The sequence below is a fragment of the Pseudoliparis swirei genome, chromosome 20 (genome assembly GCF_029220125.1).
Source record: "Pseudoliparis swirei isolate HS2019 ecotype Mariana Trench chromosome 20, NWPU_hadal_v1, whole genome shotgun sequence".
Lineage (NCBI taxonomy): Eukaryota > Metazoa > Chordata > Actinopteri > Perciformes > Liparidae > Pseudoliparis > Pseudoliparis swirei.
In genome coordinates, this window is record NC_079407.1 from 9,075,998 (window position 1) to 9,220,176 (window position 144,179).

At 42.2% G+C, this 144,179-nt stretch overlaps 1 protein-coding gene across 5 annotated transcripts; it reads right to left on the bottom strand.

Moving 5' to 3' along the window:
* Window positions 1-11,553: 11,553 nt before the first annotated feature.
* fat3a (FAT atypical cadherin 3a) lies at window positions 11,554-107,453 on the bottom strand. 5 transcript variants are annotated; one of them, XM_056442021.1, is made up of 30 exons: window positions 104,144-107,453; window positions 92,031-92,354; window positions 88,056-88,117; window positions 85,434-85,748; window positions 83,887-84,094; window positions 74,705-74,773; window positions 71,719-71,858; window positions 63,464-63,739; window positions 62,545-62,755; window positions 59,722-62,450; window positions 58,251-59,622; window positions 55,687-55,883; window positions 55,374-55,527; window positions 54,638-54,871; window positions 52,931-53,323; window positions 52,529-52,743; window positions 50,611-50,748; window positions 39,239-39,382; window positions 38,418-38,615; window positions 36,689-37,490; window positions 34,001-34,135; window positions 33,679-33,833; window positions 31,497-31,739; window positions 29,143-29,389; window positions 26,400-26,553; window positions 25,108-25,817; window positions 23,346-23,459; window positions 22,418-22,477; window positions 17,492-17,527; window positions 11,554-14,454 (listed from the first exon to the last, which is right to left on the bottom strand). In XM_056442021.1, the coding sequence occupies exons 1-30, from the start codon at window positions 107,451-107,453 to the stop codon at window positions 13,826-13,828; spliced, it is 13,974 nt and encodes a 4,657-aa protein (XP_056297996.1). In that variant the 3' UTR covers window positions 11,554-13,825. The 5 variants fall into 5 exon arrangements, with proteins under 5 accessions (XP_056297996.1, XP_056297998.1, XP_056297999.1 ...); XM_056442023.1 differs by having other exon boundaries at window positions 52,931-53,320; window positions 104,144-107,441; XM_056442024.1 differs by lacking the exon at window positions 74,705-74,773 and having other exon boundaries at window positions 25,102-25,817; window positions 52,931-53,320; window positions 104,144-107,441.
* Window positions 107,454-144,179: the final 36,726 nt, after the last annotated feature.

Here is a 144,179-nt window from a genome sequence, read left to right on the forward strand (position 1 = left end):
AACACAAAGAGCATAAATCACAAAAGACTGCTGTGGGCCTGAAGAGAGCTACCACTGGGTTGAGACAATGGTTGGCTTCTGGATTTGTTGAAATTCTCTAGGTTTGATGAACTGATAAGAGGAAGGGGAGCAGACTCGAAAGCTTGATGAGCCATTTGATGGCAGGTGTGTTTAGAAGCAAGAGCCAACAGTAGATCGATGCCCTCGCACAGATCTTTAAGGCCACAGCCACGACCGTTCCAAGATGCAAATTAGAATGTCAAGCTGTATTTCTAAATTATCCTTTCACAGTCATAGTCACCATCCATGGCATGTAAATATATAATGTCATGTTTGTGGTTATGATATACTCATTTTAATATATATTTTTTAATTATTCTTTGTTATAACGCAAAGCAGATTTGAACAGATGGGAAGGTATTGTCACCAGTTACCAGTTTTCCATCAGTAGGAAAGTCAAGTTGAGAAATAAAAAAGTTTGTATTGATATTTTAACTCTTTACAGTGGCAAACTTGTACATCATGTTGCCATTAATAAACATTACATAATTTACATTACATCTGTTTTCTTTTCAACCTTTCTACACAAAGATAAAGATAAGATAAATACATAAAGAAGTTTTTACTGTTATACAACGATGGCCCACAGCCAGCCAGTAGCAGCAAACTACTACCACAATGATCTCTGGTTTTGTAGTGTTAAGGACCAGGTTATTGTCAGTACACCACTCAACCAGATGTTGTACTTCCTCTATGTAGTGTGCCTCCTCGTTGTTTGATATCAGACCTACTATAGTGGTGTCGTCAGTGAAATTCACTATCGTGTTGGAGGAGTGGATGTGTGCGCAGTCATGGTTGTAGAGTGTGAAAATGGCCCGACTGAGGACACAGCCCTGCGGAGCGCCCGTGTTCAGGATGAGGGTGGAGGATGTGCGGTTTCCCAGTCTGACAGTTTGAGGTCTGTTTGTAAGAAAGTCCATAATCCATTAGCAGAGTGTAGTGATAATCCAAGTTTATTAAATTAGTTTACCAGTTTATGGGGGACTATTTGTGTTGAAAGCAGAGCGGAAATCAACAAATAGAATACTGGCGTAGGTGTTTGGATGCACCAGGTGGGACAGGGATGGAGCGCTATTGAGACAGCATCTTCTGTTGATCGGTTTCCCAGGTAGGCAAAGGTAACTCTGTAACCCAACCATTATGTCTGCCCTAAATCTTTCACTAACAAGTAGCGATATGAGTTTTTGAACGGTTTATTGCAAAAGTTATGAAACGGAAAAGGGGTCGATGGGAAGGGATATGGGGATGTAGGGATGGGGTTGAGGGGGATGGGATGGAGGTCGAGGGGTGAGAGGTAAGGGAAAAAGAGGGGGTAGAGGGATGAGAGAGAGAAGGTCAGAGGGGTGCGATGGTGGGTTGCCGATGTCCCGGTGGCTGGTGGAAACAGGGGAGTGGAGCCTCGTGGGTGGGGGTTGTCTCTTCTTGAAGCTTCGGAGAGCGGAGCCCCCCGTTCCTGTGAGGGAGAGAGAGAGAATGATATGTTTAAACAAAGGGGTTGGGGGAGGGATGTAGAGACAGAGTCAAGGTGAGAGGACCAGGTGTGCTAGGCTTAAGTACTTAGTGCGCAGGAAATGAGCTACGTTTGGGGCGTGGTCATTGTTCCCGAACTAAGTTCTGTAAAACTCCATAAAGTTGAACATTTTAAATGCCACCACATAAATCACTGTTACACACTATGTAGCCATCAGGCTGCATCTCCAGCTCCCTCACTCCTCCGTTGCATGTTATATGCAAGGGAGGGAGGGTTCAAAGAAACCTTGTTAATGAATTGTTGATGAGTAATGTAGTCGACTGGAGCATAAAGAACTGACAGTGACAGTATGGGACAGTGAACAAGGGAGACAAGGGAAGAACTACAAACCAAGGTTTCTGCTTACATTTCTAGATGGAAGCTAGATGTCACTAAAAATAGAACTTCCTTGTTGTCTCCACTTGTACTAACAAGCTATACTGTATCTCCAACAGTGAAAACGACATCCAAAAATATGAGATACAGCTTAAAGGTTTTTGGCTGAAAGCCAAATTGCAAATGTCCTTACATTTAATCCTTAGCACAGGGGTGTCAAACTCATTTTGCTCAGAAAATCTATTCTTAAGTGGACCGGTAAAATCATGGCATAGTAACTTAAAAATAACGACAACTACAGATCGTTTGATTGTTTACTTTGTTTTACTTTGGTCCAAAATAGCACAAGCACATTCTGAAAATGTACACATCGCAAATAATCCTCTTGACAAATCACTTCAAGTTAGTTGAAAGAAAGAACTAGTGCAATTTCAAGAACACAATGCCTCAGTGATTTGAACAAGGCCTATCTACAAAGCCATTTATTTAAGTCACAGCCTATCTGGGATTGAACAAAATACAAAATAAATACAAAATTAAAACAACTCTTCTAGGCAGGGCTCCAGACTAACTTTTTTTACTAGGAGCACAGTGGCCCCTAACTTAAAATTTTAGGGGCGCAAGCAGAAAATTTAGGGGCGCACACAGGGTTTTTCCTGGGTCAAAATGGGTCTTCGGTGCTCCCCCAAAAAAATGTTTGCGCGCTGCGCGCGCACCGTCTATTCGTGCAGGTCGAGCTATTGAGTGAGTGATCAGCAGCTGGCCGCTCTGTCCATTCACGCACCCCACTGTTGTGTATTGATCAGACAAGAAGACACGCTTATCAACTCCAGTGTTTCCCCTACCATTATAACAGGGTGAAATCTCCACCCGCCACTCTGTAATTTTCGTCTACCCCCCCCCCCCGTCAACAATTCTCGGCTCGCGTGACAGAGCGATGCGCGCACCGACATCGAAGTTCTGCCGTGATGCACGCACACGGGTGAGCACACTCTCACCACCCCCCCCCCACCCATTGATTGAATGCATTCATAGAAAGCAGTTTCTTTTAGGAAACGGAATCAAAAATAAATATTACTATGCAGCACGTTCTCTTTCAATACCATCTAGGGTTTGATGATGTTATGATTAGAGATGCACCGATCAGGTTTTTGGTGCCGATCACCGATCACTGAAATCAGTATCTGCCGATCACCGATAATACCGATCACCGAGTCGATTGAAGCATTCTATTTATTGTGTAGCATTATTGCCTAGGACTATGAGGAAATACATATATAAAGCAACTCAAACATTAAAGAAATTACAGATTTCTTTAAACATTTAGGACTTTCTTTGAAAATGTCCTAATTGATACATTAAAATTGTTTGATTGCTATTGTAGGATTTCAGATATGTATGGAACACATCTGCATTATTCATTTCCTGGAACTCTTGGGAAATCTATATACAGGACTTTTCTTAACATACAAAAGTCTGACTAATTTTTATAAACTCTTCCTTGGTCCAGTAAAGTTTTAATGTTAGCATAATTTAAGCTAAATCTCAGAAATGATCTATAAAGATACATCAGTTCATTGTTTACTTTTATATGTTCGTGTATGATTTGTCGACATCTTATTTTGATAAACGGATGTTGTTTCACGTGGTTCTTTCCGCTAACTTTGCAAAACCGGATGTTGTCACTTAGATCCTTCCGCTAACTTTATCAAAATCCTCGCGCGCTCCCGATCGAATGCGTTTACCGTGAGCGACAGTGTATAGGGGCTCAGACATGTGAGAGTCGGCTGAGTTGACCCAAAGATTCAACTCGGGGGACGGGGACGCCGCTCGGTGGTGAGGATCCCCTCGTGGACCTCTCACTCTGCGGCCCTCGCCCTCGTTGTGTCTCCGCTGCGGTGCGCCTCTTTTCACACATTAGCCCCCCGCTCTCACACACAGGCCAGCCTTCTGCTTCGGTTTTCGTCTCCTTTCTTCTTCTTCTGGAGTTAATGTCGGTTAGCAAACCAGTCATTCAGGCATTACCGCTAACTATAGTGGGCTGAAGTGTAGAACAAGTTTGTCAGCAACAAAAATATTTCATAACAAAAAAAAGAAATCTGCTAATTTACTGGTCGCGCATGCGCGAGTTGATGAAAAATTTACTCGCACTGTGTCTAATTTTAGGCGCAAAATGCGACCATTTGGTCGCAGTCTGGAGCCCTGCTTGTAGGTATCAAATACCTCATTTGTCATTTCCACATATTAATACTGTACAAACCATAAAAACAGAGGTAGAAACTATTCAAGAGGGTTGAGTTACTCCCTGCCTTTAAGGCTACACTATTTATTGATAGAAAACCAAAAGCTGTGCAATGCATGAACAATTTCAACAAACCAAACTTATTAACTGAAGTGACTGACATTATTACAGTAAATCACACACTGTAAAACACATACTTTCTTTAAATTTCCCCAGAAGACAATCATTTTCACAGAACTATATCAGGGTGCAGTGTCTTATGCAGCATTTTAAGTGGGGTTACCCATTGTTTAGTTCACTCCTGAAACCTGGCATTTTGCTTTAATATCAGGAGTCACATCCTGAGTCGCAGCTTGTGCGTGAGCCTTGAGCGCAGCTTTGTTTTATTGATGCTCATTACAGAAAAAACTTGCTCACGTGGGGTAACGTGGCAAGTGATACTGATAAAAAGTGTCCAAGGCAAATTTACCCTTTAAATCTGAGTCACACTGCAAGTCTATCATTTCAAATTGGATGTTGACGGGCAGATTGGAGGCAATCGCGGTGAATGGCGAGCAAAACTGTTTGAATTCTTTCTCCAGTTCACCAAAAATCTGAAAGCGTTGCTCAAACTCCCGCAACAGACCCGTTATTTTATATTTGAACCGCTTCATGTCCGCGGCACTTTTGGTAGCGCACACATCTTTCAGACAAGGAAAGTGAACTACAGCACCAGCTGCGAGCTGCGTCTCCCACAATGAGAGCTTCAATTTGAACGCACATAGGCTATACTGTCATAAATTATAATACTGCGTGACAACTTTGGTGCGCCCTTGCAGCATTTTGTTCAAGTTATTTAGGTGCTCTACATCCATTCTTTGGACTGAAACACTGATTTGCCATTTTTGTCCAAGAACTGTTCAATTTCCTCCCGTAATTCAAAGGAACGCCTCATCACAGCACTTTGGCTTAACCATTTTACCTCGGAGTGGTATGGCAGCCCATAGTTGTGGTCTTTCTCTCTGAGAAGACTGTCAAACTGGCGGTGAGTCAGGCCTCTGGATCGGATGAAATTAACAGTTTGGACGACCACATGTATTGCCATATGCAGGCGTTATAGGGTTAATTCAGTTACTGTTTGACGGACAAATAGAACAGCCAATGAGAGTTGACAAGTTGACATGTGACACTTTTACTTTTGGATGACAAGAGTTCCACTGAAACTAAAGTATGTGGGGTAGGACATATTCCTTTGTTATTATATTTAGGTTGACACCTAAGAGACATAATTTCATGGTCATAGTGATATTTCATACTCATTTGAACACTAGCACTGAGATAAAGCTGTGTCAAATATGGAAAATATATTGTAATAATCGAAATCGATAGTTATTTCTTGTATTTAGAATTTGCTTATTCACACTCTCGCTCAATGGAGACAGTTTCTAAGTTTCCCTTTCATTTGCCTCAAGTGTCTAAATATCTAAATGTAAGCAGGTAACACCCATTAACAACTACCGATTTAATATATATATATAGCCACATTCTGTAACATACCTGGACTTATAGGTCAGTCCGTGCATCATTTACTGTACTTTGAGCTAAACTCCTGTCTGTAATCCTGGCTGTCTTTGATGAGACACTTTAATTGGCAGAGTGAGAAAGCCAGCACAGCAGCCTCCCCAAAGTCCTAGTGCCCATGGATTATATTGTTAAGTATAATGATAGGCTATTGGATTGTTATTTGAAGGGGGATAAAACATACAAACCAGAATGCACATACATATGTTAACGTTAGTCACGGAGTTCCACAAGGTTCTGTGCTTGGACCAATTTTATTTACCTTATACATGCTTCCATTGGGCAATATTATCAGGAAACATTCCATAAACGTTCATTGTTATGCAGATGATACTCAATTATATCTATCGATCAAACCAGAGGAGTCCAACCAGCTCAGTAAAAATTCAAGCATGTCTTAAAGACATAAAAACATGTATGATCTGCAACTTCTTGATGTTAAACTCAGACAAAACCAAAGTAATTTTACTCGGCCCTGAGCACCTCAGAGATCAATTATCTGGTGATGTGGTTTCTATAGATGGCATTGCCCTGGCATCCAACACCACTGTAAAGAATCTCGGCGTTATCTTTGATCGGGACCTGTCCTTTAACTCCCACGTAAAGCAAATATCAAGGACTGCATTCTTTCATCTACATAATATTTCAAAAATCAGGCACATCTTGTCTCAAAAAGATGCAGAAAAATTGGTTCATGCGTTCGTTACTTTTAGACTGGATTACTGCAACTCCTTAATATCAGGCTGCTCTAATAAGTCTCTGAGGTCCCTCCAGTTGATCCAGAATGCTGCAGCTCGTGTTCTCACAAAAACTTTGCTCCGCCCCCCAAACACGCCGGCATCTGCGGCGCGCGAGACGGAGAGCCGAGAAGTGTTAACGCGACACGTAGAGACAGAAATGACATGCTGTTGGTTAGATACGATCAATAACAGACGTTTAGTTTAATAAAAGAACAAAGACGTGCTCTTTAAGAAAAGGGACCTTGAATTACTTCTGCTGTAATCTGGCGCGATAGAGAATTATTTTTATTTTTCAACTCAAAATTGTCTGGGAGCCATATGCCGTCACCGGAAGAGCCATATATGGCTCGCGAGCCATAGGTTCCCGACCCCTGCTATGAGACGTCATAGATCCTGTCTGCCTAATGGAGCATCGAGGTCTGGATCGTGGGATGCCGACTACCAACTACGCCACTGCCCTGTTGAGACTCCGCCCACTGTTGAGACTCTGCCAACTCCTCCTCTCTACCTCCATCTGCCTGATGGATCGTGGAGATCTCCATCGTGGAATATGCCTACTACGAACTATTCATACATTCTGTCATATTCATTGAATGTATTTTAACTCTAAATCTGTCCTTCTGTACACATTACATCTATTGCACCTGTCCATTCTGGAGAGAGATCCTCCTCTGTTGCTCTCCTGAAGGTTTCTTCCCTTTTTTCCCTGTGAAGGGTTATTTGGGAGTTTTTCCTGATCCGATGCGAGGTTTTGGGACAGGGATGTCTATGCGTACAGATTGTAAAGCACTCTGAGACAAATTTGTAATTTTTTATTTGGGCTATACAAATAAACTGAATTGAATTGAATATGTAGAATGTTAGTTATAAATAATGTGTCCAGTTTAATGTTATGAAAAAACAATAACAAAAGTTAAAAATATATATATTAGGGGGGGGGGGGGGGGCTAACGACGCCCCTGACACTATACACGCCATGATTGCTATACAATCCACATCTACTAAGAGTATTCAAGCTTCTTTTTTTTGCAATGGAACCAGCAAGAAAAAGTTTTTCTCCTGTCTGGGAACATTTTGAGCTGATCTCTCCTAATAAGGGTCATGGAAGTTTGGGTCACGGACAGTCGGTACTGATCCCTCCTGTGCCTCAGTTTTGTAGTAAATCCTGCCTTGTAGGTTATTGTGAGAATAAACTGCTGGAGAATACCAAGAAGATCCAGAGTGTAAAATTCTGAGAGTCAAATTATAGTACAGTGTGTACGTAAAGTATTCAGACCCCATTTTTCACTCTTTGTTTAATTACACCCATTTGCTAAAATCAAAAAAGTTCATTTTATTTCTCATTTTATTTCTCATTACTCAGCATCCCATCTTAAAGCCCCATTATGTAGTTTTTCCCTTTTAGCGCCCCCTTAATTTTTTGAGGTATTTAATGTTTACTTCAGTGTCGTAAATACCCAGTTACGATAGATGCAGCCCGGTAGAAGCAATCCGGCGACTGTTTCTATTTTGGATTTATACCAACGGGCAGGAACACTGTGAACTGGGCCCAGCACCTACCGGACTAGGGTGAAGTAGCGCGGGGATTGAACGCGGCGCCTCGCCAAGTTTCCGCCTGGTCGGTCAGCTGTTTGCCGGCTTTTGGGGGGAGGGGGTGTGTGTGCCCGTGCAGTCATTACCTTCGCATTGAAAATGCCGGAAGGTTATGTTTTGAGGCACGTGCACAGACATTTTGCATCCCCAGCACTGACTGATTTTCCCAGCTGCTCCTGAACGCACCATCTCACTCTTCCGGTAAGCTCTTGTTGCCAGCTCAGCAGCGAGCATGATTTCTTCTTCTCTCCCTCCCGCTCCCTCTTGCTCAGTGTGTCTCATGTATAGTTATCCCCCTGCCTCCCTTAATGATAACGATACATGCAACAAGTGTAGTTTATTTGCTAGGTTGGAGGCAGGTCTAAGTGGGTTAGATGCACGGCTCCGCGCTATCGAAGCTCAGACAGCTATGCTAGTTAGCCCGCCCTCTCCCGTAGCCGGCGCGGAGCTACAGTCAGCTGATAGCTGTTCCCGCGGTAACCGTGCAGCCGGGTGGTTGGGTAACTGTTCGCAGGAGTAGTAAGTCTATACAGAAGCCCGCTGTGCACCAACCACTTCACGTTTCCAACCAGTTTTCCCTGCTCAGCGACACACCCGCTGAGGAACACACCCTGGTTATCGGGAGCTCTATAGTCAGGAACGTGAAAATAGCGAAGCCGCGGACCACAGTCGTGTGCCTCCCGGGGGCCAGAGCGGGCGACGTGGAGTCTTGTTTGAAGCTGCTGGCTAAGGACAAGCGGAGATACAGTCAGATTGTAATACACGCCGGTGGTAATGACGCCCGAGCCCATCGGTCGGAAGTCACTAAAATTAATGTGGAATCGGTGTGTGCTTATGCCAAGACGTTGTCGGACACCGTAATTTTCTCTGGCCCTCTCCCAAATTTGCAGACAGACGAATTTTATAGCCGAATGTCGTCTTTCAACCGCTGGCTGTCGAGGTGGTGCCCAGCGAATAATGTGGGCTACGTAGACAACTGGAAGACTTTCTGGGGAAAGCCTGATCTGATGAGGAGAGATGGCATTCATCCCACGTTGGACGGAGCGCGTCTCATTTCTGCGAATATGACCAAGTTGATCACCGGACTTAATCCATGACAACCCAGGGTTCAGATCAGGAACCGGGAGCAGAGTTGTAGTTTAACACCCTTCTCTGCTCTTCCATTCGAGCAGTTACCCATGAGCACCTCAGAGATCAATTATCTGGTGATGTGGTTTCTGTAGACGGCATTGCCCTAGCATCCAACACCACTGTAAAGAATCTTGGCGTTATCTTTGATCGGGACTTGTCCTTTAACTCCCACGTAAAGCAAATCTCAAGGACTGCATTCTTTCATCTACGTAATATTTAAAAAATCAGGCACATCTTGTCCCAAAAAGATGCAGAAAAATTGGTTCACGCGTTCGTTACTTCGAGACTGGATTACTGCAACTCCTTATTATCAGGCTGCTCTAATAAATCTCTTAGGTCCCTCCAGTTGATCCAGAATGCTGCAGCTCGTGTTCTCACTAAAACTAAGAAAAGAGATTACATCACTCCTGCACTAGCTGCTCTGCACTGGCTCCCAGTAAAATCAAGAATCACTTTTAAAATTCTTCTCTTAACGTATAAAGCCTTGATTGGTGATGCACCATCATATCTTAAGGAGCTTGTAGTACCATATTGCCCCTCTAGAGAGCTACGCTCACTAAATGCGGGACTACTTGTAGTTCCTAGAGTCTTAAAAAGTAGAATGGGAGCCAGAGCCTTTAGTTATCAAGCTCCTCTTTTATGGAACCAGCTTCCAATTTCAGTCCGGGAGGCAGACACAGTCACCTCGTTTAAGAGTAGACTGAAGACTTTCCTCTTTGACAGAGCTTATAGTTAGGGCTGAATCAGGTTTGCCCTGGTCCAGCCCCTTGATATGCTGCTATAGGCTTATAGCTGCCGGGGGACGTTTTAGGATGCACTGAGTACCTATCTCCTCTTTTTTCTCTCCTTAAGGATGAATTTTCATCTCTCAATCACATGTTACTAACTCTGATTTCTCCCCGGAGTCCTTTTGACTTCACGTCTCATGGGGTCATCGGACCCTATGAGACGGCATAGATCCTATCTGCCTGATGGATCATCGAGGTCTGGGTCGTGATTCCTGCTCCTGACTACGCCACTGTCCTGTTGAGATTCCGCCCACTGTTGAGACTCCGCCCACTCCTCCTCCCCACCGCCATCTGCCTGATGGATCGTGGAGGTCTCCATCGTGGAATATGCCTACTATGAACTATTCATACACTCTGTCATATTCATTGAATGTATTTTAACTCTAAATCTGTCCTTCTGTACACATGACATCTATTGCATCTGTCCATCCTGGAGAGGGATCCTCCTCTGTTGCTCTCCTGAAGGTTTCTTCCCTTTTTTTCCCCCTGAAGGGTTATTTGGGAGTTTTTCCTGGTCCGATGTGTGGTTTTGGGGCAGGGATGTCTATGTGTACAGATTGTAAAGCACTCCGAGACAAATTTGTAATTTGTGAAATTGGGCTATACAAATAAACTGAATTGAATTGAATTGATCGCCGTGTATTTATATATTTATTTATTTGTATGCGTGTTATTCGCAAAACTCAAAAAGTATTGAACCGAATCGCATGAAATTTGGTGGGATGATTGTTTATTATCCGGGGACCAGTTGATGAGATTTTGGGATCGATCGGGTCAAAGGTCAAAGGTCATGAACAGGTCAAAATCTTTCGTAGAACTCAAAAAGTATTGAACCGAATCGCATGAAATTTGGTGGGATGATTGTTTATTATCCGGGGACCAGTTGATTAGATTTTGGGATCGATCGGGTCAAAGGTCATGAACAGGTCAAAATCTTTCGCAGAACTCAAAAAGTATTCAACCGAATCGCATGAAATTTGGTGGGATGATTGTTTATTATCCGGGGACCATTTGATTAGATTTTGGGATCAATCGGGTCAAAGGTCAAGGTCATGGAAAGGTCAAACTCTTTTTTTACCATAGCACGATACATTTTTGTCCAATTGGCATGCAACTAATGCCAAAATGTTCATAATTCAATGCCCAATCTTGTGATATGCGAAGGTATGCGCTCTACCGAGTGCCCATTCTAGTTTACTTTTGTTTTGGGGGACTGCAAAGACTTTGGGACTGTCGGGATCCAGGGATTATTCTTCGTTTTGAGTGGCCAAGTACAGAGATATCCTGGAAGGAAACCTCTTCCAGAGTGCTCTGGACCTCAGACTGGGCCGAAGGTTCACCTTCCAACAAGACAACTAAGCACACTGCTAAAATAACAAACGAGTGGCTTCGGAACAATTCTGTGACCATTCTTGACTGGCCCAGCCAGAGCCCTGACCTAAACCCAATTGAGCATCTTTGGAGAGACCTGAAAATGGCTGTCCACCAACGTTCACCATCCAACCTGATGGAACTGGAGAGGATCTGCAAGGAAGAATGGCAGAGGATGTGATCTGTCAAAAATGGATTCTTCTCAGAATTGATGACAAGTGACACGGTGCATAATAACCTTTTTATTTCCTGCATTGAATTTAAAAGAAATAATTGAAAACAAAACACACTCACTTTGCAATTTCTGCAGATAGGGGACATCATGTTGACACTGCTTAATGTCTTCGAACATTGAAATTCATCAAAACATAACAGATGAAAGAAATGTACAACAAGATTTCCTCTTTACCATCAAATGTAAAAAAAACAAACATTCTGGGATGTTAATTCTGGATTGTACAAAATGTGTCTTTATTAAAAGAAATGGTATTTAGTCAGTCAGTGGTAGAGGAGGAATGATGTGATAATTATTGATATTCCACAGTCTGTGTCCACATTTACATCAAACAGTCCAACAGAAAAATTCAAAGGAAGTTCAGGATTGTAATTACATATCTACAAAATCTAGCTATGTACACAGTATAGTGATTTAAACACATATTTCTGCTACAAAGAAAAAAAGGGGTTTCATGCTCTAGTGATCAGGCAAATGATACTACAATACAGTAACTATCTGAAGCAGTCACTTGTGCAGTCTGTCCTGTAGGCCAGATCTTAACTAAGTCATTGGTGTGGATAAGGGTTTGACTTCGGTCTGCAGACATTGTGAAGATGCTACATAGTAACAGAACACATCGGGATGCAGTGGAGATAAAAATAATAATGGTGTCAAATTTAACGTACGAAAGAAATGTCTATGACTTACACTGTACTATATTAACATTATTAACTATTGTGTTATCAAAAGATACAGTTTCTGCTGATCACTTCTGATTTATGGAATTGTATCCAGTTGAGGATGAGATATTCAGATTTACTGTCGTGAAAATATGACAATTAAAATGCTCCATTGAAATTTTAAGTCCAGCAAAATTAAGTGAACCATTAATTGACAAGACATTAATAAATTAGCCTCAGCCTCTTCATTCATGCTTCAAAATAACGGTTACATTCATCGGCAAACAGTCACATTCATACACGTGTACAGTGTGGATATTATAACCTCATTATTGTGAACAGATTGTATAGCCTGCTGAGGCAAATTCGTAATTTGTCATATTGGGCTGCATAAAATAAACTGAATTGAATTATTACTCTGCTGCTCATGCCAACACTGTTGTTGTGCTGAGGTGTTTGTATTGTTGATTAAAAGATCTTGTTTATGAAGAGGGATTTGTTCTCCAGCAGATTCCTTATTGTTACTCAGATTGTTTGAGAGCATACAAAATCTAACTGTTTATTCATTTTATATTTATAGTCACTATATACATGTACTGTATGTGTCAACCACTGTTGTAAACAGTAGCTGATAATATTTGGTAACTAGATACAACAACAATCTTCTTTAAATCAAACTTCCACTTCAATTATAAATAGAGTTGGCTAGACATGAGTATTGACCACTACAACATTTTTGGGGGGGAATAAATGTAGTACAAGTAGATAGATATCTGTAGATACGATAATCATTTTGCAATCTTGATTGATAAGATTGAATACATTTAGAACTATAGCAGCTCTTAACAATAAAAACACTTTTGGCTCAAGAGATATGATGGTTAAAATGTCATGGCTTGATGGGCAGTGTGATTTTTTGGGGAAAAGGAGCAAGCACATTCCACATAAAAACAAATAAATGGCTTTTTGAAATTTGGCCAGAAAAATGTTTCATACTTATTCACCATTATGGTACATACTAATTTACAAAGTCTGTACAGGCTTGGAGCATTACAAAGTTTACAAATCCAATAGGAAAATGGGTATTTATGTCCTTTTTTATTATAAGAAAGAAGTGCTCCAATGAGTTTCTGAGAAGGAGCAGGGAATCAAACAACCTTTTCACTTAAATAATTATTCCTTTTCTTTTTTTCCAAGTTTTCTATACCGCATCTGTACATTTTAATCTTTTTTGGATTAGTCTTTCTCATTCACGTTCTCTATTACATTCTTTTCACATTACAAATGACTCTCTTTTGGAACCGGAAGGACACTTTAAACTGGTCTGCACAGCGGGGACAACACACTGAATTCATTGATCATGGTAAAACTCAACACTCACATCTTTGGAGTTAGGAGGGAACTCTGGTGTGAAATGTGGTTTAAAATGTCTGGTTTTAAGATAATTGTTATGGTCTATAGTTGTAGCAGTACCTAGCATTGCTGACAAAGCATTTATTCCTTACATACAATTGTGCATCTCCTTTTATCTGCTCTAATGTCATGTTCCTTCTCATCCATTATACATCCTATAGGATCACTGTACTGGTCAATCTGGTCACACCTCAGTCTGTTGCTGCGAGTCAGTGATGATGGTCACCCCTCGACGAAGCTCGTCCATACTGTCACAGTCACTGCCATGTGCAGAGTCATCCAGCCCACAGGGGGTGGACATGTCCGAGGCTGATGATGCACCCACAGACAGTCGCATGTTTAGCGATACAGAGTCATCAGTGTCCACAGTTCCAGGGCTAACGCCACTCATTGAAGAGCTAAAGTCCCTGTGGGCCTCTCCAATGGGCAGATGGTGGGGAGGCAGGTATTGGCTGGGGTGGAAGTGTAGTGCATGCTGAAGCTCGGTGCTGCCAGAGCTCATGCTGCTTTCTTTGGAGACTGCTGGGTTGGTGGGCAGTGGGGTGTAGGGCTCAGCATATTCCTCACCTGTGGGCAGTGGAGGTGGCAGCTGGTCTTGGCTCAAGAGCTCTTCTTCGTGGGGATGGGGGAAGTCACTGTCAATGTCATAGCCTCCCAGGTAGTAGTCTGACTCCAGTTCACGAGTGCATCCTCCAAGGCGGGGGGCTGAGCCTGCTACCTCACCGACAGGACCTGTCTTATAGCTTGGTACTACCTCTTCAATGTTTGACAGCCTGGTGCTCGGCATCCAGTCTGATGTGTCCCAGTGATATGCTGGACAGTAGAAGGGGAGATGGTTAATAACAATCTAGACAGTGAAACAAGACAACAACAAAGTAGTCACCGAAATGTAAAGCGTTGCAGCAGACATGCCTTATTATGCACCAGGCATATTAGACTCAAGAACATCAACAATACAGAGGTGTACATGGCACAACCTGTTCAGAAAAAATGTTAGGTCTTCAAAAGGTATGTGTCATGCACAACAGGAGCCTTTGAGGGTCGATGTCACAGGTGTCACAGGTGTCATGACATGCTGAGGTTCATAAAGACTTAAAGCACTCAAACCATGTTTACAGGCTCGAAAAGCACAGGAGATTAGATTGTGGATGTTAATGGGACAGCATCAAAAATCTGGTACATTTTCCAGTGGCGAATTGCTAAAAAAGAAGCAATATTAGTGGGTTGTTGGATCTGATGCACCCTGTTATCACGGAAGAACTCCATTTAAAAATGTAGTATGAATACAAAGATAATGTTTATATTTAGTGAGCTTAGTAGCTTTCTCATATTGCAGCAACCACAGTATTCTACCATTACCAGAATACTGACAAAGTGGGTTGTTCTTTCTAATTGAACCTTTGTTTTCCTGAGAAATTACCTATTGTGGTCTTGCAAATAACGAGCTAGAAGGAGGTTGTGTTGGAAAATGTTTTGTGACACAAATGACTGCAGAGCACAATCTTAACCTAACTGTATTTGTGTTAAATTAACTGAAATTAAAGCTGGAGGAAAATAAAATAAAATATTATTTTCTAAAATGTATTTGTTTCTTTATTAAAAACATCCACATTTTTCAAAATCTTTATTCCTTTATTTTTTACGAGAGAAGACATTTTTTTTCATTTTAGATTCTGAATTCTGAATTCATCCAGTTCAATTAGTTCTTTATTTGATTTGAAAGTCAGTTGCTGACTACATACAGATGTTAATACTAAGTGCTCAGCGATTTTAAAATATATGGGAATAAATGATAGACAGTCACCTATAGCCTACTAGACAATGATGTTCTGGACTTTTGCAAGGGGAAATGTTCTTCACATGGTCCTCGTTGAATTTGAATTAAAACCCGTGAACTAGTGGCTTATACTAATGATTGGTGTCAAATGTACCGTTAAAAAAGTTGCATTCAAATAGACCATATAACTAATTAGTCTTCACTCTTTTTACTGTTGAAAATGCAAACAAATATGTAAATACAGAGTGTCACATGATTCTCAGACTTGAGTGAAAAGCAAGAAAGTCATTTGGGGATCTTACAGTGAAAAGGCAGAAAGTCATTTGGGGATCTTACAGTGTAACTGTATATAGTATTATAATACATTGGAAATAATATATGGACAAGATATTGGTCCAAGCAAAACCACGCTGCATTTCCTATTTCTCTGCAATGGCACTCGGTTGGGGTATGCGAAGGCATTGAGCACTGGAGCCAACAATGCAAAATGGTACCTGTACACATTCATTCTGTAATGACATATTTGTACTTCTGTCCATCCTGATAGAGGAATCCTCCTCTGTTGCTCTCTCGAAGGTTTCTTCCTTTTTTTCCCCTCCTCGTTAATGTTTTGGTGGAGAGGATGTTGTGTGTGTCCAGATTATAAAGCCCTCTGAGGCAAATTTGGAATTTGGGGCTAAAATAAAGCTAAAATAGATTAAAATGAACAATCTACTGACATAGCTTCAATGCTGTATCTCATCACAAAGGTTTCTCTGACCAAAAGGACAATGTACCAACAACTGCAGATTAATTTAACTGAAGGCACAGTTAGAGCAAATGGTGAGTGAAGCAATAACAAATCAAACAAAAATACATCCATGCATGAAAGCAGAACACAAACCATGGTAAGATTGAGGCTGTGAAAACTTCATCAAGTAACAACTGGTACAGTACCATCACTGAGCTGTAAATAAAAATCCAAACAAAGTGAAATGATGGGATGCAGTAAGGTGAGACTCGCAGGCAAAAACAGTTGTTGGGGAGGGGGTGGAGGGACATCTCTGGGCTGCTAATTCAGCACAGCACAACAAGTGGCAAACAAGCTGTGGGAGGGGTGGGAAACCACATCAAATCACACATACGGACACAAACCTCCGACCCTGAGAGGGGATGAGCAGTGGAATTACTCAATGATGAAAGTACGGAAATATGTACAGGTGGGTATAGACAGAATTAGAAAGATACAGGGGGTAGACAAAAGGATTTCAGTTCAGATAGTCTGGTATAGAATTAAAATGTGCTGATTTCAGATTTGATTTGAACAAAAATCAAACAAAATTTGGGGACAATGCCTCGCATAGCCATCTGGTTGAAAACAAACATACTACTGGTGCAAGGTGGAGCTTAGGTGTTAGCTTGATAAAAACTAATTTGATAATAAAGGGAAATTGGCTTTCCAGCAGAAGGATGGGAGGAGTGGTAGATTTAGGACTAAAGATGCCCAGCAGAGTTTTCTGTGAACAATCTCAAAGCCTTGTCTGTATCCTTGTTGAATGATTTTCCCTCCTCAAGAAAGACAAAAACTTGAATGAATGTTTAACAGCTTAAGGTATTTTTTCTCCCCTGCCTTTTTCTGGTGAAATATTACTTTTTTCAACATATTACGGTCACCTGTAGACAGTGGAATATGATGAAACCAGACGGTAAGTGGACATTTTGACATGATACTAGCACTATAGGACTGATGTAATGGGAATTTGACATCTTGTTCTGGACCAAATAGTTGACTGATCTACCAGCATCTTCATCATTAAGCCCTGGTGACAGCAGTACAGCAATGTGCACCAACAAAGACACTAATTATGACAATAATTAAATGCTGCTAATTAACATATGACCCGTCTTTTTAAACGGTATATAAAGCGTAGATTCTGTTAATCCACTAACAAAGTTCTTTTCATTGGGCGATTGTAATTTTGTCTACTCGCTGTAGATAGATAGAGAAAGAGAAAAGAGAAGGATAGGAGGTAGGTGGTCCAGCAGGTCTCTGCTAAAGTAGGTAGGTGGTTGTGGGATAAAGGGAATAATCACCTCGGTTGTAGGTTAGACCATGGTCCATAACTGACACTGTCAGATGGAACAACATAACACAGTATTGAATCATGAGTGTTTGCTTTTCTAATGTAATCTTACAGGATATAATATTCTTTAGGTTAGAAGTGGTGTTGGAATTTGAGTGAGTTTCTAAACTGCTTTGATTCTCAGAAACAGATGAAAACTGAATCAGAAACTGATCGGGAACTCAATAGGAAAAGTGTTAAAAAGCACCGTATCATTTTACCCATGATAAAACGATTTGACTGGTTTCTCACTTTTTAACAACAACAACTCTTCTGAGCTCATGGGAGCTGTAGTTGTCATATAGACTGTGTATCTATGTGTGTGTGGGGAGAGACAGTGTGTCAAAGCCATTACTAGGGCGACTGTGGGTCCGTCTTTCAATCAGTGGATCAGCAGTTCGATCCCCGGCTGTGCTAGCCCTGGTCGATGTGTCCTTGAGCAAGACACACCCTGAATTGCTCCCCGGTCTACGATTGTAAGTCGCTTTGGATAAACTATTATCTAGTATCTTTTATGTTTTTTCTACCTGTGAAGCGAGACTACTGACTACTTGGATCCTGTATCTTCTTTAAACTAGTGTTATCTGTTACTGTTGTATTTGTTGTTTAAAGCTGCTAGATTGTTAGTCTGTCCTGTTTTAGGATTTATTTTGGTAGATAGTTGAGTCCTGTGTTCCGACACCTGAATCTTCACTGATTGGACGAGCGCTCATCACCTGGTTTCAGCTGAGTCGCATTTGAATACCAAAGGTCAAGGGGCGGTGTCAACGCGGCTGGAGGTAATTGGCACCAACTTGGGCTCATAACCGGATCGGGTCTTTAGCGTCAGTGTGACTCATCGGACGAAGACTCGGAAGGACAAAGACATAGGAGTCTTCCGTTGGAGTCTTCGTGGGTGGCTGAGTGTTTCCCCATTTTGTGAATATGTGTGTATTTTCCATACCTGTGCGTATCTCTACTCGTAGTTACTATAGGACTCGTTCATTCTTGTACCGGAAACCCTCCTTACTACCCGTTCTACTCACACCCAGCACCTTGTCACAGGAGGCCTCTGGAACTGTCAGTCAGCCAACCGCAAGGCCGATTTCATCTCTGGCTTTGCTGTGGAGCAGTCGCTTGACTTCCTGGCTCTCACCGAGACCTGGATCACAGCAGACAACACGTCTACCCCGGCTGCTCTCTCCTCTGCCTTCTCATTCAGCCACACACCCAGACCCTCTGGTCGGGATGGAGGTACAGGTTTAATCATCTCACCCAAATGGTGTTTCTCTCCCTACCAGCTTCCACTCTTTATCCCACTGACTTTTGAGTTTCATGCTGTGACGGTTACTCATCCGGTTCAACTACACATTGTTGTTCTCTACCGTCCCCCTGGTTCTTTGGGAGATTTCTTGGAAGAGCTAGACGTCCTCCTATCGAACTTCTCGGAACACGGCCCCCCGCTCATCCTTCTGGGTGACTTCAACATCCAGACAGAGAAGTCATGTGATCTATTACTCTTACTGTCTTCCTTTAACCTCTCACTCAGTCCCTCCCCTCCTACTCACAAAGCCGGCAACCACCTTGACTATATTTTCACTAGAAGCTGCTCTACCTCTAACCTCACTGTAACTCCTCTCCATGTCTCTGACCACTTCTTCATCTCTTACTCTCTCTCGCTCTCTGGTACTGACAACCCACCCATATCTACAGACTCTGCACCTGTACGCCGCAACATTCGCACCCTCTGCCCCTCCTCTCTGGCCTCCTCTGTCCTATCTGCTCTCGCCTCAACTGACTGCTTCTCACTCATGCAGCCTAACTCTGCCACAGGCACTCTCCTCTCTTCCCTGTCTTCATCTCTTGATTCTCTTTGTCCTTTTAAGACACGACCGGTTCGGAAATCCTCTCCGGCTCCGTGGTTGTCGGACTCGGTGCGCGCCGAGAGAGCCACCCTGCGAGCGACGGAAAGGAAATGGCGCAAATCGAATCAACCGGAAGACCTGCTCTTCTATCAATCTCTCCTCTCCTCATTCTCTACCTCTATCTCTGCAGCCAAAAGCTCTTTCTACCTGACCAAAATTCAGTCTTCCTTCTCTAACCCCAAAAAACTCTTCTCTATCTTTTCCAACCTCCTTGATCCCCCCTGTCCCCCTCCTCCTTCCACCCTTTTGCCGAGCCACTTTGTCGACTACTTTACAAACAAGATAGACGACATACGCTCCTCCTTTACTAATCCATCTTCTATCACCTCACCAACACTAACTTCTTCATCCCCCTCTCTTTCCTTATTCACCCCCTTGTCTCCCAATCAAGTTCTTAGCTTGGTGACCTCCGCTCGACCGACCACCTGCGCCCTTTGACTCCGTCCCGTCTCCCATTCTCCAGGCTATTGCTCCTGACCTTCTGACCTTTCTCACCCATCTTATTAACAGCTCCCTCTCAACTGGCTGTTTCCCCAACTCTCTGAAGGAGGTGAGAGTCAACCCTCTCCTGAAGAAACCCACGCTCGACCCGTCTGAAGCCAGCAACTACAGACCGGTCTCTCTTCTTCCTTTTCTCTCCAAAACTCTGGAGCGAGCTATCTTTAACCAAGTGTCCTCCTATCTCCACAGTAACAGCCTTCTTGACCCTCACCAGTCTGGATTCAAGGCCGGGCACTTGACAGAGACTGCCCTCCTGGCTGTCTCTGAGCAGCTTCACACTGCTAGAGCAGCCTCTCTCTCCTCTGTCCTTATCCTTCTAGACCTTTCTGCAGCATTTGACACCGTGAACCACTAGATCCTTATCTCTTCTCTTCAGGACCTGGGGATCTCAGGCACTGCACTCGCTCTTTTCTCTTCCTACCTTAAAGACCGCACCTACCGGGTAACTTGGAGAGGATCTGTGTCTGATCCTTGTTCTCTCACTACTGGGGTTCCTCAAGGCTCCGTCCTGGGTCCCCTCCTCTTCTCTCTGTACACGAATTCTCTCGGCTCTGTCATTCGTTCGCATGGCTTCTCCTACCATAGCTATGCTGATGACACCCAACTGATCTTCTCGTTTCCACCGTCCGAAACACAGGTGGCGGCGCGAATCTCTGCCTGTCTGACCGACATCTCTCAGTGGATGTCTGCTCACCACCTGAAGATCAACCCTGACAAGACCGAGCTACTATTCCTTCCAGGGAAAGGCTCCCCCACCCATGACCTGACTACCACCTTCAAAAGCTCTGTGTTGGCCCCTACCCTGACTGCCAGGAACCTCAGGGTGACACTAGACAGTCAACTCTCCCTGACGGCCAGCATCACTGCGACAACGCGTTCCTGTAGGTACATGCTGCACAACATCAGGAGAATACGTCCTCTTCTTACTCAGAAGGCGGCACAGGTTCTGGTCCAGGCTCTGGTCATTTCACGCCTTGACTACTTCAACTCCTTCCTGGCTGGTCTACCTGCTAAGGCCATCCGACCTCTGCAGCTCAGCCAGAACGCAGCAGCTCGACTGGTCTTCAGCCTCCCGAAATTCACCCACACCACTCCGCTCCTCCGCTCTCTCCACTGGTTACCGGTGGCTGCTCGCATCCGCTTCAAAACACTGGTTCTGGCGTACCGTGCTCTGAACGGATCGGGCCCCGTCTACATCCGGGATATGGTCACACCGTACACCCCGGCACGTTCGCTCCGCTCGCCAACAGCCAATCGACTTGTGACTCCTCCACCTCGAGCTAACCACTCGAAATCCAGACTGTTTTCTGTCCTGGCTCCTCAGTGGTGGAATGAGCTCCCCACTGACATCAGGACAGCAGAAAGTCTCTAAATCTTCCGCCGGAGACTGAAAACACACCTTTTCCGACTATATCTGGATTAAAACACAGATTTGCACTTCAGTGGCACTTAAATAGCACTTACTTATGGTACTTTTGTAGTTCGACTATGTTGAGGAAATGTTACTTCCTGTATTCTTGTTGTTCTTAGTTTGTACTCTAGGTTGAAATGCACTTATTGTAAGTCGCTTTGGATAAAAGCGTCTGCTAAATGACATGTAATGTAATGTTCCTCTGGATTTTTTCCTTTTCTCTCTCGTTTGTTTTTGACGTTCATTCATATAGCGGATGGTAAGCATGACTATTTACCTCAAGCTTGTGTGGATATAGCAAGAATGCACTAATCACAAATCTGCATAGCTTTTTCTTCTGCCTCTTTCCATTGACTTTGTTTGAATCTGTGTCTGTCTACCATGATATTAGTGGGACGCACACGAAATGTATGGTCACATTGTTGTTTATTTATTCAATATTTGGTTGGTCGATCAATACAGACTACATATTAATGTGACTGAAATTTATATATAAGTGTTGTAAATGTTTGTTTGTATTTGTTAACAGTTCACGCAGCGACGCCACGCCGACATCATCAGTAAAGTCTTCGTCACGTACGCCACAGTGACTGGGCACATTGCCACAGTGCAATAAAGAAGGGTTACAAATCTTAGGTGGCAACATATGTGTTGACTTTACATATTAATGTAATTGATTGTTTTTTTGGTCAGAATTAATAAAGAATATTGACAGAGGCCAAATGTAATCTTAAAGCATTTTTCAAAGAGCAATACATGAAACCACCTGTGTCCATGAGATCATCCAGAGATCATCATTGAAAGCTGGTTAGCAAACACTGCTCTATGGAAAAATATACTCAAAGCTAATGGAAGAAGAGCTAACCTGGAGTGACTGACCACTGATTGTAAGAAAGGATAAAAAAAAAAAGATCTGTAAAAGTATAGGGAGCTATCTATGTACCCTACATACTGAAAGATACACTATGTAACACACAATTAGTATGTTTTGCTTTGGTATATAACTGCAGACACCTCTGATGACCAGACTGAGACAAGAGAAGAGTGAGAGGAGAGAGACAAAGAAGATAAGACATGGTACCTTCACTTTCGATTGTGTCGACTGCATCATTGACCAGTCGAATGACCGTCACTATGGAGGCTTGTTGAGGGAAAAAAGGAGATACGTTTTGAAATACAGTCATCCAAAGTGAAAAATGCCCTTTTTGGTGTTAGCCCCCTCACTCCTGTGGTATGCACACGTAGCTGTCCTGTCTGCAGAGTGTATACCGAGTCTGCCACTGGCAAAATCAAGACTTCTTGCTGATTTTTGTTGTTTGTTGTGATGTTTGGGCGCAATTTGCATTCAACATTGTTGATTTATATGGAGATACTTTAGGTTTAAATTAAATGAGCAAATAAAACTGCCAACCAAAAGAAGTTATCATCACAAATGCAAAGAAACCACATGAGAAGAAAACAATAAAGTTGCTGGTCATGACACCAGTCAGACATTAACAAGCATAGGAAAGAAAATGTCAACAGTATCAATATGTCTGAGGAATTCATATATGCCTCAGCTGTATTGATACTTTTGCGAATTTCTTCATTGTTTATTAAATGCAAAACAGATGACATTTTTGAAATAATGGTCATTCTGAAAAGTAAAACAATGAAGCACATGGTTTGCAAATAGAAGCTAGTGAGAACAGGACGATGCAATGAAAATGAAACTCAAAATCAAATGTATAGTTCCAGCTCAAAGGCCCAAACCACCAACAATACACATTATGATTTACAGTTGTGAAAATATTTGAGAATACATTACTGCATTATTTTGCAGCAATAACTGCAAAGAGATAATACATGTATACATACATGTTTGAAACTGTGAGGTAGTAACACTCATTTCAACTCACTGCAAAATATTTTAAAAATAACCACTTTCAAAAGAGATGAAACACCCAGGAGCTGGGGTATTCTAAAAATGCTGAACCACTCTTGCTGCAGGTGCAAAGGGTGTATCTTACCATTATCATCACAGGAGTCAGACTGAAAGGAGCTCAGTGATTGGACCTCAGAGTTACTGCCTTTGTTGCTCCCAGAGAAACACGTTACTTCTTCTGCCATGTCAACCATCTTACCTAATGGGAGAGGAAGACGGAGAGGTCAGGGAATACGAGGTCAGACTGCGTCTAATAACGTAGTAATATCCTTATTATTCATGTTTCTATTACTGATATTAATATGATTATATCCACTGCTGCTATTATTATTATTATTATTATTATCAGTCATCTTTCATACATTCTTTAATGCAATCATTACCTTCGCATTGAAAATGCCGGAAGGTTATGTTTTGATCGCCGTGTATTTATTTATTTATTTATTTATTTATTAATTAATTTATTTATTTATTTGTATGCGTGTTATTCGCAAAACTCAAAAAGTATTGAACCGAATCGCATGAAATTTGGTGGGATGATTGTTTATTATCCGGGGACCAGTTGATTAGATTTTGGGATCGATCGGGTCAAAGGTCAAAGGTCATGAACAGGTCAAAATCTTTCGCAGAGCTCAAAAAGTATTGAACCGAATCGCATGAAATTTGGTGGGATGATTGTTTATTATCCGGGGACCAGTTGATTAGATTTTGGGATCGATCGGGTCAAAGGTCAAAGGTCATGAACAGGTCAAAATCTTTCGCAGAACTGAAAAGTATTGAACCGAATCGCATGAAATTTGGTGGGATGATTGTTTATTATCCGGGGACCAATTGACTAGATTTTGGGATCGATCGGGTCAAAGGTCAAGGTCAAAGGTCATGAACAGGTCAAAATGTTCTTGAATCGCATGAAATTTGGTGGGATGATTGGTTATTATCCGGGGACCATTTGATTAGATTTTGGGATCAATCGGGTCACAGGTCAAGGTCATGGAAAGGTCAAACTCTTTTTTTACCATAGCACGATACATTTTTGTCCAATTGGCATGCAACTAATGCCAAAATGTTCATAATTCAATGCCAAATCTTGTGATATGCGAAGGTATGCGCTCTACCGAGTGCCCATTCTAGTTACTACTTGTATCACTCATTATTTGAATTATTTCTGTCATGTATTTTCATTGGTATGTATAAATTAACAGAATGTAATATTGAACTATATAGTTTATTAGTAACAAAATAGTCTAAAATGTCTCATTTCTGAAGAATTAACCCAAATTGAGCATTTTACAGCTGTCATTTCAATTCGCTAGAGAAGTATTTAATCAGCATTGCATATCGTCTTCTGCAATGTATTTCATTCATTTTTAGTATAATGAGCATCTTCAGCTCAATGACTCATACAATTATTTCATTTCCATAGTGTAGTTTAGTGAGACACTTGCATTGAAGGACTTGGATTGGGGCCAGACAACTTGATCAAGACACCTCTAACATGCTGTATTAACATTTTTACTTTTGTTAACAAAAGTGGTACTTAAGAGGAAAATAATCAGAATGGTATCTGGTACAAAAGTGCATTACATTCTCCTTCAGATGAACCTGTCCATGCTTTAACACGTTTTGTTTTGCACTAGATATAGTCACACAGTGGCACCTAATGAACAAAGCAAGCCAGCTTTGCTAATAATGTCAGCCCCTACTGATACTTGACACACTTTTTTTATTTTCCTCTACGGTAATCACACAACACATATAATTTTACTTTATTTATTCTAACTTATTCAAATAGTATATTCTCACTTCAGCAGGTAGTAGAAAACACACACACACACACACACACTCACCCTCATCATCCCATGGGCTCTTACATATGGAGTCACAGTCTGATCGACAAGGCGACACTGGAGGCAGGATGGGGGCTACGCTGCACACTACCAACCCCCTCCTGGTGGTTCCTGACAGGATCCTTGGCGACTCCGGGTGAAAGGTGCTCATCTCGGTATGCTCCACACCACGGCCGTCCACTATCTTCTCAAGCGTGGACTGCGAGTCTCCTTGGAAACAGGGTGTGTATGCCATGGGCCTCACAGGAACCTGTGGAGGTCCCATCATCCCACCTCCTCCCACTACGGTGGCCCCCAGCCCCGGCTCGGAGTACAAGTTAAGAGGGTCTCCTGGTGTGCAGTGTAGGGTCTTGAATTGAATACCGTTGGCCTTGTTGAGGAGGGCCGCAGTGGCTGGGTCCTGGACCAAAGACAGATTGTTTCGAGAGTAGTTCTTCTGGAAAACCTTCTTGCGGAAAGCGATGAAGAGGATGATCAGGGTGATGATGACCAAAAGCACCACAGCGATTCCAATCAGCTCTTCATTACCAACCACAGTGTGACCAGCCTGCATGTCTGGGACAACAACAGGCCGCAGGCCGCAGCGCTGGCCCACGTAGCCCGCTGTACAGTTACAGTAGAAGGAACCATAAGTGTTGACGCAGACGCCACCGTTGTCACACTCCCCTGCTGGATTGCTGCGGTCACATTCATTCACATCTTCCTCACAGCTGCAGGATGGAGGGTTGGAGAAAAGAGGAGAAAAGACTGGAGTGAGATACCTCGTGTGTGGTGACTCACAATTGTTTCTGGTGTACTAAGCTGATGTGTGCAGATTCCAGTGCCATCTAGCTTTTAACAATGTAAAAATAATGTTGATGAAAATTTAGTTCTTGACTTTGGAAAGGACACTTAGTATTTTTAACACATTGATGGGTCAGTCATTACAAACTCCACAAAGTTACATACCTTGATTTTAAATTATATTAGAGATCCTAAAAGTTAACAAATCTGTTTACAGTGAATATCAATTATCTGATGGTTTGCCATCATCCAAAAACAGCGGAGGTCCCTGAAGTCTCAATGTTAAAGTGTTCTGAACCCGAATTGCTGTGCATGTGAATGTTTATGGGTGCTAAAGTAGTTCCAGGCCCCTTGTATGACAGCCTCTGCCAGCAGATATATTATAAACCTGGACGAATACAACCAAAACTCTTAAGACATGTTACAAAATAGATTTTACTCAGAATGTTGGGACATTGATACTTTTGTGGTCTTTAAGCTCATGTTTGTGTATTTGGACTTAAACTCACATCAGACCCTTGAATCCCCTCCTGCAGCTGCAGAGGAAGGCGTTGCCGATGGGCTTACATGCGCCACTGTTCTGACACGGGTTGGGAACACAAGCCGTTATCTCCATCTCACAGCGCCCTCCGGTGTATTGGGGGTTACAGCTGCATGAGAACCCTGACATACAGACATAATATACACTTCATTAGGAATGTACAGCAGTCAGTGCACTGTTTACAAGTCAAACACAAAAGGTCCTTTGAGAAATCACAAGAGTACACAGGCACAGCACAATGAAGACGTGCGCGCACACACACACACACACACAGAACACGCTGGGGAATTAGCATTTTTCATTGTGTGAATACAATACATGAGTCAAACACTGACCTTTCCCCAGCTCTGTGCAAATGACAACAGTAGCTTGTAGCAATTCCCAGATGGCGTTGCTCATTACAGTGTAAATGAGGAACATGTGGCATGTTGGAGGTCTTCCAGCAGTGTTTATTGGGGCCTGCTGGTACTGTAACTTGTGCTGATACTCTAGCTGCGGTTTTTTTCTTCCCTAATATCCTATTGATTGTTATCTTCTCTTCCCACTATTTGATTATAGATGAGATGAGTTTAGATGATTCATATGTTCTGTATAAAAAGTGCCTGGGTTAAAATACATCGGGGGTTGTTGTTAGAACAGCTGAACCTTGCAAATACTAAATGGCCTTGTAGTTCTCGTCCATCCATCCATCCATCCATTTTCATCCGCTTAATCCGGGGTCGGGTCGCGGAGGTAGTAGACCCAACAGGCTGACCCAGACTTCTATCTCACTTGCAACACTTTCCAGCTCATTCTTGGGGATCCCGAGGAGTTCCCAGGCCAGCTGGGAGATATAATTCCTCCAGCGTATCCTGGGTCTTCCCCTGGGTCTACTCCCTGGAGACTTCTAATGGGAGGCGTCCAGGAGGCATCCGAATTAGATGCCCGAACCACCTCAGCTCAACTCCAGGCTCCCTCTTGATGTCCGAGCTCCTTACCCTATCTCTAAGGCTGAGCCTAGCCACCTTATGGAGGAAACTCAGTTTAGCCACTTGACCTCATTCTTTTGGTCACGATCCAGATTTCGTAACCATATATGAGGGCTGGAACATAGACTGACCAGTAAATTGAGAGCTTCGCCTTCCGGCTCAGCTCCCTCTTCACCAAGACGATCCGGTGCAGCGCCTGTTTTACTGCTGCAGCCGCACCGATCTACCTGTCGATCTCCCGCTCCATTTTACCCTCACTCGTGAACAAGACCCCAAGATACTTAAACTCCTTCACTTGGGGTAGGGCACTTTGTCCCGACCAGAGCACCATGGCCTCAGATTTGTCTTCCAACTACTCAAAGCCTGTCATCAGGACTACCTTCCACTATTAATCATAGTGTGTGTATCAAAGCCTGATGTTTGGATAATAACTACTTTATTCTATGAGCCATGAAGCTCAATTCAAACACATCAATGAGTTACACATGTTCCTCCATCACCATGAAGACATACACACACACACTAGTATATTTCACACACCCGTCCTGCTTCCACAAATACTCACAACACATTCACACCTACGAGCAGTTTAGAGTCCAACTAACCTGAACTGCATGTATCTTTGTTAAGGCATCAAGGTTTAACAAAGATACATGATATTAAGATTTAATGTCATAGTTCAGAGATGTTTTAGATAAGAGGGGCATTGTTAGCCAATAGGAGGAAGCTAAAGGGAACCAACGTTGCCACAGGGAGAACATGCAAACTCCACACCGAAGGACTGCCCAGGATCAGGGATCGAACAATTTTGCTGTGTGATGTGACAGTGCTAGCCATTGAACCACCGTGCAGTCTTAGTTTTAGTCCCAAAATGATTATTTAACTTATTAAATAGAACATACAAAACTATTGTGTGTTGATTATTGTCTTTGTTAAGCTATCACGGTTTAATGTCATAGTTGAGAGATGTTTTAGATAAGAGGGCCATGTCAGCCAATCATATGAAAACTGATCATGGTTTAAACTCTTATTCCCTACAGAAGTGTCAATTAGTCTGCTGTGCTTTTGACTGACATAAACAATTTGTTTGGATAATAACTACTTTCTTCACATATCAAAGAAAACGTTTACAACATATTGCCAATACTCTAAAACACATTTGTGGACCGGGAGCTCTCTGTGTAGACAACATTTTATCAATCAGACATAACCACTATTGCTGCTTTGTACATGTTATGGAAGTACTAGATAATCTGGGAAACTAAACACCGTCTTGTGTATTCAGTGTATCCAGCCAGCCTCATGCTGGTTTACTACAGCTGTATCAACAACAAATAAACAATTTAGCTTTGATTTAAATTGCAAGACGACAGGCAAACAAAGTTTAAAATGCTTGTTTTCCAAATGGAGCTTGGATCAAGATTTATCTCCTACATCAATACTCATATGAATAGTTGTTATTTTTTGTACCATATGGTTCATATACAAACATTTAAATACATAGTTTTGTCCGGTCTCTCTAATTCTGACTTATTGTAAAGCTCTGGGTGAACACCTACGGCTACACTAATTATTTCCTGCATTTTTGATTAAACATCAGCGATGAAAGGAGAAAAATCTGATGAGGCAAATAGACAGATCACCCTGCATGATTTCTACGTCTACTCACGTTTGTTCGCATCTTTGCATCGAGACTTTGTCACGCAAAAGATTTGTTTGTTTGTTGTATTTGCTGTTACTCACCACCAGAAGACATGCTCGTGCAAGTGGCTCCATTGCGACAGGGCTGCTGCAGGCAGGCGTCTGGGTAGAGGATGCAGCCCAGCTTCAGCTCTGTCAGTCCCACCACCTCTGCATAGCGCGAGCGTTTGTTTTGTAGTGGCAGCTCATTGTTGTTCAGCATGACTGAGGCCAAGCAGCCCTGGAAACCCTCAAGCACCCACGGGTCCTTTTGAGAGTCCATGAGGCTGCGAGAGTGTGGGTGCTGCACCTGAGGAAAGCAGGGTCAGAAATTAATTCCTGAACTTCCAAAGACACCCTCAAGATGTAATGACTGGCTACCTGTCATTACAGGTAGCCAGTTACCTAAAACCTAAAATACAGACAGACACACACGGTTGGGAAAAATCCCAGGTAAGTCATGCATTTTCTTTCAGCAAACATTGAACTTAAAACAACAGCTACCATTTATATAAATATAACTATATATACAGGACTGTCTCAGAAAATTAGAATATTGTGATGAAGTTCTTTATTTTCTGTAATGCAATTTAAAAAACAAAAATGTCATGCATTCTGGATTCATTACAAATCAACTGAAATATTGAAAGCCTTTTATTCTGATTTATTGCTGATTATGGCTTACACCTTAAGAAAACTCAAATATCCTATCTCTAAATATTAGAATATCATGAAAAAGTATACTAGTAGGGTATTAAACAAATCACTTGAATTGTCTAATTAACTCGAAACACCTGCAAGGGTTTCCTGAGCCTTGACAAACACTCAGCTGTTATAAATCTTTTTTTTAACTTGGTCTGAGGAAATATTAAAATTTTATGAGATAGGATTTTAGAGTTTTCTTAAGCTGTAAGCCATAATCAGCAATATTAAAAGAATAAAAGGCTTGCAATATTTCAGTTGATTTGTAATGAATCCAGAATGCATGACATTTTTGTTTTTTAAATTGCATTACAGAAAATAAAGAACTTCATCACAATATTCTAATTTTCTGAGACAGTCCTGTATATATATATATATATATATATATATATATCACCTTTTGGTGAGGCTAATTATGAGGGAATAATAGGGCATAATCCACTTTGGATAATTATTAAGCACAATGTGCACATGCTCAATCTCAAATGCGCAAATCATAATAATATGCCGGTAAATAGAAACAGCTGTAACTGATCCTGATCTTTGTAGATAGAAATGTGCGTGTTGTAAAGAGTGTTTAATACATTTTACAACCTGGCTCAAATTTCCATAGTTTTGGTCACCGTTCTTGTCGACATTACAACCACAGACCAGTTCCATATTTTATCCTCAGGTTTATATCCAAACCACATATTTATAAGTGAAAAAAGATTTTTGTTTTCACTTTCAAATAACACATTTCTTTTAAAGTTTTTCTCGATTGCTTTAACACATTTTTTGAAAGCATGCCTCGTTTTCTCAAAACTCTAAACACAAATCCCAAAACCACTCACACAAAATACAAAACCCTTTATATCTCCTGCAAAATGCAACTTTGCTTTCAAAACAGTGTTATGTCCCCTCAAAAGGGTATTTTGTTTTCAAATGACAAACACAGCCCATTATATGAGTAGATATTCTAAGCATCGATTGAACACTGATGTGCTCAATGGAAAACACTACTATGAAATGGGAAAACACCAGGATGAAGGCCTTATCAGAAGCATGCCTTTTCATGTCCAGTGGTACTGTACGCTTTCTCCTGTTGTAAAATATTGTAAATGTATAATGTTTTAACTCAAAATATAAAACAATACAACAAAAATGTTTCTTTCTTTTTTCTAATTTTTTCACAGAACAAACAATAGAAAATAGACCAGTACAGTCAACAAAAAAAGAAAGAAAAGTGTAAATAAAAAAGGACAACAAAAATACTCCTCTGCCTCTCTGGTCTCCTCTACCTTCCATGTTTTCATCCATTCTTCTTCAAATCAGGAGGTCACCTGTGGCCCTTATATTGCTAAAGCCTTGATTCCAAATTGCACAACAGCCATGGAAATGGAAGTTTTGCCAATTGAATAGCAGTGTGTTCTGTCTGAACACAAGGAGGTTTTGGCATTGATGAAGTGTGCAAAGTAGAGAGGATGGTGTTTAGTGTTTTGAAGAAAGTGTGGCTAACAATTGAAATCTGTGTCTAAAGCAGATACTTGTGCTTATAGTTTAGCAGAATTGGTTTAGGGAGTTGGCACATGAGTTACAGGTTGTGGTCATTGTGTGATAAGTTCCAGTTTTTGTGTGTAATCAATCGAGAAAAACTGTAGTAGGTGTGCCCGCTGCTGCTCTCCGTTATAGTGTACTGAAACCCCAGTAGCAGCTGCAGCTCCTCATGAACTGACCATTGCTCCAAAGTAGATGGTTCTGTCAGGAGCAGGTTGTTGTATGAATGGTGGTCCACGGTGTCGCTCGACGAAGCTGTCATCCATTGTCATCCTGCTAAAGTTGCGATTTAGCTCCAGTGCCACCGTGTGCCAGCTGCCATCATTGATACGATGGCCGGAGATGCCCAACATGTCGGGACTGTTGCCACCACCACTGCCAAGGCCACAGGCCAGCTGGAACCACAGCTTCCCCTCCTCCAGCTTCACACACACACACACACACACACACACACACACACACACACACACACACACACACACACACATACATACACACACAATTTGTATAGCTATTGTGTGTCCAGACTTCCATGAACAGCTGTCTATAACAAGCACATGCACTAGATGCTTCCGCAGCTTTTCAAAATGTTAACTGCAGAATTTTGGGTACAGTGTGTGTGTGTGTGTTGATTTATATACCTTGAGCACAGTGTGTGTGTGTGTTGGTGTATGTACCTTGAGCATGGTATCCGTGTGTGTTGGTATATGTAACTTGAGCATGATGTGTGTGTATGTACCTTGAGCATGGTGTGTGTGTGTTGGTGTATGTAACATGGTGTGTGTTGGTGTACACTCAAAAAACGATTCAAGCCCTTCTTAGAGGTGACACATTTAAATATTGTTTGATACATTTAAATAAATCAATTACAAAATGAAGATATTTATTTTGAATGGGTGTAACACAAAATTTATGAATACTTTCATTTATTAGATTTATTTAGGTTACACTCACAAAAACGATTCAAGCCCTTCTTCGAGGTGACACATTTAAATATTGTTTGATACATTTAAATAAATCAATTACAAAAATAGATATTTATATTTAATGGGTGGAACACAAAATGTATGAATTCTTTCATTTATTAGATTTATTTAGGTTAGATGGTGTGCATATCAACTCAAAATAAATGTGTTTCATTGGGGACTACCCTTTGCGCATGCGCCAGCTGAAAATCAGTTGTTTACAAGGTGAAGACACTTTCAGGGCTGTACGGTGGTGTAGTGGCTAGCACTGTCGCCTCAAAGCCAAAGGTCTGTGGGTTCAATTCCCAGTTGGGGCTTTCCTTCTGTGTGGAGTTTGCATATTTTCTTAGTTAGTTAGTTTATATTTTGAGTTGGACAAACACAAATTAATTTAATTTCATGAATATCGTTATTTTATTTGAGATGTATTTGATACAAATGAGTTGGACTAACTTAATTACATTGTATTGCACTGATGTGCTAAATTTGAGTTGGAGTTGCATATAATTATTGGATGGAAAACCTGCCAACAATTTAATTGAGTTCATCCAATGAGTCATTTCTTTGAGTGTATGTAACTTAAGCATGGTGTGTGCGTGTTAGTGTGTGTACCTTGAGCATGGTGTGTGCATGCGTGTGTGTTGGAATATGTAACTTGAGCATGATGTGTGTGTGTTGGTGTATTTGACCTTCAGCATGGTGTGTGTGTGTTAGTGCATGTACCTTGAGCATGGTGTGTGTGTGTGTGTGTTGGTGTATGTACCGTAAGCATGGTGTGTGTTTTGTTAGTGCATGTACCTTGAGCATAGTCTGTGTGTTGGTGTATCTACCTTTAGCACGGTGTGTATGTGTGTGTTGGTATATGTACCTTGAACATGGTGTGTGCGTTGGTGTATGTACCTTGAGCACAGTGTGTGTGTCTTGGTGTATGTACATTTAGCACAGCATGTGTGTGTTGGTGTATGTACCTTGAGCATGTATGTGTGTGTTGGTGTATGCACCTTGAGCATCCTCTGTGTTCTTTGAGCATGGGTGTGTTGGTGTATATACATTGAGTATTGTGTGTCTATTTTTGATTATGCGGTATGCCACGCTAACTAAAATGGCACCACACCATCACGCCCGTCAAGAGTATTATTGGCTCAGTAAACATTTAATGCGTGGTATTGTTATATTTAGGAAGATTGTTAAAATGTGGTTTAAAATATGTTTTGCACTTATGTATTTGAATATGGAAAATAAATGGGTATATGTGTGTCCTGTTTGCAGAATCACATCATCTGGCTACTTGTTACCAATCCTGGTGTGTGTTAGTGTATGTACCCTGAGCACAGTGCAGGGCTCAGTGTGTGTTGGGGTAAGTTCCTTGAGCATTGTAGGTTGTGTGTGTATGTACCTTAAGCACGGTGCAGGGCTCAGTGTGTGTGTACATGATGATTCCTCTGCTTTGCAGTGTTCGGATCCTGAGGCTGACTTTCAGCTCCGTCTGCATCTGCTCAGACAGTCTGTACTTGATGTAGCTGTTTCCTGAAAAACTCAAAGACGAATGGTCTGCATCCCCCCCCCCCCGCCCCCCCAACCACACACACACACACACACACACACACACACACACACACACACACACACACACACACACACACACACACACACACACACACACACACACACACACACACGTTAATGAATCTCTCTCTCTCTCTCTCTCTCACACTCACCTGCACATTCTCCCAGTTTGCCTGTTGGACACTGGCATGCGTAGCGCCCTCTGGTGGCCTCTACTGAAATACATTGCATGTCTGCTGGACAGGGCTGGTCCTCACACTGTTCTGATAGGACAGCACAGTTGGCATCTATAGACACACACACACACACACACACACACACACACACACACACACACACACACACACACACACACACACACACACACCCACACAAAATAAATATCATCAATATGTCATGATCTAAAAACTGGCACTGAAATTGGATGGACTGAATTAATAAAATAACCTTGCACAATCAGATCAATAAACCATGTGAATTATTTCCTCAACTGCGTGTGGTTTTTAGAAACAGCTCAGTATCTGGTTCTAACTAAGTGTGACGCCCACCAATGTGTTTTCACATGTGTGTTAATGTGTTAATGGGTTAAAGTGAACAGAATATTAGCTAGAAAGATTATAAAGTTATAAAGTTCTGAACTGCTTTAGTTTTGTATTGAATGTACATTCCACCATGCAGCCAGCAGGGTGGTGCTCTATTTTGCATTAAGCAGGCTTTACGATGTCGTGAGTGACGTTTCCTCATTCTGCAGAGTGATGCACGACCAGACGTGAATGTGCCTGGTGTCATTTGTGTGTCCTGTTAACAGGTGGGTGAGGAAATAATGAGAAGTGAATACATTTGTTTGGATGCAACTACTGCTTTAGCAGCTAGTAAGCTAGGTTGATGGATGTCTGTAAATGAATATATATATAATTGTTTGTGTGGATGTCTATTTTTTAAGCTAAAATGGCACCACACCATCACGCCCGTCAAGAGTATTATTGGCTCAGTAAATATTTAATGCGTAATATTGTTATATTTAGGAAGATTGTTGAAATGTGGTTTACAATATGCTTTGCACTTATGTATTTGAATATGGAAAATAAATGGGTAGATGTGTGTCCTGTTTGCAGAATCACATGATCGGGCTATTTGTTACCAATCCTGGTATCTGTAACATAAGCAACTAATCTACTTCCTGTTTACACCAGCACCAATGTACATGAATATTCATGTGATACTACACTCAAAGAAATGACTCATTGGATGAACTCAATTAAATTGTTGGCAGGTTTTCCATCCAATAATTATATGCAACTCCAACTCAAATTTAGCACATCAGTGCAATAAAATGTAATTAAGTTAGTCCAACTCATTTGTATCAAATACATCTAAAATAAAATAACGATATTCATTAAATTAAATTAATTTGTGTTTGTCCAACTCAAAATATAAACTAATTAACTAAAAAAATATGCAAACTCCACACAGAAGGAACCCACAGCCCTCTGGCTGTGAGGCGACAGTGCTAGCCACTACACCACCGTAGAGCCCTGAAAGTGTCTGCACCTCATGCAAACAACTGATTTTCAGAAGGCGCATGGGCAAAGGGTAGTCCCCAATGAAACACATTTATTTTGAGTTGATATGCATACCATCTAATCTAAATAAATCTAATAAATGAAAGTATTCATACATTTTGTGTTACACCCATTAAATATAAATATCTATTTTTGTAATTGATTTATTTAAATGCATCAAACAATATTTAAATGTGTCACCTCGAAGAAGGGCTTGAATCGTTTTTGTGAGTGTAACCTAAATAAATCTAATAAATGAAAGTATTCATACATTTTGTGTTACACCCATTCAATATAAATATCTTCGTTTTGTAATTGATTTATTTAAATGTATCAAACAATATTTAAATGTGTCACCTCTAAGAAGGGTTTGAATCATTTTTTTGAGTGTAGTTTTCAGGCATTCTGGTACCTGAAGTACAGTTATCAAGCTCCTCTCAGTTATCAAGCTTCTCTTTTATGGAACCAGCTTCCACCTTCAGTCTGGGAGGCAGATACAGTCACCTCATCTAAGAGTAGACTTAAGACTTTTCTATTTAATAGAGCTTACAGTTAGGGCTGAATCAAGTTTGCCCTGGTCCAGCCCCTGGATATGCTGCTATCGGCTTATAGGCTGCTGGGGGACGTTTTAGGATACACTGAGCACCTCTCTCCTCTTCTCTCTCTACTTATGGGAGCATTTTCATCTCTCCATTGCACATTATTAACTCTGCTTCCTTCCCGGAGTCTTTGTGACTTCACGTCTCATAGGGTTCATTGGACATGGCTGGGTGTGATGCCATGGCGCTGCTGATGTACCCCGCTCACTCCTCCTCTCTACCTCCATCTGCCTGATGGATTGTGGAGGTCTGGATCGTGGTCCATGCCTACGATGAACTATTCATACAATCTGTCATATTCATTTAAATGTGATGTAATTTTGTAATATTTCCTTCTGCACACATGACATCCATTGCTTCTGTCCATCCGGGGAGAGGGACCCTATACTCTGTTTCTCTCCTGAAGGTTTCTTCCCTTTTTTTTACCGTGAAAGTTTTTTTTCTATTTCTTGGGAATTTTTCCTGATCCGATGTGAGGTCCTGGGACAGTGATGTCGTATGTGTACAGATTGTAAAGCCCTCTGAGGCAAATTTGTAAATTGTGATATTGGGCTATACAAAATAAATTGAATTCAATTGAATTGAAAAATGTTAATTAAATTAAAATGGTGCTGACATGTGAACTGGAACATAAGTGTGGATGTGGAACACATTAAATAAAATACTTTATATCACTCACCATTGCACGTGCAACGCGAGGTCCGGTGGAAGCGTGGTGAAACGAAGCTGACCCGTGGTGTGCTGTATGTAGCCAGGCTGTGCGAGTCCAGGATGATGCTCTGTTCACACTGCGCCCCACGACACTCTAAGCCCGAGCAGTTCTTATCGAGGATAGCAGACACTCTGAGGACTTCCTCCAGCTGTCGGCGGGATGCACTCAGTTTCTGGGTGAGGTAAGCCGCCTTGTAGTATCCGCCCCCTGCTGTTTCCACAGCAAGGAGCATGTCCAGTTGTTGCGTTCCGCCGACCGGCTGCAGACTGAGCAGGTGCAGCGTGTCCCGCTCCTGCGACTCAGCGGCCTGCTGCAGAACCTTCAACACACTCTTCAGGTGCAGCGCCACAAAGTCTTGTGGTGCAACACTCTCAAAGCGCACCGTCACTGCCTCACGCAGCATCTCCGGGGTCGCCTGCTCCACGTGCACGCTCACAGGCACGGGTACGGCGAAGCGTCCATCACTAACGCTAGCGTTGAGGGAGTACCTGCCTGCGTCCAACCCGCCCAGGGCGATGATCTTACCATCATGAGGGCTAATCTTAAAGAGAGTGCGCTGGGCTGGAGAGGCGTGGCCAAAGGTCAACGCATCATAGGGGTCAGCGTCCGTGGCATGCAGCTGGCCAATCACACCACCTGGAAACTCATCCTCCATAGTGACGATATGAACCTCCAGTGGTAAGGCAATGGGCCGGTGAAGGCTCTCCTCAATCACCCTGACTGTCAGCATGGAGGAGGAAGACAGACGAGGTTTCCCAGAGTCTGTCACCTTGGGGGAAGAGGGAGGACAGCGAGAGAAGAGCAGGACATCAGATAAGAGGGAGAAGATACACGGAAAAGGAAATGAAAGAAGACAGGAGAAATGAATCACATCAATGGTCAAAAAGTTCACAAGACTGCATTCACACAAATTGCCAGTCCCCCTATTTATTTGAATGTGAGTGTGGCATTTAAGCTGCAGCATGAAGACAGGGGATGGCAAAATAACAAAAATGCAGACTTACGACAGATTTTTTAAGAAACACAACGCGATAACATGCTGCAGTGGGCAAACACGTAACCTGCGAGACACAGCTGTACGAGCCAGCCAGGGAACAATATGTTCATTATCAAGCAGTCATTGAGCGACACTGATTACAGTACTCATTTGTAGAGGTGGATTTATGTATTTATATTATATATAAATTGTGAATTCCCTTTAGAGACTCGATGCTGAAGTTCTGTTAGCTTACAATATCCACACCCCATCATGACCCTGAGGTTCAGATGTGTAAAACAATTAAAACACTGGTAACCAAAAGAGGGAATTCTTTACAAAACAGACAGATTGTGGACGATATCCACTTTATTTGTACTCCGACTCACATTAGCAGTTTTAGATTGGTACAAGGTGGATGGATTAGTTCGTCCATCTCTTACTGTGCAGCTGCTCTAAAGAGATATTGCTTCCCTCTGAAACAGTATTACCATAAAGTAAGAATACAAAGGTTTCCAATATTCCAAAGTTTGCCATTTTGTAAAGAATAATGAGAGCTTCCCTTTGTCCAGAATGAGCAAGCCCTGATAGGTCTTGCAAATTGGTCATTGTGAGCATCGTATTTACACTTCCAATCATTCATTTGACAGCATTCACAGATTCACTATTTTTTAAATTGAAGTGATGCTAGAGAAGAGTGACAACAGCAGTTTGCTCTACCTGGATCAGAATAGAATATTCATTTGCCAGGTCCCTCCTGAAAACTTGATTCGCCACCAGCGTTCCATCTTTCTCCAGCACAAACTCTCTGCCTTCGTTTCCTGACAGGATGCGGAAGTCAAAGGGCTCGCCGTTGTTTGAGGAGTCCTGATCGTTGACAGACAACTGCAGGATGCTGGTTCCGATTGACTTGTTTTCCTGGGGGAGAGACATGCCATTAGAAAGACCTCGCTGTTGGGGATACATTCTTTATGGTCATAATATGATGTTTATGTTGGCAAGATGATGTCTTCAAAGAGAATTGAAAAGTCATTTCATTTTTAGAAACTTGTTGATTTCTTAGCAGATGGGCATATCATGAAGTCATTGAGATCATTACCTAATGCCACTTCATGAAGAGACATTATTTTAGCCAGTCCCTCCAGGAAATCATGTTGGCAAGACAGGTCATGCAAATTAGTTGACTTCAACAAATCCCTGCATTATTAAATGTTGCTCGGTTCTTGCAGTTTCCCTGCACTTTTAGTTACATTCCCCCACTACCCAGGGAAACAGAGAAGGAAATGTTGTCACTTTGGATGATGTCACCTTGATTTGTCTTACTCTAACTCAAACATGTGTTGTCACTGAATAAGGACTGTGGAATTTGAGTCAGTTCTTTGTACTGCATTAAAAGGGGAATGCGGCCTGCTGTTCATAGCCATGATCTTTGGCTGCCACTGCAATTGAGATAGTTTTTACCAAACAATAAAAACCCTTTATGTCTAGTGTCCATCTTGTCTTTGTGTTTTAGTGAATACTATATCAACCACGAGGACTACCTGTATGACACTAGTGAGGTTGGCTGGGTAGAAGGTGGGTGGGTTGTCATTGATGTCAGAGATGTCTATGTTGACCATCACGGTGGAGGACATGGGTGGGATTCCACTGTCCAGAGCTCTGATGGCCAACGAGTAGCTGGGAACCTAGAGGGACAGACACAAAGGATATATATATTGTGAAGAGTAACACAAAATATAAAGGTTGACATCATTTATGGGTGTTCTCATGGCATATTTAAAAGTTCAGATTTCTGCCATCATGGCAATTAGTTGAATGAGAAAAGACAGATTTCTGAACTGGAGTTGAACGAACCGAGAGCCACCATCACAGTAGTTCCACATGTTGGTGGAAAATGGGACTAAGGCTACAGAAGATCACATACCAAAAGCTAGATGACAACTGGATGATGATTATACTATTCCTATAGCCTTCCCTTTTGGTCAAAATGTACACTTTGTCCTGAAGGTGGCAATAGAGCACAGACAAATCTAACGCTATTAATGTGCTCATAACATTGTTCTCTATATAGTCTTCCTTTAAGACACATCTTGTGGGTAAATGGACTGTTAGATCTGCCTTTCCACCTTAATTTGTATATGTCCTGTGTTTCAATAATTGCCTTGTTTTAAGTCAATTGTGAACCCTTAAAGAATGGTGTGAGTTGTTTTTTTCAGAATCACGGTATCAAAGACAAATTGTGGATTTTGGTATTACCTAAATTTGTTTTCTCTGTGACTGAGAATCATTAACCATGGGCTCCTTTAAATCCCAGTTTCCCTTTCACATTCTGTCCACACTGGACTTTACAAATGGTCAATGTTATTTTTACAGGACAATTACAGTTTATATTTTTATCATGTGATATACATTATCGTCTATAAACAATTAGCTCTAAGATATGGTGACACTGTTACAGTTTATCCTCATCATCTGGATCAATACTTCTGGAGGTGTAACTGAAAGTGACACATCTTTAATGCCACTAATAATCTCTCACTGCACAGGAAAACACATGTACCAAAGTATGCTAGGTGGAAGTCTGTACACTGTGATGGATGTTTACCGTTGGTGGTTCGTCTCACTTAGAGATTGTTTCTAACCCTTTTGATTTTCTGACAAAAGAAAGACTTGTTTTATGATGTTGCTATTTTGATCAAATTTCAGCTAATATACAGTAATTGAGAGAGTATGGTGTTGCATTATAGACATGATGGAAAAAAACTAGGAAATATATTAGTTATATTAAAAGATGACACTGTCAGAGTTGGGTAGACAGCAACAGGTAGCAGACATAATACCAATGCCCGAGTGGTCTGTGATCATATTTTATATGGCACTCCGACACCTAATCAAGTGATCTGTCTACAATCACTTAGATAAGTGTCAAGAAACCAGCTCTGAGATGAAGATAAAAGGCTTCTGATTGGTTTGTGTTCTTCCCAAACTGAGCTGAGATTACTCTGGATCTCAGTCGACAGTGTTCATAGACACTCAATCTGCTCTAAACCTGCTGCAGGAAATTTCTCCATATTGCTTTTTAATAAAAAGCTAATGATGCACACTGAAGAGGAATGCAACAATATTTTGCTACTTGAGATATATGAAGAAATAAATGTCAGTAGTAAAAAAACTCTGACTTGCTTAGCAGAGAGAGGGGGAGAAAATAAAAGGAAACCCATGCACATAGCAGTATTAAAGCACAAACATCAGCATTGCACACAGAGCGAGAGAGAGACAGAGAGAGCTGCTGCTCTCTTGTATGATAACCCCACACACACTTCATCAGCCAAACGCTTTGATCCCACACAGGTCCCTGCTCTCTCTGAGCACGCTCAGACAGCTTATCCACCGCACTCTTCAATACTTTATGACAAGCATATGAACACTTCTGAAGTTTTCATGCACTGCAGAGGAGAAGCAGATGAGGAAGAAGCTGAAGACAAGGAAGAAAAGAGCTCAGAGGAGGAGTGGAGTTAGGCAGGGCTGTTCATGCCTTCCATCTTTATTCTTGCTGCATAATAAAGAGCTCATACTCAGAGCTGCTTTGTGCATGTGTTTCCTGTTCAAATGTGATTAATTGCCATCTGGTCAGAAATCCATTTCACAGTGTGAGCTCATCAACTGCCAGCAGGCTCCTTCTTTACATCAAAGATGGGCGACCATGAGCTCTCACACCAAAGCAGCTCCTCTCATACACTGGCTGTTCGTGGACACTGATATAAACAGTCATCATATCATATCATCATTGGTGCTGTGTGTTGTGTATGCATGTGTGTTGTATATGTACATATATATTTTGTTTTGTATTTTACTTTGTATACTTCTATATCTTTCATCCCTGTTTTTTTATATTTGTGTTTTGTTTTTATTCTTGTGTGTTTGGTTTATTGGTGCTGCTACTTGTAACGACAAATTTCCCCTTGGGGATTAATAAAGTATATATCTATCTATCTATCTATCTATATCATGAGCTAAGAAGCTAGATTCTTAGTTGGTCATGTAGGTTATTACAGCTGGAATACTGCATGACAAATGTGACCATTAGTCCTGGACTGCTGCCATTATCTCCAGAGGAAGAGTACTGATGTTTTCAGCTCCATAATATAATAATACATATTAAATTTAAATGTTCACGGAGGACAAGGCTGAGAAATCTCGTACCATTTATTTGAATCTTTTGTCTATTTTTGCATGAGCCAGGGTAATTTGCAAAACATTCAGGTAGAAGATTTCTGTTGCTTAAAATTGCAGCTGTTGCCGGTTGCAGATTATATAAGCTAATACGAACGTACATTAATGCTGTGTGGTTGTACAGACACATGCACAGTAGACATATGAGAATGAATACACATCAACATAACTGTTATATGGTTATGAAGCTTCGTGTAAGTTCAGACAGGAAGACCATACCCCTCACACCAGCCTTTCATCCCTCAGTCCGATAATCATTTCCCACACATGCGCACTCATTACTTACTCGCCGTCATTGCTCGGCGCCGTCAATCATGACTCCAGCTGCGCAGATCAGCTCGTCCACTCTATCCAATAAGCGGGGCAATGAGGACTTGGCGAGCCAATCGTCTCGCTGCTGTCTCATTCAAATATGACCGTCTCTCTACCTTCAGTTCATTCAGGTTGCTGTCATGCACCCCTCCACCACCCCATCTCCAGCCAGTCTTCAAGGATCCATCAGCTTCAACTCATCAGTCCATCAGCTCATCAGCCACCACCAGGTCTGGACTCCACAGGGGGGATCTATCTCGTTGCTGAGCAGGGCAGTCAGCCCTCAACTACAAATCTCCCCGTAGAGTCCAAGCGCCAAAGACTCTGAGACTTCACCATTGTGCATCACATGTTAAACAATAAACATCCTTTATTAACACTATTCAGGGTCTTACCTGATTGAAATGCAATCAAGTGTTTTTCTTTTTTTTTAACTGCGACCACACTGAAAATAAATATAAAGCACAATTATTAAATTATTAAGACTGCCACTCAAAGTCTCAAATCAGGTGTCACCTGAACAAACACCTGACAGCTTGATGGTTGACTCATTAATCATGGGCCCAATTCCTAATGTGCCCCCTCAAAAGGCCTCAAACCCTGAACCCTCAGGGACTTACTGATGTCACCTGTTAACTGGTTGAGTGTGAGAGACTGAGGGCTTGAAATGGTGAATATACCAAGAGACAACACTTTGCTGCTACATATCATGTGACCATGATGTACAATTGTGGGTATGTATGTTATACTCTCTGATTTAAATGTCTTAGTTTCTTTTCCTCACAATATGAAAGGACATTTCAAGTATTGTATTTACTTGTTTTTGTCACAACAGCTACAATAACAATATTAAATATTTGATGAATAAATATCCTCTGATTTCATGTGTTTCTATATTCCGTATTTAATCCTGAATGTTTCTGAGTACATGTAATTTGCCAGATTTATTGAAAGGGTTTATAAAGGGCTCAACATTTCTGCCAGAGACTCAAACACTCGACGATGTGAACCCTGACAGAGTTAGCTGGAGCGCGCCTCAAAGTCAGTGAGTCCGTAAGGGTGGAGACTGGGATTGGGCCAGGACGTAAACTCTATAAAAAGACCTCAGGTGAGTACCCGGCCAATCCCAATCTTCGCACTCACAGATTTAGAGTTAAAATCGACTCTAATAACAAACCATGGGTGACCAAATCTGTTAAATCCAGCATACAGAAAAATAAACTTGCTTTTGGTTGTTTGTGTTGATTGTAATGTGTGTGAAGATGAATGCCTCACTTTACCTTGCAAACCAAGTCTACCTGCGGTCAGAAATAAAGTAACCTGAACCTGAATCTAGCACCTGTAATTCATGAATTCTCTTTGTCACTACAAATTATTTGTATGTGTTTACATTCTATAAAGAATATTGATCTGTTTAGAGTAAAATGCAACCTTTGGAAATGCATTGATATTAGGTTTTGGAATGTCTAGACACTTCACTATTTAATTTCAATTCAGAGGGCGACAAGAAAACAATAATCGATTCATCTTTTTGCATCAACATTTTTATATGCATGATTTATTTGTCCTTACTGTGACTATTTTCTTCATCTTAATAAATGCTGTATATTTGTAATGATTCATAATTAAAAAAAGGATGAATTTACTTCCATTATCTTTTATTAATTCAATGTTTGTAACAAATAGAAGATATATGTGTAAAATGGATCGTTACACATTGCAAAGAGAACCAACAGGGAAATAAAATAAATTGGCCCATAATTCAGCATGTTTGAATCGACTGTCTCCTTATTCTTTATTCAAGTTTAAGGTATCCTTATCTTGACTTGGGCAAGTACATTTCCTACTTCTCTGCAAAACATGTTGGACCTCCAGAAAAGTTTCGTTAAGATTGCAACCTGATCAGTCACAAATCTCAGCTGCTCCTTTAATTCAGAAACTGCAAATTCTTACTATTTATAACATTTATATTTCTCTAACCTGATTGCTGATTTTGTAAGATTGTTTTATGTATCAGTGTTCATGTCTTTCTTGTTTTAGCTGTTATATCGCCATTTATAGTTGTTGCACTCATTGGGACTTGTAGCATTACCGTTATTGAGGAATTACAGCAGGTGTAAAATTCATCACAAGCCATACTTTACTTTCACATGCACACACTTGACACAATTACATTATTTTTTCTTTCTTTTTCTTTTGTTGTCTGTCCTATGCATATATTTCAATTGATTTTCCTTAATTTTGTAACATTTTAATAGGTAGAGGCTTCAATTAGCCCAGTTTGCTTTTTGCCTCTTCCTGAACTGTCATGTGTGTTTATTTTGTATTATATCTTTTTTATTGTGAAAAATAGATTAAAATGTAAATCTACTTGACATAATAAGCTGACCTTATTCACAAACAAATCTGTTTAAAATAAAGCTTTCTGGAACATGTGGTTGAACTATACATACAGTGATAAAGTGCATGTTTATGGTGACAGACAGATGATTGGCGGTTGTCTGCCTCGGTCCCCGGACACATTCACTTTATATACGCTGTATACACTTTACATTTTTTTTGTTTTTCATTTTCTTTATTATTGAATTTTTCTTAAATGTAATATGTCCTGCTCTGCTATTTTATTAAATTGTATACATTGTGCATTTTTTCATACTTAATATTAGTATTTTATGTTTACTAACCTTGCTTGCTACTATCTATCTATCTATCTATATTAGGGCTGTCAATCGATTAAAAAAAATTAACTAATTAATCGCACATTTTGAAATTCATTAATCGCGATTAATCGCAATTAAAAGTTAAAAATTAAAAGTTCATTCTTTTTAAAGACCAAACTTCACACAGAGCTGTGTTTTCAAAGAGGCTCCTACCTATAAAGTGCCAGCGAGGTATTTAATATTGTGGATGATAAATTGTTTTTTCAGTGAAACATCAGATTAGTACAAAAAAAGAAGTATATTGAGACCCCATTGGTCCTGTCATCTTTAACATTGAACAGCAGCAGAACCAGTGGCCTTGGTAACTGACTGACATTCAAATATGTCACGTTAACCCTCTGGAGGCTGGGCTCATTTTATACATTTTACAAAAAAAATTAAATTCACCTTTTAAAGGCGTTTGCATATGACACATGCCCACGTGTTATACATCAAACATTCCAGAACAATCTCAGCTCTCTATTCAATGAGGCTCATTTGTCCTGGTACGATGTTCTCTGCTCTCTGACTGACAGGCTGCAAAAGAGCCTTACCTGTGAGGTGGGAGGTCCTTTGTGATTTACTGAGTGTTCATTGGTTGTTTATCCCCCAAAATGTTGACAGACAAACGGATTGACCAATCACGGTGAAGGTTTCGTGTGACGAATTCTTTCCGCGCCGCGTCACCCGACACGTCGCCCCTCCGTTCCTCTGTGTATCAGAGGGGGAGACGGGAGGAAGGAGGAGCAGGAGGAAACCCGACTGATTCATCCACGAGTTTAAACTTATTTCTGCTCCTTATTTTTGCGGAGAAATAATTGTTTTAAAAACGGAAACAGTGTTAAACCGTACTGCCGCGGTTTGACACTCGGTTTGAGTGTAAAAACTTCAATGAACACCGGAAGTAAACAAAGTTGCGTTAATTGCGTTAAAATATTTTAGTGCGTTAACGCGGCCAAATTAATCGCATAGATTAACGCGTTAATGCTGACAGCCCTAATCTATATAGATCTGTTATGTAGAACAAGGTGTTAATATCCCTTTCTGCATACTCGAGACTCCGTGGGCTGGTCGAATGATTGGTGGCATCCTATTGGTTATCAAGTGGGCGCCCTCCTTCTTCGATGTTTCGCTGATTGACCCACGACACCACCAGAGGGTTCAGCAGTGAGATCCGGCGTCCCGGTCTCACTCCCTAGATGCCATTACTCATCCGACAGTCCAGGCGGAGTCCTTCCTCTTTATCCACAGCCACTGACTTCCCTTTTCAGCAGCCCTGGAAAGGTCTTTGACTGCCTGCCTGTGGGCCTTCCCCTGCACTCCCATCTGTCGAAGAAGCCTGGATGTTGAGGTGGCTACACATCCTCTGCATCCTACCTCAACTGGGCAGACCTTAACTTTCCAGCTTCGTTGTTGTGCGTCTGCTGCAAGGTCTGCATACCTTAGCTTCTTGCGCTCGTAGGCCTCCTCCACTTGCAGTCCACCAGGATGTGCTATAGTGTAGCTGGAGTCAGGCAGAGGGAGCATGTGGGGTCTTCTCCCTACCACTGGCTAAGTTCTTGGGAGATGACAGTACATCATAAGCGGCCCTGATGGTGAAGCTAGCCTTAAACGCCTCCATCTCCCACAGCTCCTGCCAGGAGATCTTCCTCTTCTCCACTCACTCCCAAGTAATCCACTGCCCCTGCCTTGCCTGTGAAACAGCTTTTGCACACCTTGTTGCCTCCTCTTGCTGACGTACCTCCTGGACCACCAGCTTGCGTCTCTGGAACGGAGTAGCCTTGTTCCAGGCCGGTGTACTGGCTCCGGCTCCAAGACCACTCCTCCCGTCGGCCAAGGCTCTTCACAGGCTTCTCAGAGACAGTTGGAATACGCTCATCGCCAATGAGAAAGCGTTGGTCTGGCAGCTTCCCCTTGACGATGGAGATGCTTCTGGACTTGCTCGGCTTGATCTTCATCCGAGCCAGCTCGATGTTATCTTGCAGCTTTCTCAGCAGCCGTACAGTGCAAGCCTTGGTCGTGGTGAGGGTGGAAAGGTCGTCCATGTAAGCTCTCACAGGCGGCAGCCTCAGGCCAGGTCTTATAAGCTCTCCTCCAACCACCCACCGAGATGCTCAAATTATCATCTCCATGGCCATTGTGAAGGCAAGCGGGGAGATGGTGCAGCCGGCCACAATTCCCACATCTAGATGCTGCCATGCTGTGGTGTACTCTGCTGTTGACAAGCACACCTGGAAGTAGGCCTTGACAAGCCTTGTTAGGGCTACAGGGACCCTGAAGAAGTCAAAGTCCAAAGGAGGTTGTGAGAGACTGAGCCAAAGGCGTTGGCCCGATCCAGAAACACCACGTGAAGATCTGTTCCCTCCGTCTTGGCAACTTTGATCTGATGCCAGATGGTACTCGCATGTTTCAGACAACCGGAGAAGCCAGAGATGCCTGCTTTCTGGATTGATGTGTCAATCAGATGGTTTCTTTGCAGGTATCCTGCCAGCCTGTGAGCAACCACACTGAAGAATATCTTCCCCTTGATGTTTAGGAGGCGGATCTGGTGGAATTGGCTGATTTCTGATGAGTCCTTTTCCTTTGGGATAAGGATTCCTCCAGCTCTCTGCCAGGATGTCGGTATCTCCTTCTTTTGCCAGACCACCCTCATGAGCTTCCAGAGGAATCGCAGGGCATCTGGTGCATTTATTTAGATCCTGTTTGGAACTCTGTTAGGACCTGGGGCTGAAGCAGCCCTTGATCTACGCACATTTTTCTCCACTTCGCTCCATCTGGGTGGGCTGATATCTAGCTGGTGCTCTGGTGGATTGATTGGTGGCATGTCAGATGGGAGAATAACCACTTCGTGGCGTTTGGGATCTGCGCAGGACTTTTCCAGATGTTTTTCCAGTTCTGCCTTTGACACTGAGAGGCTTCCATTCTTCTCCGCTGTAAAGAGACTCTTCACAAATTTGAAGGGGTCTTTGTAGAAGCGTGATCTTGTCTGTTCCTTCCTTCTGCACTTCTTTACCAGATTTTCCGCTCCCCTCAGTGTCACAAGTCTACTCCGGATGTCCTCCTGCAAAACGTTGATGCCCTCCTTTTCCTCCACTGCTTCTTCAGCTGCCTCCTCTCTCTGACTAGGCAATCTATTTCCTTCTGCCTCCTGAACTTAGTGGGGATTGTCGGTTCAGATCGCTCTCTCTCTCTATATATATATACATATATATATATATATGTATATATATATACATATATATATATATCCATCTATCTATCACAACGATATTGCTAAAGATCTTCAAAACACATTTCCATTTTGGAGATTACGATTGTATGAGTGAGCACAACATCACAACTTCATACGAGGAGTAAATATATTATATAAATATATTTATGGAAAGATTGCAACGACCTAGATTTGATCTCTGAAGAGCAACATGATAATTCTAGCAAAGACAGTCACTCTGTTTACTCAGTAGCATAATGTCGGCTATGGTACCTTTTGATTTAGGATGATCGAAAACAACTGGTTACCTTGGTCATATTTTAGAACCTAATATATAAAGAAGAAATAATTACCTCAAGAGAGTTCAGCATCAAGCAATCATGTAATATTAAGGATATTGAGTATAAAATAAATATCGGACAGTTAATATGACATTTGCTATGTAGAAAATGTCTACGGAGATAGCAAATTAAGGAATTACTTGAATACAAACTCAACAAGATCTTCTCTTAAAACTTCAACAAAATTGAACGATACACTCAAACGAAGGCTATAGAGCTACCAATTGATAAGTAAGGAAAACCACAAAACTGAATAGTATATTTTGGCAACCGAAAAATGTGTCAGCATCAGTTGACTATCGATTAATCAGAAGTTCAGTTAGCATCCACTACTCCCAGTGTGACCTTTGTTATGCTATACCGTTTTATTTTTGTCTTAAAGATACCTATTTTTACCTGAAGGTCACCATAGTTCTCCGACATGCTTGTAAAGGGAGAGCTGAGCAGAGGGGTATTTGGTTGCAATCTGCAACTCACCACTAGATGTCACTAAATCAACGATTTCCAAAAGTTGCATTTTACTCTGAAAAACAGAATGGAACATATTCTTAATAGAATATAAAAACAGAACAAATATTTGTGGTGACCAAGAGAATTCATGAATGTGCTACAGATGCAAATAAAGGTTGTTGAAAACGAGGTTTCATTGTTGATATAAGCAATATTATCAGGAAACACTCCATAAACTTTCATTGTTATGCAGATGATACTCAATTATATCTTTCGATCAAACCAGAGGAGACCAACCAGTTCACTAAAATGTAAGCATGTCATAAAAGACATACAAACATGGATGATCTGCAACTTCTTGATGTTAAACTCAGACAAAACTGAAGTTATTTTACCCAGGCCTTAACACCTTAGAGATCAATTATCTGGTGATGTGGTTTCTGTAGATGGCATTGCCCTGGCATCCAACTCCTCTGTTGCTCTCCTGAAGGTTTCTTCACTTTTTTCCCCATGAAGGGTTGTTTGGGAGTTTTTCCTGATCCGATGTGAGGTTCTGGGACAGGGATGTCTGTATTTACAGATTGTAAAGCACTCTGAGACAAATTTGTAATTTGTGTAAATGGGCTATACAAATAAACTGAATTGAATTGAATTAAAGAATCTCTGCGTTATCTTTGATCAGGACTCGTCCTTTAACTCCCACGTGAAGCAAATCTAATTTTTTCATCGACGTAATATTTCAAAAATAAGACATCTTGTCATAAAAGGATGTAGAAAAACTGGTTCACGCGTTCGTTACTTCTAGACTAGATTACTGCAACTCAGTCTGCTCTAAATAAGTCTCTTAGGTCCTCCAGTTGATCCAGAATGCTGCAGCGCATGTACTTACTAAAACTAAGAAAAGAGATCACATTACTCCTGTATTAGCTGCTCTGCACTGGCTCCCCGTAAAATCAAGAATCACATTTAAAATTCTTCTCCTTACCTACGAAGCCTTGATTGGTGATGCTCCATCATATCTTAAGGAGCTTGTAGTACCCTATCACCTCACTAGTGGGGATACTTGTGGTTCCTAGAGTCTTAAAAAGTAGGATGGGAGCCAGAGCCTTCAGTTATCAAGCTCCTCTTTTATGGAACCAGCTTCCACCTTTAGTCCGGGAGGCAGACACAGTCACCTCATTTAAGAGTAGACTAAAGACTTTCCTCTTTGACAGTGCTTATATTTAGGGCTGGATCAGGTTTGCCCTGGTCCATTGGACCTGGCTGAGTCTGATGCCATGGCCCTGCTGATGCTCCGCCCACTCCTCCTCTCTACCTCCATCGGCCTGATGGATCATGGAGGTCTGGATCGTGGTCCATGCCTACGACGAACTATTCATACACTCTGTCATACTAATTGAATGTGTTGTTACTCTGTATTGATTCCTTCTGTACACATGACATCTATTGCATATGTCCATCCAGGGATAGGGATCCTCCTCTGTTGCTCTCCTGAAGGTTTCTTTCCTTTTTTCCCCGTGAAAGTTTTGTTTCAATTTTTGGGGAGTTTTTCCTGATCTGACGTAAGCTCCTGGGACAGGGATGTCGTAAGTGCTACTGTGAGGTACTGATTCTATTTTTAGAATTTAGAAGTTTATGTGTGTTTGTGTGCGTGTGTGTGTCCTCACTGTCTCACGGTCCAGTGGCTTGTTGACCTTGATGACCCCACGGAGGGGGTCAATGAAGAACTGGCTGTCGCGGTCTCCACTGACGACAGAGTAGAGGATAGCTCCATTCTGCTGTCTGTCAACGTCCTCTGCAACCAGCTGAAAACACACACACACACACACAATCGCAGGCTGAGTGTCCTACACTTAAACAAATGCTTTTAAAAAGCAAACTGGATGGAATATTTTTCATCCATATATGATATATTACTGATTCCCAACAAGCCTTCTCGGGTCCCAAATATCTTCCCTGGCAGCGCACACCAATATATTGGCATGGCACTGGAGTCCATCAAGAAGTCCGTTATGGAGGTCAGGTCAATTTGGTTCGACTTGATCCTTACTTTACCAACCCAAACACACAGTTCTGAGATGACTGGGATAGAAGTGTAGAACACTTAGTAGACTACCAGAGTACAGTATGAGGCTGAAGATACATCAGCATTGATGCTCGAGGACTAACAATCCAAGCTGCTGCTTTGCTTCGCTTAGTTAGTGTATTAATATAGAGGACCCTTCTATAAATACAAGGCCTGGGTTAGCGCTGCATTTTGATGATTTATATTACAATTAATGGCTAAACACATTTCACAGATATTAAAATAAATTCCAATGCCTATTAATACTGCTTTGTAGCATTAATTACCTTTGCATTGAAAATGCGGAAGGTTATGTTTTGATCGCCGTGTATTTATTTATTTGTATGCGTGTTATTCGCATAACACAAAAAGTATTAAACCGAATCGCATGAAATTTGGTGGGATGATTGGTTATTATCCGGGGACCATTTGATTAGATTTTGGGATTGATCAGGTCAAAGGTCAAGCAAGGAAAGGTCAAAATCTTCTTTTTACCATAGCGCAGTCAATTTGTATCCAATTGGCATGCAACTAATGCCAAAATGTTCATAATTCAATGCCCAATCTTGTGATATGCGAAGGTATGCGCTCTACCGAGTGCCCATTCTAGTTATGTATGTTTAACCCATTTTCTGAAAATACTGCTTTCTTCCCATCACTGCTGGCCATTTTCCAAAGCATGCTGCACTTTTCCTTCACTATCTGTCAGGCAGCCATCAGGAGCAATTCATGTGAGAAGATTATGAAAACCAAATTGGAGGAAGTTAAAACATGTTTAGGAACTGCATTTTTCGGCAATGTAACATTATCATTGTGCGGTAAAGTAAAACAGGCTGCACTGTGTGGTGGCTAGCACTGTTGCCTCGCAGCTAGAAGGGCCGGGTTTCGATTTCTAGATAGGCTTTCTGTGTGGGGTTTGCATGTTAGCCCTGTGTCAGCATGGTTCTCCGTCCACCATCATAGGAGAACATAGTGGCTAACAAGACATAAAGGTCTAGATCTTCAAGTGGAACAAACATAACTGTTAGCCTTCTTAAGGATATCTTATCCTTGCCTTAGGTGCTACAGAGATGCTATAAGAAGGGACATTTCCAAGTGTCCAAAATGGAAGTGTTCGTCCTCTGAGGACCAGGAATTTGCAAAGTGAATATAATACCAAACTGCACATTACATTTGGATATTTCTTGTGTAAAAGGTCGAAATTGTGGTCACACAAAAGAAAATGCCAGAGTTCCTCGAAAGATTACAATCCATCCTCTGAGGATCGTGAAGAATATTTTAAAGGAAAATACAACCATTTGGACAGTGTTAGTCGAGGGGATTTTTATACAACTACGGTTCTAGAGAAGATATCAAGGTTTCATCGCAAATATTAGAACCCTTTAAATCATGGCCATCCATCAGATCATATTTTACGAAGACATTGCCGGTAACTATAAAGATGTGTTCTGGATGAAAAGCCACTTTTATCCTCAGATGTCCTCACATAAATCCAAAACCTAACTCTGACTGGGTCCTACCTGGACTACAGACTCTCCAGTGGTAGCATCCTCTGACACCACTGCAGCGTAGAGGTCCCGGCTGAACATGGGTGCGTTGTCATTGACATCTGTCAGATTTATGTTCACTGTCGTAATGGCACTCAGTGGAGGCGTGCCGCCATCACGAGCCTCCACTGTTAGAAAAAAGTCCCTGCATGTTTCATAGTCCAGGGGTTGGGAAACTAAAATGGCCCCTGATCAAGTTGGGGAGAGAAAGGGAACAAAAATATCTATATTATTGAAGACATCATTTTAATAAAAATAGCATTTTAGATAAAAAAACATTTCTAACACTTGTAGTGTGCAACAATACGGAACGTGTTATAAGAGTGTGAATAAAATGATGGATGACTAGTGTTGAGCTGTGGTTAGTAAACTCACCAGTCAGTGGGTGAATGTGGAACTTTCCTTGCTCATTTCCTGATCGGATACTGTAAGTGATCTCAGCGTTTGTCCCGATGTCCTTGCTGGCAGCATATATTCTCAGGATCTCGGTGCCCACTCCCACATCCTCTGGCACTGTTGCTAGTTGATCACGACGCTCAAACACAGGTGGGTTGTCATTGATGTCGAGCACAATGATAGTGACGTTGACCGATGAGGAGAGGGCCAGCGGTGAACCCTGGTCAGATGCCTGGACTGTTATCAGATAAGCCGGCTGGACCTCACGGTCGAGAATGCGTTCCAGGACCACAATGCCTGAGGACTTATCGATAGAAAAGGACCCTCGAGCAGAGTCGGCCAGGGAGTAGACCACCATACGGCCCGGACCTGCTGCAAAGCCAAAAGAGGAGGGTGAGATATGAGAGTTTTAAATGCCTGAAACTAAATGCTGGCTGGATCGTTTAACTGTCTTCCTATGACTCTTGCTTCTGACAAATGTTGTACATTTTTTAAACAACCATGTAGTGGTTGGCCAGGTGGAGGTGGGAAAGAAGGCAGGGTTTTTGCTCTTCTCTCACAGGTCCTGTCTTCACATATACAGATATGTTGTTTTTTTAAAACAACATTTTCTTCTCCATTTCAAAAATAAAGTTCAACGCAACCTTTCTACCAAAAATCTCCATCCACACTAGAACGCAAAAACAACCGGAAACGCTCGCCGGGCAGTAGGCGACAATAGAGGCTTTGTCAGTCTTATTCATTGCCAATTACCAGAGAATAAGATACCGAGCATGCCCAGTAAGCTTATTCTCCTTCGACGTTTTAAACAAATTGTAAACAATAGTAAAGTAATAGTGTATTTTATTTTTATTTGTACAGATGTTATTTCTGGTGCTATGGCAACACATTTAGTTTTGCCATAGCACCAGAAATAACATGTGTAAAAATCTCAGTGGCCTTTCGGGTCTCCTGCCAAGAAAGACTGAAAAGTTGGGAGACCCCTGTTCTAAGTGCTTCGATTTCCTAAATTGTCCAGAAAATAGTGGCTTTAACACTTGCTTTGAAATAAATATATTACAGTTTTTGATTTTTAAAAAGTAGTCTTGAGGATGAACAAATAAGAAGACCCCTCCGTGTGTCATTAGACCGGGAAGTGCCAACAACACGTAAACATTCCGGTGATCCAGCATCTCTGTTATCGTTTCTGGGGAGATGACTTCATTGCTTTAACAATGTTTTCTAAAAACTTCTGACATAGAACTTTGTTTGTGTGTGGTCAAGAGGCCAACATATAGAGAAAAATATCTGTTTCAATAACTATATGTTTACGAGTGGACAGGGCATAAAGGTCTTCTAACAACCACTTTCACTTTTTATCTGAACAACCAAGAATACACAATGATGTTTTCAAAGAGAGCAAGGGTGCTATGGTGTCCCCATCTGCACATTATTTAAGTCAAGGTAACACACACACAGACAAACCATACACAATTATTCAAATGAACGTTTTTCCTGTTCTCCATGTACATGGGATCTATTAATTGTCTGATGTATTTGTGTGTTTGTGTTTGTGTCTGCCTCTGCTGCCATTTTAAACAACTTTTAAATTGTGTCTTTAATTTAGCGCATTAAGGGTTTCTTATGAATACGACATAGAAGTGGTACCACTATTAGAAGTAGCATTAGTAGTTGTGGTGGTGTCACCTTCATCAGGGTCTATGGCCTGAATGCGGGTGAGCAGGGCTTTGGTGGCGGTGTCTTCGTAGACACTGGCAGTGTAATGTGACAGGGTGAAGATGGGTGGGTTGTCATTCACATCAGTTACTGCCAGTTGCAACTCAGCACGGCACCATCGTCCACCACCATCAGTTGCCTGGGCAACGAGCCGGTAGTAGGGTGTCATCTCATGATCAAGAATTATAGATGATTTGACCTCACCTGGACAGGTTAGAAATAACTTGTGAGACATCAAGAAATGGAGCCATAATGTGCATTGAGAGAGTCACACAAGTTCAAATATCCACAGGAATAATTGTATGTCAATTCAATTCAGTTTATTTAGTTTAGGCCCAAATCACAAATTACAAATTTGCCTCTCCCTGGAATGAAAGAAGCAATAGATGTCAAGTGTATAGATGAACTGTGTTACAAAGTTACAAGTTACAACACGTTTAATGAATATGACACATATTTATGAATAATTAGTAGCCATGGACCATGATCCATATTTCCACAATCCATAAAACAGAAGGAGGCAGAGGAGAGGATGTGGAGGGCATCAGCAGTGCCATGGCATGGTGTCATGGCCTGTGTAAACTGGCCATTTCACTGCTGCATTTCACTCCATATTGGATTGATAGAAGTTGAAGTTTATGCAAGTTTTCTAAAAAAAGATTAGGTTTTAAGTTTTGTTCCAAGAGAAGCCAATCTACATGCTTACCAGTGTCTTGGTCAATGCTGAAGTCCTGGGACCCAGGACTTTGTAGGGAGTACTGGATCCAGGCACTGATGCCTATATCAGCATCGGTAGCTCTAATCCTCAGCAGCACACTGTTTACTGGGAGGTTCTCTGGAATGGAGGCAGTGTACACAGCCTGCAGATACACATGTAGAGAAACAAAGAATGGAGTTACACTATGTAAAATGTTGGTAATGCCTCTACAATGGCTTCATTTACAGTAATCAAAGTCAAATTAAAGACAAGGCATCTAAAAGGTAAATAATGAAGAACAGCATGCTGTTCTATTCCTCACCTGGTCACATATGGGGTTGTTGTCATTGGTGTCCATCACGGTGACCTCCACCGTTGCCTGGGAAGCAAAGAGTCCATCGCTAGCAGTAACATTGATGACGTAGAGGTTGCGTTCCTCCCTGTCCAAAGGCCACTTCACATACATCTTCCATTCACCCTGAACCAATCCCAGTGCAAACACACCACGATAGTTCCCACCTAGACAACACATAAGCAGACAGAGAGACATGCCCATTAAGATCCAGGATCAGTGAAGAACGTTTCAGACATGGACTTTATGCCAGGTTTCCCCACAAATTGCTGATCACTGCTTATTGTGAGGTCTTAAGTCATCACATTCAGATTGTAGCCTGACAAGTACAGTCCATTTACCATCAATGAATAAAGTATTAGTGGATTACTATGCTTACAGAGGGTGAGGATGCATCTTCATTTTTAAAATGTTGAGTCAGATGTCAGGTTAGAGATTTAATAAAATAAATTAAACCAGGGGAATAGGATTTCGGGGATGGGTGATGAAGGGGACAGACTTGTCCGTTCAGGATCGTCTGGGATGGATGTATGGAGGCCGAGCAGAAGGACAGTCAATATTCCAGTTATGGGCCCTGGACATTCGCTTGATATGGAGAGATGGCCATAAGAATATCTGTGTTATCTTTGATCAGGACTTGTCCTTTAACTCCCACGTAGAACAAATCTCAAGGACTGCATTTTTTCATTTATGTAACATTAAAAAAATCAGGCACATCCTGTATCAAAAAACTGGTTCATGCATTAGTTACTTCTAGACTATATTACTGCAATTCCTTATTATCAGGCTGTTCTAACAAGTCCCTCCAGTAAATCCAGAATGCTGCAGCTTGTGTACTCACAAAAACTAAGAAAATAGATCACATTACTCCTGTATTAGCTTCTCTGCACTGGATCCCAGCCTTTTTGTTGTTGTTTTTTGGGTAGTTGTTCCTGATCGGAGGTGAGGTCTTGGGACAGGGATGTAGTATGTGTACAGATTGTAAAGCCCTCTGAGGCAAATTTGTGATTTGGGGCTGAATTGAATTCAATGGGAGAGCTAAAGAGCGGACGTCTGCCTCTGAGATGGAAAACGTGCAGGCATGCTTGTGCGTCTCCGCACATATGGATAGTGTAAATTAGCAATGTGTGGCAATAAAAGACCACGACAGCTCCATACCCTCATTATAAGTTTGAATCATTAAGTTCACCTTCACAAAACCTCCCTTTTGAAATGATTCTGAGGATTGAGGATCCACTGATTGTCGCAAACATTTTCAAAAAAACAGGTCAGATTTCTTTAAAAATATACATATTGTGGTGTCACTTGTAAGGCTGCATGATGAATCCACTATCACTACTAGAGGACTAAGTGGGTGGAGGAATTAAGGGGAAATGAGTGTTCAGGGACCGCCTCAACCATAAGCAACTCCATTTTTGTCCGAAAAATTCATTTTCTTGGTCTTTCTCTTTTTAGTTGCTGTTGTTTACCGTAAAGAACTATTGATCAGCAGCTCATTTCTACGCATCAACATTCATAAGAATCTCACATTGACCATGTGTGATTTAATGTTGGCGTGTACAGAGCGGGATATAAGGCTGGTCCAGGTGCCGACATTAATAAGTTGATTAAATAGGTTACAAGGTTATATAAATCAGAATTTGTTTGCCATAGTTACATTTCCTCAATTGTATATACACAAACATTTAGTGTAGATCCAAACATTTAGAAATGAGACCCCTGGTTAGGTGTGCAGCAATATTTATCATGGCAATCCAGCCAGGTTAAAAGAGAGCCCACTTCATGTCAGAGAAAACTCAGAGTTTAGGCTCAACATACTAATCTTGCTGTGAATTCATTCGGTATAAGTAGGCTAGATGATGATTAGTTGTTGTTGAGGTTTAAATTAACAAAGAAAGAACAAGACCCATAATCTGAGAACAAGTCGTGTAAAATAAGACTTCAATTGTCTCATGACAAAACATAAAAGGCAATCTTGTGATCTTAATAGTAATACAGTATTGTGTCCATGCTGAGGTCCTGTAGTGGTGGATGTTAGTTAGAGAGGACAGGGCTCTTACAGTGTGAACTATACGGCGAACAATTGATGATAATTTGAGACATTAGTCACTCTCAACTGCTACAATTGCTAAAATGCTTAAATGTATTTTAAAAGCCATTATTATTATGTTAACTCATTATTCAAATAGCAAATTGTTCTCCTCACAAATAACATTAGTGAATGCATCTTTTTGGATATGCAGAATACTAACAAGTCTGAAGAATACTGTATCTTGAGTATGCCATTGGTCTAAGCCAGAGAGATACACAATGCTTTTTAAACCCTAAACCCTAGTTTAGACCTTGTCCTTAACTTTAAGCCGCTGTTTTAGTTACTTACCCCTAACAATACCTTATTGTCATTTATTTGCAAAGCAAGAAATATAATATTGGCACTGGATGGACAAAGAGAATCCAGGGTTCTGCAGAAATTCAGTATCAACGTCTGCTGATACAGTTGCAGTGCAATAACAGATGTTTACAGTGGTACTTACCAGTGATGTGGTAGCTGACTTGACGGTTAATGGCAGAGCTGTCATCATCTCTGGTGTTCAGCACAGCCACCACCTCACCTGGTGGGTCACTCTCCTGAACTGAAACAAAGTAGTGTGGCTCCAGGAACCTGGGGGGGTTGTCATTGATGTCTGACACTGCTACAGTCACAGTGGTTGTACCGTAAAGAGACAGGGTCTCCCCAAGGTCTGAGGCTACTACCGTGAATGTGTAGGATGGATTGGTCTCATGGTCCAGGTCCTTGCGTGTGGAGATCCAGCCTGTGTTGCTGTCAATGCTAAAGGTATTAACTAATGTATCTATGTCTCCATCTGACTGGATTAATGTTCCAAGACTGTATGTTACCTGGCCATTGGCCCCCGAGTCTGTGTCTTTTGCTTGGACTTGAATGATTCTGGTTCCAGTTGACATGCCCTCCATAACTGTGGCCTCGTAGGAGTAGGCCTCAAATACTGGTTTGTTGTCATTTACATCCAAGACTTTGACTTCAACATCAACTGAAGTCACAGAATCCAGCTTAGCATGTTGTACAGTGGCAGTGAGTTTCAAATGGTATCCTTTTATCACCTCATGGTCCAAAAGCTTATCAAGCTTGATTACACCTGTATCTTTTTCCACCACAAACACCACATTTTGGTTGTTTTCTCCATTCTCTCCAGTAACTAGGGCAAAAGAAGCAGAAAGCGAGGCATATCCAGGAGAAGCATTGAGGCGCACAGTCCCTATAGCTGAACCTATTGGGGTGTCCTCTGGCATGCTAAATAAGTATTGGTGTTGGCTGAAGGAAGGAATAAAAACATCTGGAGAAAGAACATGTATGTAGACAGACACTAGAGAGTGCCGGAATGGATTGCCTCCATCCACAGCTTTCACAAAAAAAGATAATACAGAGTTTCTCAAGTGGCTGAAGCTGCCTTTAGTCACCATCCAACCATTGTCTGGGTCTATCTCCAAAATGTCCACCACAGGGACATGTGCCTCACTGTAAAGTGAATATGTCACTTTGGCATTAGTGCCATCATCAGGATCATAAGCCTGAATCTGTGTCACCAAAAAACCTTTTGCCACATCCGATTTGACAGAGGCTCTGTACTCTGTCGCACGAAAGCAGGGGACATTATCGTTATCATCCGAAAGAGTAACTTGTACTGTACAGTAAGAGACGCGTCCACCTGGGTCCTGGGCTGCCACTGTCAGAACAATGTCCTTATTGGCTGGGTCCTCGCGATCGAGCTTTTCTACAGCAGTGATCTGTCCATTTGCGTCAATGCTAAATTGGTCCTTGCCGATATCGTTAACAAAGGAATACGTTATGTGACCCAACACTCCAGGGTCTGCATCTGTTGCTTTTACCTGAAACAAAAAAAAAAGTATAATACAAACATGAGAATATATAATTACCATACTGTATTATCAATATGTAATATTTCAATGAATTTCAATAGCACTTACTTGGATAACTTTGGTTCCCACGGCAGCATTCTCTTTTAATTCTTCCTCATACATATTCTGTCCAAAAACTGGACTATGCAGGTTGGCCCCCAACACCCTAACGTGAACCTGTGCAGTGCTGGTGAACACCCCATCAGACACTGACACATTGAGGCTGTAGACAGGCTCCATTCTTTGCTTATGGTGGCTGGACAATGTGATAATTCCTGTATTTCTGTCCATCACAAAGTTAATTCTTTCATTTCCTGACAAAATGCTGTATTCCAACTTTTCAAAATCTGAGCTATCAGCATCTGAGGCCTGGACACAGGTAAGAAAGTGACCCCTAGGTGCTAACTCATTCACATACGCCTCATAGAGCAGCTGATTGAAAATGGGTGGATTGTCATTTATGTCATTCACTTCAACTACAACTGATACTTCACTACTCAATGGTGGGAAGCCATTATCGGTGGCCCTGACAATGAAGTCATACTTTTGGACATGTTCATGGTCTAGCATACGTGCTGTCAGGATTAATCCACTGCTACTATCAATGTGAAAGTACTCTGTACTGTTAAGCACATGTGAGAAGATCTGGTAGCGGACAACATTGTTCTTCTCTGAGTCTTTGTCAGTGGCAATAACTTGAAGTGCTGGTGTTCCAATCATGACTGTTTCAGACAAAACTACCCTATATGACATTTTCTGGAATATAGGTGGGTTATCATTTATATCCTGAACTACCACATCTACAACAACCTCAGCACGGGCACCAGTCAGATAGTCTGTGGCTCTGATGGTCAGGTGGTAAGATGCTGCTGCTTCATAGTCCAAAGAATGGATGATACCTATAACTCCAGTATCAAAACCAATGTCAAACTGAAGAGATGGGTCCCCATCAACTATAGTATAGATAATGTTTTGACCTTCAGGACTAGTGGCATTAATGCCGAGGATTGGTGTGTGTATAGCCACGTCCTCATTTACCGAAACAGAATAAAATGATTTGTCAAAGACAGGCATAGCTTTGTTGACAACAGTAATGGGGAATTCTATAGTAGATGAGAGAGCTGGATAGCCACCATCTCTGGCATATATAACCATCTGATATTCCATATTGGACAATTCAGACTCAAAAGCCTTCTTAAGGCTGAGACAACCTGTCTGTTGGTTGATCTCAAAGTGACCATGATCATCCTTGAGATAGTAAGACACCTCTCCATTAATCCCTTTGTCACCATCTACTGCCATGACCCTGAAAATGGGTGATCCCGGCTCAGCTTCTACTTGAACAGCTGCATAATAAGGAAGTCCAACAAACACAGGGGCGTTATCATTGATGTCCTCAACATGAACTCTAACCATAGCTCTGGCTACGTGCAGACTGTCATGCTCCCTTCTTGCCTCAACAACCAGTTCGTAGAACTCACGCTCTTCACGATCAAAGGGTATAGCTGTGGTTAGAATCACACCAGAAGTTGGACGGATACTGAAACTTGTGCCAGCATTCAACAAAGTGTACTTCAATGGTTCATTGAGACGGTTTCCTACAGCATTTACCACAGCAACTTTGGTGATATTTGATACATTCTCTTGAATGGACGAAGAGTAAAGGCTATGAGTAAAGCTTAGACCAGAATCCAGAGCCTCTTTGACAAGAATGGTCACGAGAGCTGTGCTGGAAAACTTCCCATCTGAAACTTTGACACTGAAGCGGAAACGTTCCTTGGAGAAGTTGTTGTGTTTCACTGTAATGACTCCACTGGAAGGTTTGATGACAAAGTGCTGCGGTACTCCATCAGTGAGAGAGTAGGTGAGCTCTGTAGGGACATCTTTGTCCGGGTCTATGGCTGAAACCTGCAACACTTCTACTCCCACATAGGTGGGGAGTAGCAAAACTGTTTCATAGGCACTCTGGGTGAAACGAGGTGGTGAATCATTTGTGTCAATCACTTGTATCGTGACCTCTGTTGGACTGTCTGCAGTCAACTGTGGCTTGCCATTGTCTCTCACGTGAACATGGAAGTGGAAAGTGGCAAATGTCTCATGGTCTAGATTAGCAATGGTTCTGATGGATCCAGTACCTGAGTCCACTGTAAAGAATATCTTTGCAGTGGCCTCAACAATCTGGTAGACTAACAGTGCATTTTGGTTTCGGTCAGTATCAGTAGCCTTGATTACGAGAGGTGAGTCATCTGAGTTCAAGACCACGCTGTTGATGGATGCTGCCTCGCTGATGCTGCCATGATAGTGAAGTTGATGGAAAACTGGTGGGTTATCATTCTCATCCACGACCTGGATTAACAGAGTCGCATTGGCGGCCATGCCAGCCATGTTGGTAGCCTGGACTATCAAGGTGTAAGATGCTGTAGTCTCATAATCTAAAGGCTTTTGGGTAGAAATAACTCCACTGTACTCATTTAACTGAAAAACATGACCTGTGTTGCCTTGCTTAATATCATAAGTAACGGTGGACTGGCTGAATGCATTGACTGTGGTAACGGAGGTCCCCATCACAGCCTTCTCTGTGATTTCAGCTTGGTATTCAGGCTGAGGAAACTTTGGGCCGGCATTGTCAGAGAGGGTGACAGCAATGCGCACTATAGTGGTCATGGACAGGGGAGGGGAGCCATTGTCAGTAACTCTCACAGTGAGAACATAATGGCCTATGCTGGACAAGTCCAGGTCACGAGCAACAGTGATGATACCTAAAACTGGTTCAATATTGAATGTATTTCCAGTGTTTCCTGTTGGAAGATCAAATACAATGTCAATAATATGTTAGTTCTTTTAAGGATAAATATTTACCATTTCAAGTATTAAGCGGTCAAAGGTGTCTACCTGCTTCAATGGAGTAGTGTAGCTCTGCGTTCACACCTTTGTCTTTGTCCAGGGCAGTCACCTTGACCACAGCTGATCCCACTGCTGCTGACTCATATACTAAGCCTTCATAGAGCGCACTGGTAAAGATGGGCACATGGTCATTTATGTCCTCCACTTCTATTAGCACACGGGCCAGGTTCTTTCTGTATGGGAACTCTTGGTCCTTCACCTGTGGTGAAAACAATAAAAAAAGGCATGCCCCATGGTCACAAAGTAATTAAAAGTGTAAGAGTATCTGATAATTATATAAACTGCTAAATCTAAAAAGTGGCCATTGATATTGTTGTCCAACGTATAAAAACAAAAACAGAACTCCTACTCTTTCCCTTTTCTTTGCCACACATATTTGCCCAGATTTTACATTTTGACTGTACACAATAAAGAGATCAGTATAAAATTATCCTTGTTCTTCTCCTCATTGGTTGGAAGACAAATGAAAATATATTAGCCCATGAAATTCACTACATTCAGGTCTACATCTGGGCACATACTAAACATACAATATCAAGTGCAAGTTCCTTCAGGGACAATTTGGACAGGAAATGTGCAGGATAGTCTTTTGTAATAACAATGAAACTATACTGACATATTGACATTTGGTTCAGTTTGTTTACACAAAAATGATGTCAAAATTAAACAAAAGTTAAATGAAGACGGTGTGCTTTGTGTTTGAGCCCAAATATATATCAAGCCCTGGATTGTGTGTACTATTCTGTGGTGGAACACCTAATTATAGCTAGCAGTTGTAATTGATTGTGGCTCTTACGAGACTGGGAAACATCAGCAATATTAATGAAAAGGGGACTGAATAAAATCACGATAAGACTAAGGAACCACAGCTGTTCGTTCAATATTCTAAATATCAGAAATAGCTTACAACGACGGTGAGGATGTGCTGGGCACAGGCCTCGTGGTCCAGCCTCTGAGCAGTATAGATGGTGCCCAGGGTAGAGTGGATGCGGAACAGATGCATGCTACTTGGGTCTATTGAGCTCTGCAGAGAATAAGTCAGCTGGTGAAGCTCATCACGGTCTGATGCCAGAACCTGGACCACCTCAGTGTCCGGTGGCGTGTCTTCAGATATAGTGACATCATAGGTTGGTTGGGAGAAGATGGGAGTGTTGTCATTGTTGTCCAAAACAGTGATGTGAACCTGGAACATGAGGGGCATTGACATATAGAAACAAAGAGAAAAATGTAAGAAAACATCATTAATTGAGTTGTATTATCCTGCTCTTGATAAAAGTTCATGCAGAATAGCTACAGATATTCTCAGTATGAATATGTATTGTCAGTAGTACACATATTGCAGACATCTTAAATATAAATGTTTCCTCCACATTCTGATTACATGAATCAATGTGGGCAGGATTTACATTTCCTCCAAAACATTGTTGCAAATTCTGATTGTTTGTATATGAACATTATTGGTTTGGGGCCTCTGCTCTTAGGAAACACAGTCCATCAATGACCTCTCACGCACGTTTCCTGTCCAGCTGATCCATAACTCGGTGCTAACAAACAAAATGAGGTAGCCAAAAGAAAGCAGCTTCCTTATTGATTCCACACATATCCAGTATATCCATTACCCTAAGAGCACCAGCAACATGAATCACTTTATTGCTTTACAGCCAGCAAAATATGCTTAGCTTAAGTTAAAAAACTAAGCAAAAGCATTGTGTCCGCTAAATCCACACTGATATGCTGGCAGGATATCCTGTATCCCACACTTTTAAATTATTCATTTCGCTGCAAGGGCTGAGAGGGACAGTTCAGACAGGCAGAGAAAATGCCAGACTTGGGAGATCTTTCCTAAGCTTTTTGTACTAAATACTCTCTAATTTATAATTGTCTTTCTAATTTTCTCTTCCACTTTATTACAATCAACCTTTGCAGAGACGTATCACATATTGTCCTATGATTTAGGAGACGTTCAAACAGGCAGGTGCATGTTCTCCTAAAAAGTGCTTTCTTTTCACCTAAAACCTTTTAATTTATGCTGTGTGCCAACTTCATTTACTAATAACCAGTTACATATAGACTGACATTTAAACATCTACACAAAAGCTAACAATTAATATTGTTTTATTATTCAAATAGTCCTTGTGGTTGCTTAGATCATTTTTTGTTTGGTTATACAATTTTCAAGCCGAAGCCTTAAAAATAGGTTTGAGGCAATGAACATTTCGTTAAAAAAACGACCTATGATAGTCTAGTGACCTGTCCATGGTAAACCCTGCCTTCACCCAATGGTCAAATGTAAATGGTACTCAAAGTTCTTTAACACCACTACATGTCATTATTGACAATGTCAGCTGGGATCAGCTGGGATCAACAGTTTAAGATAATAGATGGATGGATGTTAAGAAATATAAGATTACTTAATAACACCATTACTATCACTTTACTTGATAATCTTTCCTGTGAGTGGAATATGAAACGGAGTGTATGCTGCACAATAATGAACACAGATGAACGTGTGCCATGGTAAACACTGCAGAGAAGTAATGGAGCATGTTTGTGGATGGTGGTGATGAGTCATGACTCATGGAAAGTTTCTGAGTGACAGATGACTGGTGATGAAGCCGAGCTTGAGTCAGGAAAACAAAGGAGAAAAGGCAGCAAAAGACAGGTAGGGAGAAGAGACAAAGGGGCAGGGAATACAAGTGAGAGTAGATTTAATTTGATCAAGCCCTGAGGGGAAAATGGGCTGTCGATAAGAACGTAAATGGTGGTTATCAACAAATGTGGTTACTGATGACTGATGTTTTACCTGCTCCATTGCTGTACAACAACAACAACAAATAACAGACACTTGGCAAGTCCTATTCCTCGTACGTGGTTCAATTAAGTCAATCAAATATCCTATTAGCTAGCTTACATTAATCCAATGATTGAAATCAGGCTATCTCGGTTTCTCAATTCAATTCAATTCAGTTTATTTGTATAGCCCAATTTCACAAATTACAAATTTGTCTCGGAGTGCTTTACAATCTGTACACATAGACATCCCTGCCCCAAAACCTCACATCGGACCAGGAAAAACTCCCAAATAACCCTTCAGGGGGAAAAAAGGGGAAGAAACCTGGAGGAGAGCAACAGAGGAGGATCCCTCTCCTAGGATGGACAGATGCAATAGATGTAATGTGTACAGAAGGACAGATTTAGAGTTAAAATACATTCAATGAATATGACAGAGTGTATGAATAGTTCATAGTAGGCATATTCCACGATGGAGACCTCCACGATCCATCAGGCAGATGGCGGTGGGGAGGAGGAGTGGGCGGAGTCTCAACAGGACAGTGGCGTAGTCATGAGCAGGAATTCCACGACCCAGGCGATCCATCAGGCAGATAGGATCTATGCCGTCTCATAGGGTCCGATGACCCCATGAGACGTAAAGTCAAAAGGACTTCGGGAGAAAGCAGAGTTAGTAACGTGTGATTGAGAGATGAAAATTCATCCTTAAGGAGAGAAAAAGAGGAGATAGGTACTCAGTGCATCCTAAAACGTCCCCGGCAGCTATAAGCCTATAGCAGCATATCAAGGGGCTGGACCAGGGCAAACCTGATTCAGCCCTAACTATAACTCTGTCAAAGAGGAAGGTCTTAAGTCTACTCTTAAACGAGGTGACTGTGTCTGCCTCCCGGACTGAAATTGGAAGCTGGTTCCATAAAGAGGAGCTTGATAACTAAAGGCTCTGGCTCCCATTCTACTTTTAAGACTCTAGGAACTACAAGTAGTCCGCATTTAGTGAGCGTAGCTCTCTAGTGGGGCAATATGGTGCGACAAGCTCCTTAAGATATGATGGAGCATCACCAATCAAGGCTTTGTAGGTTAAGAAGAATTTTAAAAGTGATTCTTGATTTTACTGGGAGCCAGTGCAGAGCAGCTAGTGCAGGAGTGATGTGATCTCTTTTCTTAGTTTTAGTGAGAACACGAGCTGCAGCATTCTGGATCAACTGGAGGGACCTAAGAGATTTATTAGAGCAGCCTGCTAATAAGGAGTTGCAGTAATCCAGTCTCGAAGTAACGAACGTGAACCAATTTTTCTGCATCTTTTGAGACAAGATGTGCCTGATTTTTGAAATATTACGTAGATGAAAGAATGCAGTCCTTGAGATTTGCTTTACGTGGGAGTTAAAGGACAAGTCCCGATCAAAGATAACGCCAAGATTCTTTACAGTGGTGTTGGATGCCAGGGCAATGCCGTCTACAGAATCCACATCACCAGATAATTGATCTCTGAGGTGCTCAGGGCCGATTAAAATTACTTCGGTTTTGTCTGAGTTTAACATCAAGAAGTTGCAGGTCATCCATGTTTTATGTCTTTAAGACATGCTTGAATTTTACAGAGTTGGTTGCTCTCCTCTGGTTTTATCGATAAATATAGTTGAGTGTCATCTGCATAACAATGAAAGTTTATGGAGTGTTTCCTGATAATATTGCCCAAAGGAAGCATGTATAAGGTAAATAAAATTGGTCCAAGCACAGAACCTTGTGGAACTCCGTGATTAACGTTGGTGGTTATCGGCGTCATCGTTTACAAATACAAACTGAGATCGATCTGATAAATAGGATTTAAACCAAATTAGTGCCGTGCCTGAAATGCCAATCGACTGCTCCAGTCTCTGTAACAGGATGTCATGGTCAATGGTGTCGAATGCAGCACTAAGGTCTAACAAGACCAGGACAGAGAGGAGTCCTTTATCTGCTGCCATTAAGAGGTCATTTGTAATTTTCACCAGTGCCGTCTCGGTGCTGTGGTGTTTTCTAAATCCTGATTGAAATTTCTCAAATAAACTATTATGATGTAGAAAGTCGCACAACTGATTTGCGACCACTTTCTCAAGGATCTTGGAGAGGAAGGGGAGGTTAGAGATCGGTCTGTAGTTAGCCAATACCTCTGGATCCAGAGTGGGCTTCTTCAGGAGAGGTTTAATAACAGCCACCTTGAAGGAGTGTGGTACGTGGCCTGTTAGCAGAGACACATTGATAATATCTAATAGAGAGCCGCCAATTAAAGGCAAAACGTCTTTAAGCAGCCTCGTCGGGATGGGGTCCAAGAGACAGGTAGACGTGTTCGAAGTAGAAACCGTTGAAAATAATTGGTCACGGTTGATAGGAGAAAATCCCTCCAAACAAGGGCTGAAACATTTTCGTTGATTCAAAACCAGACTTCAAAAATCAGGATAGTTGCGCGTGCTCATTCTACTTCAAAAGGGGGAAGCGTCGATCACCGAAATCATGATTTTCTAACAGCACAATGGCAAATAAACTTAAGGTAGAGTCTCTTTTTTTCTCCGCTGACAAGCAGGAGATGATAATAAATGCATTAAATGTTTAATTCTGCGTTCACACGAATATTTGCTACGCTTTAATCACGTGAGTTTACTCGTCAGACTATTTGTGGTTTATTCATACGCTTCATTCACTTCATTCAAGCTGGGGAGGGAGCGTGGCTTATCTCTCTGGAAACAGTTATAATTTACGCCATCCACCATGGAAGAAAAAAACACTATCTCGGCTTTACACTTGTGGAAAACCCACAAACGTCAGAACATAAAACGCCCCTGTGTTTGGGTTCATAGCTCACACAGCTCGGTAACTTTCACCGACTATGTCTGAATAACTGGATGAAAATGTGCTTTATTCGCATTCATTCTCGTCTGTGCATTGACTTTGCATAGAATATACTCGCAACGCTTTTGGTGTGAACGCAGCACAAATGTTGGGAAAATGTAGCGGCTAATTCCAATCAATCCAATTATATTTCTTTAAATGTGCCTGCTGGAATGCATCATCGAATGAGATCTAAAATAATTATCTCAATTACTTCAGAATAAGTAGATTAAAAACAATGCCAAAGAGTATCTAATTGATACGAATTAATAGATACTTATGAGGATATATGTACTGTATCTGCTTATGTATCATGCCCTATATATGTGTATATAGATGTATGTGGAGATGACCATATAGAACTAGCAGTTTGAATATGTGTGCGCGCAAATCTGTGTATGGGCGGATCATTATCTATGTATTATTCATAATCAGAAATTCAATCAATTGAAGCAGTGAAAATAAATAGTGTGATTCTCTCTATTCTTCTCATGAGTCCACCTTAATAATTTTCTTCAATATTCTGGAGTCGTGGATGGAGCCTGGTCATTTGGACTCCACATTTGTTATGAGGCAGGTGGAGTCACAGATCATCTAAGATTTTATGGGTATTGTACAGTATTGTACAGTACACGGGTATTGTACAGTAAATCGGTACTGTACAGTACACATGTATTGTACACTACATGTTTATTGTACAGTACGTGATTAGCCTACACCAGGGGTCCCCAAACTTTTTCATGTGAGGGCCACATAACTTTTCCCTTCTCTGATGGGGGCCGGGGTCAGTTTGTAACAGAAAAAGTGTGACGATCGCAGGGGTGCCTAAATGTAAACATTTTCAGGAACGTGAAAATAGCGAAGCCGCGGACCACAGTCGTGTGCCTCCCGGGGGCCAGAACGGGCGAAGTTGAGTCTTGTTTAAAACTATGTGCTTTCGGAGCAGTGTCAAAGAAACACAGTTTTCCATGAAACTGCTCCATATTTCTTACATCCTGACCCAGAAGACATCAATATGATAATATTTCATCCTAGTCATTGTACCACTTGTAGCAACAAAAAGCGAAATTTTTTCTACTTTTATACCCTTTTCCTCACAGATTAATCCGATCCCTGATCCCTCCAAAGATTTTACTGAAAAGAATTAAAGCCTTGATAATACTTCACTGTTAGGATTCGTTGAAGTGTGGCGAGCCGTGAACGAATAAACCAATGTAACTCGACTCGATATAATCAGATCCTTTCCAAATTTCACATGTGTGATGAGACTCCAGCCCTGGTAACAGAAAGTAAAAGTTTATATTCTTTGGCTTGCTTCTCTAGGTAAATCAGATTGACATCAAATTTCTTCCACACAAACGTAAGACTTTCATGATGCCAGTCCACTAGGCATTTTATGGGGCTTTGGAGGGGCTAAACATGCTTGATATGTAACCAAACTTGGCACACACATTTAAAGTCAAAGATGTAGTTAGCTGATATGATTTAAATTCTTCGAAATGGCAATTCTGCTCGATAGCGCCCCCTACAAATATTAATTTAAGCAGCCCCAGTGCTACGTTTGAACTACATCATGTATACAAATTGGTAGACATATGTAACACTTATGAACTGAAAAGAAAGTCTATTGGGACCATGCTCTAAACCAGGGGTCAGCAACCTTTCCAATCCAAAGGCTCTATTTTCCACCAAATAAAATGAGCCCGGATATATTGCTTCTTTACCTGTTATAACAAAATCAAACTCTTATGAAGAGTTAAAAAAAAATACACAGGTCAATTAATCGGACAACTATGCAGGTCCTGAACCCCCCACCCTATATTTGTGGCTCACGGGGTAGAGTGGTCGTCCTGTAACCACAACGTAGCAGGTTTGATATCTGTCCTACAGTTCAAAGTGGTGACAAAGTGTCCTTTAACTAAACCCCCAGTTGCTATCCGGGCGCTTCACAGCTGCCCACTGCACCTAGAATGCTAAGGATGGTTTAAATGCAATAAGTTATTATTTTAATGAATAGGCCGTCTCCACACTACTAAGTAATCTTTTTTCTAAATGCATATCTTCTGCTACGTTTTGCACTGAGGGTCAGCACTTTGCCAGAGTTTGAGACAATAGCACCGAGGACGGAGGAGTTATGTAACGCTCCCAGGGACGCACACGTTTTCACTAACGGACTCCTTAATGATTCACGAGCTGCCACAGAACCAACAGCAGTCGTTGTGTTTGGAGACTTCATTACAGTAGATTTGATTTGCTCTGTTTGCCGCAGCAGTTGAAAATCGCTCTTCTTCACTGGTCTGCAGTTTGATACGGTTCAGCAAATGCTTTGTGCTAGTTATGTTAGAGTCTTACAACATGACATGTTTGATAATCCTGTCGCATATAAAGCATACAGGTCAGCCAGCATTGTTGGCAGTGAAAGCAAATGAATACGTCCACGCAGAATTAAACTATCTATTTTTCTCCATGACTTTTCTTTTTTTTATTTATCCATTGACAGTTTAACGAAGGCGGGGCTCTCTGTGAATCATGATTAGCCACCTGCAGGGGAAGACGCTTGACAGTGACGTAATATTATGTGACGCACTTAAACAAATATTACATTTTTGTTATTTTCAGTGACACAGTAATAGCTCAAACTCAAAGATAAGAGGTGTTCACTTTGAATTATTGTCCACTGGGCAAAACATACATATATATCTATCTTTTGCCAACCCCTGCTCTAAACCGTACCGGAAGTCGGCCATTTTGATTAATGGATGATGATTTTTCATGCTTTTGCCGTGTCAAAGCACTCTTTGCCATGAAGACACAAATATGTTCTTGGGGACTACAAATGCTCAAAACACACCCAGATTTAGCACAAACATTAACTATCTTAGATGTAGTTATATGATATAATTTGAATCTTTCAAAATGGAAAGTCGGTTCCATAGCGCCCTCTACAGAATGTCAACAAAACAGTCCTCGCAAGAGGTTTGATATAGAAAGCTCGGTGACTTTCACCGATTAAGTTAACTGTTACGTCTGAAAGACTTCGGCTTCCAGCGCTACAAGAGCAAATATATATATATATATATATATATGTATTTATATATATATATATACATAACATCACCTGTCATTCTCTGCGAGTCAGGTACTCATAAGAGAGCTCCGGGTGCCCGCAAACCGCAACAATAAGTGTTTCCCCCGTCTTGTTCTGATTCAACAGTGGCAAGACAGTGACGCACGGAGCAACTCAAGAGCTGATTGAATGAATTCTCTGAAATCTTTGTATCTAATGTAATCCAGTCATGTTGGTGTTTCAACACAACATTTTGTATTTCTGTTTTATATCATATTACTAACAACAACAACAGTATAAAAAAATGATGTCTATTTTTTTTTCACGTTTTCTCATTCCTACCTTTCAGTTCACACTGGAGCAGTAACATGATACAATGTTCTTCTTTTGTGGCTTCCACATTTGGAATTGTTCCAAAAACAGTAACAAGGGAGACAGGTTACCTGTGTGTATGCAGTGTTGGTGCCGTCGGTGGCCTGCACCGTCAAGTTGTAGAAAGAACGCTGCTCAGCATCCAGAGGCTTTGCGATGATGATGGTGCCCACAGCCTTCTCTACGTCAAACACGCTGTCGCTGTTTCCACCTGCTCCAGGGAGGAGGGAGGTAAACACAGTGTGAGTTATACAGAAATACTCTCAATACACAACAATTATCATAAATATTTGAAAACACACAAACCAGAAAGTTGTATTTATAAACCAATGGTTTTCATTTATGAGCAACAATGTGCTGAAATGCCCGAAAATTTGTTTTGATAGCAGTTAAACAGCAGTCAATTTGCTGTTTTGCCTGTATACTCCAATTAAGCACATGACTGGAGACCATTGCTGCATACACTCTTCATTGATATTTTTTGAGTGTGTGATGATAAAGATGAGGGATTGCTGACGACAAGATTAAGCCCCCCTACACCAGCTCCACACACTCTTGCAAACCACAACATCAGAGGAACATCATGAGCACTGGCCATGCAAGCTGCATGAACGACAAAGGGCCTTTGTGTGTGTGTTCATATTATTCAATTCAATTCAATTCAGTTTATTTTGTATAGCCCATTATCACAAATTACAAATGTGCCTCTTTCTGGCTTTACAATCTGTACACATACGACATCCATGTCATGATTGTCATATTACACTCTGCTCTGTACAGGATTGGTAAATGGATTTAAAACATTCACCCTACACAGGTTTAACATATGTGTTTGTCTGATCAGGTTTTATATCTTTTTTAAGGACAAGCTTAATTTAATCTGAGCTGCACTGGGTGTCCTCAGTAGAGAAATAACTGCCACGATCTGTTCTGGATGTCTGTTTGTGCGTGTCTGTGATGACTTTGTATACGTTTGTGTATCTTCAGCAGACTCAAAGGGATTCCTCAGTGGCATCTGTAATAAATGTAATAAATCCATGACCTCAGCACAGTACCAGTCCGCCACCAGTCAGCCAAGGTTTACTGTGTGTGTGTGTGTCCTTTATGTCCTCCGATTGTCCCACTTTCCAGTTTTGTCCCAGTTCACTGATCATTGGAACATAGTTCTTGCAATTAATGGCCTTTGATTCCCAAATCGATAGGGTAGACTGCACATTCCACGTCTAGTTAAAATGAACAGTCCACTGGACTTGAAGTTGTAGACTCAATCAACAACTTCAACTTTATCAGTTGATGTGACTTGGGGTGTCCCAGGCATTTAGACCTACATTTGAGCCGTTTATCAATTCCAAGTACACCGAGTACAGACTTGTGTTCTTTTAGAGTTTGGACTTGGGAGTTTGGTCTTGGGAGTCCAGACTCCAAAGGAGGGGAGGACGGAGAACGGAGGACGGTCCTTCTGCGATTGGAACAGCAGCTGACTTGAAGACGTCACCATATCAGCTGTTCTTGCTCATGAGTTTACTCCAATTGTTCACTCTAAATAATTTTTTACAGTTAAACAAAATATGACAACCCTAATTTATTCCTTATCCTTTAAATATAATTATTTTATTTTGAATTGTGTGTGTGGATGTATATATATATATATTTATTTATACACAAAATTCAAAATAAAAGAATCCTACACATATAATTGTATATATATTGTGTAAAAAAACAAAACATATATATATTGTTTATAAATATATAGATTATATATAAAAATGTGTATATATAATACATATGTTATATATATATATATATATATATATATATATAGTAGTGCTGTGAAAAATAACGCGTTAACTCAGTTAATTAAATTACAGGTTTAACTAGTTGGTTTTTTTTAACGCATTTAACGCATGCGCAGAATGAGCTTCCAATCCGTCTGTTGTTGGTGGTCTCGAACCAGCAGCATGTCATTCTGTCTCTACGTGTCGCGTTAACACTACTCCGATCTCCGTCTCGCGAGCCGCAGAGCTCGGATACCGGCGTGTGCGCGCACATCGGGACAAAAAAAAGTCACTTGCATTTTTAAACTACTAACTTCTCGCCTGAAAACATCCTTAAATTACATTCTGTGACTCAACAAAAGTAGTATTTAGAAAAAGTCAACCGTTATTTTCTCCCCTGCTATTGTTTCCGGTTGCTGGTGTGAAATGCATTGTGGGATATCGGCTGGCCAGAGTACGCACAAGTACTCAACTCTGATGCATCCTCCAGAAAGTGGGAGGATCAAGTCACATCCAGGCATTTTGACTGTGCTTTGCGAGAAGCGGTCTTTGAATTGGAACATGTACTCGGGCTGCGACTGATGACGTTTCACGAATCCATGAGAATAAAAGTACAGAGAAGTACAGAAAAGAACGCATATTGATAAATGGCTTTGGTCTCAGGATGGACCTATCTGTATCCAATCAGTTGTCGCCCTCATTTTCACATGAGTGTCATTCGCTTCATTCTCGCCTTAGAGGGGCAGGGCTTATCTCTGTGCCTTGACTACTGCTATTCTAGTCGCGTTGGAAGCCGCAATCTTTCAGACGTAGTCGGTGAAAGTCACCGAGCTGTGTGAGCCTAAGGGTGATGTTATGAACACAAACACGAGGGTGTTGGATGTTTCGAAGTGTGTGGGATGTCCTCAACAAGTATAAAGCAGGACTAGTGGTTATTTCTTCTATGATGGATGGCAGCAAAAGTTTGCTTTTTCCATGGATTCAAGCCACGGAGATTAGCCCTGCCCCTCTAAGGCGGGACGACATTGGCTACAGATAGGTCCATGTTAAAAAAACGCATTTGATGAGTAACATGTAAAGTATCTTTGAGTACCTTAAAAAGCGCTATACAAATTAAATGGATTATTATTATAAATGTGAAACACACACACACATTGACACAATAATAAACACTAACACAGATGTGGTTAACTGATAAGCAGCAATGAAAAAGACAAGGAAACTGAAAAGGAAGTGGAGGGAAGACAGCAAACAGCAGTAGTGGTAGTTGGAAACAAGATACCTTCTGTGGAACAGTTCCTGCCACAAGCACTCTGCAATATATAGAACATCTCACGGAAAGACCGGGGACCTTCCAGGCATGAAGCATTGAGGAGAGAGAGGAGAGAGAAGGTGAGACAGGAAGGACCGACAGGCTCGGGGGAGGGAGACAGCGTGATGGCAAAGTGAGTAAAGGAGGTGAGGAGACAAACTGATGAGACAACAACTGCTTCTGATTAGCTGAACCTCTATCAAATTATTGGTACACGGACAACTGAAAAACAACATTGTAAGGTATGTATTACGCCTAGGGATGAGAATTGATAAGATTTTAACGATTGCGATGCCATGGAAGTCAAAGTAATAACTAATCAATCAATAAATCTAGATCACTGAACAATCGACAATCGCTGATTTTCCCAGCTGCTCCTGAACGCATCATCTCACTCTTCCGGTAAGCTCTGGTTGCCAGCTCAACAGCGAGCATGACTTCTTCTTCTCTCCCTCCCGCTCCCTCTTGCTCAGTGTGTCTCATGTATAGTTATCCCCCTGCCTCCCTTAATGATAACGATACATGCAACAAGTGTAGTTTATTTGCTAGGTTGGAGGCAGGTCTAAGTGGGTTAGATGCACGGCTCCGCTATCGAAGCTCAGACAGCTATGCTAGTTAGCCCGCCCTCTCCCGTAGCCGGCGCGGAGCTACAGTCAGCTGTTAGCTGTTCTCCAGTGGTGCCCGATCAGCCGGGATCGTGGGTAACTGTTCGCAGGAGTAGTAAGTCTACACAGAAGCCCGCTGTGCACCAACCACTTCACGTTTCCAACCAGTTTTCCCTGCTCAGCGACACACCCGCTGAGGAACACACCCTGGTTATCGGGAGCTCTATAGTCAGGAACGTGAAAATAGCGAAGCCACGGACTAGAGTCGTGTGCCTCCCGGGGGCCAGAGCGGGCGACGTGGAGTCTTGTTTGAAGCTGCTGGCTAAGGATAAGCGGAGATACAGTCAGATTGTAATACACGCCGGTGGTAATGACGCCGAGCCCGTCGGTCGGAAATCACTAAAATTAATGTGCTTATGCCAAGACGTTGTCGGACACCGTAATTTTCTCTGGCCCTCTCCCAAATTTGCAGACAGACGAATTGTATAGCCGAATGTCGTCTTTCAACCGCTGGCTGTCGAGGTGGTGCCCAGCGAATAATGTGGGCTACGTAGACAACTGGAAGACTTTCTGGGGAAAACCTGATCTGATGAGGAGAGACGGCATTCATCCCACGTTGGACGGAGCGTCTCATTTCTGCGAATATGACCAAGTTGATCACCGGACTTAATCTATGACAACCCAGGGTTCAGATCAGGAACTGGGAGCAGAGTTGTAGTTTAACACCCTTCTCTGCTCTTCCATTCGAGCAGTTACCCACCCATGACTTTAGAGTAGAGACTGTGTCTGTCCCATGGCCACTTCAATTAAATAAATCAAAAGTAAGCAGAAGAGGAGTCGTACACAATAACCTTATACAAGTTAACACCATTATTTCAGCAGTGCAACAAAATAGGTCTATTAAATGTGGTCTCCTAAATATTCGATCTCTGTCATCTAAAGCTGTGTTACTGAATGATTTAATATCAGATAATCACATTGATTTATGTTGCCTAACTGAAACCTGGCTGAGCCATGAAGAATATGTCTGCCTGAATGAATCGACTCCTCCAAGTCATATTAATACTCACATTCCTCGAGGCACCGGTCGAGGAGGTGGAGTAGCAGCCATCTTTGAATCGAGCCTATTAATTAATCCTCAACCAAAATTACACTACACCTCATTTGAAAGCCTTGTTTTAGTCTTTCACATCCAACCTGGAAAACACTACAGCCAATTCGATTTGTGATTCTGTACCGGCCACCAGGTCCATATTCAGAGTTTATATCTGAATTCTCAGAATTTATATCAAGTTTGGTTCTTAAAACCGATAAAGTTATTATTGTTGGAGATTTTAATATCCATGTGGATGTTGATAATGATTGCCTTAGTGCTGCATTCATCTCCTTGTTGGACTCGATTGGCTTCTGTCAGAGAGTACAGAAACCCACTCACAGCTTTGGCCACACGCTTGATCTTGTTCTTACTTATGGCGTTGACATTGAGCATTTGAACGTCTTCCCACAGAATCCTCTTCTGTCAGACCACAACCTCATAACTTTTGAATTTATGCTACCGGAGTGTACTCCGTTAGTCAAAAGTTTCTACACCAGATGTCTAACTGACAGTGCTGTAGCTAAATTTAAAGCGATTCCTTCTGTATTTGATTCGATACCACGTCTCAATATAACAGAGGACTCCTGGTCTAACTTTAGTCCGTCCCAGATTGATCATCTTGTTGACAGTGCCACAGGCTCCTTGAGAATGACACTGGACTCGATAGCCCCTCTGAAGAAGAAGACAGTGAGGAAGAGGAGGTTTGCTCCCTGGTATAACCCTCAGACCCGCAAACTAAAGCAAACGTCACGAAAGCTTGAACGCATATGGCGTTCAACTAATCTCGAAGAATCCCGCTTAGTTTGGCGAGATAGTCTTAAAACATATAAGAAGGCCCTCCGTAATGCCAGAGCAGCCTATTACTCATCAGTAATAGAAAAAATAAAAACAACCCCAGGTTTCTCTTCAGCACTGTAGCCAGGCTGACAGAGAGTCACAGCTCTGTGGAGCCGAGCATTCCTATAAACCTTAGTGGTAATGACTTTATGAACTTCTTTAATGAAAATATTTTAACTATTAGGGACAAGATTAATATTCTCTTGCCCATAACCAGTGCCAATCTGTCCTCAAGTGGAATGGCCTTGGAAACCGCTGTATGCCCTGGTGTATATTTGGAGGGCTTTTCTCCCATCAACCGTGACCAATTATCTTCAACGGTTTCTACTTCTAACACGTCTACCTGTCTCTTGGACCCCATACCGACGAGGCTGCTTAAAGACGTGTTGCCTTTAATTGGCGGCTCTCTATTAGATATTATCAATGTGTCTCTGCTAACAGGCCACGTACCACACTCCTTCAAGGTGGCTGTTATTAAACCTCTCCTGAAGAAGCCCACTCTGGATCCAGAGGTGTTGGCTAACTACAGACCGATCTCTAACCTCCCCTTCCTCTCCAAGATCCTTGAGAAAGTGGTCGCAAATCAGTTGTGCGACTTTCTACATCATAATAGTTTATTTGAGAAATTTCAATCAGGATTTAGAAAACACCACAGCACCGAGACGGCACTGGTGAAAATTACAAATGACCTCTTAATGGCAGCAGATAAAGGACTCCTCTCTGTCCTGGTCTTGTTAGACCTTACTGCTGCATTCGACACCATTGACCATGACATCCTGTTACAGAGACTGGAGCAGTCGATTGGCATTTCAGGCACGGCACTAATTTGGCTTAAATACTATTTATCAGATCGATCTCAGTTTGTATTTGTAAACGATGACGCCTCGATAACCACCAACGTTAATCACGGAGTTCCACAAGGTTCCGTGCTTGGACCAATTTTATTTACCTTATACATGCTTCCTTTGGGCAATATTATCAGGAAACACTCCATAAACTTTCATTGTTATGCAGATGATACTCAACTATATCTATCGATAAAACCAGAGGAGAGCAACCAACTCTGTAAAATTCAAGCATGTCTTAAAGACATAAAAACATGGATGACCTGCAACTTCTTGATGTTAAACTCAGACAAAACCGAAGTAATTTTAATCGGCCCTGAGCACCTCAGAGATCAATTATCTGGTGATGTGGATTCTGTAGACGGCATTGCCCTGGCATCCAACACCACTGTAAAGAATCTTGGCGTTATCTTTGATCAGGACTTGTCCTTTAACTCCCACGTAAAGCAAATCTCAAGGACTGCATTCTTTCATCTACGTAATATTTCAAAAATCAGGCACATCTTGTCTCAACAAGATGCACAAAAATTGGTTCACGCCTTCGTTAATTCGTGACTGGATTACTGCAACTCCTTATTATCAGGCTGCTCTAATAAATCTCTTAGGTCCCTCCAGTTGATCCAGAATGCTGCAGCTCGTGTTCTCACTAAAACTAAGAAAAGAGATCACATCACTCCTGCACTAGCTGCTCTGCACTGGCTCCCAGTAAAATCAAGAATCACTTTTAAAATTCTTCTCTTAACCTACAAAGCCTTGATTGGTGATGCTCCATCATATCTTAAGGAGCTTGTAGTACCATATTGCCCCACTAGAGAGCTACGCTCACTAAATGCGGGACTACTTGTAGTTCCTAGAGTCTTAAAAAGTAGAATGGGAGCCAGAGCCTTTAGTTATCAAGCTCCTCTTTATGGAACCAGCTTCCAATTTCAGTCCGGGAGGCAGACACAGTCACCTCATTTAAGAGTAGACTTAAGACCTTCCTCTTTGACAGAGCTTATAGTTAGGGCTGAATCAGGTTTGCCCTGGTCCAGCCCTGGATATGCTGCTATAGGCTTATAGCTGCCGGGGACGTTTTAGGATGCACTGAGTACCTATCTCCTCTTTTTCTCTCCTTAAGGATGAATGTTCATCTCTCAATCACATGTTACTAACTCTGCTTTCTCGCCGGAGTCCTTTTGACTTCACGTCTCATGGGGTCATCGGACCCTATGAGACGGCATAGATCCTATCTGCCTGATGGATCGTCTGGGTCGTGGAATTCCTGCTCATGACTGCGCCACTGTCCTGTTGAGACTCCGCCCACTGTTGAGACTCCGCCCTCCTCCTCCCACCGCCATCTGCCTGATGGATCGTGGAGGTCTCCATCGTGGAATATGCCTACTATGAACTATTCATACACTCTGTCATATTCATTGAATGTATTTTAACTCTAAATCTGTCCTTCTGTACACATTACATCTATTGCATCTGTCCATCCTGGAGAGGGATCCTCCTCTGTTGCTCTCCTCCAGGTTTCTTCCTTTTTCCCCTGAAGGGTTATTTGGGAGTTTTTCCTGGTCCGATGTGAGGTTTTGGGGCAGGGATGTCTATGTGTACAGATTGTAAAGCACTCCGAGACAAATTTGTAATTTGTGAAATTGGGCTATACAAATAAACTGAATTGAATTGAATTATCGATTCCTGCTTATCGATTCGATTCCTTATCGATTCTTTTATCGATTCTTATTGGGCAAGGGGTGAAAAAAAGAGCACAAACGGGTTTATTTACATTAATTTTCTTTTATATCATTTTCTATAATGCTGCACACACCATATACAGTATGTATACATACTAGGGCTGTCAGCGTTAACGCGTTAATCTATGCGATTAATTTGGCCGCGATTAACGGCCAAAAATATTTTAACGCAATTAACGCAACTTTGTTTACTTCCGGTGTGCGTTGAAGTTTTTGCACTCCTCTGAGTGTCAAGCCGCGGCAGTCCGCCTCCTTCCTCCCGTCTGCTCCACGATAGTGACAGAGAAACTGTGGGCGACGTGTCGGTGACGCGGCGGAAGGTGCAGTTGACTTTTTTGCTCCGCCCGATGCGCGCGCAGACATGCCGGCATGGAGCTCTGCGGCGCGCGAGACGGAGAGCCGAGAAGAGTGACCGACACGTCGAGACAGAATGACATGCTGCTGTAGAGACGATCAACAACAGACGTTTAGTTTAATAAAAGAACAAAGACATCTTTAAGGAAAGAACCTGACATTACTTCTGCTGTAATCTGGCGCTATAGAGAACATTACATGGGGGGCGGGGCCTCACCCTGATATGATGGTGGGGGAAACACTGGGATGTGTCATATGCAAAAGCCTTTAAAAGGTGAATTTACATGTTTTTGTAAAATCGAGAAAATGAGCCCAGACTCCAGAGGGTTAATGTGACATATTTGTCAGTTTATCTAGGACACTGGTTCTGCTGTTGTTCAATGTTAAAGATGGCAGGACCAATGGGGTCTCTAATACACCTTTGTTTTTTACTAATCTGGATGTTTCACTGAAGAAACAATTTATCATCCACGATATTAAATCCCTCGCTGGCACTTTATAGGTAGGAGCCTCTTTGAAAACACAGCTCTGTGTGAAGTTTTGTCTTTAAAAAAGAATACAATTAAACAAGTGTCTAAAATACACGCTGTCTGAAGTGATTACTCGTTAATTTAGAAGATTTAGTCTTTAGAAGAAAAAAAAACTTTTAATCGCAATTAATGAATTTCAAAATGTGCGATTAATTAGTTAATTTTTTTTAATCGATTGACAGCCCTAATACATACACATTTACATTTTTTTAAATAACCAAAAACATTTATACATATTCCTCTTGAACTTAAAATAAAACTTACATAACTTAAATAAAATGTATTCTGTTTAATTTAAACATGTTCCTAGAAATTACAGTGCTCCTTCCTTTTTTTTAAAGGGTATATGAACTGAGCTGCCAAAAATGAAACTAGCAGTGGCAAATAACAAGTGTGCAACCATCAATTGTATGGATCATCAACAATTCTTGTGCAGAAAAATAAGCATGTCTGCTTTCTCCGGGAGGATACGCGATCTGTCAGGACTTATTGTGTCTCCAGCCGTGGAGAACACTCTCTCAGATGGGGTGGAGGTGTACAAGACGTGCTAGCTGTAGCCTGTGACCCAGACAGACTACCAGCCTCTGAACCGGTCTGACTCTGAACATCATCAGCTAAATTGGATGGCAATGGAGATTATTTATATAGTGAAAGCTGGTTTACACAATGAAACAAATGGCACTAACAAAATCACTGAATTTGCTGAGCTGACATAAAGCCACATTAAGAGGGGAGGCAAACACTACCTCTGCCTCAATGTAGGGGGCTGAAAATGGAAGATTCTGTAGCTAAGCTAGCGTAGCTAAGCTATATGCTAAGTTTAATAATGGATTAAAAATCGATATGCTCAGTTTAATAATGGGTTAACACGATAACGTGAACATTTGCTGAGAACACACGCCCTCCGATAATTAACACCGTTACGATCAAACATTTCTCAAAACTGGACTTTCAATCCAAACGTGAAGTGATCAATAATGGGAGACCAATGCCGGAGCTAAAATGTATGCTTCAAACGAAGGGACAGAAGATAACTTGATCGACTACACACAATAAAGGCAAATTGCTTCACACAGTGAGTGGTTGTGATCACTTTTGAGGAGTTTACCTTGGACAGAAAGAGATGAAGCGCCGACGTTAGCTGAGCTGCTGCATGCATCGAACACATGACATTCCTGTAATTTAATTCCATGCTGTGTGTTCAAATGCTTATTCATATTTGTTGTATTTCCTCCCTTCGACGAAATAGACTTTTTACACACGTTACAAGTGGCGTAGTTGTCATTTTGTCGTGTGAAATAGAGCCAAACTTTAGAACGCTTCTGCCTAGTTGCCATGTTTGCTGCAGTCTGAAGAAGAAACTAAAAAAATTCGCGCATGCGCAACGCCACAGAGGACCGTTAGCAGAACCGTTAAAGAATTTGGCTGACGATCCCAAACAATCGGTTCACCGGGAACCGGTTCTAAAACAGAACCGGTTCTCGATGCCCATCCCTAATTACGCCATATTAGGAAGTTTTTTTCACAGGAAAATTTCAGTTACACTAATAGTTACACCAGAGACTGGATCTGTCGATTGGCTTTTCAAGTACCGCACTAAGCTGTTTTGAATCCTATTTTTCAGATCGATCTCATTTTGTATTCGTAAACGATAAAGCGTCGATGACCACCAATGTTAATCATGAAATTCCACAAGGTTCTGTGTTTAGACCAATTTTGTTTACCTTATACAGTATATGCCTCCTTTGGGCAATAATATCAGGAAACACTACATAAACTTTCATTGTGATGCAGATGATACTCAATTATAACTATCGATCAAGAGGAGAGCAACCAGCTCGCTAAACTTCAAGCATATCTTAAAGACACAAACACATGGATGACCTGCAACTTCCTGATGTTAAAACTGGTTTATGCATTTGTTACTTCTAAAATAGATTACTGCAATTCCTTATCAGGATGCTCTAAATAGTCTCTTAAGTCCTGTCAGTTAATTCTGAAGCTTGTGTACTTACACAAACTAAGAAAAGAGATCACGTTACTCCTGTACAAGCTGCTCTTTAATTGCTCCCTATAAAATCCAGAATCACATTTAAAATTCTTCTCCTACAAAGCCTTGATTGGTAATGCACCATCATATCTTAAGGAGCTTGTCGTACCATATTGCCCCACTAAAGAGCTGCGCTCACTAAATGCGGGGCCACTTGTGGTTCCTAGAGTCCTAAAAGGTAGGATGGGAGCCAGAGCCTTCAGTTATCAAGCCCCTCTTTAATGGACAGAGACAGTATGAAAGAGAGAGAGAGAGGGAGAGGGGAGATGGACAGAGATAGTATGAAAGAGAGAGTGACGAGGGAAAGAGGAGATGGACAGAGCTAAGGAGAGCAAGAAGGTATCTTCAGCTTATACACTCTGAGTGTCACTGTTTAATGACAATACATAGTATGCGCTTACTTGAGCCCACATTGCAGGCATCACGGTTGGGGAACTGTCAGTGTACATATAGTATTGAATGGCATTACAAACTAATGGAATTAGATAAAAAATACTGATTATTATAATTAAAATCACTTTTAACACACCAGAATCGTAATACATAATGCGTACAAATTTAGCTTAGAGCACTGTGCATGACATTATCGTGTTAAGCTGTTCAAGTGGGTGCAAGTGAACTTTGACGGATCCAAGGGATTTAAGTGCTCCACATTGAGCATTTCCCATTCATAGGGGAATGTCACACTGGCTTTAAAATCTGTCTAAATGTTCTTTATTGAGAATGAGCCAGTGCCTCCTCTTAGCAGATACATTATGAAAGGAACAGAATTATTAATGAATACTACTTATAAATAACACTTAATCTCTTCAAGGGAAAGTCCTTTTGACAAAAGAGTCTCAGGAATCACATTGAACCCATTTGTTTAGGTTTGAAACTGAATTCAATCCACAAGAGTTCTCTATAGACTGCCAACTATTGTCATTACCTTTCCTACATGCCATACAGACCTGACAGCTGGGCAAGCTGTCACCATGGTGACTGAGATGGGCAGAGCATAACAGATCATGTAGCATGGCTATAGTGTCTGAGCTGCACCTCCATACAAACACAGACACACACCCAACCTCACACTACTTTAGAGGATAGGAGATTTTACCTGTGATGTCAAACCACAAGAGGGCGGAGCGCTGCTGCAGGGACACCACTCCGACAATCTCTGCCACCTTGTCATTCTCCATGACAGTGAAATTATAGAATGGCTCATCGAAGAGCACTGAGACCGTTGAGGGAGGTCGACGAATCCACTCGACGTGCAGGCGAGCTGTGGAGGATTTCTGAGGACGGCCGTTGTCTGTCGCTTTGATCTAAAGAGCACAGAAGTTAGATTGTAAAGAAGAGGCTGAACCAAAAGTTAGCCACACAAAAATAGCATGTAGTAAAACAAAGAATAAAGATAGATTGATATTTCTGGGTTTTGAAAATCCATTTGATGGCAACCCCAAACCCAAACTAGCATGTTCATTTGATGGGATAAATTAAACCCCAAGCTAGTGTACAATGCCAATGTTTTTTAAATGACAGCTAGAGTATGGTGACAGTTCAGAAATGTAAAGATTTATTACAAGACTGTGCATCCTCACCGTCTGCCTCGCCAACACAGAGGATGTTGATATTGGATGTAAATTGTGAGGTTCTGATCCGTCCGGTGTATTTGTAAGATACTGGGATACGTTTTGTGGTGCATCAAAAATAAACAACTTTTAACATTTGCAAACGATACCGAATTATTTGAGGACAGAAAGGCGCATCTTTTTAGTTAACAAAAATATATGTATGATGCTCTGATACTATGTAATTCTGCCCTACCTCCTCCCACTCCCTGTTTGTTTTATTATTTAGGCACATTTAATATTCAAGAACAAAATAATGAAGTTCTTGAAAATAGATTGTGACTCTAAGAATCAAGATAAAGCAGCGTAATGCCCTTATCTTGATACTGAGCTTTAGTTGTATGTATTCCCAAAAATAAACATTTCAGTAAAATTATTACTGCAGCTTTCAGTGTTTCCTTCGAGTTATGGGCCCTTAAATAGTTATATATCCAGAATCAGAATGTGTATCTTTGCATCAGGCAGGTGACTTTCATGAACTGAACTGAATGCTAAATATAAGACAAACTAAATCCATGCACTCTTAATATATGAAGGCATGAGAATTTAACAGACATTATAATACAGGTAGATGAAATCAAGCATTCTGTTTGGTTAAGAGTGAGTAACGAGGTGTACTTTAATCAGCCATAATGTCACAGCTGTTTACATTTATGTGAGTGTTCCATATCAGTGCGCACTCCAAATAACAATCACGGTAGATTTTGCGCGACCGTTATGCAGGGACACGACAAACAAAGTTCGGTAAAGTTGGAAAGATATTCACATTGCTACGCAACAGACAAAACAGCCAGTGACTATTTTCTCTCGGCTACTGAAATGCGATACACACCGTTTGTCGACAACTATTTTGTGGTGAAAGGCAGCTTACTATTTACTTTATAATGTCGCACGCAACCGTATTATAAAAGCAATAAGGTGCGAGAGGCAGCTCTTTGTTGTCAACCCTTGAAAAGTACTGCCTCTCGCACCTTATTGCTTAATTCTAAAACGTGTTAACAGTCAGGCCTAATAATTGATTATGTATGCATACAGTCAAAATGTCGTAGCTCCCTGCAGTGAAGGCCTTGCGTGAGGATACCACTGCAGTCTTGGGGTCGATGAAGAACTTCCCCTCCTCGTTTCCGTCCACAATGTTGTAGGAGAGGTCGCTGTTAGGCCCTTCATCGCGATCGTAGGCAAACACCCGATAGATAGGCTCGCCCTTCTTTCTCCGCTCTCTCTCTGGAAGTTTAACCTGGTAGACCTTCTCAGGAAATATGGGCTTGTTGTCGTTTTCATCCAGGACCTGAACCATCACCCACACTGTACTCTGCCTCGGACTAGGACCACCATCGGACACCAGCACCTGCAGGGGCATTGAGAGATTTAATCCAAACACATACAAAGAAAACTTCTTTCAATTCAGGGACAAGATCCTGGATCCGAAGACACACAGGGCCAGTTTGAACCCTAAATCAGGCATTCGGATGTCACATCACAAAGATATAAATGATGGTGTTTCAGTTGAAACAGAGTAAATTATCTTTATTTTTTTATTTTGACCATGTGATGGTAAATCATAACATTTGCTTACATTGCCAATTGATGCGTATCACTAGAAAGCAATGTTATGTGATTATCTTATTGACAACTAGAACATTATGAACACTGTCCAGGTGGATTACTGTTCATGATGAGACATTATTTGGTGGGGGTGCAGCCAGGAAGAATTCTGGCTATTCAGAAAAGGTAGAAACACCTTTGCTTTTAGGTGCGTCTCATTTACCTAAAAGTATGACCAAATAAGCAGAGTTGAAACAATAATGAAATGAATAAATTCGATTAGATATTCCTTAATTAGTCCCACAGTGGCGATATTTCAGGATATATATATATATATATATATTAATATGCCCCTATGAACCTTATTAGGGTTAAAAGTGTGCCTGTTTTTAATCCATCTCCTCATTGTGTTTTTTCACCTCCACCTGTGTCGGTCATCCAGCTGATAGTGGTGTTCACTTTGCCCAATATAGCTGCTGGATGAGTTTTATGTGTGCTTCATGTGCCTTACTCCCTAATTTAGACACGTCTCTTCTGGGCCAGAACGATCTGGCCCCAGCGCAGCTGAGACATGCAGACAGGCGGAGAGGCAGAGAGGAAGTTCAGGAAGTCCTGTAAAAGCATATATTTTGCGCAGATATCCTATTTTACAAATATGACTGGGTATATTCCGTATCTCCAAAACATAATTTGTATAATTTATAAATATAATTTAATATTATTACAATCATTTTGGGTTCTTTTGGGGCTCGAGTTGTGTGGGGTCAGGCCCCGTGGCCCTCTATGGGCCAGTCGCCACTGTGCCCGACCCTCCATTTATTGCCCTCCGATTGCTCTCCCATTGTCAACCCTACCGGATTTTTCCCCGGAAGCAGATCCTGTTTGAATGCCTGGAATAAAGTTAAAATAAACTATTCTGGAATATTGTCGTACTGCATCTGGATCCTTAAAAGAGACCTGTTACAGAATATAATGATTTTGTAAAACACATCTACTACTCCGCGGTAACCACAGCGCCCATGTGTGTAAATTCTTTTTGCTGCTATTCTCTGTGTGTCTCTGACTAGTACGATGAAAACAAGGATTTGGCTTCCTCTGTTTTGTCAGCTCTTTCTGTAGCTGCTAAAATGATAAAGAAGGTGATAACTGCGAGGTGGAGCTAGCCGATAAGAGCTACCAAGCAGGCTTTTCTCCTTTTCTTAAATTTATATTTTTTATCAGATTCACAACACAGCAGCAGTTCATTTCTCCTGTGCTCATGACTGGCTTCATTTAAGCATACCATCCGCCATTTTAGAAATTGCCAGACATGAGGAACTGCACTGATTATGAAGAAAGAGTTATCTCGAAAATGGCTTGCTGGGTGCTGACTATGGAAGGCAAAAGAGGGTGGAGAGAACATAATCATAGGAAATGAGAGGAGGAGGAAGCAAAAAACATGCTAGTTTAGCTTTGATCCATCAAATATTATCTAAAAAACCAGATTCCCTTCACACTGTACAATGTCTTTCATTGTGTGTAAGCTCCTTACGAAAGCAATGTCAGCGACCGTAAAAAGCAGAGCCACAGTTAATTTGATTGTTTGAGTAATAAATTAATTTCAACACCGATATTGATGGCAACACATTCGTTATCCAGACACAATTGACTGCAGTCTGTTAAGTTATCTCTAGTCCTGGGTGAGCCGATCAATGTTTTATTACATAACTGCTTACATTCGTCCTTGAGAACTAAAACGACTTTTTCTCAAATTACTTTTTTTATTGACAAAATTATTAAAATACTATTTTGATACATTTTAGATAAAGCAAAGAGAAACAAATGTACAAGTTCCAGTAATGTTTGCTGCCTATCATCGTATTAAAATGAGACACTAGTAACACAAATCACTTGCTGCTTGTTATTCAATCTATATTTAAGGCACTCATCTAAGCAGCTGATTTATCTGTGGTACTGTAACTAGGACAAACTGACTGGTTTTACACAGATATAATAACATTTGCCAGATCTATACATAAAGGCTTGACTAATCACAAATTGATCTTGCATGGGGCAGTTTGTTCCGCTTTTCTTTCTCGTAAATTGACACACACATTCACTATGTCCTTACCTCTAAAACATGTTCTGTTTGTTGTTCACGGTCCAGTTTCCTGGAGGTTGTGGTGATCAGACCTGTGAAAACAGCAGATCATTTAATTTTTGTACACACACACACACACACACACACACACACACACACACACACACACACACACACACACACACACACACACACACACACACACACACACACACACACACACACACTGTGGTGCCAAATGAGCAGATTAGTTGTATGTGTCAGACATGATGAGGAGAGAGAGGGAGCTACAAATACAGTTATTAGTGATTATTCTCTGTTTTGAATGTTATGGTTTTTATATGTCAATAGCAGCAGTCTTATAATCCTACAAATGAAAGAGGCTGGTGTTTCTTTTCTCAGTTAACTACGTAATTGTTATGCTATATGACCGATCACTTTGGAGTTAAAGGCACAAGTATTAGGATTTTCCTTGTATAGACACAGTCATCACTTCTGGTCACTAGTCAAGTGTGTGGAAGTGGATTTGCTAATTTTGCTGTGTTCAGGTTGTTTCTGGTGGGCAGGGAAGTATTTCATATTTAAAGAAAAGGCCGTCTCACGTATGGTTAAAACTATGAACCAGCACAAAACGACAAGTGCCAACATAAACCACTATATTCTGAACGCATTACATACATAAAACAGCTCACTTAAAATATACAATATGCGCAGCTATAACCTTGGCAGGTATGATGGGAAATATGGGCAGTGCTTATCGCTACAGAATTACATATCAAAGTTGATACAAAATTGCCTACTAACAACTACGCCATGGCCCTGTTGATGCTCTGCCCACTCCTCCTCACTACCTCAATCTGCCTGATGGATCATGGAGGTCTGGATCGTGGTCCATGCCTACTACCAACTATTCATACACTCTGTCATATTCATTGAATGTGTTTTAACTCTAATCTGTCCTTCTTTCATAGACAAATACAATTTTTGTTTGATTGCACCACCCTGGCCGGCCCTCTGGACATCTCGTGACGTCACAGTATCCAAGACCCGAGCCATGACTTACCAAGTCCACATTATCAAGTCTGTTTTAATAATTTTATTGATGATTTTTATTTTAATTATCTCGGCCATCCAAAGGTCTATTGGAGTTTAAGACTCACTCCTCCTTTTAATCATGAGGGCCTATGGGATCAGTATATGCAATCCAAATAAGATTGACAGTACTGTTAGCCAACCAGTATCAGCAAGAATCCATATAAATAAAACATGTGCAAATGGTATGTTGGGGTATGTGCATTGCTAGAGGATTTAGTTATAACTTAAGAAGACAGAAGAGATAAGGCACATAAAGACAAGAGGGATAGAGAAATTACTTCCGGTGGGGAAGTGAGAATACTTAAATATATGGGAATCCAAATCTCATACAATGGAATACATTGAAAGTGGTTTTGGGACAGGGATGCCTGTGTACAGATTGTAAAGCACTCTGAGGTAAATGTGTAATTTGTGAGAATGGGCTGTACAAAATTAACTGAATTGATTTGAATTGAATAGTGTGTGTGTAGGTGTGATGGTGTGTGTTGATTACCATATAGATAGCATTACTGAAGCCTGTGTGATGAATGAAGAGCTTAAGGCTTCCACAATACTGACAATTTACTTACAAAGTAAATGTACAAAGAAAGAGGAGGACAGCAGAGGATTATAAAGGTCATTGACACAATTTGATGGCCCAGCTAGCCCATCTCACACTCCCCACTTCCCGCTGTACAAGATAATGATGTTCGGAATCACATTGAATATAACTGTGAAGCCTTCAGGAAGAGCTGAGGTTCTGCCCAGATTCATCTGCTTTTGAAGGGTTTTTCTAGTTTTTTTGTAAAAGTAAGGTTCCCTACTCCCCTTTAGGTACAACCCTTTTAAGTCAGTGGTTCTCAAACTGTGGGGCGCCGAGGTATTGCAGGTGGCGTGGGGGGCAGTGCGGAGAACATCACATATTACAAAAGTAAGTGTAAATGTTTAAATTACGGTTACGGCGTTAACAGGTTCCGCTTGCGCATGCGCGATCGCGACATCCAAGGTCCATTGCGATTCAAGTGTAGCTTAGTAGTGTGCACAATGAAGAGACATTCATCAGGAAAATCACTTTGTAAAAGTGGCATCAGCTGATGAGCTCTTTAGGCTTCTTGACAGTTACCTGACAGAACACGGGTTGAAATGGGAGAGTTGTGTGGGTTTCTTCACAGATGGTGTCCAGGCCATCTGTGTCATACACAGAGAAGCGCTAGATGTGCCATGAAGTACACAAGGTTTTAACCAATGCTCAGGATGGTCAATTTCATAAAAACATCCAAGGAGAGACCTTTAACAATTGTTTTTGTTTTTGGCACAGTGGACACTTTTTCAAAGGGAACACCTCTTATCTTGGAGTTTGAGGTGATACTGTCACTGAAAATAAAAACGTTTTAATATTTAACTAAAATGTGGTAAGTTAATGTTTTTTTTGGTTAATATTGCACACAGTAAGTATATGCTTCATATAAGGTGAGAAATTAGCATACAACAAAAGATTGAATGTTGAAAGACACTAGAACAAGCAAACTGCACGGGGAGCAACAGTGGCTTGCTAAGGGACACTTCAACATGTGAACTGTGTCGAAGACAGTTATCGAACCTGCAACTTTGTGATTACAGGACGACCAGTCTAATCCATGAACCATGAATATGGGGAGGAGTAAACCATCCAGAGTTGTATTAACTGACCTCAATGTAGACCAACATGTGACGGTGTATTCAAGAATTGTCTTTATTATTGTTCTATAATTTCAGAAATATAAAAAATATATAGTTTTTGTATATTTAATATGACTATAAACAATGAGTAAGTGCAGACATAATAATGGAAGGACCACTGTGCAGGGATTCATTTTGTTGCTGTTCATCGTTTATTGCATCGCTTGCATTTAACACTTTATAAAAATGATACAGCTTGAAAATGAGGTGTAAAAATAGTGTTTTGAGTCGCCAAAAGCACAAAGGGCTGGTTCTAATCCAGAAAAGCCATACTGCTTCCACCAGTTGGGTTGGATCAAGGTTCTCACCACAAATGATGATATACCAGAGTTGGTTTGGAAAAAGAATGACATGCACAGTAAAATTTCATATTTGATTCAAATTAATTAAACAAGACAGGTGTTTCAACATCCGGCTAGAAATTATGTCAAAATCCTTCCAGAGGTGGTTTGATGGTTGAATTTCAAAAGCTTACACATGTGCCTTTTTAGGATCAGGTAGCTATCTTCTCCATAGAAGCATGTGATGACGAAGCATGACGAAGCATGTGATGACGTAATATAAACGGGGTCGTACAGCATCAAACCCGCGTTTAGATTATTGTAGTTTATATGTTGAATTTCATCATAGTTTTGGCTTAATGTTATTTTGAATGTACTTTAAACCTTGTTTTTATCATTGCTAAAGTTGTCAAGTAATGTCGTGTGTCGTAGTGCACTGGATCAGAGACAACAACCTGATCAAATGTATACCTTACAGCTGTAGAAGATGGTTTTATATCTCTGTCCGTCCTTCCCTTCAGACCTCCTTCCAAAGACACTTTCCAAAATTATCATTATGAATGAACGTAAACAACTAACATGGCTGTTAGTACTTACAGCTTTCTCTCATACCTGTGGGACTGACAAAGAATATATATCTTGGGGTGCTGACTTGCAATGTCCAATTTTCTTCTTTATTATCAATTAGTGTTCGCTGTGACCAGGACCTCTGATTATAGAGAGAATTCTACAGCTATGTTGTGAACTTCTGTCTCAACATTGCAGTAACAAAACTCATTTGAACTGGCTACAGAGTTGAACCTGAAAAAACTTTTATCTCAACACAGCCACACAGTCACTTAGACAATTCAGAATCTTCAGGTGTTTGTCAGCATTCTACTCAACCTTGATATTGCGATTCACCCACAAAGATAAACACACCATTACTCACCAGTGCGGGTGTTGACGGTGAAGAAGTTCTGTGGATTTCCGCTGATGATGCGGTAGTTGAGTCTATCAGTGGCAGCAGGGTGCGCTGAATCAGGGTCCTGGGCCTGGATCTGGATCACTGAAACATCCCGTGGAGAATTCTCAGGTACTGAGGGCTGGTACAGCGGCTCTGAGGTCAACGGGGCGTTATCATTAACATCCTCCACCTGGACAAACACCTCAATCATAGCAAATTGGGGAACCACGCCATGGTCGCTGGCATACACTGTTAGCCAGTAAGAGTCCTTGGTCTCGCGGTCCAACATATCCGTAGTGTAGATCACCCCTGGTGGAGGAAGAGACAAACAGAGCAATTATTTTCCTTTTTATTTAACTTTAATTTCTCATTATCCAGACATGGCTTGGCGACAGTAAGAAACTGTCTGTACTGTACACATCCTTATAGTTTTGCTCGCAGCCAATCACTGCAAGCATTTTTTATTAAATGTAATTTAGGATTGTAGCTTCTGCTGTCTGCCACGTGTGTCTGCCGTCGGTCTGTGTCTGTAAGTCTGTGTGTATGTGTGTATATATGTGTCTGTATTTATGTGTATCTGTCTATATGTGTGTGTCTGTATGTGTGTGTATATATGTGTATATCTGTGTGTGTATGTATGTGTGTGTGTGTCTGTGTGTATGTCTGTCAGTGTGTGTGTGTCAGTCTATGTGAACAAAAATGTATGTAGAATAAGTAACGATCAATTAGAATACAGAAATGTGTGAACAGCTTTGTGCCAAGTAGTTTTCTTTCTGTTTCCTTTTCATTCTGTCCCAGAACCTGCTGGCTGAGGGGACACCTGTCCAGAGTCTGTTTGGGTGAGGGCTTTGTTGTGCAGAACTTTCTTTCAGGTGGCTGTACACTCTGAAGCTCCCTTTTTAATTAGCATAATGAGAGGGTATCATTCTAAATGTGCCCTGCAGAACTGTGGAGAGGATCAAGAAGCCCTGCGCCAGATCATATGACTTCAGTGTGTGTGTGTGTGCTGCCAGGAGCTGCCCTCTGTTCTAATGCCCTCTCAACGTCCTTGAAGTCCACACTGCAGACTAGGGTTGGACTAAAGCTGCATCCCTGTCTAACATCCCACTTTGGGCTGTTGACAATCTTTGCATCCCAATACCACTTTCGAACAGAAGATTGTAGACAGCCAAATTAAATAGAAGCCTTTTTAATTTTTGTTGGTGTTTATTTGGATATCAATTAGTGTGCTGCTAGCGAAAATGTAATCTGTTGTACAATAGTTTGGTATTTTCAGTACGATTGTTGAACATAAGACAGATCATTTTCCAGAGGTTGCTGATATCACTGTAGTTCTTGGGATCAAATTGGTCTTCACTTTTGTGGACTGATGGTATCAGTCCTCGGTTCCACATATTGAGGAAGATCACTAAAGATGAGGTTATGTCTTCAAGATGGCGGCGGGTTTAGACGCAGGGGCCAGACACTGTCCGGTGTTTTATTCTGTTACAACTTGTTTATACGAAAATTGTTCGTCTTCATCTCATCTGTCTACGCTGGAATACATGTACAGTCACCAGGTTCTGTCAATCATCGGCAGGACCAAACTATTCAACACTCTAAACGCTGCACAAGCAGAAACAATCAAGGAGCTTGGATTATTCTGCCGGCCTATGACCACACCGGACTCGACTGCCACCCCTCCCCGGAAAGGAGTTGCGCAAGCGAAATGAGAGGAAGCAAAAGAGGGGTAAGCGCAGAGGTATCCGAGCTAGGTTAGCGACTAGTTTAACTCGGCCAGCCATACCATAATAAAATTGACCATATACGAATTAAGGATGTCTTCACTGATGTCTTTAATACTTCTCTGAGACAAGCTGCCGTCCCATCATGCTTCAAGGCCACCACCATCATACCTGTGCCAAAGAAAGCCACTCCGTCCTGCTTTAATAACTATCGTCCAGTGGCACTTATACCCGAATCATCATGAAGTGTTTTGAACGGCTAGTCATGGCACACATAAAATCCATTCTCCCCCCCACCCTGGAGCCCTTCCAATTTGCATACCGTGCCAAACGGTCCACTGAGGATGCAATCTGCTCTGCTCTTCATCCAGCCCTTACACACCTGGACAATAAAGACTCATAGCGAAGCCGCGGACCACAGTCGTGTGCCTCCCGGGGGCCAGAGCGGGCAACGTGGAGTCACTAAAATTAATGTTGAATCCGTGTGTGCTTATGCCAAGACATTGTCGGACACCGTCGTTTTCTCTGGCCCTCAACCAAATTTGCAGACAGACTAATTGTTTAGCCGAATGTCGTCTTTCAACTGCTGGCTGTCGAGGTGGTGCCCAGCGAATAATGTGGGCTACGTAGACAACTGGAAGACTTTCTGGGGAAAGCCTGATCTGATGAGGAGAGACAGCATTCATCCCACATTGGACGGAGCGCGTCTCATTTCTGCAAATATGACCAAGTTGATCAATGGACAGCCAAATCTGTGACAATGCAGGGTTCATGTCAGAAAGCAGAAACAGAGTAGCCCCACGCCCCTGTCATCCCTGTCACCCAGTGTCCCCCATAGCACATCCCTCCCCCGGAGCCTCCGCCCCCTCTCACCCAGTGTCCCCCATAGCACATCCCGCCCCCGGAGCCTCCGCCCCCTCTCACCCAGTCCCTGTCCCACGGCCACTTAAACTTAAATTAATTCTATCAAAAGAAAGCAGAAGAGGAGTCGTACACAATAACCTTATACAAGTTAACACCATTATTTCAGCAGTGCAACAAAACAGGACTATTAAATGTGGTCTCCTAAATATTAGATCTCTGTCATCTAAAGCTGTGTTACTAAATGATTTGATATCAGATAATCACATTGATTTATGTTGTCTAACTGAAACCTGGCTGAGCCATGAAGAATATGTCTGCCTAAATGAATAGACTCCTCCAAGTCATATTAATACTCAGATTCCTCGAGGCACCGGTCGAGGAGGTGGAGTAGCAGCCATCTTTGACTCGAGCCTATTAATAAATCCAAAACCTAAATTACACTACAACTCATTTGAAAGCCTTGTTCTTTGTCTTTCACATCCAACCTGGAAAACACAACAGCCAATTCTATTTGTGATTCTGTACCGGCCACCAGGTCCATATTCAGAGTTTATATCTGAATTCTCAGAATTTATATCAAGTTTGGTTCTTAAAACTGATAAAGTTATTATTGTAGGAGATTTTAATATTCATGTGGATGTTGATAATGATTGCCTTAGTGCTGCATTCATCTCATTGTTGCACTCGATTGGCTTCTGTCAGAGAGTACAGAAACCCACTCACAGCTTTGGCCACACGCTTGATCTTGTTCTTACTTATGGCGTTGACATTGAGCATTTGAACGTCTTCCCACAGAATCCTCTTCTGTCAGACCACAACCTCATAACTTTTGAATTTATACTACCGGCGTGTACTCCGTTAGTCAAAAGTTCCTACACCAGATGTCTAACTGACAGTGCTGTAGCTAAATTTAAAGAAGCGATTCCTTCTGCATTTGATTCAATACCACGTCTCAATATAACAGAGGACTCCTGGTCTAACTTTAGTCCGTCCCAGATTGATCATCTTGTTGATAGTGCCACAGGCTCACTGAGAATGACACTGGACTCGATAGCCCCTCTGAAGAAGAAGACAGTGAGGAAGAGGAGGTTTGCTCCCTGGTATAACCCTCAGACCCGCAAACTGAAGCAAACGTCACGAAAGCTTGAAAGCATATGGCGTTCAACTAATCTGGAAGAATCCCTCTTAGTTTGGCGAGATAGTCTTAAAACTTAAAAGAAGGCCCTCCGTAATGCCAGAGCAGCCTATTACTCATCAGTAAAAGAGAAAAATAAGAACAACCCCAGGTTTCTCTTTAGCACTGTAGCCAGGCTGACAGAGTCACAGCTCTGTGGAGCCGAGTATTCCTATAGACCTCAGTGGTAATGACTTTATGAACTTCTTTAATGAAAAGATTTTAACTATTAGGGACAAGATTAATAATCTTTTGCCCTTAACCAGTGCCAATCTGTCCTCAAGTGGAATGGCCTTGGAAACCGCTGTATGCCCTGGTGTATATTTGGATGGCTTTTCTCCCATCAACCGTGACCAATTATCGTCAACGGTTTCTACTTCTAACACATCAACCTGTCTCTTGGACCCCATCCCGACGAGGCTGCTTAAAGACGTTTTGCCTTTAATTGGCAGCTCTCTATTAGATATTATCAATGTGTCTCTGCTAACAGGCCACGTACCACATTCCTTCAAAGTAGCTGCCATTAAACCTCTCCTGAAGAAGCCCACTCTGGATCCAGAGGTGTTGGCTAACTACAGACCGATCTCTAACCTCCCTTTCCTCTCCAAGATCCTTGAGAAAGTGGTCGCAAATCAGTTGTGTGACTTTCTACATCATAATAGTTTATTTGAGGAGTTTCAGTCAGGATTTAGAAAACACCACAGCACCGAGACAGCACTGGTGAAAATTACAAATGACCTCTTAATGGCAGCAGATAAAGGACTCCTCTCTGTACTGGTCTTGTTAGACCTTAGTGCTGCATTCGACACCATTGACCATGACATCCTATTACAGAGACTGGAGCAGTCGATTGGCATTTCAGGCACGGCACTAAGTTGGTTTAAATCCTATTTATCAGATCGATCTCAGTTTGTATTTGTAAACGATGACGCCTCGATAACCACCAACGTTAGTCACGGAGTTCCATAAGGTTCTGTGCTTGGACCAATTTTATTTACCTTATACATGCTTCCTTTGGGCAATATTATCAGGAAACACTCCATAAACTTTCATTGTTATGCAGATGATACTCAACTATATCGATAAAACCAGAGGAGAGCAACCAACTCGGTAAAATTCAAGCATGTCTTAAAGATATAAAAACATGGATGACCTGCAACTTCTTGATGTTAAACTCAGACAAAACCGAAGTAATTTTAATCGGCCCTGAGCACCTCAGAGATCAATTATCTGGTGATGTGGTTTCTGTAGACGGCATTGCCCTAGCATCCAACACCACTGTAAAGAATCTTGGCGTTATCTTTGATCGGGACTTGTCCTTTAACTCCCACGTAAAGCAAATCTCAAGGACTGCATTCTTTCATCTACGTAATATTTCAAAAATCAGGCACATCTTGTCTCAAAAGATGCAGAAAATTGGTTCACGTTCGTTACTTGAGACTGGATTACTGCAACTCCTTATTATCAGGCTGCTCTAATAAATCTCTTAGGTCCCTCCAGTTGATCCAGAATGCTGCAGCTCGTGTTCTCACTAAAACTAAGAAAAGAGATCACATCACTCCTGCACTAGCTGCTCTGCACTGGCTCCCAGTAAAATCAAGAATCACTTTTAAAATTCTTCTCTTAACCTACAAAGCCTTGATTGGTGATGCACCATCATATCTTAAGGAGCTTGTAGTACCATATTGCCCCACTAGAGAGCTACGCTCACTAAATGCGGGACTACTTGTAGTTCCTAGAGTCTTAAAAAGTAGAATGGGAGCCAGAGCCTTCAGTTATCAAGCTCCTCTTTTATGGAACCAGCTTCCAATTTCAGTCCGGGAGGCAGACACAGTCACCTCATTTAAGAGTAGACTTAAGACTTTCCTCTTTGACAGAGCGTATAGTTAGGGCTGAATCAGGTTTGCCCTGGTCCAGCCCCTTGATATGCTGCTATAGGCTTATAGCTGCCGGGGGACGTTTTAGGATGCACTGAGTACCTATCTCCTCTTTTTTCTCTCCTTAGGGATGAATTTTCATCTCTCAATCACACGTTACTAACTCTGCTTTCTCCCCGGAGTCCTTTTGACTTCACGTCTCATGGGGTCATCGGACCCTATTAGACGGCATATATCCTATCTGCCTGATGGATCAACGAGGTCTGGGTCGTGGAATTCCTGCTCCTGACTACGCCACTGTCCTGTTGAGACTCTGCCCACTGTTGAGACTCCGCCCACTCCTCCTCCCCACCGCCATCTGCCTGATGGATCGTGGAGGTCTCCATCGTGGAATATGCCTACTATGAACTATTCATACACTCTGTCATATTCATTGAATGTATTTTAACTCTAAATCTGTCCTTCTGTACACATGACATCTATTGCATCTGTCCATCCTGGAGAGGGATCCTCCTCTGTTGCTCTCCTGAAGGTTTCTTCCATTTTTTTCCCCCTGAAGGGTTATTTGGGAGTTTTTCCTGGTCCGATGTGAGGTTTTGGGGCAGGGAAGTCTATGTGTACAGATTGTAAAGCACTCCGAGACAAATTTGTAATTTGTGAAATTGGGCTATACAAATAAACTGAATTGAATTGAATTGAATAAGACTTCAGTAAAGCCCTTACTATGGAAAACACATCAAATCACTCTCCTGATTATTTATTCCGCCGTTTTTGGGGTGTAACAGAAGCACTGGAATGCTACAAAGAGAATCCCCAAATTGGTTATCTTCATATTTTGATTTACCTAAGTTCAGTCAGTAAGTGTGTGCATATGGCACTTGAATGGCACTTACTTATAGTATTTTTCTAGTTTTGCTTTCTTGAAGAAATTATTAGGGCTGTGAAACGATTACAATTTTTAATCGGGTTAATCACAGGTTTTTGTGGATTAATCATGATTAATCACATATTACCGATATTCTCGGTATATTTTGTGAGAACATAGAGATTTATGACAAAAGACGGATATATACATTTATACATTCTTCTATACAATGGTGCTGCAACTCAGCAGTTATTTAGCAGTTTTCTTCCATATGGAACATTAACACATCTTCATCCTAAACAGAATGTTTAACCCTCCTGTTACCTTTCGGGTCAATTTGACCCCATTCAATGTTTAATGTCGGTGTTCTTTGGGGTCAATTTGACCCCAGGCTGTTTTTCACTGTGTCAAACATATAAGAAATATCAACTTTTTATTTATTTAAAGGGCTATTTAGGTAGTCAACAAACAAACATAAAGTACCTCACACTTAAACTTGGGAAGCAATATTAATTCTAATAATTTTCTGGAGGTTTTAATTGCTGGGGTCAAATTGACCCCGAGGGTAAAATATGTTAGTAAATGTAAAGGTAACAGGAGGGTTAAACAGAACATTTTTCTCTTGTTTGTCAACCATTAACTCCACCATGATACAATCTAAAGGCCTCTAGTCTTCCTCTAGCAGCTGCTGAGGCAAACTGACTGTGGGTTTTCTTCATGAACTGGGCCGTGATGAAAGGGACGGCGGGGACACCGCTGCAAAGCTGAAACCTCACCGGCCCGGACACGGGGACAGATTGACAAGTGACTTTTTTTTTTGCTCGGTCCAGATGCGCGTGCACGGAGCTCTGTGGCGCGCGAGACGGAGATCGATAAGTGTTAACGCAACGCGAAGAGACAGAAATGACATGCTGCTGTGGAGATACGATCAACAACAGACGTTCAGTTTAATAAAAGAACAAAGACGTGCTATAGAGAACATGTCAGGGGGCGGGCCAATCTCTTTAATGTCATGCGATCTACCAACACTACGCCGCGATCGACTGGCAGGTCGCGATCGACGTGTTGAGACCCCTGATCTACAGGAAGTAAAAGTCGTAACAAGGTTTCCGTAGGTGAACCTGCGGAAGGATCATTACCGATGAACAGCACGACCGTCTGCATGAGAGCGGACAGAGTTCAGATTGAAGTGGTGTATTGGAAGCTTATTTTGCAAGTGACTTTTTTTTCGTCCCGACGACCAACAACAGACGGATTGGAAGCTCATTCTGCGCATGCGTTAAATGCGTTAAAAAAACAAAACTAGTTAAACCTGTAATTGAATTAACTGAGTTAACGCGTTATTTTTCACAGCACTAGAAATTATACTTTCTTGATTCTCATTGTTCTGAGCTTGAACAAATGGTTGAATGCACCTATTGTAAGTCACTTTGGATAAAAGCGTCAGCTAAATGACATGGAATGTAATGTGTGTGTTTTCTCATGTTAACTCCTGGCTGCACATTCAAGGCTCCCTACAATGCTGGTCTTGTTGGAAACAAAGCTGAGGGCCTCCCCGCCTGTAAGAAATGAATCACTGTAGAATTGGGAGCCATAAATTCTCCTTCGCCTCCTCCTCTCTGTCTTTCTTTCCCAAAACCCAGCAGTTCACCCAGGGAGAAATGACACTGTGATTAAGAGTCTTGATGTAAAGAGCTTCCTGCTGAACAGAGTGGGTGGGAGAACAATGTGGAAAGGTTAGACTTTCAAGGTGAGTGTGTGTATGTGGGAAGTAAAGGCGGGTGTCTAATGATAAGCCAGATTTTGGCAGACTACAACACATCTATATTTACACACAACAGCATTAAGCCGCCCACCACCTCATTATTTTAGGTTATGAAACATCAGAGAAGAGAAAGCCTACACTGAGACACTACACACATGCACTTGTTTCACCACAAAGTAGTAAATACAGGGTTCATACACATTTTGACCAATGTATTCCCATGACTTTTCCATGACTTTAAAACAAATTTCCATGACCAAACATTTTGTAAAAGCTAGGTGTATATATGAAAAAGGGGCACAATGTAGTATTTAAACTAACAATGCAAAATCCAAAGCATACAGTATACCTTAAATCAGTGGCTCTCAAATGGGGGTACGCAAACCTCTGTGGGTACGTGAAGGCACTCTAGGGGGTACTTGAGATTTTTTTTAATGTAAGTTCATAGACTTACTTTTATATTAAGCAGGCTATTTAAAGTAATTATCCGAAAAATGTTGCATCCCTCCCATATTAGGATGGTTTGACCCAACCTGGCACTGCCGCCTTGAAAACGTAAACAATGGAGTCTGGCTGAAATGGAGCAGCGATGCTGCTGAAAACAAGGAAACGAGTGCCAAAGAAGAACCTGAGTCTGCAAAATCCCGTCAGTTTTCAGAGCAGGTCATCTGTCAGATATTAGCCTTGCTTCGGTGAGAAGAAATAGGGGAAAATGCTAACATTTCTCAGACATACTGTATTGCTTGTTTGTCCGACCCAACAGTCCAAAATCCCTAAATATTCAGATGTTGGAGAAGCAAAATGTTTGGGAATTCTGCTTGAAAAATTACAGAAATTATGAATGGATGAGCAAAACTGTTACGAATTCATTCTGTCAATCAATTAATTGTTAGAAGTTGTTGTCTGTAGAGCTGATGTTAACGTATTCACCAACGGGCAGACTTCAGAACCAGTCCCAGATGAGAAAACTTTCATGAATACCACATTTGTCCCGAAAAACTCGTCAGTGAAGTTGAGAAAATCACCAAATCAAAGACCAGGAGCTGGATTACTGACAGACAGCTCACAGACTGCCTCAGACTGTCTGTCTGTGCTTATGAACTAAGTACAAGCTCACAGACAGAGTTCAGTCACAGCCATCACACTGACTGGAGTCACATGACTTGATGGCATTGTGATGAGAGCTGAACTTACATGAGTTGCACTGATTGATCATGTTGTCAGTGTCGTGTTGTAATGTAAATAAATACAACATTTATATTGGTAGTTCATCCAGCTGCTCATTGCAAATGTGTTTTTTCTTGTTCATATTGTGTGCGGTGAACAAATATCTTACTTTTTATATTGCACTTAAATTCTGTGTTCCTGGTCTCATCAATTTGAAAGCTGGACCAAAGTGTTTTGATTTCATTCAATTAGAATGAGGCCAAATAAAAAGCCTCAAGTCATAAGTCCAGTCTGGACAGTCGTTTTCTCTCAACGCCTCAATAGGTAGATCTTGCCGGTCATGAAGGCGGAGGTCAGGGATCTTGGGCTCAAAAAGGTTGGTGACCACTGCTTTAACCCTTGTGTTGCCTTAGGGTCATTTTGACCCGAATCAATATTACACCCTCCCCCCGCCTTAGGATTAATTTGACCCCATTCAATGTTTAATGTCGGTGTTCTTTCGGTAGTCAACAAACAAACATAAAGTGCCTCACACTTAAACTTGGAAAACAATATTAATTCTAATACTTTTCTGGAGGTTTTAATTGCTGGCGTCAAATTGAACCCAAAGGGTAAAATATGTTAGTAAATATAAAGGTAACAGGAGGGTGAAACATTGAATCGGGTCAAAATGACCCAAAGGCGGGGGGAGGGTGTAATATTGATTCGGGTCAAAATGACCCTAAGGCAACACAAGGGTTAAAAGAATAATGAGAATTGGCAACCATCAGTGCCCCCATTACCTGCACAGTAAGGACTTCACTTTTCGTTACAGCATCGGTTATCGACGCTTGCTTGTTACTGAAGAGAGAGACGTGCTGCTCGGCGTAGCAGTTCCCCTCGCTGTGGTGAGATAGCCGGTGATGAGGATTGCTGTAGCTTTGCTAACAGCAGCGCTCTGATCGGCTGCCTTTCTCATGGCTCGTTAATGCCGCCTCTCCCATGTTTCAGATGTTTAATGTTTTGCCACCACACAACCTACATTGTGCTTGACCCGGATCTGTATCTGTTATAACCCATGACATGTACTTTTCCATAGGTAGAATGGTTAAACCTACAATTCCCTGGCATAGTGGACTATCTCGACCGCTTCCCTGAGCCACTGTTGCTATGGCCACCAAACATTTCAGTTAAGGTGTGTTCACTCGTATCAGAGCGTATGCCTGCTTGTATTTTAAGCGTCTTTCTTTGAAAAGCATATTAATTATTTCAAACTCAGCGTACATTTTAGAAATTTCCCCACTGTGGGACGAATAAAGGAATATCATATCATATCATAAATGGACATATGAATATAAATAAAATTCCATGACTTTTCTAAAAATGTTGGAATTCAATTTTTTTAAAGGTCTTTTCCAGGCCTGGAATTACTTTTTTAAGTTTTCCATGACCGTACGAACAATGTAATTACACACTTACTAAAGAGACCCCCCCTTCGCTCTAAAGTCAGGACAGCAAAGTTACTGCCTATTTTCCCAGCATTTACCCATGTGCCCCAGGAAAAAAGTGTAATGTGTAATTTTAAGGCAATAATATAGCACTTCAAATTGCTGCTGCGTGCAATGCTGTTCAACCTGCTGTAGTTAATATAAAAGAAAGAAATATACTTTTATTTATCTCCGTGGCGAAAATCTTTTCTGCATTTGACCCATCCTTAGTTATTAAGGAGCTGCAGTGAAGTGCCGGGGAACAACTGGGGGTTCAGGACACTCAAGGACACTTCGACATGCAACTATGGGGAGAGCAGAGATCGAACCGGGTACCTTGAATGTGCAATAATAGAACATGAATGGCAATGTCTGCAGTACAGTCAGCTCACACAGAAGCGTGATATATACTTTCTGGCCAATGAGAACGAGAAAATGTTACCACTCTATGTAAAGAGGCATGACTATGGTGGTGTGTGTGTGCATATGTGTTTATGATAATTGAAGTTGTAATTGTGTTTTGGCATGTTTTTCAGCAGTGTGGGGTTTATTTCTGGGGCTTGCCAAGGCTCAGCTAACGAGAGCCATAAATCGTCCTCTCCACTCTGCTCCTGTTATCTCCTCGGGACAACCTCACCGGGTTTACGATAGTGTGTGTGAGAGTGTGTAGCTGTGTTAGTGTTTGTTTGATACTGTATATAACAAGTCAAAATGTTCTATTGACGACCTTTGTCCTTCAATGTGGGACAGGTCATGAATTTAAACTATATAAAATTAAAATAGTCTAATATTGTATGTTGTTAATTCACCAAATACCTCCTCACGGTCCACGAGCTGTCCTTTCTGTATGTGCGCAGAAAAAAAAGCTGCTCTTCATCCTCTGTAAATGGGACATTATGTTGTCCAAACCAACATAAGAACATTTGCAGCCTGTCCATTCAACCAACTATCACTTTTACATATGCAACCATTTCCCCCAATAAAGCCAAATTAGAGATTTAAAAACAATGTCAACACCATAGCAGTAGCAGCCCACACACATTATTAAAAAAAAAGAGAGAACATTTTGCTAAGTACAATACTTGAGATAAAAACATTGTTAAGTACAAGTCAAAATACACATACACAATAAAGTTAACATCATTGGTGACTTTTAACTTTTGTTAAACACAAGTACATTTTCAAAGAAAACTCACCTGTCTCTTCATCAATGGCAAAACGTCCAAGTCCACTGCCATCATGAATGGAATACTGGATTTCTCCATCTCTGCCAGTGTCATCATCGTTAGCGATGACTTGGAGGAGGGTAGTTCCAATCCGGGTATTCTCTTTAACTAATCCTGTCATGGCAAACTGGGAAAAGTATGGAGCGTAGAGATTTTCGTTCACATCTACCACCTCCACCTCCACACAGGTGACAGAGAGAAGAGAAACAGGCCTGCCCTTGTCTTTGGCCGTCACAGAGAGGTTGTAGAATTGCTGGGTTTCGTAGTCTAGCTCTTTTGTCAGTCGAATAGCCCCGCTGGCCCTGTCTACCTCAAACCATCCATTGTAGTCATTGGCTAGAGAGTACCGGACCTGGCCTCCCAACCCTAAATCTGGGTCCTGGGTTTCTAACCATGCCACAACAGTTCCGACTGGAATATCCTCTAGAGCCCTGGCTTTGTACACATTGGGAATAAATCGTGGGGGACAGTCATTCACATCCTCTAATATGATTTTCAAAGTGATCACAGAAAACCTCTGGTCCCCTTTCTCTGCTTTGTCCCGGGCCTCAATCTTCAGGTTAAAAGCTGAAACAAACTCTCTGTCTAGTTGGCCAGCAACATACACTATCCCATTAGTGCAGTTGATACCAAACTGGCTGGTGCTGGTCAAAACAGAGTATACAATCTCCCCATTAGGTCCAAGGTCTTTGTCAGTGGCCTCAACCTGGATAACACCGGTACCTATGGCAGTGTTTTCGGATATGATAATTCTATAGCCTCCTTCTTGCAAAAACTGGGGTGCATTATCATTAGCATCCACTATATAGACAGTAAGCAAACGCCAGGCAGTTTTCTGTGGAAGGCCGAGGTCATAGATAGTTAGGTTGAGGAGATAACTATCCCTCTTTTCCCTATCCATAGGGAGAAAGACACTGATAAGGCCAGTCTCCATGTCAATGATAAAACAGCTGTCAGTATTTCCATCTGAAATAGAGTATAGAATCTGACCATTAAAACCTGTGTCCCCATCATACGCATTGACCTTGAAAACACTCGAACCAGTCTTTAAGTCTTCCTGCACAGCAATATCTGTGGGGAAAGCTTTGTCGAATTGGGGCGTTTGTCGATTAACAGAGAAAACGTCAATAAAACCTTCCTCAATCTTCGGCTTGGTGCTAGCTTTGGACTTTTGGAGTAATTTCTCAGCTAACTTTTGGGCTACCCTTGTTTCTTTACAGTTGAAACTTCTGGGAGGAGATTTCCCTTGAGCAACAGAGATGTTAACAAACATAGGATCAGAAAAGTTCTCACCATCTGTGGCAGTTATTTTAAGACTAAAGACACCGTTTTTTGGACTGGCTGTGGCAAGGGAATGTTGCAGTGAAAGTACGCCTGAATCAGGGTTTAGATTGAAGTACCCCCATTCATTCCCTAAAATGATCTTATATTTTACTAGCTCCAACTCATCTATGTCAATCGCAGACATTGTGGTAATCACTTCATCCACTGGGAAATCCCTGGAGATCACCCCCTGACACGCTACCTTCTCAAACAATGGCTGGTTGTCATTTACATTTTCCAGGTGGATCGTTACATTGACTTCACTCTCTCGTCTGTAAGGCGACCCCCAGTCAGATGCTCTAACAACAAATGCAAAGCTCTCTGATGAGGTTTCAAAGTCCAACTCTTTAGTAGTGCTGATGATACCAGAAAACTGATTGATTTTGAAGGGTAATGACTGAAGGCTGGAAATGCTATAAGTTATGTATCCATTTTCTCCTTTATCCTCATCCACTGCAGAAACTGTCAACACATTAGTCCCAACAAGTACACTTTCATTGACCAAAATCTCATAAGAGGCCTGATCAAATGTTGGTGGGTTGTCATTAGCATCTCCAATGGTTACCCTCACTTTAACTTTGAGCTTACTATCTATTTCCAATACCTCCAGATTAAACACATCCTGGGACACCTGAGTGAACCACTGAGTGGTTGAGATCGCACCTGTTAATGTGTTCATTTGAAAAAAAGCTGAATCTGCGGAAGGTATCATGATATATTCTGCATCATCAGGCTCTGGTCTGATTTTGACAGCTTCTACAATCGTGCCTGGTGGTGAAATTTCATTTAAACAAACATCATACAACTCCCGCTCAAACGCAGCCTCTGCTGTATGCCGTTTCTTGACCATAATCTGGAAAAGCTTGACGGCAGAGAACTTCTGTGGGGCTCCTCTGTCTTTAGCCTGCAAAGTAAGGTTACAGCCATAAGGGTAAGTCTCCCAATTGAATGACTCTGAGGCCTTTATAGCAAACTCGCCTTCCACAGATCTTTCTACAAAAAACTGCTCTGAAGGGTCTCCACCAACAATGACCACTGAGTCTATTTCTCCATTTAAGCCTTCATCTAAGTCTTCAACGGTGACCATGGCATACACAGGGTTTTTATCTCGCCCTGAGGGGCTGTGGGTGACCACATTCATGAGTGGGGCATGTTCATTCACACGCTCTACATGGACAAAAAGTTTGGCTGTGCTGCTGACCCCATTATTTCCATAGAGCTTCATGCCACGGTCTACTGCCAGGATTTCTAAGTCGTACCGATTCTGCTCATCAACATTTAGCTTTCCACTGAGAGTAACCATTCCACTGCTCGGGTGAACAGCAAATAGCTCAATTTTGTCCTTGAAAAAATAGTAAAACTCCCCATTGGAGCCTATGTCTGCATCAGTGGCGGTAACTTGTGCGATGCTAGTCCTGAGAGGTGTGCTCTCCGCTATGGTGACTGAGTAAGTAGTGGGTGAGAACAAGGGTCGCAGGTCATTCATATCCATGACCTCGACGCTGACTTTAGTCCAGGTCTCAAGGAGCGTCTCTCCTTTGACAGAGGCTTTTACTGTCAATACATAATTACTCTGAATCTCTCGGTTCAAGATAGCTGCGTTGCCACCTTTAGTCCTTATGCGCAAGAAGCAGAAGTCGCCCAGCACGTAATCCTCTGCCTTGAAAAACCCTTCGTCATCACCTGAAGTGATTCTGTAGCGAATATCCCAGGAGCGCTGGGTCAGGAGGATGCCCATTTTAGATTTACTGTTGGCATAGGTCCGTGCTGCTGAGTTCTCATAAACCGTAGCGTGGTAGACAGTCTGAGTGAAGCCCAAGTAAGGTCCATCCTGAAGGCCTCCCTTGGTGTTCTGGCCACAGCAGGATGGTGGCTTCAAGACCAGCAACAACAGCAGCAGGGCCAGGCCTAGGAGAGGGGCTCGCATCCATGCCCACTGGCCCATTTTCACATCCATCTCATCATCACTCCATCCTGTAAAGAAAGAGACAGACAGAGACAGGGGGACATAATGGTTAGCTACATATGGGATTTACAACATGTAGCTTATTTTATTTATTTTAGCCCTATTATGTCCATTAGACTACATAGATTGATTGGAAGTGGGGAGGGAAAGGGGTGTCTACAGTTACCGGGCAACCAAAAGAAAGGCTTCATTCATCCTTACATGGTCTCTGGACACTAAGATCAGTGTAAACAGTCAATTTCAAGTTTAAGAAAAAACAGAGCTGGTTTGAGAAGGAACACAAACATGGCATGGTAAGGAAGAGAAGTGTTACATCACAAAAAACAAACACTAAAAAAATAAGTGCAGAGGGCAAAATAATGGGCTGCTATTTTCACCCATTTCCTGAAATGCATGAAAACTTCAGCCCTGGGTCTCAGAACCATGTAGTATCTCCAGATACAGTTATGGTAGAAACAGAGAGTCAACTAGCTTCTTTTTTGATGTTGTTCTCTTTTTAAGAAAAAAGGGGTTCTGAAAGTAGGCAGCCACAGATATGTGCCACTCTGGGAGAAAAGCTGGATCCTGTAAAAGCCATGTTGTGGCCCTAGGAGTGGTCTGCATTTTGATAACTCTGCATTTTCCACCGCAAGGGATGGAGAGATGGGGTGGGAAAAGACAGACGGTGTCTGAACGCACCAATAATAACACACTGCTGAAGTGCAAAGCTAAATCTGCACATGTTTAACAACACATGCAGTTACACACGCAGACACACACCTCCTGCAAGAGTACACAATTTTTTTTTGTTTCAAACAGGAACTGATCCAGTTTTAATTTCTGACTCACAGACAGCAACAACAACAAACAACTTTTGGCTTTGCGAGCGTGACCAAAAACCACCTAATCTGAAACAAAGCAAACCAATGCTTAAGCCGGCATTTAAATACAATCCACCAGTCATTCAGGGAAGAAAGGCTGGAATCCAAACGAGTGGATTGCCAAAAACATTTCAGTTTTTGTCTGACCTTAAACTCTCATCTCAGTGTCAACTTGACTTAGTGACAGCGGTTGAGAGGACGTGTCTGAGAGTCAGCTTTAGTGGGTCAGTACATCTCTCCTTTGAAAAAGTAGCACAGGACTCAATGACTACAGGCCCGTCGCCCTGACCTCTGTGGTCATGAAGTCCTTTGAACGCTTGGTCCTGTCACACCTCAAGACCATCACCGACCCACTCCTGGACCCCCTGCAGTTCGCCTACAGAGCCAACAGGTCTGTAGACGATGCAGTCAACATGGCCCTTCACTACATCCTCCAGCATCTGGACTCCCCAGGAACCTACGCCAGGATCCTGTTTGTGGACTTCAGCTCTGCTTTCAATACAATCATCCCGTCCCTGCTGCAGGACAAGCTCTCCCAGCTGCACGTGCCCGACTCCACCTGCAGGTGGATCACAGACTTCCTGACCGACAGGAAGCAGCACGTGAGGCTGGGGAAACACGTCTCAGGCTCCCGGACCACCAGCACAGGTTCCCCCAAGGCTGTGTTCTTTCCCTCTGCTGTTCTCCATGTACACCAACAGCTGCACCTCCAGTCACCAGTCCGTCAAGCTCCTAAAGTTCATGGATGACACCACCCTCATTGGGCTCATCTCTGGTGGGGACGAGACCGCCACAGGTGGGAGACTGACCACCTGGTGACCTGGTGCAGCCAGAACAACCTGGAGCTCAACGCCTAAAGACAGTGGAGATGGTTGTGGATTTCAGGAGGAATGCAGCCCCACCCGCCCTCTCATCCTGTGTGACTCGTCGACGCTGTGGAGTCCTTCCGCTTCCTGGGCTCCATCATCACCCAGGACCTCAAGTGGGAGCTGAACATCGGCTCCATCACCAAGAAGGCCCAGCAGAGGATGTTCTTCCTGAGGCAGCTGAGGAAATTCAACCTGCCAGGGAGAATGATGGTACAATTCTACACGGCCATCGTTGAGTCCATCATCTGCTCCTCCATCACCGTCTGGCACCCTGCAGCCACAGCCAAAGACAAGTGCAGGCTGCAGAGCATCATCCGCCGGCCGAGAGGGTTATCGGCTGCAATCTGCCTTCCTCCAGGTCCTGTTCACTTCCAGGTCACTGAAGCGGGCCAGAAAGATTGTCGCTGACCCTCCCACCCTGGACACTCCCTGTTCGAGTCCCTCCTCGGGAGGAGGCTGCGTCTATCATGACAAAGACCACCCGCCACACCAAAAGTTTTTCCTGTCGGCAGTCGGGCTCATCAATGGAACCCGGGACTGACTGACTGTCACCCCAGGACTACCACCTCTTCTTCCACCTTCCTCTCTCCTCCTTCTTCCCGCTCCTTCCTCTTCCTCCTCCCTCTTCCTCCCACTCCTCCTCCCTCCTCCTTCTTCTTCCCTCCTCCACACACGTCACTTTAACATGCACTTTAACTTGAGGCCTCCTCCACACACATGCCACTTTATTTGCATGCACTTTAACTTAAACACACGCCACGCGTAACATACACTTTTAACTAAAACACACCACTTGAAGCACACACCCAAACACTTTCACATTACTTGTTGTCTTTCTGTCGTGTTGATTGTTGTTTGTTTGTCATGTCCAAATGTTGCACCTTCCACCAAAAAAAATTCCTCGTTTGTGTAAACATTCCTGGCAATAAAACTGTTTCTGATTCTGATTCTGATTCTGATTCTGTGGAGGCCCAGTAATTATGCTTCAAAACTGCAGTAACCATTTTAATCCTTGCTGATTTTGTTCAGTTTTAACTCTTCACTTACAGACTCATGGTATCTGAAATGCTCTGGAGTATTTGCCTGTATATCTACTCTATGGCAGGGGCGGCTTGTCCATAAGGGCGATTGGGGTGACTCACTGCCTAGGGGGAAAAGAAAAAAGAAGAAAAAAAGAAAAGAAAAAAGTCGCATTCTACCACTAGACCTCTGATCTGCCTCTGTATGTCATTGTCCAATCAGGTAACAGTCATTCAGTCAGCCTAAAGTCGTGCTTCAAATGGCCCCGCCCCTTCTGGGGCGACTTTGGGCGAAAAGAAAATCGCCCCAGACCTCTCCCATTGACTCCAATGTTAAACACATTTTTTTCACAAAACAGAGCTCTCAATGCATTCTCTATGGATTCCGGGAGGACTCGCCCCTCCAGGTCTTGTCATAAGTAATCGACGTAAAAGCGTATCAGTACGTCATACAGCTTCGACAGAGGCGTATTCAGTCGAGATGGCCGGTGTCAGGGCAACAGCAGCGATTCAATTCTTTCTTTGAAAGAGACTCCTTTCGGTCGGCGTAACAATGAAGACACATTGGCAACAATAGAAGTAGGACCTCCTAGACAGCGGTCGCCAACACGTCGATCTTGATCGACCGGTCGATCTCAGAGACGTTCGCTGTCACTGTCATGATCTGGAGTTTGTGTCTCGTTTTGTGTCTTGTTTGGAAGTTCTTGTGTCGTCTGTCTCCCTGTGATTGTCTGCCCTGGTCCTGATTGTTTCCTTCTGTGTGATTGCTGGCCCCACCCTCATTGTGTCCACCTGTGTCTCGTTCCCCGTTGTCCAATCCTCTCACCTTGCCTGTGTATGTAAACCTTGTTCGTCTCATTCCCAGTGTGGCTTCGTACTGTTTGGTCCGCGTGTTTGTCCTCCTGTTAGTTGTTTAAGATTAAATATTCGTTTTTGCAGTAATGTCGGCGTTTGGGTCCTCTCTTGCTGCGACAACCGTGACCACACCTGACAGAACGAAGCCACCAATAATGGACCCAGCCTTCAAACCCCAGATTATGGACAGTGCAAGATCCAGTTTCTGCAGTTTCCGCTGCACGGTTCCTGCCTGGCCAGCTTATGCTGATGTTCTTCTTGAGGAGATGTGGGAGTCCCTCCGGGCCCTGCAGTCAGTGTTGGCGGTTCTTGTCCCCGGTGTTCCGTCACCGGCTCCAGCCCCCGAGGTTCCAGTCCCCGGAGTTCGATCACCGGTTCCAGTCCACGATGTTCCGGCTCTAGACCCCGAGGTTCCAGTCCCTGGTGTTCCGTCACAGGCTCCAGACCCCGAGGTTCCAGTCCCTGGAGTTCCATCACCGGTTCCAGTCCCCGGTGTTCCGTCACCGGTTCCAGCCCCCGAGGTTCCAGTCCCCGGAGTTCCATCACCGGTTCCAGTCCACGATGTTCCGGCTCTAGACCCCGAGGTTCCAGACCCCGGTGTTCCGTCACAGGCTCCAGACCCCGAGGTTCCAGTCCCTGGAGTTCCATCACCGGCTCCTGTCCCCGATGTTCCAGTCCCCGGTGTTCCGCCTCCGTTCCGCCCGGCCCCGGTTCTCCCCATCCCGCCTCCGTCCCGGTCAGTCACAGTTCCCCGTGTTCCGTCCCGTCCATCCCCGGTTCCCCGTGAGCCGTCCCGTCCAGCCCCGGTTCCCCATGTCTCGTCGCCTGGTCCTGGTCCCACAGGGCCTTCATCCCCAGACCCCGGTACCCCTGGGACTTCCTCTCCTGAGCCCGGTCCCCTAGCTCCCCGCCCTTGTCCTCCGGCCCGCCCTCCGGAGCGCGCCCCTTGGCCTGTTTATCGTCCTGCGGCCCGCCCCCCGGACTGCTTCTGCAGCCTTGGACCCTCCTCCGGCTCCCCTCCACCCACCCTTGTGGAACGCTTGGGACGTCTGGAATTCGTCCCTTGAGGGGGGGGGTACTGTCATGATCTGGAGTTTGTGTCTCGTTTTGTGTCTTGTTTGGAAGTTCTTGTGTCGTCTGTCTCACTGTGATTGTCTGCCCTGGTCCTGATTGTTTCCTTCTGTGTGATTGCTGGCCCCGCCCTCATTGTGTCCACCTGTGTCTCGTTGTCCAATCCTCTCACCTTGCCTGTGTATGTAAACCCTGTTCGTCTCATTCCCAGTGTGGCTTCGTACTGTTTGGTCCGTGTGTTTGTCCTCCTGTTAGTTGTTTAAGATTAAATATTCGTTTTTGCAGTAATGTCGGCGTTTGGGTCCTCTCTTGCTGCGACAACCGTGACCACACCTGACAGTCACTCTCCAAAATAAAATGAAAATAAAATCAGAAACACATTGTTCCTCATTCTCGAACATTTTCTAAAGTCTCTAATGAAACGTTTTCTTCCTGACGATCGACGTCAGAAAAGATCTCCGCCTGATTTTAATGAACGCCTGTAAACGGCTTCTGTCAGCTGTGCTCCCTGAAAGAGGAACGTACCACTACAGGTGAGGCGCAGGGGAAATGCAGAAAGACCTTTATTGATAACTTCACATATTACACAAGGTCAAAGTACAAAGACATAAAACTAAGTCATCAATAAATAAATGTTAAGATGCCTGTACCTTAGTGTAAATGTTTACGTTACGGCATTAACAAGTTGCGCCTGCGCGACAGCCGAGATTCTTGGCGACTTGCCAGGTCTTACCTCTGTGAGTTCGGCTTTTCTGCTGTTGCCCTTCAAAACAAAAGCTCAACATTTAGCTTTTTTCTTGTCTGGTGGAGCAATCTGGTTTACTTGAAAGTGATTGCAATTGTATTTCTTCTATTATTTGAAAAAGCACAGATGCAGGAGTCACAAATGGGGATCTCATATTTATTATAATTATTTAAATCTTGTTGAAAAAAATCACCAAATCAAAGACCAGGAGCTGGATTACTGACAGACAGCTCACAGACTGCCTCAGACTGTCTGTCTGCTTATGAACTAACTACAAGCTCACAGACAGAGTTCAGTCACAGCCGTCACACTGACTGGAGTCACATGACTTGATGGCATTGTGACGAAGCTACACATACAGCTGTGAATTTTTTCAGGAGCCGCCACTGCTCTATGGATAGAGGAGTGTTGAAATATGTGGAAACATATGCGCGTGCACCAATTCCACGGTTATTTTTACCCAGAGTTGCATCTTTAAGGCATTGGAATGATGGTGTGCTCTATTTACCCAGAGTAGCGTCTGTCAGGTAGAGGAGCCTTACAAGCTTTTATTGATCCAGAGTTGCGTCTGTCAGGCAGACAACCATCCTTTATTTATACCCAGCGTTTCGTCTGTCAGGCAAAAGAACGAGGCTATTTAATTTGACCCAGAGTAGCGTCTGTCAGACAGAGGACCAATTAAACACTCTATTGACCCAGAGTAGTCAGTCTGTCAGACAGAGGACCGGTACAAAAAGGTTTGTGACCCAGAGTAGAATCTGTCAGGCAGGATCAACTACCAGTATTTTATGACCCAGAGCTGCACCTGGGTCATAAGATGGATCCGGTCTGCACTGACTTTGTCCATGTTGAAAGAAGTAATAGAGCCTCTGTCTTGTTGTTGTACAATATAGTGTACTCAAAACATGATTGGTTGATGAAAACATTCTATTCCGTCGAAGAAACTGCAGACAACCTGGAATATAAAATAATTTAAATTCTCCTTCTTCATAAGTGCATAATTGCCATGTTGTTTCAATACATGGAAACCCCACAAGCCTGTGCCTGCTAAATGTTTGCCACACACATCACAAGGGATAACACTGAAAAATACTATCATTCTCCACAGAGGACCCCCACTTACTGTCAGTTCCAAACACCCTCTCATTAGCTTTTCATTGCAGGCTAATTGGCCGTAGTCGTAGCTTACTAAGAGTAGTAGTTTAGCTAGGTTTTGTTGGGTCTAAGAACAGAACATGTGCTATGTTGTATTAGTTATGAAGCCATCTGAGGGACATCTGTAATTTGTTTTACTTGGCTATACACATTTTATTAAATTAAAAACGAAACAGATTTGGTTGAACAAATCAATTTACAGAGTGAGACAAGTGTGTGTACGCAGTAGAACATTAGTTCTACTGCGTAGTAGTCGTAGTAGTAGTACCTACACACATGACATTGTTGGTTTTCTTACGTGAAACCATATTCAACTTGATATATTTTAGATTTTACTTTGCTAACGCCAGACCTAACCATATTGTTATGTTGCCTAAAGATAACCAAGTCGTTGTGTTGCCAGTAACCTAGCCAAGTTGTTTTATTGCTTAAATCTGAGTATTTTTGAAGATCTTTAAGAGGTTGACTTCCTATTGGTACTGACACATCTGGATGATTGCCATTTAAATGATACAAATCAATAGGGAATAGGGACACAACAGGAGCGGCAGTGAGCAAGGCATTATGGTATTAGGACATGAATTCAAAGCTTCAGTAGAGGGCAATGCTGCGTCCGGGTTAGAAATATTTAACAAAAAAATTCTAGCGATGTTATAATTAATAAACTTGTTTATGTTCCTAACTGCATCACAAGTTATTGAGCTTGGCTGCAAGCTTCATGAAGATAGCTAGCTACCCATAGCTTTACAGCTTTCATAGCATCAGCTTATTCTTAATAATGTGACTATTTGCAAGAAACAGTTTCCCAATTAATCACGCAATAGTCATGACAGCCCCGGTTGGCAAAGTTATCAATGCCAGTAGCATAGTGGCAGCCATCCTACTACGTTAGAGTCATGACATATTGCTTTGGCTGATCAAACATGCTGACAAACCAAGCATCAGAAAGAGTTTCATAACACTTTTCTTTTCTTTGTTTATTTGTGCATGTTGTCTCTTTGTTCTCGTGGTTGAAAATTATTGAATGCATTTAAACATTGTGTCCTAAGACATAGCAACCACTACCAAGAATGCAATGTGCCATGATAATGTTGCCCATTCTTAATTACGGTATAAGAATGACAACTATTTCAGGTTTTTTGAGTCCATTCTGTGTCCTGTTCTGCTCTTGAAACAGACTATATACTGAATAAATATAGTTACATTATGGAAGACAACACAAAGAGAGCAAACAAGACTTGACCTTTTAAGTCTTAAGTGATATCAGGTGGTGGAAAGAATGACAGGATGATGGGGAAATCACTTAAAAGCCCAGAGAGCACTCAATAAAGCACAGGAGGAGTTGTTCTTCAAAAGCCAGTATCGATACTGTTAGCCCGTCCTGTTTCCTTTGGCTTTTATATCTTATAATATACATTTTAAATTGGTCTGCTTACCTACAAAGCCTTGATTGGTGATGCACCATCATATCTTAAGGAGCTTGTAGTACCATATTGCCCCACTAGAGAGCTGCACTCACTAAATGCGGGGCTACTTGTAGTTCCTAGAGTCTTAAAAAGTAGAATGGGAGCCAGAGCCTTTAGTTATCAAGCTCCTCTTTTATGGAACCAGCTTCCACCTTCAGTCCGGGAGGCAGACAGTCACCTCATTTAAGAGTAGACTTAAGACTTTCCTCTTTGACAGAGCTTATAGTTAGGGCTGAATCAGGTTTGCCCTGGTCCAGACCCTAGATATGCTGCTATAGGCTTATAGGCTGCTGTGGGACGATTTAGAATACACTGAGCTCCTATGTCCTCTTCTCTCTCTATTTATGGATTAATTTCCATCTCTCCATCGCACATTACTAACTCTGCTTCCTCCACTGAGTCTTTGTGACTTCACGTCTCATAACCCTGGCTGTGTCTGATGCCTGGTGGGCCGGCCTCCTGCCATGGCCCTGTTGATGCCCCCCCCCCCTCCCCCTCCTCTCTCTCCTCTCTACCTCCTTCTGTTTCGTGGATTGTAGAAATCTGGATTGTGGTCCATGCCTACTACTGATTATTTATATGTTCTGTCCTATTCATTGAATGTGTTGTAACTCTGTTCGTTCTGTACACATGACATCTATTACTTCTGAGAGAGATCCTCCTCTGTTGCTCTCCTGAAGGTTTCTTACATGTTTTCGTTGTGAAAGGGTTTTTTCTTTTTTGGGGGGAGTTTTTCCTGATCCGATGTGAGGTCCTGGGATAGGAATGTGATATGTGTACAGACTGTAAAGCCCTCTGAGGCTAATTTGTATTATTGGGCTATACAAAATGAACTGAATTGAATGTATTATTGTTATTATTAATATCATCTATATTTTTCATTGGTTCTAAAAAGTAACGGGGGAGAGGAGGTTTTTCGGAGGAGCGACGGTTGGTGTTTAGTGGACTCAGGACAGCATGCTATTCCGGCGACTGCTTCGCTGTGGATCTGGACAAGTGTGTGGATTACAAGCAGAAGACTGCACAGGAATACGGCCCACTGGGCCCACCAGCTAAACAAACTATGGTGAAGTAGCACAGGGTCAAGGAACCAAGTTTCCACCTGTCTTTGTTTGCTGGCTTTTGGGTGGTTGATTTTTCTTACTTTCTGTCTACCTTCTTTTGGGGACAATAAAAAACTTCAGGAATGTGGGGATCCGGGGATGGAATTATACTTTGTGAGGGGTTAATTGTTTGTTGTTCATATTTGTTGTGTGTGTTGCAGTATATGCTGCATTACATTTACTTTAATAATAACATTTGGTGTTCGCAACTGACTGTTTAGTTTCTTTTATGACTGTTTAACATTTGCCGTTCTTGGAGGTTTCAAGCATATTACGCAGTCTGGTGGCAGGGACTTAACACTCAATATCATATTCGTCCATTCCCTTAAAATAGCATTGTACTTTTCCCCTTATGATTGATTAGAAGGGAGCATTGTTACAACATAATAGAATGCAATACACAATGTATTACAAGACAATCCTGAATGATCCATCACAACTTCTGTGTATCTGAGAATCCTATAAATAACTTAAGCAACCTTTTCTTTCCAATAGCAGGAATTGAGAAAGAAAAGTCAAATTCTTTATTTATTTACCAACTGATAAATCATAAAATTGAGTGCTTTAAGTTCCATGCAATCATAATTTGACTGAGTACTGTAAGATTATCTTTCATCAATAAAAATACAGCCATTGTGGTAACCAGTGTTCAGTTTACTAGCCAGAGAAAGGAGGGTTACCAGGAGGTGTGTGGCTGCCCCGCAGTCAAAACCCAAACCACTGCATCATGTGGGAAATCACACACACACACACATACGCACACACACACACACTATTAATAGTGCTGCTACTAGACAACGGTTTATTCCCCTCTCCTCGCCTCTCTGCACTCTGTGTAATGCTGAGGCTTCCCCGGTGCACTCGGTGAAAGACCAGAGCGGTGCACCACAACAGAATCAATACGGCAAACATCAATTTGTGTAGACTTGCTGTGTTGATTTACACATGGATGTGAATGTTATGAATGAAGATTGGACACATACACACACACACACACACACTATTAATAGTGCTGCTACTTGACAAAATGGCAGCAGAGAATGAAGCACTGTTTATTGCACTTTCTCACCTCCCCCATCCAGCTGCCGTAGAACATGAGAACCCCCCTGTTTCCCTGCAGAGCCCACTGACAGAAAGAGAGAAGGGACAGAGGCGGATCAGAGAGCTTTAATCGGATAAAAAAACAAAAAAACGTCATTTTCAACCCTTTATTCAAAACAGGTTTCATATGGTCATGGAAAACCTGGAAAAGTCATGGAATTTTTAAATGGCTATTTCCAGGCCTAGAAAAGTAATTGAAAAAAATTAAATCCCAAAATGTTTGGAAAAGTAATGCAAATTGTTATATTCAAATGTTAATTTACATGGAATATATACTGTATGCTTTGGAATTCTCATTGTTAGTTTAAATACTACATCTTGTCACTTGTTCCAGATATACAGAGTTTTCACAAAATGTTTAATCATGGAAATGTGGTTTAAAGTCATGGAAAGGTCCTGAAAATCCACTGGTCAGCATGTGTATGAACCGGTCACAAACAGAATTGGCAGCGCTTTACTCTCCTGAGTTGGCTATTTGTGGGTTAAACACGTCATACGTGTCGGTGAGGGGGTGTGGCTTATCTCCGTTGCCTTTCTCCGTGTAAAAATATTTACCGCCATCCGCCACGGAATAAATAACCTCCACTCCGCTCTGGTTTCTCCTGCGCCGCTCTGCGCTCAACTTAACTTTTTGTATTCTCCGCGACTTATTGAGTGCCGTAATAATCGCGCGACACAACGAATCGATAATGAAATTCGTTGCCAACTATTTTAATTATCGATTTTTATCGATTTTATCGATTCGTTGTTGCAGCCCTAAACAGGATGATAACCTGCTCACTCCGAACACACTACAGTAAACATGGGTTCATTCTTATGCCTGACTAATTATAAGACACATTATTTTACGGGTCAAGGACTATGTTGTCTGGTTCTCATAATATGGTAGAAGTATGTGGAGTAAATTATTATTATTTATTTCCCATCATTGGAAACTTTATTCTCCCAAAATGTTGGCAGGCCTGAACTGGCCAACACCAATTGTACAATGGCACTTTTAAAAAGTATGAATGATGTTTCCTCTCTCTTAATCATCCCTGATTCCTTACTCATGACATGGCTTCAGTGGGACTATAAACACAGGGGAGCAAGATGGTGGTGTGATCGATTGTGACGAAGATAATTTGTATTTCCTCGTCCAACCATGTGTGTTGGGTGGTATTCTTGCTGGAATACACAGTTTTGGATTTATTTACAAAAACATTACCTTTTTTCTGTGGTTTGCATAGGCTGAGTAGTCCTTTTAATGACAGGTAAACATTAGTCATTTAGCTGACGCTTTTATCCGAAGCGACTAACAATCTTGTTAGATTCATACACCGTAGACACAGCTACAGGGAGGAATCCAGGGTTAAGTGTCTTGCTCAATGAAACATTGACTAGGGCAGGGATTCAACCGCCAACCCCCTGATTTAAATACTGAGCTGCTAACCAATGACCCACAGTCGCCCTAAAATGATCAGAATTTCTAAAATCAGTGTACGAGCCCTATATTTCAGTCTGATAAAATAAAAGTTTAATAAAAAATAAGTGAGATATTTAGAAGTAGTTAATCAATATCCTGCTCTAACTGGAAGCTAGTCTCGTATTTATTATTTCTTTACTCGTTGCAGCTTTTTCCTTTTATACCTTTATACAATAGAATCAGAGTCAGACTGGATCCACCCAGCTGGCATATTCGTTTTATGGATCTGATGCTGATTCTGACTGTTACATCATGGACCTAATGAGTAGACTTAATCTGCAAGCTTTCATGTCCTGCAACATTAAAATATCCTTGTGAATTACTGACTTATACATCCATCAACCCAGTGATTCATGAGGCTGGAAAAGGCAGGTTTCAATGTGAAGCAAAAGGCAGGCCACAGCTGCAAACTCTATACCATGTCACATGTGGTTGATTACTTTTGGAGATTACAGTTTGAACAGTAATAGTGGTTTTACTACAATGGAAAACCTTATTTTGTAAATTTTGGTGAAAAGCCACATACTGTAATATCATAGTAAACCCCAGTTACTTCAACAAATACATTTACATGCTATAAAATTACTTTTAAAGTAAAGACAGGATTATCTTAACTAGGAACATTTTCAGTCCAGATTTAGCATACTAAACATATTTGGTTGGTTGTATTTGCTTCACTGCAGTAACGATGTTTGATTAATTCCGATGGGGCTTAAATATATTATCAGCTCTGTCTGAGTTTTTGACAAGTATTGATCTATCAATCAATTAGGCAGAGCTGCTAGTCAAACACCAGACTGGATAGTTAGTTTGATAAACACAAGCCCTACACATATTTACCAACACAAGATACGTCCCAATTCTCTTAATTACATCCCTGTTTCCCTCACTTGGGACTAAAGGGTTTCCAAAAGGATTGTAACTGAAGAAATTCTGAGAAAGGACTGAAAATAATTGAGTCTGATATCTTTATCTGCATTTATATAGCACCTCTCAAGCCTGAGCTACATCTCAAGCGCTTCTTTTACCTGTCAACATTCACTCATTCACACACTGATGACAGAGGCTTCAGACAAGGTACATGGTGAATGGACTGTACTTTTCTAGCTTTTCTAGTCTTCCGACCATTTAAAGTGAGTGCTTTAACACTACTTCACCAATCCACACCCATTCATACACTGATGGGAGGAGCTACCATGCAAGGTGTCACCTGCCCATCAGGACGAACTAATATGCACATGCCATAGGCACAGCCAGGGGAGCAAATTGGGGTTAAGTGTGTTGGGAAGGACGACCCTGCTCTCCACTGAGCCACAATCACCACCTGCCCATCAGGATTTAAACTAATCATAGACACTGACAACACCGCTTTTAGGAGTGATGTGGGAGCATGCAGACTGCCGTTGTGTGTATGTTGTTTGCCAAACACATTTATTCAGCAGGTTTGTGGAACTAATAAGAATGGTTGGATTTCAGGATTACTGATATCATGCTACATTCAAACACCTTATACACAGCTACAGGGAGCAATTCAGGGTTAAGGACACACCGACTAGGGCGGGGATTGAACCGCCAATGCCCTGATTGAAAGACGGACCTGCTAACCACTGACCCATAGACACCCCAGGATCAGGAATTAAGAAGGATGGTTAACTAAAAGCTTAACATTATCAATTAGTTTGTGTTGTTTAAACATGTGTGCTTTAAGATTAATTTGTTTTTGATATATCTAACTAAAAGTTAAATATGCCAACTTCTAAAACATTATGAAGCTCTTCGGTGCTGCTCTGTAAAACCTGAAGAAAAAATGCTGTCAACTTAGAAGAGTCACTGTTGTCGAGACAGGATGTGCAGTTCAATCATGTTGATGTGAGTACCCGGCTGGGATTCGTCTACAGCAGTGGTCGCCAACCAGTCGATCTTGGCGATCACTGCTGTAGACTCTATCGCTCTCCAAAGTAAAATTAAAATTAAAAGTGTCTTCTGAAATGTTTTGTTACAGACTTCGGAAAAGATCTCCGCCTGATTCATGAACGCCTTCAAATGGGTTCATACACAGCCGAAGTGTTATAAGCTGTGCTCCCCACCAGCTCCTTTTAAGTGCATGCAACTGAAGAGACGTGTGCACAATTGACAGACTCCACAGGCAATACAAAAGCAACTTCAGACTGATTAAAATCATGTCAAAGCGGAAAGCGAGCACCAGTCGAGTAAACTGAGACCTAACTTCACCGGTGCAGATACTGTTGCTGAATGCAGATTTGTCCATTCTATCCAACTGTGGCTGTATAGTGCTTATTTATTTATTCACTTACATTTGCAATGTTCGTGTCATGCTTTTGTTTATTTTATGATATCACGATACCTCATAGAATCATGACTATAAATGTGAAATGTAAATGTTAACGATAAAAATATTGTCTCATTTATTATTATTATTTCTATATTGTGTGCAAATAATTTCCTTTTTATGTTGCACTGAAATTAAGTCATTTAGTGTGTTCTTGGTCACATTAATTTGAAAGCTGTCACCAAGTCAGAGGTCAGGGATCTTGGGCTTAAACATGTTGGTGACCACTGCTCTACAGTATAGACAGTTCATTTAAAACTCTGGCCCAATACACAGGTATGAATACTCGAGAAAAATTTAAAAAACTAGTTTTTTTTGGAACCAAAGTTGAACTGTCTTTTTCCTGTGATTGGCATTCACCACAATCCTTATAACACACACTTCCAGAATAAATACTATTTGACTGAAGTGTAGCTCCAAGGCAGAGTCCCTCACAGATAACACCTTTGAGATGACCTCCTCTCTTTCTTCATCAAACACACTTATCATAATGAACCAAATGAGCAACCATTTATGTGTCTCCAAGTCCTGGCCTCCACTACAAGACAAGATACTAGAGCATCAAGGACTACTCCTGCTTCCTCCTCAATACTTAAGAATATAAGTGGCCCACTCTTTAAGTGTGAGATATAAACATATACACACACATGCACAGACTGAGTGAAATAGCAGCGTTGACCTTGACGCCGCCTGAGAAGGTGCTATGTTTGCTCACGGTCATACCGCAGATGGTTAAGCAGTATCCCACACTTAGGCAATGTTCTGATCCATACATGTGTTGAATCAGAGAGAATATGGCTCAGTCTCATACATATTCATGTTCTGCAGCTCCCTCTAACCAACACTGGCTCTGCTACTGTGTGTGCATGGGATGGTTCACACTTGCCATGTTTCAGTGAAGCAGGATACATTTTTACCCAGAGGTGTGGGTGCTGCTACGATGTGAGGAGATACGCTTTATCTAACACACGGACGCACGCACCTGCACACACACTTACCCGCACACGCACGTACTCGCGCACACACACGTTACAGAGTGGGTGCATTGCAGAGAAGCAAAAAAAATTGCATAAGACTGACTTTGGCAGAACATTTACTTCAGTGGCTTAGAAGAAAGGCACGGGGACAGCTTTGAGGATCTGTGTGTGTGTGTGTGTGTGTCTGTCTGCAGAGCTGTATGCACTACAAGTGTGAGAGCTCCAGCTCGGTCCAGACCTCGCCTTGCGTCTGCTTCTGTTCCTACCGGGCCCATTTGTTCTGCTATGGAAGGTCTGATCCATTTAAAACGTACATGTGTGTATGTGTTGCAGCTTAGTTTTGGGCTCCCTGTGTAACATTATCCCAACTGTGTCCCTCCAAGTGTCCTTAGAGGTCTCAGGCAGCAGACACAGAAAACAAGAATAGGAGGTGAAATGTGAGAAGGAGGAGGAGGAGGAGGAGGAATGTGTTTGGTCCTGAACAAAAGAACGGTTTAAGATTGAAGCTCCTGCATTTCCTCAAATGGGTGCTGGATCCTGGTTCCAAACTATATCCTAATTATATTCGTTTTTCCAGCCTTTACGGCTCTCATTCAGCGGTCCAAGAAACACACCGACTAATTACACGCGTTGTAAATCATCTTATGTGATGTTACTTGGCTAATCACATACATGTATCCTGTTAAGCCCCACCGTCGACTCGAGTGCCATATTCACACACACAGGAGCGACCCGATAGATGGAGTCAGAGAAGTTATTTCACCTGGTGCTCAAAAAGGAGAAATGTGAACAGCATATGAGACCCTTTAAATCAAGAATGGGCAAACTCTAATATGTTAATTGGTCTCACAACCAGTTTAAAAGCAATATGTCTCATGTTCAGCAATATTAAAAGCAGATCCACTGCGAGACAAAGCACAGATCTTTTGAGCAAACGTACCAACTCACATCCGAAATCAAGTCACAGAAAAATAAACCCAAGTCAAGTTTATTTGTATAGCACATTTCAACAACTTGCAATTCAAAGTGCTTCACATAAAAGCATCAAAACATAATCCAAAAGAAAACAAGATAACAGAAAATTAAGAACATTCATAAAACACAAAAAAACTGTAAAAAAGCAAGAAATAGAATAAAAGTTACAGTGCTTTAGTGACCTGCAGAAATTGATTGATATTCTTGAATCTGGTTCAATTAAAGGCAATAGCAAACAGAAAAGTATTTTATATGGATTTTAAGGGTCTCTTAGGATTTTTGTATATCTGCAGTTTTAAGCAGCAGATCACGAATGTATTTGAAAATTGGTCGGGCGAAGGGCTGCCCAAGTTAGAAGGGCACAGGATATCCGTAGCAGCTCTGCAGACCTAGTGACCCCTGGTGGTTCATGTAAAAACGTGGCTGAAGTGTTGTCTCACCGAACAAGTACATATTCCCTCCCAAGTATGGTAGGAACTGTCTGAGCGCTAGGTGCACGGCCTGTGGTTCCAGAACCGTAAGCATTGAAAATAGAACTGTCCTCGGCAAGTCCTGTTCCACCACACTGCACCCAAACCTGAGAAGCAGGAGTCTGTTGTGACGATCTCCCGGCGGGGTGGAACCACTTCCATGGGGATACCCTCTGATGGGAATGCTCTCACCCTCTACAGGGATAGAGCAAGAAGGAACCGCTGTGACACCTGTCCTGTGCCTGTGGCTCCTGATGACCCAAGCGAAGGTTGTTAAGCCATCTCTGCACAGGGCGCAGCGACAGTAAGCCCAAAGAAACAACAGCTGAAGCAGCTGTCAATTTGCCCAATAGGCAAAGAAAAGAGTATGCAAGACAACCGCCTGCCCCCTCAGAAGAAGGGAAGGCTGCGGAGGATGCCGTCCACCCGTTTAAGTGACAGACAGGCCCTCATAGTGGCTGCGTCCAGAGCTACACCGATGAAGGTTATGCTCTGAAAATGGCTCAGAAAGCTTTCTCTATGTTCACAGAGGCCCAACCGGTCCGCGTGTGAGAGAGAAGGCGAGCAGTGTCCTGTGCGGCCTTAAACAGGTATGGCGTACAGATCAGCCAAATCGTCCAGGTATGGCAGTATCTTCACACCCTGTGATTGCAGGGCAGCAGTAACACACATTGTGAAAACTCATGGGAAAGTCAGAATGGAAGAACCATGAGAATAACGGCTTTAGAAAGCAAAACAAAGGAACCGTCTGTTGTGAAGCATAATAGGAACCTGGAAAAAGTGATAGGTTTTTTCCTCTCTATCACGGTCAAGGAGGCGAGAAATGAATCACAGACAACGTAGTATCTTTGACCAAAGCTTTGGCCAAAGGGGAAGCTCAGTCGCCTATGCTCTGAACATGACGACCTCCAAGACATTCCGCCGAGCACCCCTTTGGTCCAGCCTTTTATTGAAAGCTTAATCACACACACACACAACAACAAAGGAGAAGTGGAACTGAGGACAAGTTGACATATTCCTTCCGTCTGGTTTATTATCACTTCCTTATCAGACTCCCCAAACACATAACACAACCTTCTGGTGGGAACGCGGAGTTCGGGAAGCTCCTCTGATTGTTGAGTTTAAGATACGGTAAGCAATAACATAACATACATTTATATCTCTGTCAGTTCCCTCCTGTTTATGCTATTGCTTATTATTTAAACATGGTCAATAAGGGCACTCATTTTATTTGTCTAATTTCTAAGCAGCATGTGATTTACGTATTTGGGTTAAGCAGTCCAAGCAGAATCATGATTATTCTCTTTTTTCCTTACACATAATTTGTTAGTAATACCACACCAATCTCTTTGGGAATTAAACTTTTTAGTCAGCAGCTTCACATCAATAATTGTCTGTTCCTTGTGAGGAGTTTTACACAATTATGTCATACAAGCTTAAACCAAAAGTTTACGTTATATTTTCTTAAACGGGAGCATTGACAGGTCTTCCCATGTCATCATACATATGAGTGTACGCGGTCGTTTCAATGGGCTCCATCCGTGAGGTGAGCCCAGACACCGATGTTAGAGTATTGATTGCTCTGGTGGTTATCACACGAATAGACGGGATCACACAACTCAGCACACAGATGACGGTCAACAATCCCGCACCTAACATCGTCCCCGTTTTGATAAGGACTTGCCTCCATGAGCCGTTAAACAGCCAATCATACCAGCTTTCATATGGCCTGGGTTTGTGGTCGGCCGCCATTGCTCGCTGCAACTGATATAGGCGGCCGACCGCGTCGGTCATGTTCTGGGAGTGGACATCATCAGTAATATAAGTACAGCAGGATGTGTTCAGAAGGACACATGTTCCTCCTGTGGCTGCGGTAAGTAAATCAAGGGCCATTCGATTCTGCATCACCATGGACTGTGTTGCATGTGTGTCCATTCTTTCTCTTGTGACAGCAGCGGGTTGGTACCAGCTATGTCCCTTCTTCCTCGGGACCTCTGGAAACCTTCTTTTGCGGCGTCCTGTAACAGAAAACACAACCAGAACGCGCCTATCGCCATGGCCATGGCCGCCAAGACTCCGATAATGCAGGGTCCACCCATTTCTCTGCACTTAACTCTGAGTCTGGATGGTCTTCTTTCCGCTCCTTCTCCCTTGCTCCTCTCGTTTGAGTTCCTCGGGACCTCTCGCTCCATCACCCGAGCCGACACCTAAGAGCAGGGATCGTTGGTTTCTTCACTGACGTTGAGATGGCTGTCTTTTAAGCGGACAGCCCCCTTTGAAGTCAGTCTTCCCCTCTGCTCGTGGTCGTCTCGGGATCAGGGCACTGGTCCGGGATTTCTGTAGGGAACAGTTTGCAATGGGAAAGATGTATCCAGGTGGTCCTCTCGGCTATCTTTACAGCGGTTGCAGTCGTCAGAAGGACTTGGAATGGTCCCTCCCAGCGAGCGTCGCTCCACGTCTTTTTCTTGATTACGTGGATGAAGACCCAGTCGCTGACCTGTACAGACATAATGGGGGAGACAGGTGAATCTGGCAAGACATTTGCTTCCCTGACTCCTCTCCCCATCATGGTCTTCTTCATGTACTCCACTAGTGTTTCTTTCTCACCCACTTGCTCTAAATCTGGGTGAGTTAGTGGTAGGCGGTAGGGTCGTCCATGAATGATTAGGTTTCCTTGAGGGTTGTGCTTGATGCATGGCACACATGCTTTACAAAAAATTTTAAGTAGTTTTGTTCTATCATAGATACCATCCCTCCTGTTGAGACATGGCATTGCCCATGACTCAAAATAGCAACGGCCTTGAATAGACTTCTTGGTAGCCCATAATTTTTCTTTTACTTGGGCTTGTGCCCTCTCTTTTGCTGCTCGGACCCACTGTTCTGCTTGTTTTAGTTCGTGGTGTTTTGATTCGCTGAGTCTGGGTTTTTTGTTTTCTATGGCGATGGTTTTTAGATTTTTACAGATTGTTTCTATCTCAAAAACGTTTAGTTCGCCGGAAAAGCCGTATTTTGTTTTCCATTTTATTTTTCATTTTTTTATTTTTATTTTTTCAGATATTTCACACTATCTGAGTCCTGTTTGAACATAAACAATGTGTCGCCTGAAAATTCGCCTTCAGGCTTTCCGTGAGAATTACCCATTGTTTATGGTGTGATCGTATAGTATTAGTACATTTCCTTGTTTCTTTACCCAAACCTGTCAATCTGTGGTTGTCTAATTGAACAGGTCGTGCGACGCTGATTCAATAGAGTCACAGCATTCATTCACAAACAAATATAAACAAACAAAGCTAAACAAACACATAGTTCTCCCACAAATATGTATTAGTTCAACACACTTATTTTTACGACGCGTAATCAACCTTTATTTTTCGCAAAAAGGGCAAAAGCTTATTTTTACGACGCGTAGTCAACCTTTATTTCTCGCAAAAAGGGCAAAACCATACGTACTTTGTCTGGGTCAGTCTCCCTCTGTCTTCCGATCCGCCGGATCCCGTCAATCCACGACTGGATCTCCTCTCTGCAGAAATTATTATCCACTGCTGAGCGGTCTCTTAATCCGATGATCAGTCGGGGCCTTGCACAGGTGTCAGTGGCTCCGCAGGAAAAAGAAAAATCCAGCCGATGGGTATGTTGGGATCCGGGTCACGGCACCAAGTTATGATAGGTTTTTTCCTCTCTATCACGGTCAAGGAGGCGAGAAATGAATCACAGACAACGTAGTATCTTTGACCAAAGCTTTGGCCAAAGGGGAAGCTCAGTCGCCTATGCTCTGAACATGACGACCTCCAAGACATTCCGCCGAGCACCCCTTTGGTCCAGCCTTTTATTGAAAGCTTAATCACACACACACACAACAACAAAGGAGAAGTGGAACTGAGGACAAGTTGACATATTCCTTCCGTCTGGTTTATTATCACTTCCTTATCAGACTCCTCAAACACATAACACAACCTTCGGGTGGGAACGCGGAGTTCGGGAAGCTCCTCTGATTGTTGAGTTTAAGATACGGTAAGCAATAACATAACATACATTTATATCTCTGTCAAAAAGGCATCCTTTAAGTCGACAGACGTGAACCAATAGATTCTGGAGACGACACGAAGGACGTCTGCTGTGCTCAGCATGAGAAAAAGGCAAGATGTGGCGCCTCCGAGTCTGTGGGGTGTGGACACGGCCCCGCGAAGACCAGAGAACTGTTGCCTGGTCTCTCCTGTAAAGCAGCTCTTCCGATTTGACTAGGACAGTATGGAGGGTCCTCCTTCATGTCTCCGACAAGGGTGCTTGCGCCAGCTACACAGCTGGTCTGAACCCTGGTGGGCATTAGGCATTGTTGTAAGCACGGGAAAATGGTCGTTTGTGAACCAATTGGGCTCCGGTCATCCAGCCTCAGAGTCCTTTTGGGAAAGAAACTATGGTTGCAATAGTTAGCTCAATGGATGACATGGGCCTAAGGCCACATTTGTCCACATGCTGCATGGACGCCAGGGTTCGTCCATCAGCCGTAAGATGGGAGAGAGCAGCGGTGTCTCTGTAGCATGCGTGCAACTCACTCAGATAATCTTTGGAGGGAGGGACAGAAAAGGTGGCACGGGCGAGATTGAGCCTGAAGAACGCACTAGCAAGTTGGGGTTCATGCGAATGACAGACCCGATGGAGCTGTCGACTGCCCCCTCCGAAGGACTAAGGTCTGAGGGGTGGGAAACCGGGCCCAGAAACATGGGTGGGCCATTCGTCACTGTATACAGTAAAGAGATTGGTGGATGCTGCCACTGAGATAATGTCCTCCTCTGGGAATGGACAAGCCACGGGTGGATCTGAGCCACGACTCTGGGGGAACCCTGCTTCCCTAATCTGTGTGGGCTATTAAGTCAGTCCAAGCGGGGGTGCTCTGCTGACTTCTAGAGAGGAGGTAGGGAGCGGTCGGTAAGAGGGAGCAAGGACACTCCCCTACCCGTATGGCAGCGTTGATTGCTGGGGCCCGAGCAGGAGCTTGAGCGAGAGTACTCTGCTACTGTGGCCCGTGTCATGTGGAACAGGTCGGAGACAGTTCATCCAGTGAGGGGAGAGTGAGAACACTGTCCTCACTAGCATGGTAGCTGTGATTGCTAGGGTTGCAGGAGTAACCTGAGCGAGAGCACTCTGCTACTGTGGCCCAGGTCCTGTGGAGCAGGTCCGAGACAGTCCGTTTTTAGCGCGGACACCTCTTCAATACAGTAGCTGTGATTATTGGTGTCCTACCTGTAAACTTAAGCGAAAGCATTCTGTTGTTGTGGAAACAGGTTCTGTGGAGACAGTTTAGAAAACGGCCCGTCTTAGTGAGAGGAAGTGAAGACACTCTCCTCATTAGACTGGTAGCAGTGATTACTGATGTCCCAGCAGTTCACCTAAGTGAGCGCACTCTGCTACCGTGAGAACCTGGCCCAGTGGAAACAGTTTAGAGAACAGCCTCTCTAGTGAGAGGAAGTGAAGACACGCTTGACTAGTACGGTAGCTGTAATTATAAGCATCCCACGAGTAAGCCTGAGCGAAAGCACTGTGCTACGGTGGAAGCAGGTTCTGTGGAAACAGGTTAAAAACCGTCATAAGTAAGTAAGTAAGTAAGTACCCTCTCCACTAGTATGGCAACTGTAATTACTGTTGTCCTCCAGTAAGCCTGAGCGAGAGCTTTGTGCTACTGTAGACACTGATCCCGTGAACACAGGTCAGAAACAGCATGTCTAGTGAGAGAGAGTGAGGACACTATTCACTAGTCTGGTAGCTTTCAGAATTAGCGTGGAATCAAGTTAGCCTGAGTGGAGACACTCTGCTAGCTATAACAGCGGCAATGACATGGAGGTAAATGTACACTCTATCAGTATCGATTTATAACCTCATTAGCTCCACCAGTTAGCCTGAGCGGGTCACTCTGCTCACTGAAAGCCGGTCGCGACAGTGTAGCAATCAATTAGCAGGAGTGAGAGGGCTCTGCCAACCGTGGAATCTGCCGTCGTAGAAAACAATGTTCTTCGATCCCACCTGTGGATGCTTTACGGCGTTGAAGTGGCCAACCTGGTGAAGACCGGAGATTGGTGTGTCCTCCGGTCAGCTCGATCCGAGCGTAGAAAACTCCCTCCGAAGAGGGACAGCTTGTTGCAGCCTTTGGAGGGCGAGAAAACGCGCAACTCCGACCAGTGGTCACAAGGCTTACAGGACGAGCTTTAGCTGAAGCTAACATAGCAGTAGTCCTGCGTAGCGAGACGATGAAAAAGGACTGATCTCGGGATGACACCGGAACTTATACCCGGCGGGGGGTCATCCGAGGTTAAAGGTGACTTTGTTGTTAGTTATACTCGAACTGCGTGTGTGCGAGACGGAATATATCCAGTACTAAGCACCACCTCTGGCGGTCCGGAAGGATGAACTAGAACAAGGATATAATATCTTGGCTCTTTTAAATGGCATCGCTTGACACCTGAATAAACTGAATTTATAGCTGCAGGACAATTCAGTTAAATTAATATTTCTGAAATTAATTACTTTTTTCTAAGAGTAAAAATGTTTCTGTTATAATATGCAACCTTTATTTTACTTGAAATAATAGCAGATATTGTATTTATTATTGGACTTTGTATTATTTAGAATTAACTTTTTTTTTGCTCCATCCCGAGACGGAGAGCCGAGAAGTGTTAACGCGACACGTAGAGACAGAAATGACATGCTGCTGTGTAAATACAACCAACAACAGACGGCTGTTTAGTTTAATAAAAGAACAAAGACGTGCTATAGAGAAAATTATAGGGGGGCGGGTCAATTTTTTTTAATGTCATGCGATCTACCATACTACGCCGCGATCGACTGGTAGGTCGCCGCGATCGACTGGTTGGTCGCCACGATCAACTGGCAGGTCGCCGCGATCGACCGGTCGACGTATTGAGCACCCCTGGTCTAGATGTTATTCAATTGAACTATTTATTTATCATGACAATCGGTTGTTGACTATACGGACATTTATACAACTGTCGGCTACTTCAACAAATATGGCACAAAATTTTATTGCACAAATGTGACATTATTGTGATGTTCCGGATCTTTGAATGAGGAATTCCGCTCTAACTAGACCTCGCTGAATTTGAGTTGAATAACCCTGCTCTATCCATGTACCTTTCCAGTGATTACTTGTAAGAATGCATGTCATGGCACAGGTCAACATGGTTGTATGCAGTGGTGAAACATTAATACCATCCTTGACTAAAAGACCAATTCAAACATTTTGAGAGGATACTCAGAATATCATGAAAACAAGCATTGGCTCTGCAGAAAAACTGCATCTGTGTAGTTTATATTATTATCATAACATTATTAGATTAACAACAATAACTAAAAGCTATTTAACAGCACGATGCCTGTGTATGACATATCACAGGATTTATACTTTTTTCTTCAGCATGAGCATGGAAGTTGACTTGCCAGTCATCTCCAGAACCGGCTGCATGTTCTTGAGGTGATCTGCTGATGCGCCCCCCCACCCCTCTCTACCTTCTTCTGTTTCATGGATTGTGGAGGTCTGGATCGTGGCTCATGCCTACTACTAATTATTCATACATTTATGTCATATTCATTGTGTTGTAACTCTGTAATGCTGTTCATTATGTACACATGTCATCTATTGCTTCTGTCCATCCGGGGAGAGGGATCCTCCTCTGTTGCTCTGCTGAAGCTACTAACATTCTAACAACTAACATTCACACACATACACCGTAGGCACAGCTACAGTAGCAATTTAGGGGTTAAGTGTCTTGCCCAAGGACACATCAACATGCTCTAGCAAAGCCAGGGATCAAACTACCGATCCTCATTTCAGTAGTGTTAAAATAGAGAAAGAATATTAAGATCTTATTATTTAATTTTTTCTCCAGCCAATAGTTTGAAATGATAAATTGACCTACACTTTTATACCACTGTTCTAGTCTTCTGACAACTCAAAGCACTTCAACACTACATGATCTCATTCACCCATTCACACCCATTCATAAACTGATGGGAGGAACCACCTGCCCATCAGGACTAAATTACATGCATACAGATCCACACACCGTAGTCACAGCTATGGGAGCAATGTTGGGGTTAGGTGTCTTGCCCAAGGATACATCAACATGGACTAGCGAAGCCCGGGATTGAACCGACAATTCTCTGATTGAAGGATAACCCTGGTATCACCTTCTGAGCAGTGCCCACATGTAGTTTCAGGAACGAAGAGGGGAAACAAAAAAGGAATCTGTAACAATAGTCAAATGACACGTTTTTGGAAGTTTTTGAAATGGAAATGTGAAAAATGTTAACTGGTTATTGTGATCATGAGAAGAACACTGATTGGCTTACACACACTCTCCACATCACCATATTTCTAAAGTCAATTAAAGCATGTGAGCCAGCAGTATTTTAGAACTTAGAGGTACTGTATTGAATAATATCAGACTTCACTGAGAAACTGCAGCCGATCTCCACAGTATGAGAGTGTTCAAGGCCTATTTTAGTCCTTAGTGTGGGTGGATTTCTCACTGGGCTGCTTGGTGCAAAAGAGAAGCTTGAAGCCATAGCAGCCACGTGTTGAGGTCAGACAAGACGAATGGGACCAACCAGGACAGGCTGACAAGATATTGGGAGAGAACAGGATACTCTTGAGCCCGGTTAAAGCTTGTTGATGCCAACCATGAGACATTTAGAGAAGATCTGAGGGTTCCAGATCTTCCTGGGTGTAAATTACAGCCTTCACTATAACTGCTGGCTTGGTAGTAACGAGTGGTTGTCCTCGTGGGGCTGAGCAAAGGCTCAGGACTTCAGACCAGGCCTCTGCAGAGGGAACACGAGTAGAATCCGCCAGGTATTTATAGCTCTGACCCAAAGGAGCTGCTCTCATTAGGACCATGCTCCTGTTTCTGAGTAATCGCCTTGTCGGTTGTTCAGACATAATACAAGTTATATTCATGCATATGCGATAACGCGCATTGATTTACCCATTTCCAATGTAAAAACAGCTGCTTTCATAGAGGATAATTGAGCAGGAACATCTGGACAAGAACTTAACTGCAGGGTCAACCCCCATTTTAAGTGCCCTCATGTGTCCATATAATCCTCCATCTCTCAAAGATCATGTTTTCCACAAACAGATTCCAGATCAGAAAGGCTCTCTTTGTTGTCAAACCTGAATGCAGTCTGGAAGAATGTAGACCACAGTCATAAAAAGTATGACTAAATACACTGACATTAAACAATACATCAACACAAAGGCTTAAATTGGCTCTTTTGGTCACTCTCTCAGTCACTCAAACACAACAAAAATATCACACAATAAATCCCTGCCGTTCTCATTCTCACCTGAGCAGACACCCAAAGAACTAGCAGCATCTGATAGGACTGACTCTTTTTAATACACATAAATACTGTATGTTACTGGTTAAGAGATTGACAGAGTTGCGGATGCAAGGCCAAAATGAAAACCTGCTCACGACCACAGACAATATAAATGGATTCCGTTCAAAAGTGTACCTCTGGCAACAATATGTTGAAAGAGCCAATCTTGACATGTTCCCCCTCACCCAGAAATTACAAGGAGATGTCAACACTGCTGAACTATGTGAGACAATAGGTAGACACTTAACAACTCTCGAGGAGAAGTTGTCATTTTATTTCCCCTCAACCGCCACTGAATGCCTTGACTGGGTTAGGGACCATTATAGCTCAGCAACAGTTTTTGGAAAGGACATGACTTTAGGACGAACTAACTGATCTGAGACAAGACCGTGGTTTAAAGCTGAGCTTTGCTGATTTACCTTTGGACAGTTGTTGGTTGACTGTTGCTAAGGAGTTCCCCATTGTGGCAAACAGAGCAATTTCAACATTGCTCCCATTTTCCACAACATATCTGTGTGAGATGAGCTTTTGCAGCATGGCTGAGATAAAAACTAATAACAGAGAGAGACTGAGAGTTGAAAAATAGCTTTGTGTGTGCCTTTCTTCAGTTTCTGCCAGGAAATCAGCTCTCTGTTCATCCAAACAGGCACAGTTTTCACACTGAGTAAATATCAACACATAAAGAGACTTACATTGCTGGCATATGCTATATTATGCTATATAATGTGACCCCGTTTTTGGTTGTTGGTGTGCCGCGGGATTTTTTTATTGTCAAAAATGTGCCGCGGCTCAAAAAAGGTTGAAAAACACTGCATCAGGTATCTGACTACTATATTTATTTCATTTTTTTATTATTCTGTTTGTACTATTTCTTAATGTATGTATCACGTCAGGTTTAGCACGTTTTGTATGTATTACATGTTGTCCTTTCTGTGGAACATACGAAGATTAGCGGTCGCTAAGCCGTCAGCTGATGAGGATCTAGTAAATAAACTAAACTACAGGACCCTTATGGGATGTTGCAGAAAAAAAACAGACCTTTGCAAAATACAAAATTGGAATCAACCAAGAAAAATTGGTTCACACGTTCGTTACTTCGAGACTGGATTACTGCAACTCCTTATTATCAGGCTGCTCTAATAAGTCTCTTAGTTCCCTCCAGTTGATCCAGAATGCTGCAGCTCATGTTCTCACTAAAACTAAGAAAAGAGATCACATTACTCCTGCACTAGCTGCTCTGCACTGACTCCCAGTAAAATCAAGAATCACTTTTAAAATTCTTCTCTTAACCTACAAAGCCTTGATTGGTGATGCACCATCATATCTTAAGGAGTTTGTAGTACCATATTGCCCCACTAGAGAGCTGCGCTCACTAAATGCGGGGCTACTTGTAGTTCCTAGAGTCTTAAAAAGTAGGATGGGAGCCAGAGCCTTCAGTTATCAAGCTCCTCTTTTATGGAACCAGCTTCCAATTTCAGTCCGGGAGGCAGACACAGTCACCTCATTTAAGAGTAGACTTAAGACTTTCCTCTTTGACAGAGCTTATAGTCAGGGCTGAATCAGGTTTGCCCTGGTCCAGCCCCCTGATATGCTGCTATAGGCTTATAGCTGCTGGAGGACGTTTTAGGATGCACTGAGCACCTATCTCCTCTTTTCTGTCTCCGTATGGATGAATTTTCATCTCTCCATCAACAATTCTCGGCTCGCGCGACAGAGCGATGCGCGCGCCGGCATCGAAGCTCTGCGGCGACCGCGATCGACATATTGAACACCCCTGCATTAAAACATTAAAGAGCCGAGAGTTTTTTTCAGCGTGAGAAATACGATGTGTGGCGGGAGTGCGTGAGTTAGACCGAAATGCGTGAGTCTCACGCTCAATGCGTGACACTTGAGAGCCCTGCATTGCTCACCAGTGCACGCGCCAGCATCGGAGCTCTGCCGCGCGAGCCGAGAGAAGAGTTGTTGACGGGGGGGGGGGTGCAAGTGACTTTTTTTCATCCCGATGTGCGCGCACACGCCGGCATCCGAGCTCTGCGTGTCGCGTTAACACGACTCCGATCTCCGTCTCGCGCGCCGAGAATTGTTGACGGGGGGGGTGGGGGGGGGGCGGGTAGACGAAAATTACAGGGTGACGGGTGGAGATTTCCCCCTGTTATAATAGGAGGGGAAACACTGGAGTTGATAAGCGTGTCTTCTTGTCTGATCAATACGCAACTGTGAGGTGCGCGAATGGACCGAGCGGCCAGCTGCTGATCACTCATTCAACGAACAGACGGTGACCCAGGAAAAACCCTGAATGTATATATGGGATTAATCATGATTAATCCACAGAAACCTGTGATTAACCTGATTAAAAATTGTAATCGTTTCACAGCCCTAATTTTAACTCTAAATCTGTCCTTCTGTACACATTACATATATTGCAAATTTGTAATTTGTGAAATTGGGCTATACAAATAAACTGAATTGAATTGAATTTCGATTGGTACTTTTCGAGATAAAAGCATGTAAAAAGCTTGTAACTGAATATGTATTATCAATGTTAGAAGTGTACCAACATTGAACTCAAAAGCCTACTTCAACTCAGAGACCAAATTTACTGATGCTGTGATTGAAACAGATTTTGAGCATTTATGAATGTTGATGTGACTGAGTTGCAACAACTGAACCGTCACACTCCGATGAAAAGCAATGCCTGCCTGGTATGGACAGAGTCAATCCAGAGCAATCCTGTTTATCCAGGAATGTGCTGGTTCATATGGTGCCTCCTCCTCTTCTCTTGTCTGTGCTTCTGTGTAGAGCTGCATAAACACAGATGACACACCTAGTACACTCTCTCTTTGCTTCTGACCCTGCATCTGTGTTTAACTCCTCCTCTTCCTCCCCTACTCCACTTCCTTGCTGGAGTGAACCCAGGGTCCTGTTTTAGAACGTATTAGTTCCAGTGCTTTATAATCCATTGCAAACAAATGGCAAACATCCAAGATTAATGGCTGAGAAAAAGAATGCCTCAGATTGATGGCAACCATACAGCTTCACACGCACACACATCTCTGCCTCAGTGCAGTAAGTAGGACAAAAAAACTGACCGTTATTTTACCTCTGTCTCCCTCAGTTGTTCATCAGTCCCCTGTCTTTTTTTTCCCCACCATCTCTTTTATCCTTCTATCTACAGCTACAAATGGAGGTCTGAAGGGGAGGTTGCCATAGCAGCGGATGCCAAGGACCCTTTTGGCCAGAGCCCACTGCCGAGCATTCCGGCTCTTGCCAACAACTGCAATAACAGTCAGTAACAGACAAAGGTTGACTGGACCCTGACCCCCCCCCGGTTACCAGCTTTAACGGTCTAGAAATGACAATCATTTCACATCCAGTTCACACGCGTCAACTGCAGTCTATGTGTGTGTGTGTGTCTACTGTGAGAGCCAGTTTGAATTTGAGCCTTTCAGCAGACTCAATCTGCACTGCTATGGGATCTAAGTGTGTATTAGGGTTACTATGTCTCGAGCCGGTAAGTAGGTTCGTCCTTCAATCAGAGGATCGGCGGTTCGATTCCCCAGCTCCAATAGTCAATGTATCCTTGGGCAAGACACTTAACCCCAAATTTCCCACGTATCTGTGCCTACGATGCGTAAATGTACTAAAAATGTTAGTTACTCCTGATAGGCAGCCACTTCTATCAGTTTATGAATAGGTGAATTATGTCATGTAGTGTTAAAGCGCTTTGTTTAGTTGGATACTAGAAAAGCACTCAAGTCTATTTAGCCTTTAGTTCAGGGGTCCCCAAACTTTTTCCTGAGAGGGCCACATAACTTTTCCCTTGTCTGATGGAGGGCCAGCCGGGGGGGTGGGGTGGGGGGGGGGTACTAGTGAGAGTGTGCTCACCTGTGTGCGCGCACCACTCGCAGCATTTAACGGAGCGGAGCAGCGCGTGCGCTCTGATCGCTCTTTTAATGAAGTGTCGATACTAAAAATATGCTAAATCACATCGTTTTTAACGTACGGGTACTTCGTTAGTATCGCTACACCGTGCAGCGTGACAGCAGCAGATGTAGCGGACTAACATTCAAGCTAACCTAACTTCCCAAACGCTGTCGACATCTGAACGCTGATTGGCCGAGACGCGACACGTCCCATCAAAGATGTTCTATTGCGAAGAGCACCACTTCACATTTTCTCCGCGTCTCACTGCAATCTCAACGGCAGCGGGCAGGGTGAAAAAAATAATAAATCGGAACGCGTCTCTGGTATTGTTCAGGGGGCCGGTCCAAATGTGGAGGCGGGCCGGATCCGGCCCGCGGGCCGTAGTTTGGGGACCACTGCTTTAGTTCTATGTTTAGGTGCAATACAGGAAGAAAGTTTATATTACACTTAAAATTGAGGTTTACTCCAAATACAACTGCAATCCAAAATTCCTAGTCCAATAATTGTGACCAGACCAAATTGTTAAAAATAACTTGTCCAAAAGTTATTATCTTGTGCCAAAGATATGTTTCATCCTTTGCACTTAAAGTAATATACATCATACAGCAAAAAATTATGTTTTTTTCTTCAATGACACTTTAAAGACTTAAAAGGTTGTAAAGTGACTTTCTAACTCAAATTAGAAAATGCTGCACATTAAATCAACCAGCGGTCAGCAAAGCAGATGTCATTGAAAGAGGAAGAAGAGGACAAACCCTCTGAGGCTAATTTATGATTTTGGAATACACAAAATACATTTATTGATAGGACTAAAAGAGGACTAGTGGAGCAGCGTGTCCTTTATGAGCCCTGTTATTACTGAAACAGACTTCCTGTGGCTGTTTCTCTTACCACAGCACTCCTAAAGGTATCTTAAACCCACATAGACAAACAGTCTGATGAAAAACATGAAGCTGTCATGTCTGTGGTATCAATGGCTTCTTGTTGGGCCTCATTGGGAACATAGGCCTGCAGGGTCCATGACCACATCAGGCTCGGCATTAATGAGATTTTCCCTCCACTCAGGAGCACATGGTGCTTCTTTCTCTAAATCACATAGTGTTGGCAGGGGTAGAGTGCTCTCATAATGTAATGGACTAATAGACACCACTTATGTAAACCTTGTTAAGGTGCGTTCACACCAAAAGCGAAACAATTTTTTCGGGCCAATCAGCTCTTGTGTTCCGCTCTCGTAGCGCTGGAAGCGGAAGTCTTTCAGACGTAACAGTAACTTCATCGGTGAAAGTGACCGAGCTGAGTGAGGCTACGGGTGATGTCATGAACCCAAACACGAGAGCGTTAGTGTGTGGGATGTCCACAACAAATATAAAGCAGAACTAGTGGTTAGTTATTCTGGTGGATGAAGGAGATGATAACGGTCTTTACGGAGACAAGACACAGAGATAAGCCCCGCCCCTCGCGGAGCGTCTCGATGCTTATGGCTTGAACACAGCAAATGGTCGAGCGAGTAAACTCACGCGTTTTGGGCGACGCGAAAAATAGTTTCGCTTTTGGTGTGAACGCACCTTTAGAGCTGCTGTTGCTGGCCTTTGTCCCAGCAGGAACACACTTTAGTTCAGTTAAATGTAAAGTTCAACTTGACCTGCTCATTATCACAGCAGAACGCTGCGCTTCACTGATGTTCCTTTGACACACGAACGGCAGTGAAACAATGGAATGTCTGACAGAATGCCACTGAACATTTCATCCTCTGAGGTCTGCCATGGTGTTACAATATTCACAAACGAATGACTAGTTATGTCACTCATAAAGCACAAAGCTCAAATAAATGTATTTATTTTAGGGCTGTCAATCGATTTAAAAAAATTAACTAATTAATCGCACATTTTGAAATTCATTAATTGCGATTAAAAGTTAGTTTTTCTTCTTTTTAAAGACAAAACTTCACACAGAGCTGTGTTTTCAAAGAGGCTCCTACATATAAAGAGCCAGTGAGGTATTTAATATTGTGGATGATAAATTGTTTCTTCAGTGAAACATCCAGATTAGTAAAAAAAAGAAGTATATTGAGACCCCATTGGTCCTGTCATCTTTAACATTGAACAGCAGCAGAACCAGTGGCCTTGGGAACTGACTGACATTCACATATGTCACGTTAACCCTCTGGAGGCTGGGGGCATGTTCTCCATTTTACAAAAAAATGTAAATTCACCTTTTAAAGGCGTTTTAATGTGACACATACCCACGTGTTATACATCAAACATTCCAGAACAATCTCAGCTCTATTCAATGTGGCACAATGTCCTCGCGCCGTGTTCTCTGTCTTCTCTGACTGACAGGCTGCTAATGAGCCTCACCTGTGAGGTGGGAGGTCCTTTGTGATTTACTGAGTGTTCATTGGTTGTTTTTTTCGCAAAATGTTGACAAATCACGTTGATGGTTTCGTGTGACGAGATCTTTCCGCGCCGCGTCACCCGACACGTCGCCCCTCCGTTCCTCTGTGTATCAGAGGGGGAGACGGGAGGAAGGAGAGCAGGAGGAAACCCGACTGATTCATCCACGAGTTAAACTGATTTCTGCTCCATATTTTCGCGGAGAAATAATTTTTTTAATAACGGAAACAGTGTTAAACCGTACTGCCGCGGTTTGACACTCAGAGGAGTGTAAAAACTTCAAGGCACACCGGAAGTAAACAAAGTTGCGTTAATTGCGTTAAAATATTTTTGTGCGTTAACGCGGCCAAATTAATCGCATAGATTAACGCGTTAACGCTGACAGCCCTAATTTATTTATATTGTTAGTTTTTTTCTTCTTCTGTAAATCAGTAAATTGGTATCTGTGCCTTTAGTTTCCAACTTGGTCATCATTTGTACATAAACACAAATAACTGTACAAATACTCTTTTTACTAAAATATCACTATTTACACTGTTTATAAGATCAGGATCCTTCTTTTCATTTGTGAATTGTTAACAACGCATTTTAAAATAGAACTGTGTTCGTGTTGGAGCCATGATGTAGTTTGTTTGTTTTATGTTATCTTTGAGGGAAACACAAGATGAATGTATAGATGCAGTTCTGACATTGAACACAGGGTGGAGCATTAATGTAGAAGTGCATATACTGTAGGTTAGTGCCTGTCATGGTGTGCAGTGATGTGTTGATGTGATAGCTTGACTGGCATGCTCAGAGTCATTGGTAACTGAATTGGGATTGAATACTGCTGATTTAATGCTGTGGTAATATGTGAAACTGGATAAATGGATCAACAGATCCAAAGAGATACAGGGCACTTTCATCGTTGGAATCTTAACAGCAATCAGTGGAAATGATGGACAACATACTGTATGTGCTCAATAGAGAAGCTGAAAGCAGCAGATAGGACATGCAGTTAAATATAGAATAATACATTAGAAAACAATCAACTCACTAAACTACAGAAATCACAGCCTGTCTCTCAAAGACACGTCAGAAATGACAGCATTAGATTCATGAAATGTGGTTAAACTGTTGGAGAGTTGTCGATGTGTAGAATAATTGTTTCAAGAGTTTTATGATTGACTCACTGTGAACTTTGTCATTCCAAAATCTATTAACATTGGTTAGTGAGACATTTTTCTGAAATCTAGATGGTAGTTATTATGGAATTGTATCTGCATTGGGTCATTATGGGAATGTGATCCATTAGTGCTAAACTGAGTTTTCATGTCCAGTCAGCCTCTCGGGGTAAATATTCACACCACATTAGCCAACAGTCAGACAGCTTCTCACATGCCTAACGAGCTCTCTGCAGAGCACCAGTGGAGCTGATGAGGTCCACTATTTCTTTTCCAATAAACCCTGATATTCCCTTTGTCCAAATCTCAAAGCCTATTTGGGATCAAATGATAAACGTGACACCAGCTTCTTCAGACAAACTCATTTTTGTGCGATGTTGGGGGCAGCACAGAGACAGCCTGGATCCTTCTGGTCTACATATACAGATGATTTGAAAGAGTACAATTGAAAAAAAAGTTGTTGGAACTTCTAATTTCCTAACAAGTTGTTAGTCACTCGCACATGCAATGTAGCCAAATAATTCAGATGTGAGTTGGCCAGAGAAGAAAAACAAATGTTGGCGGCTGTCTGGATCATCAAATCATGCTCTCCGAAAGAGAAGAGCAGAATGCATCATTGGGTTCTATTCAGACAGGTAGCTAAGTCCCAGTTAATTGAGGACAGTTCATGCTTTAGGAATTTTAAAACACTCCAGCACCACGTCAATATTCATGCAGCATTGAGTGAGATGACATTTACACTGTGATAAAAGCACTGCAAGTGAAAATAGCACTCCTGAGCTACACACATACTGTACATATTCAAGCATGTCTTAAAGTCATAAAAACATGGATGACCTGCAACTTTTTGATGTTAAACTCAGACAAAACTGAAGTAATTTGACTCGGCCCTGAGAACCTCAGATCAATTATCTGGTGATGTAGTTTCTGTAGATAGCATTGCCCTGGCATCCAACACCACTGTAAAGAATCTCGGCGTTATCTTTGATCGAGACTTGTCCTTTAACGCCCACGTGAAACAAATCTCAGGGATTGCATTCTTTCATCTACGTAATATATAAAAAATCAGGCACATCTTGTCTCAAAAAGATGCAGAAAATTTGGTTCACGCGTTCGTTACTTCTAGACTGGATTACTGCAACTCCTTATTATCAGGTTGCTCTAATAAGTCTCTTAGGTCCCTCCAGTTGATCCAGAATGCTGCAGCTGGTATTCTCACTAAAACTAAGAAAAGAGATCACATCACTCCTGCACTAGCTGCTCTGCACTGGCTCCCTGTAAAATCAGGAATTACTTTTAAAATGCTTCTCTTAACCTACAAAGCCTTGATTGGTGATGCACCATCATATCTTAAGGAGCTTGTAGTACCATATTGCCCTACTAGAGAGCTGCACTCACTAAATGCGGGGCTACTTGTATAGTTCCAAGAGTCTTACAAAGTAGAATGGGAGCCAGAGCCTTCAGTTATCAAGCTGCTCTTTTATGGAACCAGCTTCCATCTTCAGTCTGGGAGGCAGACACAGTCACCTCATTTAAGAGTAGACTTAAGACTTTCCTCTTTGACAGAGCTTATAGTTAGGGCTGAATCAGGTTTGCCCTGGTCCAGCCCCTTTGATATGCTGCTATAGGCTTATAGGCTGCTGGCGGACGTTTAGGATACACTGAGCACCTCTCTCCTCTTTTCTCCCTCCTTGTGGATGAATTTTCATCTCTCTATTGCACATTACTAACTCTGCTTTCTCCCCAGAGTCCTTTTGACTTCACGGCTCGTAGGGTCATCGGTCATAGATCCTATCTGCCTGATGGATCATCGAGGTCTGGATTGTGGAATATGACTACTACCAACTATTCATACACTCTGTCATATTCATTGATTGTGTTGTTACTGTGTCTTAATTTGTGTGTAATGATTCCTTCTGTACACATTACATCTATTGCACCTGTCCATCCTGGAGAGGGATCCTCCTCTGTTCATCTCCTGACGGTTTCTTCCCTTTTTTTCCCCGTGAAGGGTTGTTTGGGAATTTTTCCTGATCCGATGTGAGGTTTTGGGACTGGGATGTCTATATGTACAGATTGTAAAACACTCTGAGACAAATTTGTAATTTGTGAAAATGGGCTATACAAATAAACTGAATTGAATTGAATACTGTTACATAGTGGAGTCCTTTATAACACCAGGGCTGTGTCTACTACCGCGCACTTAACGAAGTACACTGCAATGCAGTGCACTGCAATTCAGTGCACTGCATTGCAGTGTACTGCGTCGCTGATGAAGTGCTGTCTCAAATGGAACACTTAACCGTTAACCACTTGGCGGAAGTGACGGACGCAAATCTGTTCACGGCACCCGCGAAATTAAGCCGGGAGTGACATATGCAAATCTGCTTGCGATACCCTAACCCTTAAACTGACAAAATGAATGCACTTCTTGCCCTCTTGTTGTCCCTTGTTTACCTTTCTCCACCCCATGTGGAAACTGCGATACCTCCACAATCGCGGCAGGAGCCTCCGCCTTCTGGCTGAAGTCGAGATGGTATACAGGACTGTCTCAGAAAATTAGAATATTGTGATGAAGTTCTTTATTTTCTGTAATGCAATTAAAAGAACAAAAATGTCATGCATTCTGGATTCATTACAAATCAACTGAAATATTGCAAGCCTTATATTCTGATTTATTGCTGATTATGGCTTACAGCTTAAGAAAACTCAAATATCCTATCTCTAAATATTAGAATATCATGAAAAAGTATACTAGTAGGGTATTAAACAAATCACTTGAATTGTCTAATTAACTCGAAACACCTGCAAGGGTTTCCTGAGCCTTGACAAACACTCAGCTGTTATAAATCTTTTTTTTTACTTGGTCTGAGGAAATATTAAAATTTTATGAGATAGGATTTTAGAGTTTTCTTAAGCTGTAAACCATAATCAGCAATATTAAAAGAATAAAAGGCTTGCAATATTTCAGTTGATTTGTAATGAATCCAGAATGCATGACATTTTTGTTTTTTTAATTGCATTACAGAAAATAAAGAACTTTATCACAATATTCTAATTTTCTGAGACAGTCCTGTATGTAAATTTAATTGTGATTTTGCCTTACCTTCACAGCATAGCTTCATGTAGTAGTTGCAATTAAATTCTCCTCGCTAGGTATGCTAAATTCTCAATTATCTTTGTCAGAAGTAGCCTTCTTCTTTGCAATCCACATACACACCATATGGAAATAAAACATGACAAATCTGTACATGTTTGTCCCTAGATTCCAATTAGTTTTAAGAATTATCCACTGAAATGATAGGCATCATCTGCTTGAATTCACACAGTAATAGGCCTACTTTGACTGACTGTACTTTTATA

Bases quoted from the DNA above. Each gene is read 5' to 3' on its own strand.
- fat3a (XM_056442021.1), bottom strand. From the start codon at position 107,453: ATGGATGTGAAAATGGGCCAGTGGGCATGGATGCGAGCCCCTCTCCTA. The intron at 39,383-50,610 runs GTGAGGACACAC...CTGTCCCTCTAG, and splicing joins AGCCACTGGACCGTGAGACA to GTTCCCAGCTACTCGTTGGC. The intron at 34,136-36,688 runs GTGAGTGATATA...GTGTGTCTATAG, and splicing joins CTCGCGTTGCACGTGCAATG to ATGCCAACTGTGCTGTCCTA.